General features: G+C 42.7%; 1 protein-coding gene across 9 annotated transcripts; it reads left to right on the plus strand.

The window, feature by feature from the left end:
* The first annotated feature begins 9,356 nt into the window (after positions 1-9,356).
* LOC117263895 (triple functional domain protein) lies at positions 9,357-119,049 on the plus strand. 9 transcript variants are annotated; one of them, XM_033637611.2, is made up of 63 exons: positions 9,357-9,562; positions 38,205-38,255; positions 59,468-59,542; positions 63,715-63,829; positions 65,544-65,736; positions 68,528-68,632; positions 68,803-68,999; positions 70,654-70,906; positions 71,654-71,776; positions 72,304-72,495; positions 74,423-74,554; positions 75,159-75,389; positions 78,190-78,312; positions 81,408-81,599; positions 81,902-82,071; positions 85,518-85,692; positions 85,875-86,070; positions 86,695-86,861; positions 88,917-89,036; positions 89,151-89,342; positions 89,458-89,607; positions 89,691-89,805; positions 90,904-91,019; positions 91,138-91,260; positions 91,348-91,542; positions 92,538-92,653; positions 93,476-93,542; positions 93,683-93,792; positions 95,318-95,387; positions 95,988-96,077; positions 96,168-96,260; positions 96,356-96,467; positions 98,074-98,264; positions 98,560-98,661; positions 99,756-99,785; positions 101,139-101,284; positions 101,377-101,476; positions 101,675-101,918; positions 102,064-102,171; positions 102,284-102,477; positions 104,515-104,685; positions 108,654-108,749; positions 110,071-110,219; positions 110,306-110,372; positions 110,584-110,687; positions 110,802-110,871; positions 110,952-111,041; positions 111,132-111,224; positions 111,620-111,670; positions 111,762-111,839; positions 111,990-112,181; positions 112,742-112,922; positions 113,040-113,306; positions 113,397-113,905; positions 114,724-114,971; positions 115,206-115,347; positions 115,450-115,477; positions 115,784-115,946; positions 116,080-116,201; positions 116,299-116,377; positions 116,480-116,680; positions 116,803-116,941; positions 117,350-119,049. In XM_033637611.2, exons 1-63 carry the CDS (start codon positions 9,493-9,495, stop codon positions 117,905-117,907), a joined length of 9,342 nt encoding a protein of 3,113 aa, XP_033493502.1. In that variant the 5' UTR covers positions 9,357-9,492; the 3' UTR covers positions 117,908-119,049. The 9 variants fall into 9 exon arrangements, with proteins under 9 accessions (XP_033493502.1, XP_078031614.1, XP_033493503.1 ...); XM_078175488.1 differs by having other exon boundaries at positions 116,302-116,377; XM_033637612.2 differs by having other exon boundaries at positions 115,209-115,347.
* Positions 119,050-137,874: the final 18,825 nt, after the last annotated feature.

Genomic DNA, 137,874 nt, shown 5'->3' on the forward strand with positions numbered 1-137,874 from the left:
CGTCCCTATAGTTATGTTATTGATTGTTTTTTAGACAGTCTGGTCGACACATTCTCACTCTGACCTCGTCACATCAACATCTGGACCTTCCACGTGCAGATGCAGCATGAAAGGTACACTTGGTGCGTTGGTGGTTGAGGTTGTGGGGTGCCATGTCGAGTCATGCCTACAGGAGCGGGTGTACTTACGCAGATAGACCTGCCGACCTGATCCAGCAGCTGTAGAATTATATCGTTTGATATTAAAGTCACAGACTGCTGATGTTGAAATGAAATCGTCTGTCAGCTGATGCACCTTTGAGTGATTGCTACAGGATTGTTGAGAGTTAACAGTCGAGCATCAACATGACGTCATGGCACAGCCGTGCACAGTCACACCAGTGTCTTCCTCTATGCTAATAACACTTGCCCATTCAAGGTCCTGCGAAGGTCTCCCGCTGCACCTGCTGCGTAACTCCAACAGCAGAGTCCATTTATAACAGTGCACAGACTTTGCCTCGAGCAGTGTGGAAAATGTGGTTCAGTTATGGGTGACAAGAAAGACCAATTTCTGGGGCTTCAGATAAACTATAAATAACCTGGCTGTCCCTCTGCAGTGTGTAAAGATACAGATGGTGCACCTCAAGTTCATCTGGCCAAATTGAGTCCAATGAGGAAACAGGAGGGGAAGTAGCTATGAAACAACTTCTGTACGGACAATTTACATCAATAATGTCAGATGGTGAATCATTTGATAGTTTGGGAAACTGACCCATTCACTGCCTTGCGAAGGTGATTAGATCGAAACCACTTTTATATCTATTAAATATGAAACTAGAGACATAAGACAGTAAGGATAGCTTAGACAGTGTAGTACTTGAGATGGTCCAGGTATTGACTCGGTCTTGGTCACTCAGAGTCTTGGTTTTGTCCCAGTCTCGATACACTCTGGTCCTGGTCATGACCTGGTCTCGGTTTAGGTGTTCTTGACTGAGCCTGGCTCTGTCTGAAAGTTGGTTTTATGGGGGGTAATGTGCAGAATCTTTTCTTCGCCAGGTGCAAAAACTTCCTGGAGAAAATACACTGAACAGAAATTTAAATGCAACACTTTTTTTGCTCCCATATTTCACAGGTTTTAGTTAAAGATGCAACACTTTTTTATACAACCAACAGAGATATCTCTCTCAGATGTTGGTCACACATTTGTTAAAATCCGTGTTAGTTCCCCTTTTCCAATATAATCCATCCACCTGACAGATGTGGCATATCAAGATGATGATTACACAGCGTCATTACTACACAGGTGTGTCTCGGGATGGTCACAATAAAAGGACACTCTAAAATGTGCAGTTTGATCAAACAACACAATGACACAGATGCTTTGAGGGAGCGTGTCTTTGGCATGCTGACTGCAGGTTGTTTGTTTTCCAGCGCTGTTGCCCATGAACTGATTGTTCATTTTACTACCATAAGACATCAGTGTCTTTTCTATTAATTTGGCAGTACATCCAACCAGCCTCACAGCTGCAGACCATGTGTCCATGACCACACCAGCTCAGGACCTCCACATCCAGTGTCTCCACCTGCGAGATCGTGTCTCAGTGAAGCTCATCTGCACAGTCATCGTCCTCACCAGGGTCTGGACCTGACAACAGCTTGTCATCATTACCGACTTGTGCAGTTGTGAGGCTGGTTGGATGTACTGCCAAATTCACAGAAATGACATTGGAGATGTCTTATGGTATTGAAGTTAAAATTCATTTCACAGGCTAATTCATTTCCACTGTGACCTCGTCACATGTCCACATTTGGTCATGGACTTTCCACGTCCACATATCAATCAATCAATCAATCAATCAATCAATCAATTTTATTTATAAAGCCCAATATCACAAATCATAATTTGCCTCACAGGGCACATATGACGTCCAAGGTACCCTGGGTGTGTTGGTTGTTGACGTTCTGGGACGCCGTGTCAACTTCAGCCTGTTACATGCATTGTCTGTTTTCAAAATACACTTCTGTTTTCACAGGAAATTTACGTCGGTAAACACCATGAATTGACGTTTTTTTTTTCCTTCAACAACAAAAACACCTGGTTAGGTTTAGGCAACAAAAACATGTGGTTAGGTTTAGGCAACAAAAACACCTGGTTAGGTTTAGGCAGCAAAAACAAGAGGTTAGGTTTAGGCAACAAAAACGTGGTTAGGTTTAGGCAACAAAAACAAGAGGTTAGGTTTAGGCAATAAAAACATGTGGTTAGGTTTAGGAAACAAAAACACCTGGTTAGGTTTAGGCAACAAAAACACCTGGTTAGGTTTAGGCAACAAAAACAAGAGGTTAGGTTTAGGCAATAAAAACATGTGGTTAGGTTTAGGAAACAAAAACACCTGGTTAGGTTTAGGCAACAAAAACACCTGGTTAGGTTTAGGCAACAAAAACACCTGGTTAGATTTAGGCAACAAAAACGTGATTAGGTTTAGGCAACAAAAAGACCTGGTTCGATTTAGGCAACAAAAACGTGGTTAGGTTTGGGCAACAAAAACATGTAGTTGGGTTTGGGCAACAAAAACGTGGTTAGGTTTGGGCAACAACAACATGTAGTTGGGTTTAGGCAACAAAAACATTTAACTCTCTTGGGTGAAAGTTGGTGTTTGTTGGACTCATCCATCACTGCTGTGTTTCCCCCTGACACTGCTGGGCGCCATTAAACTATAACAGCAACCGGCTGCGTATGATGCAGACGTTAAAGCATGCCTTTTTTCGTTGGTTTCCAACACCGCAGGTCACTGCCACAGCGCCAGGTTTTGAGGACTTCAGAGTGAGACCGGGCTCAAATAAGCCTTCTTTTTTTTTGACACACCTGCAGATAAACATCAACCAACAACGAATGAGCCAATTACTATTACATTTTGAAAACTGATGACAGAATTGTGTGTTTTGATAAAACAGTGATGTGACGACAAAATAAAAATTCTAATAAATGTGTTGTGATTTTATTTTGCAGGCACACAAAATACACAAAGAAGGAATTTCAGATGTTGTGTATAAGCAGTGTGGTGTCTATCACCCTCTTACAGACACAAACACCCTTTCGTCCATCACTTCACATAATGTGTGTGTGTGTGTGTGTGTGCGTGTGTGTGTGTGTGTGTGTCAGTCAGTCGGTCCCACCTGCTGTTATTGTTCTCTTCTTCCACGTAATTATGACAGAGCAGCAGGGGGGTGGCCAATAAGAGGACACCACTCACTGCGCCAGCACACACACACACACACACACACACACACACACACACAGGACCATGATAGAAAGCACTGAGCCTCACTGAGAGCAGAGGAGCACATATTTCGATATATCTGCCAGCGATCCAGCAGCAGAGTTCAGGAGGTTTCCAACAACAGTGACGTAGAGGACAGACAGGACATGTGGACATCAGAGAGACAGACAGGAAGACAGGGGGAGACGGAGGGAGACGGAGGGAGACAGGGGGGACGAGCACGATCACCACCTACTTTCATTCATTTTAGAGGTTGTCTCAGAGCACAGGAGTAATTACTGCTGACATTTCATAGGGATATATTGCTGTTTGGCAGGAGCCACTGTGGGAATGAGAGCAGCTGCAGGCAGGGGTCAGTCATGAGTTATTAAAGGAGGCACCAGTGTTACTGAGCCGACTCCTCATCTGGATATTTCTACCACTGTTTCACACCATGTGCTTTATTCATATGGCATTAATGTTACCATGTCTTCTTGATATCAGTCAGAGTAGCTCTGAATATTTTACTGACATGACGTCCTCCTCTGTTTGAAGCCAGGCTCACAGCTTCAGCTGATTATGACGATTCTTTGTACAAAGATCAATAAATAATAAAGGTATTAAACAACAGAACAACAAATCCAACTGACCTGGACATCACATGACTCATAAATTCTCATTAATATAATATCAACATGCAGAAGGTACCACAACATCCTCATATACTGTATGACAGCAGAACATATACAAATGTACAAATAACACAACCATCACACACACAAAAAAAAGTTAATTAAATAATTTTAAAAAAAGGAAAAACAATGAATAAAATGAAAAATAAATAAAAATAAAAATCTAAAAAATAATAAAAAGGAAATTAAATCGAAATAAAGAATATCCAAGAGGGCCACACTGGTACATGCAGATGTCTAGAAAAAGCAGGAAAAGTGTACAAATGTACAAAAAAAACGAACAAACAACACAACTATACACACAAAAAATCAATAAAATAAAATGTTTTTTTTTATTTTGTTGATTGAAAAAAATACCAAAAATACAAAATGAAGAAAGGAAATAAAAAATAAATAAAAATGAAAATAATAAATAAATAAATAAAGAGAAAATACAAAATATGACAAAGAATATCCAAGAGGGCCTCACTGGTACATGCAGATGTCTATATAGAGCAGGACAAGTGTACAAATGTACAAAAGAACACAACTATACACACAAATCAATAAAATCAAATATTTTTAATCTTATTTATTATTTAAAAAGAATAAAAAAAAGAAAAAAGCAGGAAAAGTGTACAAATGTACAAAAAAACAACATAACTATACACACAAAAAAATCAATAAAATAAAATGCTTTTTTATTTTGTTGATTAAAAAAAATACAAAAAGAAAAAAGGAAATAAAAATAAATCAAAATTTATAAAAGAAAAAGAAAAAAGAAATAAGGAGAAAATACAAAATATGACAAGACATATTCAAGAGGGCCACACTGATACATGCAGATGTCTATATAGAGCAGGACAAGTTTACACATGTAGAAAAAACCACAACTATACACACAAAAAAATCAATAAAATAAAATGAAATAAAATATTTTTTATTGATATTTTTAAAACAAAAAAGTAATTAAAAGGAAAAAAAGGAAATAAATTAGAAAAATATTAATAATAAAAATAAACAAAACAAATCAATAAAATAAAATAATTTTTATTTTACTGATTTTTCTACAAACAAAAAAAATAATAAGAAAAAAAGGAAATTTAAAAATAAAAATAAAATGTATTGAAATGAAAATTTAAAAAAATAATAAATGAATTGAAAATACAAAGTATGACAAAGCATATCCAAGAGGGCCACACTGATACATGCAGATGTCTGTAAAAAGCTGGACAACTAAAGCGTTTCATCCAGGCCTGAAGGCTGCTCAGTTTTAAGAAGAAAGATTCATCTACTGTCACACTGCAGGAGTTTAGTTTACAGATCTGTGTGTCTGCTGTGAGGATTAACTGTATCAGTGCCACAGAATCTATAAACTTCATCAGAGAAGGACCTGAATTCATTTTGTTCAAAACTAAAACATAAAAAGAGAAACAGATAACAGAGTCATGCTCTGTCATCTGCTCCTGGTTCACGTGATTCCTTTGTTCATATCATATCATATCATATCATATCACATCATATCATATCATATATCATATATCATATATCATATCATATCATATCAGTCATTCTTTTATGTTTTCCTGTCTTCTTTTGTTCATCACCTCTCCTCACATCACTGCACTTCCTGTCTCTGTGTTTTGATTAGTTTCACCTGTCCCTCATTAGCGCTGCAGTCACCGGATCTCCTGCTCACCTGTTCCTACTGCCCCCATCAGTCACTATCATTTATAGCGCTTCACTTCCTTTGTGTCTTTGTCGGCTCGTCTTCATCATGTGTTTTGAGTTTTGCTGCCTGTTTCCTGTTTTCTTTTCCCTTGGCTGCTGTTGCCTGCCTGTTTTGAGGACTCTGAGCACGTAAAGACTTTTTAAACAAATAAATATTGTTTTTCATTCTGCAGCCTCCTCACCTGTCACCTGTGTCCAACAGAGAGGAGATGATCATCTCATTCATCCAGCACCCAGCCAGCTGATCACTAGTGTGAGCCTCCCCCCTGCTGGACAGGACATGTAACACAGCTACAGAGGAAACTACAGTTCCCCAAATAAAACACCAGGAACAGCTCAAGTGATAAAACAGATTACATGTAAACATACAGAAAGAGAAGTCTTGATATCCTAAAGTTAAAGTTTAAACTCCATGACTCTTCTCTAGCTGTGCTGCTGTTATATTCTACGAGTTTAACAATATTCCTCAGGGTCACTTGTCTCCACTGTGGCAGTTATTAGAAAGTTGAAGAGTCGTACCTTATATCAAGACTTTATAATAATAATAATGATAATGATAATAATAATAATAATAATAGTAATAATAATAATAATAATAATGTTTCTACACAGAGGGAGATCCATAGCAAACCACATAAAAACAGACAATCATTTATGTACAAAAATATGATATAATAAATACTATTTTTTTCTTCTTTTTTCTTTTCTTTTCTTTTTTGTGTAAAATGGTCCGTAGCAATCTCTAACAAAATGTAATGTTTATTCTACATAAACTAAAACTCTGAATAAAGTGTATATATTTAAAAAACGATTCAATTAAATTAATAATTTATTATTTTCTTTGATATTTTGTCACATACAGGTCTGCGATGATGATTGTTGGATAACCTGTACGTTAATATCTGTCTTTATTTGATCATGTGACAAGACGATACGAGATCTGGTAGCTTGTTTAGGCACATTTAACTTTATTGTGGCAATATTTATTTAACTTGATTATAAAAGTACTTTATGTCACTTTATTAAAACAGTAATCATATTACTAATTACAGCAATATTTGAATTTAACTTGTGAAGACTGACACGCCCAGCACATCTTCAAGTCCAGCAAATAGTCTGCCTTTCAAACACAAAAGCATTAGTAAGAAAAAACAAGAGAGAAACAAACAGAAAGAAAAAGTAGCAAAGCTTCTTAAATTAGATTTGTTTGGCTTTTTTTAATAAACAGTTGCCAGTGGTGTGTGTGTGTGTGTGTGTGTGTGTGTGCGCGCCTCATAACTAGTCACCAGCGTGCAGTAGGGCCCATCACAATAGCATCACTGGGGCCTGTGGAAACTACCTTACACCAGTGCTGAGTTATAAAGCTGTGAGGGCTTCATGCAGCTGATCTACAGTCCTTCACTGACTGTAATGAACATGTTACAGCTAAAGGTCAGTGTCCATGTTGAGTCTCAGCTATTAAAGGACAATATGATGTCGTCTCATCGATGAAGCCCTCTGGTCCAGTGTCTGCTGCTGTAACAGTTTGTCAATATCAACATTTTTACTCTCTGAAAATCAGTTGGAGCATTTAATGCTGAGTGTTTAATGTGTGTTTGACTTGTCAAAGTTGTGCTGTGATGCTCTCACTCCTCATTTACTTGACACCAGTTGAGGATGGTGTGGATGATCAGTGTGTAATAATCTGTTAGTAAGCAGCAGCATTATCCTGATAATCTCAGATGCTGTTCACAGAGACAGGCGGCAGCATAAATCCTGCTCTGACTCCAGCACAGAGCTTCAATCAGTGTGGTTCAAACACAAATACTGACTTATAGTATTGAACCTATCGATGTCCCACAAACCTCTGCAGCCCTGTCACACACACTGTTAGGGTTTCTTCTTTTGTTAAAAAACAGACTGACACTCAGTTGCTATTAGTTTATTAAGTACAAATCTATCTCCATAACACAGATGACAAATTTATTCATTCATTTCCATAACCACTTATCCTGTTGGGGGTCGCAGGGGGGTGGAGCCTATCAGCTGACACTGGGTGAGAGGCAGGGTTCACCCTGGACAGGTCACCAGACTATCACAGGGCTGACACATAGAGACAGACAACCATTCACACTCACATTCACACCTACGGACAATTTAGAGTCACCAATTAACCTGCATGTCTTTGGACTGTGGGAGGAAGCTGGAGCACCTGGAGGAAACCCACGCTGACACAGGGAGAACATGCAAACTCCGCACAGAGGGGCTCCCACACCCTGGGGTTCAAACCAGGAACACTCTTGCTGTGAGGTGACAATGCTAACCACTGTACGACCATGCCGACCCAGATGACAAGTACAGAAACAATTTCAAAACTTACAAAAAAGACTCAGTGTGTGTAAAATGCAAATACACAAGCATAGAATTGAGATTCACAAATATCTGTTTGAATGTTAGTAATGTTAGACATATTCAATTCACATGTTTTTCCATTTATTTGTAAATTAATTAAATGTATTTTTATTTGTGGAATTTCTTTGTGTATTTGCAGATCCATTTTACACCTGCAATATATATATATATATAAAATTCTACAGATTTGATTTATTCATTTATTTTATGGAAGGTGTAATGTATTCTCACAACCAAATTCCCCAAAAAATAAAGACAAAATAAAAAAAAATATATATATATATGTATGTATAAGACTGACACAAATCTATCTCTATAACACAGAATACAGAAACAAATTAAAAAAAAAAAAGACTGTGTAAAATGCAAATCCTCAAGTGCAGAATTGAGATTCACAAATAAAAACTGGATTCACAGTTTATTTGTTGATCAATTAAATGTATTCGCAGATTTCTTTATTAGTGGAATTTGTTTGTGTGTTTGCAGAAACATTTTATATTTGCAAAATAGTTTATTGATTATACAGCACATGGATTGTTATCTGTTACACGAATCATATTGACACAAATCTACCTCCATTTAAGTTTGAGTGATTGTGTCTTATACTTCACAGGGCTGGACTGTCTCTAAAACAAGGTGAAGGATGGCACCAGAAACCTAAATCATGAGTAATAACACAAACACCTTTCTGATCTTCATATTCACAGAGGACACAGACTGTGAGCAGAGTCATCATCAGTCCCAGCCTCACACCAGCAGATGGCCTCAGTCATTCAGCTCACACACACAGGTTTGGGAAAAGAAAGGCGTCAATCAAAACAGCTGACCTTTTCTGTTTGGACTGTATCCGGGAGGCTTCACCATCACTCCTGCTTTAACATGAGTAACACAACATTCACACAGTTTATATGGAGAGATCACAGACACACTAACAGCAGGTGAATCACAGTTAAATTCCCCCAAACTCCACCAGCCTGTCGCAGAACTGGCTTACATCACATTAATTATCCCACTGACAGCCTGTGTCGCTGATTATTATTATGGTCTGTGTGTAGTTTGATTCCCTACGTCTCACTGTACGCTGGACACGCGCACACTCACGCGCACACGCGGTGACCGCCGTCGTTCCTTGATGACCCACCGTCTGCTCATTTCCGAGAGCTTACGGAGATTCACCGAGCAGCGACCCGGCCCCTCCCGCCCCCTCCTCCGCGCCACAGCCACTCTCCCCTCGGCTTCACTCCGAGGAGGAACCCGGTGCCCCCGGCTGATCGTTTCCAATTACGTTACCCCAAGATGGAGGTCTGCAGATGGCACTGCTAGCGTCTCCGAGCCGCTGTAACCGTCCGTGTGTCTTTAATGGCGCTTCTGTCGGGACCCAAGTGATTCTGTGCCGTCTTTTTGTCCATTTTTTGGGGGATCTACTCGGGAGATACTGAGCTCCAGGTTCGGGTTGTGGCAGCCATGAGCTCCGGGGAAGGAGCGGAGGAGACGACGAAGGACGCTGGCGACATAGCAGCGTTCTTCAAAACCGGTAAGCCCAAAAATAAGCAGGAGATGTCGGGCTGAGCTCCGCCGAGAGCTGCTCCCCTCGGTCCGGCTACGTGAGGGACATTGTTCCCGACTGTTGGGGGGCTCATAACGGGGAAGGAAAGAGGACGCTCCGGCCGAGTTCCACGAGTGTTCTCATAAACCAAGTGCTTTTAAAAGAAACAACAACCAACACAGTCGTGTAAATGTCTGAAAATGTGTCTCGTGAATGTATTTCTGTAACCACAGTCCCAGAAAGCCCAACCTGACTGTGTAGCCAGGCAACGTTAGCTTGGTTGCTAATTGTCCGAGTTCCGTGTTCGGACACGGCTCGTGGATTTGTCACAGCTTGGCTAGCTTTCTGTGGATATGCCTCAAAATACAGTATTATGTGTTTTACACAGTTCCACGGCTCCACTAAAACTCACGTCACTGCCTGGTGTCAAAATGGGATCGACCCAGTTAACGTTGGGAGAAAGAAAAACACAAGGAACCGCAATTATGCTCTCCGTCTAGCTTACAGCCTGACACATTTAAACCAAAAATACTGTTTGTTAATAAGATTGAGTGACCGTTACCATTAATTATAGATTATATATTTATTATCTAAACCCATTTGAGAGCGTGTAGACGTAGTTAAAACCAGTAAAGAAGCAGGTCAGGGCTGTCCGATAACGGACCCGTGTGCTAACAACTAGTTTCAGCATTAGCTTCCAATGCTAGCTGTTAGCCAATGAATCCTGATTCAGATTTGGTGAATCCTGTCTGCTGGGTTAGCTAACAAATGCTAGCTACTTTAGCACCGCTAGCTTGCCAGTGAGTTGACAAAGCTCGCGTGTATCTAAATAACTTATTGGCGAATTAAGCACAAACACAGACAGTGTGCGTGTGTTTTAAATTCACGGCCCGGTTTGCTCGTTATTCGTAGTTTTATGCGCTGTCAAAATTAGCACAACTGTGGAAGCTATGTAAACAATACATGGCGTGGCACATACAGCCTGGGTGTGCACTGTGCAGGGGGAGCTAGCTGTGCAACACAGCTACCAAGGCCAGAAAGCTGCCTGTCATCAATAACACGGTGTGTTGGTTGGGATAACATCGAGGAATATCAGTGACAATGATTTAACACGTCTGGTTGCCTTTAGATGCGAGTATACGCTGCCCACCTACATGTACAGATTGCTAACATTAGCAAAGTAGGCTAATTAATCAGTAAGGACTGTGACTTTAAGTCTTAACACGGGCCTACAGTGATTTTACAAGCTGCAACAATGCATCATACACTGTGAAGTCCAGTGGTCCCAGCAGAGATTTAAGGGGTCTGAGACATATATGTTTATGTTTTATACTACCCAGCAGGCTTTGCATAGTGTAACCATATGTAAGCATGTGTTGTGTTATTCACTTCCACTCCAATATTCAGTATAGACATTAATACAGTTGGTATACAGATTGGAGTTTCCCAGAACACAGTTGAATGAAATGGTGGTCCATGGGTGAATGCTTTTTCATGAGCTTGTAGGCTGCAAACAGGGGCATAGCACCAAATCCGGGGCCCTGTGTATAAGCAGTCTCTGTGGGCCCCCCGCCCTTCTTCTCTTTATCTATGTCTCTACCATGTACATTTTTACAAAATCAGTTTGCTTCCATTCCCGTTCCTTTTTTCGTTTCTTCAATGAAACCCAGATTTCCCTTTCTTGAGGAGAGACGTGTATATCAGCGCTCAACAGTGCGAGCTTTTCACTCGCATTTGCGACTAAAAATAGGTGTGTGCGAACTATAAAAAAATATTTAGGGGCACATGCGCGCATAAAAAACTCAGCTGAAGCAGCCTATATTTTTGTCAATAAAAAAATATGATAATCTAACAGCAAATGTTGGAGGAACTCCAGCTGCCTTCCCTCTTCCCCGTGTGACACGGTTATGGGCGGTTTTCCAAGCCACTGTCGGCACAATGAATATAAGTCCCACTGTCTGCAGCGTGGAAATAAGTCAAAGTGTGGAGGAGACAGACTGGGTTAAGCGGTGGACCTCTGGGGAAGTCTGCTCCGTTCTCCCCGCAGTTAGGGACCGTTCTCCACGGCCAGGCTGTCAGCAGCGTGGAAATAAGTCTAAGTGTGGCGGAGACAAGGGACCGGGAAAAGCAGCGGACCTCCGGGGAAGCCTGCTCCGTTCTCCCCGCAGTTAGGGACCGTTCACCACGGTACCGCTGCTGGGCAGGGTGGAAATAAGTCCTGCAGTCCTGAGTTTCAGAGGACCTGGAGAATGTTTTAGGATAGTAATAACATTATATAAGATAATCATATTGCAAAGATAATATATATAAGATAATAACATTAAAGACAAAATTAAATTGCAATACTTTTTCAAAACTTGATGATTTTACCTTTCTGTACATTTTGTATACAAATTCATTAAATAATTTTGCTTGTAAATGTCTATTTGCATCACGTTTATTATGGAAAACACATTATTTGATCAATTTACATTGTGCCCCTAAAGTTCTTTGTGCGCTCCTTACTTTTTCAACTTAGGAGCACATGTGCTCCTTGGGGAAAAAAGTTAGCGTCAAGCCCTGTGTATGTTGGTGCTCCAGCAGCATTAGCAGTCACTCACCTGGCTCTACCTGTATTAAATGCAGGGGGGGTAATCCATTTTGCACCTTTAGGCCCCTGTCACACAGAAAGTGTTTTGCAGGTTGCAAGTGTAAGAGGTGCCGCACCACCTTGCAACCATGGTCTCACCTCTTTATTCTAACCTTCCCAAGTAATCAATCTACCATTCATTTTATTATTATTATTTCACAGTAATCAGTGTGTAGCTGCTGCCATGTTGAGGCAGAGGGTACTGTCTGTAGCTCTGGTTGAGGGTGAGAGGCTGTCAGCAGATAAACAGAGATCTGTGTGGGTACATGAGACCCTAAAAAAGAGGCTGGATCATGGGGAGTACCACCAGTTGGTCCAGGAGCTTCTCCTCCATCATGGACGTTTACAGGCAGATTTTAGGATGACTCAGGGGCAGTTTGACAACCTGCTGTCTATCGTCGGGCCGTATAGCTCTGGGTATCCAGCAACTGCTACCACCAGTTTCTCCTCCATTGTTTACCAACTGTAAACTTGTTGTCATGACCACCACAGAAGGGCCGCCTCTCAAATCATCTGATTGGACAATGGGGAAAAAGATGATGAAAAATGGGGCTTTTTTCCGCTTTGAGTTGAAGTTTTTTCAACTTGAGGAGATCACAGTGCTACAGCAAAAACCAAGGAAGAAATGCAAAGTGCGTTGCAACACAAAAACCACAAGCAAAAAGCTTCATTCTCATTAAAAACAAATACAAAAAGGCGCCTCCAGCTGCTAAAACACTTTATGTGTTATCAGGGCCTTAAGGGGTGAGAGGGGTCTCAGGGAGCTACCACTATTTTCCCATTCAAAATTCAGGCTTTTAACTGACTTATTCAACCATTTTGTATTAAGTTGTGACACTAAATACTTCAAGATTTAAAAAATCGTGAACTGGACTTGTCATTCCAGGCTTTTTGAAGCCCCCTTTCCATTGGGGCCACAGTAATCAGTCCCACTTTTCCCCCCCCATTACGACGCCACTGGCTGCACGTGCACATGCCAGATAACCCTCTAGCTATGTGTCAGTGACTGGAGGCAGTAAATTAGATCCAATGTCTGATGTCATGTCTGCCAGTGTCATCAGCTCGAACACCACTCGCTTTGCTAGCTTACGAATTATACAAATATATATTTATTTAAAGATGTGTTCGTGAACCGGGTGTAGTACATGTGTAATGGTAGTTGTATGTTAATTTTTCTCTGTCAAATTTGCATAAGTTGTGATACTCAAATATTAAACTGTGGCATGAGAGGGAATAAGAAGTGTGTATACTGGCTGCTCTGGTGCATCCACTGTCATGTGTAGGACCTCTGTGGTAGCAGTGAGATTTGAAGTACAGTTGGAGGGGTGTAAACAACCAGGAGAATGCAGAGTATTGACATCCAGCCTCTGGCTCCTGTGGTTTTGTGTCTAGCGAGATAATAAGCCACAGAGGGAAGTTCGGTCTCCGTATTGAGCTGATCTGATGGTTTCCTTTTAGGGAGAGAGGCGAGAGGCGTCCTGTAACACACTTGCAACCACACTTTGTATGTTTTGTTGATGGTGCACAGCTGCAGCCATTCTGCCTCATTGTTAATCAGATCTGTCGCTAATTTGTTGCATAATTAAAATGTTTAGATATGCCTCCTTCTCTTATTACCAACACAGCCATCTGCTGCAGTTTGAGATTGTAGTTCAGAAATAGCTCTTTATTTACCAACAGAGCTCTTAAATCATATATTCACTTTGTTCGAGAGAAGCAATGACACAGATAATTTGTTCTCGTTGCACTTGCATATTTCCAGCAGTGGTGGGGCTGCTACTGCTGAATTAATAAAAGATACATTGTGGATGAAATGAAAACAAATCTATGTCTTTTTTTTTACTTGAAGGATCATGAATGAGCCTTTTATGCCGCTCTCTGCCGCCGGCATAAAATATAAAATCACAAGAATATTTTAACAATGATTGTTAAATTAGCAGCATTTTAATTTCAGGCCAGTCTGTGGTTGAAGCATTCAGTCATGGTCAAAGATTGAAGTCCTGACATTTAAACCTCAACAAGCCTTTACTCAACCCCAATCGTAGAACCCGTTGGCTGTTTGTCTGACAAAGATAAAACCTTCGAGGGCGAGGGGCCGTATTTGGGCTGATCCGGTGTAACCAGCGGATATCGAGGTCAGGACTTCCTCTTCAGTGCACTGATCATTTCAGCTTATCTTAATAAACAGATATTCATTTAAAAAAAGCCACTATTAAGCTAATAGTCAGCAGACGATAGTTTATGGGTTCTGAGATTGCATTTCAGCCGATGTGTTCACATCTCCACATGGACTGTTTAGCTGCTGCACAAACGTGATTGGTCAACATTACTTGGACTACAAACTGAAACCTGAAAACTTCCAATGTAGAAATCTTGTCCGATCTACTACAGATTCTTCATATATGCTGACATCTGTCTATAGGTATTAACCCAAACCTGTCATGAGCAGGGTTCTCTTGTTAATGAGTAGATGCACAGTTCCTTCTGCGCAGTGATACGGTTCAGGAGAAAGAAAATAGTTCCCACATTAAACTGTTCACAACAAAGCCTGTGGATTATCTTGAGTAACTGGGTCATATTTTCTGGGAAGAGACATTGCTGTTGAGATTTTCAAATGTATTTTTTTGTCGCTTTGAGCACCACAATTCGAGTGACATCTAGTTCTGTTATATTGGAGAGAAGGCAGACATCTCCAACACTCTGCGACTCACACCAAAACTATCTAGATTCATAAATAGCTCTACAGGAAAAAGGAAAAATATGTATTTTTGATTTTTGGGGTGAACTGTCCCTTTCAACTTGACAGTCACCTAACCTAGTGTGTCTTATCTGGATCCAAATTTTGTGTAATTAAAGCTAAAATGACCCACTCACCTACTATTACTGACCACGTTTGGACAAAATGCTGTTGTGCTCTGCTTTCTCAGCCTAATTACCATCTTATATGCAGATCCTGAAGGAGCATGTTTGTTTGTTTTTGTCTTTACAAGCCACACACCTTGTTGAACAAACCTCTGAAACTACACTTAGCACTGATTATGAGGTTTGTGTTACTGATTGTGGTGTAGTCACAAACACATGGTTGATGTGTTAAAGGTTCAGTGTGTATGATTTAGGGAGGTTTAGTGGTGTCTAGCTGTGAGGAATGCAGATTTCAACCAGCTGAAACTTCTCCTGGTTAGAATTGTTTCAGTGTTCATTGTTCACAAGGTTTTTACCGGGAGCTGAATATCTGCAGAGGTCTCCTCTCCAAAACAAACAGACCACATGATTTAATCTGTTAAAAACATGCTACAAATTAGTGTTTTGTCAATGCTGTTAATGATGTTTATACAGACCAGCTATGTGTGCTCATCTTTTTTCTTGTCCAGATGTTCACAAGGTTTTTACCAGGAGCTGAATTACCCGTAGAGGTCTCTTTTTCTCCACAACAAACAGACCAGGTGATTTAAACAGCTAGAAACACTGAATAAAGCAGCTTCACGTTACAAATCAGTGTTTCTCTGATGCTGATTAGCATGGTTAACCAGGTTGTTTGTCTAGTACCTGCTAATGTGTGCTCACCTTTTTTCTTTGATCACTCAAGATCCAGATGTTCAGGAGGTTTTAACCAGGAGTTGAATTATCTGCAGAGGTGATTTAAATTGGAAAAAACACTGAATAAAGCGGTTTCATGTTAAAAAAAAAAATCTGTGTTTTGCCGATGCTGCTTGTCGCAGAGGGGCTTCTAACTACACGAGAGGGCAACTGGCCCCTCTAGGCCAGTGTTTGGTTTGTCCATTCTTGGCTACTGTAGAAACATGGCGGTACAACATTGGGATCTCTGTCAACGAGGACCTGCTCCCTGTATAGATATAAAGGGCTCATTTTGAGCTAACAAAAACACAACAATCCTTATTTTCAGGTGATTATACACTAAAGAAAACACACTTATTATGTCAAATTCCATTTCTGCCAGTATATCCCTCTAAATCCAACACACTGGACCTTTAAATATGACCCAAGTTTTCTCAGGTGGTCGTTAGATGCTGCTTCAGTGTTGTACTTCCTTCAGAGAGCCTGGCACCATCGGTAGTGAGGGCATGTCAGTGAGCGCAACAGGACAGTGATGGATAAGACCACCTACCATACGAGATGATGATAGCAGCAGGCAGATATTTACTGTTAACACGACACTGGATTAGGCTTTTTGTTTCAAAGTATTATCCTCTGTCTGCAAACAATGTGTTGCTACTGTAAATCCCTTCAGTGACACTTTCCTGCACATGTCTGAGCATTATCAGATTGTACACAGTCTCTGGCTCTTTAAAGGCTCCTCAACCTTAACTGGCTCTGAATTAATGTGTATGGTTAAATGTGGAGCATCCTTGCTGATACTCTTGTTCACAATTAGTCATCTCAGTAGTGAAACCAGTAGTGAAACCAGTATATGTCTGAGTATAGATCGTCTACCAATGTCTTTGTACACTAAGCTGGTTGGAAGGCTTGAGTGTCACGTTCAGGCTCCCCTCCTCTTTGTTTTGCTCGTGAACTTCCTCCATATAGATCTGGAATCTTGTTTTGACACGCACCGGTTTGAGTGTCTTGCCACGGGCTATGCTTTTCTACCTCCCCTCCATCCCCAGCTCCATCCTCATCTCTTTTTCCGTCCTTCTGCATTCGCGCTCTTTGTCTTTCCCATGTCCTCCCTCCTTGCTTCCTTCCCTACCCTCCGTCTGACTGCCTGTTGTCTGACTGTTCATTCGCCAGTGTCTGCTTCATGTTTTCCTCCCTCCCTCATTCTTGTTGCGTCGTGTTGGGCCTCACCGTTCTAATGCAAAATGACAACTAATAAAAAAAAATGAGCTCCCCCCCCCTCCGTCTCTCTCCCCTGTCTTCCAGACTGGAATTAATACCTAAGCCTCAGAGCTCCGAAATGGGGAGTTTTGTTGTGGCATGTTGTCAATCATCAACTTCTTCCACTCCAAACATATCTCTGGCGACAGTGCTGACTAACACGCTGATTTAGTGTTGATTTCATACAGTTATTTCTTGTTGGTAATGTACGGTATTATTTACAGCGGGGGGGGGGGGACTGGCAGGCCTTCATGAATGAATGTTCAGAGGCTGCAGCACGCCGTTCACAAGGTCGGTCTGTATGTTTGAATGAGCATTGGTGTGTACGTGTGTTTGTGCAAGAAGGAGAGTGAAACAGACGAGCAGGAGTGGAGACAGAGAGAAATCTGATCCACAGCTCACATTTATGACTCAGGCCCATTCACCCAGGATGAGGTCTGCACGCGCACACACACTTACACACACACACACACACACACGCACTCTGAGACTAATGGATATTGATCCAGGAGATGGAGACTGATTGAGGTCCCTCAGTAAAGGTTTCCTCCAGGCTTAAAGCTGCCAAGTCAGACACAGAGCAGAGGCCTAAAGCCTAATGCCATACAGAGCACGTTTCTTTCATCATCCAGTGTTTATGGGATGGAAGTGAACAGGGAATAGCTGCATCATAGATCAATGCAAATGAATGATTGAAAGCTGGGTTTGTTGTCAGTTTGTCTCACTCCTTTCTTGATTTTCACCTAATTACTTGACAGGTTGTTCAGAAGCTGTGCTCACAGAGGAACAGCCAGATGAATCAGTATCAGACATGGTATTTGTTGAAGTTGGAGGCTTGTGAGAGACGGATTTAAACAAGCAGCAGGGGCTGTCTAGCTCCTGGTGTGAGCCACACCCCCAAAACACTGGATCCTACATTTCCCACAGTGCAACATGATAGCACATGATGGCGTCTTCAGTGTTGTATTTATCTGATTTTAGAACGCTCCCTTCAGATTCACAGAAGACAATTGTTTTCACGGGCTGAATGGCACTCCTCATCAGCGGATTCAGCATTGCTAGAGACACATCTCTGGAACCCTTAAACGGAGACTTTTGAAAATGCTTTTGAACCCAGTTTAGTCTGAAAACTCCAAGGTTGTGTTTTAGGCTGCTTTCACACCTGCTCTGTTTGGTTCAGTTCAGTCAAACTCAAGTTTGTTTGCCCCCTCAGTGCGGTTCGTTTGTGCAGGTGTGAACACACCAAAACAACCGGACCGAGACCTTCTTGAAGAGGTTGTCTCAGTCCGGTTCCAAAGGAACTCTGGTGCGGTTGGTTTGTGGTGAGAAGGTGTTCCGACCTGGATGTGAAGCAACTGCAGTCACATGACACATTGTTTGGGTTAAACATGAGCATGTTACAGTCCTGGAGGATTATTAATGTGCACCTCCTCCTGTACTGCCTTAATATGCACATTCAGCACATCCAATGCATCAAAACATTGTTTTCTAGTTGGAGCCGCGCCTCGTTTTCAAACTGTATGGTTTGACTAAAATGAACAATGACAGCAATATAGTCCACGATGAGCAGCGCTAAAATCAACCTGCGTAGTTGTCCCTCCATTGTGACATTAGAAAGTGTCACATTTATCTTGCAAGTGTACTCTTCTTCAACGTTTGCTTTACTTCCTGGATTTTTCCCACATGGAAATTCTGACCAATCAAGAGCAGCTTTCTCACACAAGGCATTTGATCTGGTCCTCTTGTAAATGCTGCCGTGAGAACACAAACCAACTCTAGGCAATTATACAACTTTGGAACAACATGAGTCCCTGATTCAGACCAAAGGAGACCACTCTAGGGCTGACAGCAGCCTCAGTCTGGACGGGCAGAAACGTACATCTTTGGAAACAATGATGCAGACACACACGTTTGCCTCCCAGTTGGGTCTCGCCAGTGCCAGTTTGTCAAGTCAGAACATAATATAACTAGGCCTTCATACCTTTGTCATTTCATCCTTCGAGTGTGGGTATTCCCTTCCCATCACAATGGCTTCCTCCAGTGATGGATAATGCTCCTGCTCTAATATGTCGCTGTATTTGCTTTGCAACGACTTCCAATCTGTTTTTCCAGCCCCTTGACAGCCTTATACTCATGTGTTACTTTCAGTAACTGTTCCACCTTGTTGACAGCCCAAGCCGAGAAATCTCTCATCTGACTTTTCGCCATTTCCGTTGTATTTTGTGTTACTGAGCAGCCAACAGCAGAGTAGACGGTCTGCTTCCTGTTTCTACTGGTACATGCATGCCCTGTGTGCGCGAATGGTCAAGTGATATGCATTTCCAGGTGTGTTAGTATGGATGAAGCTTAATCCTCAAATCATACTAAAACGCTTGTGTGTGCAGAGATCATTTTCATTTTTAAACGCTGACCCAGATGTTTTGCATGCCCTGTACTCGCAACATTTTGTATTATGATATTAAATACAGACTTGGCTGATTAATATGGATTGGCCAAATGGATTAAAATCACAATATCTATGCAGTATATTGTGATTTAAATAAAAAAAAACAGTTGCCAAATTCTGAGAAATAGACAAATGTATTTTTGGCCAATTACAGCAAATTAAAAACCTGACAAATTGATAACTTAATCACAGTGGTGCAAGCAATTCTCCTTATTGACTTGCAAAATTGTCCAAGGTTTTTTTTTAACATCCAGAGATATGAAAGGATGTTTTGCTGCCTCTTGATATTGATAGATAAGGTGCACCGATACGACACAACAAGTTGTTATTGGTGCAAATGTCGCCCTAACTATATGCCATAGTGTGAGAAATCAACCTTAAATATAGTTTCTTTGCCTATATCATTATAAAAATTCAGTTCTTCCACCGTCTAATTAATTAAGATTTTTTTTAAATAAAAAATGAGCTGAGTTTAGCTGCACTAATGCTTCAGAGCACAGAAATCAGTCAGTTAGAAAGACACATTATAAGAAGTAATCAGGGGTAACTCTTCTGGACACTCAGGCATCATGCGGTTTGCAGTACGAGTGGCTTCATGATAGGCAGCTGCTGTTCTGTCTGAATTGCTTTTCACACTCACACAAGCACTTTCCCTGATTTGCCATTACCACCGACCCCGGCTCTGTCTCCTCCATCTCATCTTCTCACTGTCTTGTATTTTTAAGGTCACGGTGTACTACGTTCACACCCACAGCGAGTGCCCCTTTTTTTTTTTTTTTTTTTTTTTTTTTAACTCATATACACATGCTCAGCTGTAGAATATAAGGTACCCCACACACCTCTGAGTAACTACACCACTGTGCAAGAGAGAGGAGTGAACATAATAAATGGAAGCCAGCTGGAGGGAAAGACGATGGCTATGAGATTTTAGCCTTTAATTTAGCCAGGCAGCTTCAATCAAGCGCAAATGGATGGCTGCGTAAAAGCTTTTTAGAAAGGGCTGGAGATTAGGCTAAAACACGGGGATAAAAAACACTCTGCTCCAACTGTTCCTTTTATTGTGGCATTAAAAAATATGATGTTTCAGTTAGGAAGGCATTCATCCCTTAAAATGAAGCACAAATGAAACACTGAACACACAGCGCAGGCACTTGGAAACCATTAGTGGCTCCGGCCAGCACGTCCTTAATAACTACTGTCTGTCATACACTCGTATGTTTGCAGAGAAAATGGCAGAAACACACTGAAAGACTGGTACAGAGTAAATAATTTAAATTGCTCCCGTTCCCATGAGTCGTTGTGTAAACATGTAATCTTTCTCATCCCTAATAACAGGTGCAGGTACATTAAATTTTAAAGGCAGATTACAGCAAGCACGCCAAACCCTGCCCCCCCACCCACCCCAATCTGCTGCGAGGTCAGTGTGAGTGGGAGGATTGTGATTTTTTTATTTCTTTGTCTGAATCATCATCTGTAGAGGACTGTGGCCGCATCATCAAAGTTTGGGTCAATCACTAGCATTCAGACAGAGAACCCGTGTCGTGGTTCAGTGAGAAGAATGGTATGGCAGATGAGGGTTAGCGCACGGCGCCTGTGACGTGCTAGATTCAAAATGACAAAATCTGCCCACTCGTAAAGCTTAGTGTAATATTTGGAAACTGTCCCACTTACAGACGAGGCCAACAGAGCCAAAGCAGTCACAGCACAGTCATGCTAACAGTGACTAATCTCACACTGAGGACAGTGAAATAAAGCAACTGCTTGAGCAACTTGTACTGTAGGTTTAAACTTTGAATTAGCAGATAAGTGCTCACACCCCTTTTCTACCCAAATTAATGTGTTTATTTTAAGTGAGAAAACCTGCTTAAAATAGGCGATGAACTCCTTTCTCATTGTCAGTAGACCAGATGAGTACCACAATGTTCCATGCAGTGCAAAATGGTTTATCCCGTGCTTTCCTGCAGAACATCAGAGAATTGCCTTGCACGGTCTATAGCAGTCATTTTTGTTGGTAAATGTGAGACATTTGAACATGTCTCCATCTTCACAACCAGAAACAAGAAACTGAATTTGGTGCTGAGGGACTGCTGTGATTGCTGAAACTCACATGAAGCTATTATAATTGGTCAAATTTGCAAAATTAGATTGGTTGAAATAGTGTTAATTGTTGGTGATCGTCTCCACCAAACCCTTTCAGTCCAGCACCTCTGGAACCAGCAGTAAGCCTTCAGACATGGTACCTAGACCCTCGGTCTGTTCAGACAGTCCTCTTAAATGTGGGCGGGGTTGTTGTCACTCACTGCTCCGTCCAGCACTCGCTGTATTTCCTCATCAGCGGTGACACAGATGGAAGTCTGCACCTGGTTTATCGTCCACAGAACGAGGCTGCACACCCACATTTTCACAACAAAATAGAACAGGCTGCAGTGAGAGTCTCTCTCCATGGGATATTTAAAAATAGCAGCTTTGTGCATTTAGTTCCTATATTTTTAAAGTCATTACTAAAAGTGTGTGTCATATAAAAACTAAAGTGATGGTCAAAGTTGTCACAGTGAAATTTAAGGTGTGCTGATGGATTCACTTCATCAACTCATGCATTGAGTAACATTACAAGTTAACGTTCCACCTTAAAAGTCACCGGCAGTCGGCCCAGTGAATGAAGTTATTTTTTCTCAGACTCCAGCTGCTGTGAGAGGCAGCAAAACATCCTTTCATTTTATAGTTACAGTTTACTAATAAAACTCTCCACAGTATGAACAGTGGTTACATGAGCCTCAAAACCAGACACAACTCAGCCCTGAGCAGAGTGAGCGTCCTCTACTGACCAATCAGACTGCAGTGTTCACAGCTCCACCTTTTAGTACCAGATCTGTGTGCTAGGTACCCCAACAGAGGGGGGACCAAACATGGGGACGCTAAGGAACGCTTCTGTTGGTACCATCCACAACTTTTCACAGTGGAGACAGAAAAACCGTACCAGACTGCTCGGTTATGTTTAACAGCCAGTTCCTAACTGTGTCTGTCTGCTGTTTGGTGCAGAGCAGGTAGTGTACAGTGGTTTTTTTAGGTGTGAGCAGGGAGAGTGAACCAAAACTGTGAAGTTGCAGGTTAGACAGGTAAACAATGATCTTAAAGGTGAGGAGAATGGAAGAGTCAGGTGATAATTCTCAGTGAAATTAACATGACCTGTGGCCCCTTTCATATACAGCTAATCATGCAGTTCATATTTAAATGTAAAAGTATTGCACCATCAAATTCAAAACCATGCGTTGCTAACAAAGGTCATTCATCTTCGGAGGACTTTCCCTGGAAAAAATTTGGTTAAACAATTTCTGTGGTAAACCTGATGCTAAGCTGGCACAATACATCATGTTGCTCAAGGCCTATGTTGCTGATGTGAGGATCATATCACAGGCTTGTAAAGACTGATCATCCGGGTCAGGTTTACTTTGGCATTACAACCATGTGTTCCTGTATGCAAAGTCTGGGCTTGTCTGCTTAGTTTGATTTTGTTTTTTTTTTAATCTGCCTCCAAATGAATGTCATGAGGTGAGCCCAGAGGTTCACTGGGTTCAGAAGTGGGAACCAACCAAGACAGAGATCAAATGAGGAACCTTTAAATGCAGACTAGGAAGGAAGCAACGAAGGAAACGACCGGGAATATTCACAGCTATTGCTGCAAATTGGAAAATAACTGATATAACTGTCAGATTTTGGGAACTGCCATGGTAACAGACAAAGAGAGAAAACGCTCTGACCTCACAGATTGGGGTCCACGGCAGAAAATGGTTGGAAAACCCGGCCCGCAGATGTCTGGCTCGACCAAAACGCTGTAATTTTTCAATCAGAACACGTTGAGTGAAGCCATGAAGTAAAATGAATGGCAGCGCTGGAGTTGAGCATCGCCCAGAGCACGTATGATGTCAACATGAACTGTAAGGCGCACCGCAGTAACACAACCCTAAACCAGAACAAAAAGCACCAGATCACATTTCAGAGGGAATAACATTCACTTCCCTGATAGTCAGATGCTTGTAAACAAGTTTTGTCTCTCAGTGGATGTGCCGTACATGGCAATGTGAAGAGCAGCCTGTAACAGCCTACCAATGAGGTCGGACAAGTTTGGGGAGTGATTTGAAAAGGGTGATGAATACCACTGGCCCTGTATGTGCAGCATACTTGTGCAGTGATATCGCCATAGATGTGTTAACATAAAAAAGATGGTTATACAATGTTTTGATGCATGAAGTCAGTATGTTATTAATAATCTGGAGAGCAGATTGCAGATCCTCTTGGAGAGGGCACAGAGTGTGGGAAAGCAGAATGGTTAACAACTGTTTGAGCAACAAATCTGCTCACTTAAACATTATATATTGCATTCATGATGTGTTAGAGAGCAGAGCTGAGTGTCAGCTGTACGTGTCCCTGGCCCTGTTTGAGGGAGTGATGGTGTGATGCTCAGCTCTAACAATATTAGGCGTGTTAGGGGTGAGAGTTCATTGGATTACACACACTGACCTAATCTAATCTGGTATTTATTCCCTGGGATTACTGTGTGTGTGTGTGTGTCAGTGTGTCCATGTGTGTAGGCGTAGCAGTAGAATGAGGGAGGTAGGAGGTAGGAAGGTGGATTTTTTTTTCTCAGTCCTGTCACAATAATTCTGTTATGGATTTATCGTACAATATATGGACATGATCTCCATCATTTTGCTGACCTTGATATTGCCCACGGTGTTTACATGCATGAGTGCAAAGAAAAATAAAACAACATTTCAAAGACGACACAGTGAAGTTTACCGGTAGCCTGCAGCTGCACTTTTGGAGTAGAAGAGACACAGTCCTGATAGTCGTTAGCTTGGCAACCCCTGCCGGTGAGCCAAAAAGTTTTTTGTTTGTCCTTTTACCCTCCACTTCATCCTCAACCCCGTAAATCTACCAGCCAACCACCCAGCTCCCAGGCCATCCATCCCCTGGAGCAGACTGCAGCACACTGGCCAGATTATGGTGTCAGTCGGTGTAAGTTTTCACAGTGTGTTATGTGTATGACCCACCACGGGAGATTTAGTGGTTGTACACATGCAACGTCTTTAACCACCTGAAAAATGCAACTACTCTTGCCTACTCTGTGCCAGCTTTCAAGACTGCGGCGGCAGGCTGGGTCAGAGGTTGCTAAGTTATTGTTTATAAAGCACTGCCCAGTTAGAGGCCGACGCTGTTGTGTTACATGTCTTACATGTCACACCCATTGCACCTCTTTTGCTTCTGCAATGCCAGCATGCTGTCTAAAATCACACACTGGAGGGAAATGATGCTGCTGCTGTTGTTTAGTTCTGTGTAAAAATGCAAAGGGGGTGTAAAAAAGGGACTTTGTAGCGTCTCTGTAGCGCTATCAATGTGTGAAACGGACTCAGGCCGGATCACACAGAAAGAGTTTTGCATGTTGCAAACCACGTGCTGCATTTAAAAAAAATGTAACACCAATAGTGGCAAAAAAAATGCCGAGGTGGATCATGGGGAGTACCACCAGTTGGTCCAGGAGCTTCTCCTCCATCATGGACGTTTACAGGCATATTTTAGGATGACTCAGGGGCAGTTTGACAACCTGCTGCCTGTCATCGGGCCGTATAGCTCTGGGTATCCAGCAACCACTACCACCAGTTTCTCCTCCATTGTTTACCAACTGTAAACTTGTTGTCATGACCACCACAGAAGGCCCGCCTCTCCTCTCATCCGACTGAACAATGGGGAAAAAGCAGAGATGACGTGGGGCATTTTTCCACTCTGTGAGTTGAAGTTCAGAGCGCTCCAGCAAAAACGCCAGGCACCTAGAGCGCAGGATTGAGAGCCAGTTGCAACACAAAAACCACGAGCAAAAAGCTTAATTCTCATTAAAAACAATTACAAAAAGGCACCTTCCTATGTGATCAGAGAAGGTCATAATGGATTTTTAGACTTAAGCATTGGTGTAATTCAAAGAGGAGATGCACTTCGTAAAGACAGCTTTCTGTAGTATAGGATCATGTTATATCTTGTTTTCATGTCCACCAAACAAGGCTGTCTGTCACCATGGTAACAACAGTTACAGCGTTTGTCTGTCCAACCTGTGCCAATTAGTGACGTTTTACCGCTCACACAATCAGACACACGAGTCGCGGCCCAGATACAGACTAGATAAGACCAAAGGTCGGCTGATACGAGCTAACTGGGACAGTCGTTGTTTTTATGGTCTTGATGTGAGCGTTTGAGATAAAGCGTGGATCATATGCTGCATTTGGACGCTTTAAAAGCAAACCTGTGCTGCGACTCCAACCCACCTCCAAAAATAAACCAAAACAAGGAAGTCTGCTGTGTAGTAACACAGCTGTCAATCACAAGACTTGTGAATCAGGGCACGCAGATGAAGACATTTAGGCTAGTGCTAATTTGTGCTTTTGGATAAGAGTTATTTAAAAGTATAATATGATAATGTCAAATATAGTCTTTTAGTCAATTAACCAGGGAACTGAAGTATTAGGGTGTTTGTCAGATGTGTAAATGAAAAGGGTTTGGCTTGTTTAAATCCCCTCACAGGAACAACTGAAACACACTTATAGTACACACACACACACATTTGCGCAGATACACACACATATGCAAACTCTCTGTGTGTTTATAAAAAGGAGCTTGTCCCACTTTTCCCTCTCATCTGCCGTGCTCTCGTTCGGTAATTTCTCCGGCGCGGTAGCTAATTGGTGTGAGCTCGGGGAAAATTTGCCGCCCCGCCGCTGCCGTCTCAAAACAAGCTGGAACGAGAGAGGGGAAAGAGCCGAGGGGGCAAAGAGGAAAATGGAGAGAAGATGGAGAAGAGAGGAGGTAGGTCGCAGGGGAGAGAGGCGGTGTGCGCAGGTTGCAATTGGCCGTGAAATCACGTGCGCAGATAACCATTTTCTTTACGCATTCTTGTGAGTGGAGCATAAACAATAAGGCTCGGAGTGAGTGAATGATTTTATTGTCCTGTTAGAGGAAGACAAGGAAGTGTATTCAGTGCAGGTGGAAGAGAAAGGACAGAAAGCAAAACCTTGGACAGATAATGAAGAGAGGACTGTAGATGTGTGCCAGGCTGTTAACAGAGTTTCTACTGCTTAATAAATCAGTAAAAGAATTGAATCACTTGATGAGGATGAGTGTGAAAGACTTGCCAGAATGATCTGTGCTCCTATTTTGAGGGTAGAAAGCGACAGAGCGAGAGAGAGAGTGAACCAAACTAGGACAAGTCCTGAAAGACCATTGTACTCCTTTTTTTCTTCAGGTCTCCAGCGCATTCAAAACTGCTATCTCACTGTTGCCCTCCCCATCTCACTCACTTTCTCTCTCTGTCTCCTCCTCTGACTACTTTTCACCTCGTTCCTCTCCAGCAAAGGGCCGGTAACTGAGAGAAAACGATCCACTGTAAACATCACAGTCAGTGGCCTTTTGTGTCGTGAAGCAAAGGCTGTGGACCCAGAGAGGGCCCCAGAGGTCCCCATACAGAATGAGGAACACTTTAAAGCAGTGGCCTTTAGTCCTGATCTTTAAGGCACAGCCATGCTTTTTTATCTTAATGGGGACTCCTTTGCACCTGGGATTCAAGGTGAGGGCAGATAACAACATGGCTGGATAGAGAAGTGTCGGTCTGAAGCATCAGGATTGAAGAATACTGGTTTAATGAAATAAACAACTCCACATTTTGTATCTTTATCTCCTCAGATCTATGGCTTCTTTTCCACTGGAAAAAAAAACAAGTATCGATGTTTAGGACAAATGACTCTACAGTAGGGGTGGGAATCTTCAGGCACCTCAAGATTTGATTTGATTATGATTCAGAGAGTAAGGATTTGATGATACAACTTTTATTGATGCATCAAAATGTTTGATTTCAACAGATGATTTGCCGCAGCCGCCATGTTGTTATTTACATTATGCCAGCAGAGGAGCTCTGTTAGGGCCGGTAAAAGCCAAGACACTGGGCAGGCCAGGCCGGGGTTTTTAAGGTCACACAGACTGAGCAGAGACAGAGGTGTTTTCATTTGGTCAATGCTGCAGCGTGTGTTGGTCAGCTGGTTTACATGCTAGTCACTGCTCCTCTCCTTAATGTTCGTCTGGGTGATGGCGTAAGTTAATATTCATACTTCATGTTCGCCTTATTTAGATGTTAAATTAAAACAAGCTTTCAGCCGCTGTCTTCTGTGAAGATGAACTAGTTAACTTTAGCTCGTCCGTGCTGTAGACTGTCTGGGTGCTGCACTGACTTCACAGTTGAGTTCTGCCTTTTTTGTTCATCAACATTGTGTTATGAACAAACATCCACATAATCGATTATTGACATTTGTAAAGTGATGCCGAATCATCCATGTCTGCATTGCAATGCATATAAGAATAAATTTTTCCCCCACCCCTACTCTAACCTGGAAATCCAAATGTCCCGCCCCTAGCAAATTATAATTTGCACTGCACGGAGATCTGGCCCCGACGAGCAGAGCCCGCTAAATCGTCTATCTGACAGAGGCGGGCTCTGGGTGGGCTTAACATGATGGGGACAGCGCCACGCTGTAGGAGTCTAAAAGTAAACAGCCAAGATGGCAGCTGCCGAAGGACCACATCCATTCATTTTAGCTTTGGAAGAAACGCTAAGCCAACTACACTTATCTTTTTCCTTGAGAGAGGAACAGAAGACTGCCCTAGAAGCCTTCGTTTCCAGGAAGGACGTTTTTGCTGTTTTGCCGACGGGATACGGCAAAAGCATAATGTATCAGTTAGCCCCACTAGTCGGCAAACAAATGGGGCTTAGTGCAATGAATACTTCACCTTGTTTTTTGCTCTGATTGGCCATCGTGCTATCCAATTGCATGCAGCAGCATTTGAAATGCCTCAGTTAGTAGCCCCTTGGGTAGGAAGGGTGTATCGGTGAGGGCCAGACTCAAAATCTTTCTAGATTTGAGTCTGGATTTCCAGGCTACCCCTACACTACAGTAGTCAGGATTACCTATCCGCTCCGATCGGCAGTGATGGAAATACGACACCAGAGTGTATGGTGTGCTACCACAAAATACCATTTGTCTTTGTCAAAACAGCTCTCTAATGTCTTTCAAAATTATTCTAAATATGCACCGAGTTTGAAAGAGAGACTAAATAAGTAACAGATAAAAAGGAAGTAACCACTGTAACCTTTTCACTTGGCTCCATGCTACTTTCTGCTGTTTGATAACCTGTTTTTTTGGGTGTTTGTGACACCAAAAGTGACACAACAGAAAAAAAAATCCAGACCAGCCTAGGTGTACACAGCATTGGTGTGTTGCCAATGGGAAAGGAGTCGGTCCCCTTTTTTTAGTGGGGTTTCCCCTGTTTAAAAAAACATCTGCATATTCACGTTTATTTTGGTGGGAAAATGATGGGTCATAGATTTAGTTTTGATGAAATATTTATAATGTATCTATCATAGATATAGTGTTGTTGTGATTTACCAGGATGTGTGATGTGTATTTCCTGGTGAAAGCACCTGGGTGTATGAGTAGTGATTTATTTGTGTTTCAGCTTTGTTTGGAATGAAGAAGAACTGGCTAGCTAGTTCACAATAATTAATCCCTTAAAGGTTAAAGATACACGCACCGTGACTATCGGACCAAACAAGAACCTGGTTTTAAAGGAATTAATAATGACTGGGTGAATTTAACTAGCAGAAACCAGCACTTTATAACAGCTGACAGATCAACTTTGTTCAATACAGATTGGTCACGCTTAGCAGATTGCAGAGCAACAGATCTGGATCCAGCATATTGGATTGGTGCATCGCTACCAAGTATTTGAAGAATACCACTTGCAACATGGCTGCTTGTCTAAACAAATCTTTATTAAAAATGTGGTTAAAGGGGAACTCCAGCTAAAACATCTTGGATTATCCCCAGGTGGCTGCTGCAGTATAGGTCATAAACTCGGCCCCCTCCATGTTAGTTAGGAAATGGGCCAAATTAAGGATCAAATTACACATCAAATAAATTTTACAAAATGGTTTCTGCCATTTTTGTTTTTTGTTCAAGTGGTCATTTTTCTTTTCTTTTTTTTTTTTTTTAATTAGCTTTTTGATGCTTAAAAAAAGCCGGTTGACATCATGATTGACAGCTGTATGCGCCAATCAGTTTGCTCACAATCAAAGGTGCTGCTTGCAGTTGCTGGGAACTCGAGACATCACCAGTGCAAGATGGCAGCCGCCACGTCCGGGATATCTTGGAGGCATTTTGTATGCGATGTACATTCGCATTGACAGCTGTCACTGTGACCTTACGAAAATGTTTTTGTCCATAACTCAAGATTTTTTTTTTTTTTGGTAATTATGACAACATTTCACACAAATGATGTCTAATAGGATAAAAAAAATGATGAAGTGATGATATCTTACATCCAAAATGTCCAAGGTCAGTTTCACTGTGACGTCGTAATGTTGTGTAAAAACACTTTTCTGGCCAATACTCACTGTGATATCTCAGGAACAGAAGGGAAGACGTTTGGTCAGACACTGAATTGGTGACACTAATCTTGGGTGTCCACCTTGACAATGTGCTAATGGTGTAGATCTTCTGTGCTGCCGGGGGGAGGAATTGTGTGAAGCGTCCATGTTTTCACAGACACTGATGTAAACTGTAAATGCAACTTGACAGGTTCACAGAGACAGACAACCGTGAGGCAGTGATTCTAGTTTGTAGATGTATTTTTTTCCTCAACCAGTGGGATAGCGATGCCCATCTTGAAACTGTGCTAAGTGTATAGATCTTCTGTGCTGCCCTGGGGAAGATGGGTGTGAAGCATCCATGTTTTAGAATATGTAGCTACTTTGCAGCAACATTTGAAGCATTAGCTGTGTCTCAGTTCAGGGGCTGAAGAAGACATTTGAAGACTGATTGCATCAATCAGTGCGACTAAGGCTGTCCCATTTCGAAGGAATTGCAGCCTTCTTTCCCAGAATTTGGAGGATGCAACTGATCTCGGTGATGCCCGGGAGGTGAACTGGCACTTCTACCAGTCCACACTCCATATCTGGACCCGAAGGGGACTTGAACCAGCAATCCCCCCATTCCCAAACCAGGTCCTTAGGACTGAGCTAACTAACTTACTAGCTCACGCCTTCTTTCGTCAAGTACAGCTGGTTGCTCGGTAACAGGAACACCATGGGGCAAGATCAACTGATGATGCAACCAGGAAATCCTCCACAAATCAGACCGTCCCATTTCGGAGACTGTTCGGTTTGGCTGATGCGGTCTTCAAAGGCTGTGTCCTTTAAAGGTCGCAGCCCCTGAATTGAGACACAGCTATTGTCCATTGTCATGGCAACATACAAGTCTGGACAGACATGGATGTAAAATGTAACTATACTTGACTCGTGGCTGAGACATACAACCATGAGGCAGTAATTCTAGTTGTACAGTGAGAGGAGGTGGAGACATATCGTCCGTCTTTATACACAGTCATTGGTCTCTACCTGTTTCTTCTGACTCTTCAATAACATGTACTTGGCAGGACACCGCTGACCACAGTGACTGAACTAAAGAAAGCAGCACCAGCTGCAGACATCAGCAGAAAGTGACGTCACAGTACCGACTACCTTGTTTGACTAAGAGGTTATCTCTTGGAAGTGCAGCGCATAAATACCACAGCAATGAGCTTTTGACTCCAAAACCAGAGACCAAGATAACAAACACACAAACTCTTTCATTATCACCTGAAGCTGAGTAATGCCTACCTTCCACTTTTGATCATGAGTTTCACAAGTTGACATCATGCATCCAGTTTCACTCTCTTTGTTGGTATCTGACCACCTACAGCTCTGTGCCAAGCAACAGAATCACTCTCAGATGGGCGATCCCTTAGGTAATATGTTGTTAAATGTGTTGTCCATGGCCCTTGACATTTAAATGTTTGCTAACCCCCCACGGCAGCATCTACAGCTACACTCTCCAAGACAGCTTTGACAGCAGGGTATTGCTCACTGTTTTTGTGCCTCATGCTTTCATTTGTCGTTGTGAGCCAGACAATAGGTATGTTTAAATGAAAGGGGGTCTTTCCTTTGTGTGCATGAGTCAAACGATGAGTGTGCCTGCCGAGAAGGGAAAGGCAGGGGCCCACAGAAAGGGTGGTCTTGTGCTTATGTGGGCTCAGAGACAGAAGCAGTGTGTGTCGGGACAAGAGCGAGCTGTCTGCGGAGGGGAGCGCAGTTTAGGATATACAGTATAGCCAGTGTTCAGCAGAGCCGGGGTCTAGGTGAGTTCACTGTATCTGAGTGTTTGCATGTTTTCGGAGAGATGGGAGTTTGGATGTTTTATGGGATCGGGACCGTTGAATTTTCTGCTTTGTCATGTCCTCAACGACCGTTATTTGTGCGTGTGTGATCTGTTTAACTTTATCCAAACAGCTTGGCTGACTTTTTAGCAGTGGGCTTATCCTACTATGGTCTGCAACAAAGTTTGCTCTGTGTCCGCATGTCTGTATGTGTCGTTGGATTAACCCTCAGAGGAAAAGCTCATAGCTGCGTGTGTATCTGTGTTTTTTTATGCACATATACAATGTGTTTTATCTCCTCTTTGTCCGTGCGTGTTTGACTTCTGGCTCAGCTACAACTTGTATTGTTTAGATTGTGATAAGATGTGGGCAACCACTACTGTAGTCTGGTATTACATTGTTGCACACTGCGGCTTAAGTGGACGTCTTTGGCATTGCAAATATGTGAAGTATGTGGGTGTTTGGTCTTCCTCTTGCCTTCCATTTTTCCCTTCTTTTCTCCTTCATCCCATTCATCCTGTGTTAAGTTGTCCCAGGTACACAGCTTCAGAGACAACACCCCTGAGATCTTTGTGCTTCTCTTGCTGTGCCATGTTTACCTGTGTGAGCTTTTTCTCATGAACACGAGCCCCTCTGGTATTAGCACATGCTCCCAGCATGTTTGCTCATGTGTAGTTTTACGTGCTGCTGTATGTTCATTCATGGAAATTGCCACCAGCAAAATAAAGTTAAATCAGTTAACTATAGCAGTCACAAGAGAAGGGAACAGTTAATGCTAATGAGTTTTGAACCTGGACCTTCAGGTAATGGACAGTCCCCTTTTTTAATGTATACTAGCCATACTGTTGCTTCCATATCAAAGCAAAAGTAATGAAGGTTTTCCTTTTGTTTGACTCTTTCACATCAGCACAGCAGGGTGTTTGCATACTTTATAACGTGAACACGGTATTTGTGCTGTTTACCTAGTGACCGCTGCGATGAAAGATGAAGTAGTTGCCAGCTTTAATATTTCCAGAGTTGTAAAATCCTGTCTTTGAGTATTATAAACGGTTGTACAGTGTCTCTGCATTTCCTAAACTTTTAAATGCTTTGATCTGTTACTCCAAATGGGCGTTCTGGGTCGTATTTTTAATTGTCACACTGGTACCCGAAACAACACGACTTCACCTACACAACGACTGGTTTCGGTCTGAACTTCCACAAAGACCAAGTTCAGGTCACTTAAACCCAAATTAAACAGATATATTTTAACCCACATTGGTCTGAATCAGGGACTCATGTTGTTCCAAAGTTGTATAATTGCCTAGAGTTGGTTGGTGTTCTCATGGCAGCATTTACAAGAGGACCAGATCAAATGCCTTGTGTGAGAAAGCTGCTCTTGATTGGTCAGAATCTCCATGTGGGAAAAATCCAGGAAGTAAAGCAAACGTTGAAGAAGAGTACACTTGCAAGATAAATGTGACACTTTCTAATGTCACAATGGAGGGACAACTACGCAGGTTGATTTTAGCGCTGCTCATCGTGGACTATATTGCTGTCATTGTTCATTTTAGTCAAACCATACAGTTTGAAAACGAGGCGCGGCTCCAACTAGAAAACAATGTTTTGATGCATTGGATGTGCTGAATGTGCATATTAAGGCAGTACAGGAGGAGGTGCACATTAATAATCCTCCAGGACTGTAACATGCTCATGTTTAACCCAAACAATGTGTCATGTGACTGCAGTTGCTTCACATCCAGGTCGGAACACCTTCTCACCACAAACCAACCGCACCAGAGTTCCTTTGGAACCGGACTGAGACCACCTCTTCAAGAAGGTCTCGGTTGTTTTGGTGCACACCTGAGTGTGATTGCTGTGTTCACATCTGCCCAAACAAACCGCACTGAGGGGGCAAACCAACTTGAGTTCAACTGAACTGAACCAAGCAGGGCAGGTGTGACAGCACCCTTACACAAGGTGGTATAAGGAAGTGGCAACCTCCAGGGCTGAAAAATGAAGCTATCGCTGAATTGTCAAACACCGCAGTTCCTCTAATGGACATTTGAGGCTGACTCCAAGAGCGAGTCAATCCCCATAGACCCCCACGTAAATGCCCATCTTTACAGCAGAAATAAAACTCCCTAACAACTGTGCAGGGGGTGAAATCACCTGTTCACATTTTATTAAGGCTTACAGTTATGCATAATTAAATATGGGCGAGGTGTAGTCACATCCCTCTTCTATCCATAGATGTACAATAATAACTAGATACTGGAAGCCAAGATGGCACCTGTTCACTTCATTGGAATCTTTCGCGTCTTGCATACGCCAAATAAGTTTCCAACTTATGTTTTTTTTATCAGTATGCAGCACACTGAATACACGCAGTACTGTTTCTTACTCTGGCTCCACCCACTAATCCCCCCATATAGACATAGAGACAGACAACCATTCACACTCACATTCACACCTACGGACAATTTAGAGTCACCAATTAACCTGCATGTCTTTGGACTGTGGGAGGAAGCTGGAGCACCTGGAGGAAACCTACGCTGACACAGGGAGAACATGCAAACTCCGCGCAGAAGGGCTCCCACACCCTGGGTTCAAACCAGGAACCCTCTTGCTGTGAGGTGACAATGCTAACAACTGCACCACTGTGCCACCGTGACCATATCTGGACCACCCTCTGTTCTAAATACTGTCACTTGTGGCTCCAAATATCCAAGATGGTGACGGCCAAAATGCCTAACTCGAGGCTTCAGAACAGGAGTCCACAAACCATTGAGTAACTTCACAGTCGCTGTGTCCATTATTTTTATACCGTCTATGGTTCGAAGGTGGATCAGTGTCGTGTGCTTGTAAGTGCAAGCAGTGAGAGTCACCTAAAAACTAAAGACGGATTTCAGTGTTGCTTTGATTAAAACCTACTCTTGTAGGTGTGACTCAAGTCATTCCTTGATTGCATCTCGCATCCATTACTGCCAAAATGGCAGGACTGCAACAACAGTCCAGAAATTCACAACACAGATGTTTGATTCAAGGCTTAAATACTGCATGTACTGTAGTATAGGTGCTGTGTTAAATATAAAAATCGTACTTTATTATTAGACACTTGAGAGCACCGATCTTATTTTCAGTCCAGCCACCAGCTTGTCTCTGCCTTAATGCAGCCATCTGTAAGGTTAAACAGGAAGGAGTAAGCCTGAGTCAGAACAGTGGGAGCATGTGTCACTGAGTCAGCCAGCGGAGCGTCCAGCCTGTTTACATGTTGACAGCACATGACACTGACCATATCTTCCCCTCAGTCACAGCAGCAGCCTCTCTCCCACACAGGCCATAGGCTGGATTAATGGGCCAATTGTTGGATCGGCTGAGAAACTAGTTGGCCTTGGTCATGCGGTATATGGTGATGAGAAGATGACTTCTGCATGCAATGGTCCGGTGTGAGCAGGACGTGCTGTTTAAGAACACAGGAAACCATCAGATTGGCGGTACTTTGGTATAATAATTACAAACGAGGAGTTCTGTGGTCGAGATGTGCGGTAGCTTCTTTTTCTCACACCAGTGGCACTGAGGATGCTCATATTTCTGAAAATGAAGACTGTGTTTCTCATAGAACTCAGTGTTTCCTGTGACTAAGATGATGTTGAAACTTTACTGAACAAGCTAATGTCACAGAGTTTTCCATCCGTCTTATATAACGCAGAAGCTAAGAGGGTGCTGTTTGAGCTGGACAAACAGCACCCTCTTCCCTTTTTGCTGTAAAGCAGTGCAGCAGATCTCTGGCAGTCTGTACACACCAGCACTGATGGCAATGTCAACCTGACAGTCTGGGTTTTTTTGTGGTTTGAGATAAGATGCTTCAACAACTATTGGATGGATTGCCAAGGAATTTGGTGCAGACATTTATGTCCCCTTCAGGATGAACTATAATGACTTTGATGATCCTCTGTCCAACACTTTGGGTTATACTTACAAACATTAGCATGTTAGCTCACTAAACTAAACAGAGAACATTCTACACTCAAATGCCTGTGTAACAATAACATGTTGGCATGCTGATGTTAGCATTTAGCTCACAGTACAGCCACTCAGATCTGCTATCATGGCCATAGAGTCTAAAGCCAGGCTCAGCCTACAGAACTTTTGGGCGGACTTATCCCTGACTGACCCCTCCAGACAATCAGAGGAGAAATCTGGTCTGGCACCTCTGTCAGTACTGATGTTTGGCTCAGATTATGAAATGTAAGGGGTTTGAACATCCAGTCTTAAATGTCCTGGACTCCTCACAAGCCCCTTTTACACTGCCAGATTTTCCGCGAATGTTGGGCCGTTTTGCCGGCAAGCTGCGAGCGTTTAGACACACAGAGCCGGATTGGCGAGTTGATCCGAGGTGCCCAATTTTCCGCCTCGTAGGGTAGACATATTGGCAGAACCGTTTTGGTTTAAAAAGGCAGAGGTGGCCTTCTGCAACAGGAGGGGCTGTTGAAGACTTGTGGGAGGAGCTGATGATGACGCCGCACATGCGACCCACTGGTGGTGGATAAACAGGAAACAGCTGATAGCAGGAATTAGCGAGCAGCTAGTAGCAAGAGGGAAACGCAAACCTGACAGACGCTGTAAAGATGAGCAACTGGGGAGACAAGGAATTGTGCGCCCTCCTTGTCCTCGCAAACGAAGTAGCCATTAACCATCAGATGACGGGGACGGTGAAGGACGGGCCAATTTACGGGAGAATCGCTGCCTGACTAGCTGCGGCTTCCCTCCAAAGTCACTGTTTATGTCACACGCTGAGCTACACGTTTTGTTACTTGCTCACGCCCCCCATTGCCCCGAAAAAGGCACATTCTGTATAAACAAAAGTAGGTAGGCGCCATTTTGCTGCACTCCCCAATTTTGTTTTTATACTGCCAATGCTGAAAAAAGACAGATTGGGCTTTCCTGCAAATTTGCACAATTCCTATCTAAAAAGGGCTAAAGACTCATTGGGGCTGCCTCCAATGTTTTCAACCATGTTTGATATTTTGGATTTTAAGTCCATCCTCAGTAGGCTGCATACATTCAGCACACATAAAACACAGGGCATGTGTTTGTGGATGAGGTACCTGAAGGCCACACTTGAGTAAAAGTACAGATATCTTACCAGAAAATGACTTTGGTAGAAGTTACCTAAGTTACTTGTTCGAATATTACTTGAGTAAAAATCGTCACATATCGGATATTTACTGCACTTAAGTATCAAAAGGAATTTTATGATATTAAATGTACTTAAGTATTGAAAGTAAAGGTACAAGTAAATGTTAATAAAAAGAAAGCACTCTGAGTTTTTAGAATTATTAAGTTTATTTCCTCTTAACACGAACATTACCTTTAAAAATGGAGCCTTCATTAGACAAACAAGGTCTTCTTGACAACTTTAAGAATTTAAAGAACAAAATCCAGTTTTACCTTCCCTCCCATTCCTTCATTCGTCAGTCCATCAAGTCAGTATTAAGTAACAAAGATGCTTCGGTGAAATCTATTGGAGTTAAAGTATACACTTGTTTGGGAAATGTCGTGGAGTAAAGGTGGAAGTTGACAGAAATATGAAAAGTGAAGTACAGATACTCTCAGAAAATACTCAAGTACTGTACTTACTCCACCGTGGGCACATAATACAACACTAGGAACAAAGACAACAAAGAACTTTAGCCACTAAAAGTGTACTACAGTGCACTAATAAGGAATAACAGTAACATTAGCCAACGTTAGCTTAATCTCTTGTGCTGTCGTCTTTGTCTTGCCAACAGGAGGTTGTCCTCCTCGTCTGAGCTTTGTAGAAGCAGTTCCCAAACTCTTTTGTATTTTTTGGCAGTATTTCTCTTTGCTGCTCGCATCCTTTCCTCAAACAAAGCTTGTCTCTGTCTTGTGATAAACAGCCATGAAATATTCGATGTTCTCCATTGAGCCTTTTCCTGAATCATGTTGCCTGTGTCACATTATATGATGGCACGCTAGTTACGGTGGAGGTGCGAGGGTCTAGGTACCATGTCTGAAGGGGTACTGTTGGTTCCAAAGGTACCATACCGAAAGTGTTTGGTGGAAACAGGGCTTACCCAATTTAACAACAGTTAAAATTTTTAAACTTCAGTCATGTTTCCTCCTAGTCTGCTGTCATGGCATTTTGTAACGTTGGCTTTGCATGTGATGTGTCAGCAGAGTAGTGGGACTAACGGTGGGTCATTGAGATATAAAATACTTGGCACAACGATCCATAAATTCAGCAGCATTGTAATAAATAATTTCACGCCTGTTGAAGAAGCCAACATGTCATCACCGGCTTGTTTATTCCTCTTCATCCTCCTCTCCATTGTTCCTTTTGCTGTTGGAGACATTTTGACATGAGTGAGATCCGCCCTAGTTTTGTGTTCGATAATAAAAAAATAATACGTGTGTATTTCTTCCTACAGATGGATCCCTCCCTAAAGAGCCAAAAGGAGATGTATCGAGTCAGATAGCAGGTAAGACAAACAGAAACAACCCCAAACACACACACACACACACACACACACACACACTGATTCACAATGTTGCTGCTGTTGTGTCTGCTTTTGTGTGTCTGTGGCGATGGTGGAGGAGGAGTATGTTTTTTATTATAGTGAAAATAACAGTGTCTCACACACACACACACACACTCACACTCTCACACACACACACACACACACACATTAATATTTCAGTGTTCCCAGTGACAAAGACAGGTCATTGTCACTGTAATTTCTTCCTGACTCCCCTACCATCCCCGTCTCCACCCCTCCGCCATCACATACCACGTTCCCCAGCCTGTGATTGGCTACCTGCGTCTAGCACCCGTCTCCGTAGCGACAGCAGACTCTCCGTGATGAATTGAAAGGGACAATGTCTGTAGCTTTAATTCTCTGTCGTTGCTTTTTTACCAGCTCTCAGTCAGTTATTATTTGGTTTCAGATTTGATATGTTCAGTTGCCTGTTCTGTCTCCTCCATTTTGATTTATTCACCCAGTTTCCCTCATCCGAAAATCACCTGTCTTCTCATTTACACTTGGTCTTTCTGTTGTTACATGACAGTGATGGCCTTGGCCAAAGGCTACATGTTCTTGGGTTGTCCATCCTCATCCTCATTCTCATGAACGTGATATCTCAAGAATGCCTGAAAGAACTTTCCCAACTTTGGTACAAACATCCACTTGGACTCAACAATGAACTGATTAGATTTTGTGGTCAAAGGTCACAGTGACCTCACAAAACACATTTTTGGCCATAACTCAAGAATTCATCATCTAATTATGACAAAATGTCTGATAGGATAAAATCATGAAGTTACGTTTTATATCCAAAAGGTCAAAGGTCAACTTCACTGTGACATCATGATGTTTTCTGGCCATTATCCAACACCATAACTCAGGAACAGAAGGGGCGACATTTGGTCAGAGACTGAATTGGTGACACTAATCTAGGGGTTTTCAGTTGGCATTTTTGGCTGCCCCGTGTGTGTTGCAAGACTCATGTCTGTCTGCAGGAAACCAGAGAGGAAGACATTTTTAAAAGTCTCTGTGTCCACCTCTCAATACTTCTTCTACTACTGCTTCTAACTGAATCTCTGTGGTTTGGAGTTAAGTTTCTCACCTGTGTCACTGTTTGTACTTTAGATATCTGCCATGTTTAACTGTTTCTTGTTCGCTTTCAGCTGTGTAGGAGTTGTGTGAAGTTACTGCTGATGAAAACTCAGCATTTCCTTGTTTTGCTGCTTCACAATAAAAGCTTTTACTTAACAACATAATGGAAATTATGGAGGGCTTTTATTGTGAAGAATCTGTAGGAAGTTAAATGTGTTTATCAACAAATCGCGGAATTTGTTTGCGTCCTTTGGGGTTGCAGCGACATACTGGTTTTAAGGTATACCGTGATATAAAAGTTGACAGTTATCATACCATGTACATTTGCTTATCCAGGATATTGGAAAAAAGCAACTGGACGTTAAGCCTCCCGTTTATTTTAGTTATCTTCAAAGGGGAGACTTCTCAGTAGAGTGTCCGCCCTGAGACTGGGAGGTTGTGGGTTCCATCCCCGGCCGGGTCATACCAAATACTATAAAAATGGGACCCATTGCCTCCTTGCTTGGCACCCGGCATCAGGGGTTGGAATTGGGGGGTTAGATCACCACATGATTCCCGAGCGCAGCAACGCTGTTGCTCACCGCTCCCTCAGGGGATGGGTCAAATGCAGAGAACAAATTTCACACACTCAGGTGTGTGACAGTCAGTGGGACTTTAACTTTAAGTTACACATACACACCATTAACAAAAGTTTCAGTCATAGTAATAAAACATATGTTCAACCAAAAATAACCCTTTTATTTTCATTCCTTTGAGGCTCATACTGACTGATAATAATATAAATACTGTGATACCGTGAAGCCACTATATCTTGTGAGACGGTTATTGTACTGTGAAAATCTCACACCATTGCAACCCTAATGTCTTCAATAAAAACAAATCTCCTTATACTGCAGCTGCAGACAACAGGCTCTTACTAAACCTCTCTAACAGGTAAACCTTTATAAGTCGTGCTGTGTGATGGAAAAAAACACTTGCGTCAAAAATAACGGGTGACTTTAGCCGTGGATCTGCCCACTGCTTTTCAACATTGTCACTCAAGACAAGCTGTCATCAGTTATAGACAAACCTTCAAGCCGGTAGCTCTGTTGTAATACATGACTTCAACACAACGTCACTCACTGCCATCACAATGGCCACGCCCCCTTTTAGGGGAAAGTTTTGAACTCGACCCGGCAGAGACGCTAGTCGCGGCTAGGAGTTCATAATGCCGAAAAGTTGCTGCGTTATTCACTGCACAGCAAACAATAAAAAAAAAACAGAATTGCGATTTTCTTTGCTCCCGGAGAGAGTGAAGAATGGGGAAAGAAGAAATCTGTGGCTCACAGCCATCAAACGGCAGGGTAAAGACAGAATACTACACCTAATGTTACGTCTGTGGCAGGCACTTCATCACAGGTTAGATGGCTAATGTTAGCTAGCTCGCTTAAGTCAGTTGATCTCAACAATAACATGAGATATTCTAATGAATGTTAAGTAATGAATCGACAGGACATGAATTGAATGAATGAATTGACAGGGTCATTTGTCCACACAGAGGCTGGCAGCTGAAAAGGGCACACACCTCTTATCATTTTCCCTTTCTCGTCGTACCGAAGGCGATCAGGACCTCTTAAACTCTCTCCGTAGCATGTAGCATGACTGGCCATTTCATCGGAAGGGGAAAGACTCAACTGATTTGTTTTTATTTATACTTTATGTGTGTGAAGAGCTCTGCTGCCAGTCAAAATCCCATGTTTCTATCACCTATGACGTCACCGGCACGCGACCCGTTGTAGTTCTTTATAGTCCCGTTGAAGTCATGTATGGAGACGCAAATCCCTGCCGCGCTGGGCTGATGACCCAAGCCAAACCAAACCAAGCCAAGGCAGCACATGGGCGTGGAAGAACCGTAATCTTGGGTGTCCACTTTGAAACTGTGGTGATTGTGTAGATTTTCTGTGCTGCAGGGGTGAAGATGTGTTAAGCATCTACGTTTTAGTATTTCTAGTTTCTTTGTAGCAGAATCCATATTTGAAATATTGTCTGTTGTCATGGCCACATATGAGTCTGGACAGACATGGATGTAAACTGTAACTGCGACTTCACTGGTTGGCAGAGAAATACAACCCTGGGGTGATAATTCTAGTTTCTGCTAATGTATTATAGACCAAGCTAAAAAGTATGCTCTGACACTTTGTTCCTGCAGTTAAGAGGGTTGGTGTCTGCTAGTCAATGTCGTCAGCCTGTCATTTGACATTTTGAGGAGACATATGACCACTTTGATATTTACGATTATTACTCCCCTGTGCGTCAGGAGGAAGTTTTAATGTTTAATGGACTGGACTTTCTCGTCTGAGGAGGAGACACACAAATGATTGATTCAGTAGTTTTAGTCCAAAACTATCAGCACTATCAGCCTTGAAAACTCCAAACCTAGATATAAAGGAGGACAGTGAGTTGGCAGGTTGCTCCGGTGCCCAGGGGCCCTGATGGACACAGCTCGAGCGCCTGCAGTAAAAAGGCAATGAAAACAACATGGACACAGTTATATGTAGACAATACTTGGCTCCTGTTTGGCCCGTCTGAGAGACACTGTCAGAGCTGTGTTTTTCTTAAGCTTCCTGGTGCTTGCCAGTGATCATTTCCTGGTTTTGGGGGGATTATGTCTGTCCATCTGTTGGCCTGGCCTCCGCAGCCACTGGTCTGACTGGGCAGCTGAAGAGTGAGTTTCAAGGAGTGGGGGGAGGGCAGTGCTGTTATGTAATGATGTTAATGCCTTTGGACCTTGACAGATGTGCTGAAGAGTGCTTTGCAGGGAGAAGTGTTGCAGACTTGTGCACTTCCATCACTGTCTGTCTCTCCAGTTTGAAAAAGTAGAACTGCTCTTGAATTGAATTTGTATAAATCGTCAGTGATCAGTTGCATCCTGCAAGCTGAGGTTTCATTTCATAGCGGCCTCCAGATGGCGTGTCTGTGCAGACTGGAGGAGCTGAAGCAGAAAAAGGCTTGCAGCAGGCAGTTGGCTGTTGACAGTGAACTGCAGCAGGAGTCAACAGCTGAAAACAAGACTCACACAGTTCACTGTGTGTTGCACTGAATCTCAGTTGGTGACAGAAGGGAAGTGTTTAAGTATTTACACCACCGGATAAACTGATCAAATATAATACAGTGGTTGTTTTCCTCCCTCTGTCATCAGATTTTTGTGTATTAATCTCAGTGTTGCCAACAGTCCTCTTCCTCCGCCTCGTCACGGTTCGTCAGGATGACATCAGGTGGCATTAAAAGACCCGCACAAATGAACCCTTGGCACCAATAACAAGCTGTCTTTTCTCTCTCTGTCCTCTCTCCTCCCTCGCCGCTCCTCCCCTGCTGTGTCTGGGTCGCTGGGGTAACCCTGGCCTGTTTCTCGCTCGGTTAGCCTACCCTGCTATTAGAGGTCTGGACGGATGGAGAGAACAGAAAGAGGCGGAGGTGGAGGAAAGATGGTGCTCTCTCTCTCCGAGGCCAGAACTCAGATTTGGGGACAAAAAGAGGAGAGCGAGGGGGGGGGACGTGGAGAGTCTGAGTGTAGCGGACTGGAAACAAACACCCTGTCTGTGCTGTTTAATCGCTCACGCTGTCAGCTCACTGTTTCTAGATAATGATACCCCCGTTTTCATAGACGAGGCCTGATTTTCAATGCAGCATGAAATAAGTGCAGCACTAATATCTCCTTTAAAAATTGCACCTTCGAGTCTGAGCTGTCTCTCTTGGATCGCAGCGGATGGCTGGCTGGAAGACTCATTCCAGTGGTGTTGAGGAGGATTTTACTCACAAGTTTAGGGCTGTCAAGCTGTAAAATATGTAGTGAAACCTGCCTCCCTCTGCCTTAAAGAGCTGCTAGCGGAGAGTTTTAATGTTTCATAATGCAGTGCAGGCTTTCCTACCCCAGTGAGACTAAAAGTTGGGTGCGAATGTTGAATATTTATTCAACTTTTTTTCATAATAGATGGGAAAATGTTGTAGATTAATAGTTACTTGGCACAAACGACAGCTAAAAATAAACAACCATATTGCTCACTCACCAGATAAAACAATAGGCTGTAATTACATGTGCTCTCTTGTTAACTAGTTGCCCACTTGTATGTGTGTATAGAGCGGCAACACCAGTGCCAGCTGTGCCCACAGTAGGTGCATTGTTAGAGTAGCACAGCTGTGTCTGATCACAACAGCCAATCAGCTTGTTTCATCACCGTGCAATAGGACAACACCCTCCTGTGCAGCAGCCAATCAAAGGTGCCTCGATGCAGGTCGACAGCTGCCAGTTAGAAGTGAAATAAGGAGGGTGCATGACGTGAAAGACAGAAGATGGAGGAAGACAAATACAAAAGAGGCAGATGAGAATATTGGCAAGAGAGTGAGATAAAGAAGGAAACAGAGTCAGAGAACTGATGAACAGAGTGTCTTCTCTTAACATCCTCAGAGAGTTAGCCTCGGTTTCAGACACAGGAAACGTGACATCAGTCGTAGACACATCTGTCACCTTCTGCTGAGTTTTAGTCAGTGGGATTGTAGCCTCAGTAGTGTTGCCACAAAAACCACAGAAAGACAGGGGTTCATGTTTTCACATCGCCTCGGGTGTCGGAAAAGTCCATAATAACTGGAAAATGAATGTGCTCAACGTGAGCAGCGCCAACTTCCAGACACATCTGCAGACAGTAGCACCACGTGTCTTTGTGTCTTGTAAAAGTCATCCAAGTTAGTGGTTATTGACCGTTTACTGAACCCTTCCAATGGACAGTGATTGTCCAGTCGTGGTAACAAGGCAACTGTCAGGTTCTTAATACTTTTCTGCATGTTTAAGTGGTGTGCTCTGTGGACTGATGTTTAGAAGCCTCAATTTCGTCATTATTGCCGCCACCATCTTTGTATTTTGGAGCCAGAAGTGACCATATTTAGGGGAGAGGCTGGCGCTGAGGAACGAGTGGTGGATCTGATTAAGAAGCGAAGGACACTATTAGCAGACAGCCTTTTATTCAAAGCGGCCCGCCCTTAATTGTGCATGAATTTAAGCCTTGATAATATGTAAACGGATGAGTTGAATAAAAATCTATCATGAATGTTGAAATCAGCTCAGAGACCAAAACTGGCTGTCCCTTGGAGTCAGCCTCAAGTGGACATTAGAGGAACTGCAGTTTTTGGCACTTCTGCGTTGCCTCCATGTTTCAGCTCCAGAGGTCGCCACTTAGCTTTGAGCTGCAGTATGAGCTAGGGATGTGCAGGATTAGTCGCCTAGTTAATTAAATGCTGCTACCTTCACTAGTCGGCACCAGAAATACTAGTCTGTTAAACTTACTATTACAAGTATTACTTATATGATTGCTGTCAGCCAGCGAAAATGCTGCTTGATGAATTTAATTATGTCTAAATGTAACTTGCATTTGAGTGCTCCTTCCATGCGTCTATATTGAAAACAATGTCTTTGAGGGCACAAAGAACGTGGCACGTGCACGGCTCCTAACACTGTTATGATTTCAGACAGGAAACATGATCAGGAGCTGGTTAGAGATGAGCACTGTGCTTGTGCCTGAAATCAGGGATCCATTGCTTCACTCATGGCATCTGCCACTGTTGTCACTGTAAACTGCACATGTGCAGTGAGAGAACAGAAAGCGTGACAGGTGTAGCAACAGAAACTGAGCTCAGCCAACAGTCCGCTCACTGCTGCTCTTTGAGCCGGTTTCATATTTTCACAAAAGGAATGTATGTGGAGTGAGATTCATTTCAAGTGTTCAGTGTTTCCCACAGAATTAGAATCTATGTGTGGTGGGAGATGACTCTATGTTTTTTTGTTTGGTGTGTGTGTGTGTGTGTGTGTGTCCCTTTGTTCATTCTGTGTCCACTCTCTAAAGTTAGAGAATTTTTTTTCGCTGCAGTTGATTGATCAGTCAGTCCGATCAGAGCCAACCCGTTCAGATCAATGGATGAGAGCAGCAGCTGGTCCTTAAAGCTTTAGACCCTTAAATGGTTAATTTTCCCTTTCAGAGTGCCTGGCATTTTGCTGCTCTGTCTGTGCCTGGAGTACGCTCTGTGCTCCGAGAGTGTGGTGCTCTGAATAACCGAAAGGTGTATACACACTGGAGCAGGGCGTGGGCCGTACTTTCCTGACTGAACCCGACCTGAGTCCAAGACCGTTATAACCGAGCCCATCCCGGCCCCAACAGACTTTCTGATTCTTAAGTCTGAACTCGACCCGAGCCTCACGCAGTTTGTTACCTGACATAGTTATTGTTGTCATGGTTACAGCTTGTCTGTTTACAGTGATCACACATGAACAGTGTGTGAATGACCGTCAAAAGGCTGCTGTTACACAGAGTCAAACAAACCGCACGCACAGCACACACACTCAACTGGAGTGGAGCCTGTGTTGCATTCAGGCGTTGTCACGTAAATAACAAATTCCAGCACTTGAATAGGCCATAGCACAACACAGCAGCATGTTAGGTGGCCCGAACCCGAGCAAAATTTCTGATTTGTTATCCGAACCCAGCCCGGCCCATTGGGCTCAGGTCGGGTATCCACACTCTGATACACATTTCAACAGCGCTCCTAATGACAGTCCAGCTCAAATGAATATGTGGCGGCAGATGTTACTGTGGCAGACCTCCACAAATGAATGAATGTGTAGGAAACCCAGGTGTAAGTGTTCGCCATCGTAGAGTTGTTGTAGGAAGGAAAGTGCCTCTGAAACAGCCTTTAGACCACGGGAAAAATAAAATATGTTCACGCATATTTGAGTGGAATCAATATTAAGTGTTGAAATCAATTATTTCCATTGAAGAGTTTCCCACAGTAAAAACCTCCATGAATAAAATGAAGTCAATTAAAACTACACGAGCAAGTTTTTCTTTTGTCAGAGTGTCTCTGATCAGGATGTAGGTCAGCGGTCCAGGTCACGGACGCCCTATTCCGGTCCACTCCCTCAGCTTCAAGGAATCCCTGCCATTCCCACACTTCCCCCAGCAAGGAATTTCTGGCACGCTGTGAATGTGGGAAGTCCACAATCATGCAGGGATGCGCACACATGTGCACGGTGTTGGTTTCTCTCGACCCGTAACAGCTGGTTTAGGACCAATGCTTCCAAGTCAGCTGCTGGGGAGCCATTATGAGATTACGTCTGCATGTAACTGCTCTTTAATCGGATAGGGAAGATGCATGTGTGTGTGTTTGTACATGTGTGTGTGTGTGTGTGTGTGTGTACGTTCTTTTGGTGGTATGTAGGCAACTTCTCCCCTCCCTTCGCTGACTGACTGTACCACCCGTCCCATCTGTCCTGGTCCAGGCAGCTGTTGCATTCTCTCTGTCTCTTCTTTTTTAAACACACACACTTGGACCCTTCCCTGAGGTATTCGCCACAGTCTCTCCGGGGCGCTCTTGTAATGGTGTTGTCGAGTAAACTGCTTTGTTGTATGAGCCAGCCTAACGCCCACTTGACCTCTCAGAGGCCCCTACAAGTCTCAAGCCTCTGAGGTGTGCGCTGAGTGTTGACATATTCTGACACACACACACACGTCCCACTAACTCTCCTGACCTGAATGATGGACTGACTGTGTTGTAGTAGTTTCCATACAGCAAAGGATGATGGGCATTTCTGGCATTTCCCTCGCATCCCGTGCCCTTTTCTCACTGAGGGGTGGAGCCATATCAGTGGCTGCTCCATTTCACCCCTACACACTTCACACTGGACCAGTGACCCAGGCAATATTGGGACAAACGGTCCATCAGGAAAGGTTGAGCTAGTTCATAGGGAGGGTTTCTTTCGTATGGGATGGATGAACTTCCTGGAAAATACTTGTCACGTCAGCTGTAAAGTGTTCTTGGGAATTTAAGGCAATGGACAATGGACACTGGTTTCTCAGACTTCCTGAATGAAGTCATCATGATGAGGTAATACCCCCCTCAGCTGCAGCTAATGGCTTATTGATGAGTGATCAGATGAGGAACGTCATGAAATTGCATATTCTGGTGTTTCCCTCAGTTTGCTGTTGTTCGGCATCAGTGTCAGGGAGGGTCAACATAATTACATGTTATTTGCTTTTCATTTGCCGTGCCCGGCAACTTCATGCATCACGGCACTTAGAATGAATCCAGACATAATGATCCTGGTGACCTCTGTGACCTCGAGATTATGTGGTGAAAATATCACATATTCATGCACAATTAACTTTATAATGTTTATGATGTATTCTGGGGTAAATTGCTAAACACTTATATCACATAGACATATACAGATGTGTACGATGCCCAGCACAACCACAGTCTGATACTGCTGGTCACTAAGCCCCGTCTCCACCAAACCCTTTCAGTCCAGCACCTTTGGAACCAGCAGTAAGCCTTCAGACATGGTACCTAGACCCTCGGTCTGTTCAGACAGTCCTCTTAAATGTGGGCGGGGTTGTTGTCACTCACTGCTCCGTCCAGCACTCGCTGTATTTCCTCATCAGCGGTGACACAGATGGAAGTCTGCACCTGGTTTATCATCCACAGAACGAGGCTGCACGCCCACATTTTCACAACAAAATAGAACAGGCTGCAGTGAGAGTCTCTCTCCATGGGATATTTAAAAATAGCAGCTTTGTGCATTTAGTCCTTCTCAGGCAAGCTCAGGGGTTTAGTGTTGCTGTAGCCCACAGGAAGTGAGGATTAGAATATATGACCTTCACATAATCCGCTCCAAATTCATCTATATTTTTAAAGTCATTACTAAAAGTGTGTGTCACATAAAAACTAAAGTGATGGTCAAAGTTGTCACAGTGAAATTTAAGGTGTGCTGATGGATTCACGTCATCAACTCATGCATTGAGTAACATTACAAGTTAACGTTCCACCTTAAAAGTTGCCGGCAGTATGAACAGAGGTTACATAAAACCAGAGTGACCGTCCTCTACTGACCAATCAGACTGCAGTGTTCACAGCTCCACCTTTTAGTACCAGATCTGTGTGCTAGGTACCCCAACAGAGGGGGGACCAAACAGTGGAAATGATAACTGAACTGTACCGTACTGCTCGGTGGTTACGGGGCCTAAGTGGCTCCAGTGGAATGATAGCCGTGAGGGAAAGATTGTGTTGTGTATTTAATATTACATGTAAGCGTCTCCTGCGCTGTAAGGGTTCTCCCAATCAATCTCAAGTCTCTCTCTTGATGCTAAGCAGCTTCTCAGGTTGCACAAATGCAGTGCAGGCATATTATAATCATTGCCCCTCCTACACCTCGAGGATTACCTCCAGGAACCTGCCTTTCCAAAAGACAGGCAGATTAGCAGCTCACCTAAAGCCACATCGGGTGAACACTGACTCTGCATCCACACAGTCTGCACACAGAGCTGTGCTCCTGCTTGGAAATGTTTGCACCAGCTTTTCCGTGCGGACGTGTAGACAACACCAGAACGGGTGGTTTGGGTTGTCTGCTGGATTGGAATATCTCCCCTCAGGAATCCCAGGATTAGCCTCAGCTGCTGCCACTGTGCCCACAGCCGAGTGGGATCCCATCAGCACGTCGGCCCGTCAGTCTGTCATTAGCTGATGGTCGCAGCGGACTGCGTTTCCCCATCGGCAAACAAAGCCAAAGCCACAGCAATTTATGGATTATTATTATTTTTTTGTACAATTTGTGGAAGAGTTATCAAGCATGACTTGCTGGGCAACCAATCACAAGTGGCGACACGCCCAGACAGGCTCCGCCCTCATCCAGCTGACAGGTACAATGTTATGGGCAGTGTGTGGGTGAGTGGGTGGCAGTTACAGATCTACCACGAGGTCATCACCTTCCTCTCCCTGTTTCTCCTTCTTCTTAATCCCTCCATCACCCCGACAGGAAGTGAATTCAATTTTTTTCTTTATATTGCTTTAAAATTAAATGAAAATAAAGACGCAGGGAAAAAAAAGGAAAAAAGGGAAAGAAGGATGGAAACGAGTGTGTTTGACGGTGACGGATTGTCTTTTCCTTCCTCCTCTGTTTTTGTGTCCACCTGTCAGTTCCCCCTCTGCCTTCCTCTTCCTCACTCGTGCTCGCTTTCCTTTCCCTTCACACCCTCTTTTCTCTCCCCCACACACACACACACTTTTCTCTCAGCCTAGTTACGACAGGATGACTCGTCTAATTATCTCACACATCTTCATAGTTTCTCTTTTCCTTGTCCACTTCCACTGTTTTTGCTCATCATTCATCCAGAAAACCTTGTGTCTCCTGTGTGTGTGTGTGTGTGTGTGTGTGTGTGTGCGTGTGTGTGTGTGTGTGTGTGCGTGTGTGTGACCTGGCCACTCTATATTTAGCTGCTGTGCCACTTTCTCTGGTCCCAGAGCACTGCAGAGCTCAGAGAAAGTGTTGCATCTCTGTGGTTAAACTTACCTTTGTGTTTGGTGGAAGAGAAAATCCACCCCCAGAAATACTTGTGCACCGTTACAAACCTGCTGGAAGATAGAGAGGATATCATCATGTTGAGATAACTTCCACATCCAGCGCCGTGTGGATCTAGATAATGAACTGTGATCAGCGTGTAATAAGAAATGATTCCAGCAAGTGGTCCTGTGTGCAGACGTGATTGTGTATCAACGAGCAATCACACAGGATGAAATCATGGAATTATTCTCATCATCATCAAAGAGGCAAAAATACCAGTTTCTAAACTAACGTCATGGTTGCATCAACAAGCCAGTGAGCATTTATCTGGACGCAACATCTTCACTGCACTGTTCTGGAGCTTGTTGAAAGACATTTGTAACATGCAGCAGATCACTTTCTGGACAGCGGTTCTCAACTGGTCCAGACACATGGTCCAGATTTCTCCTCAGGCTGCTGTCAGCCCTAGAGTCGTCTCCTCTGGTCTGAATCAGGGACTCATGTTGTTCCAAAGTTGTATAATTGCCTAGAGTTGGTTCGTGTTCTCACGGCAGCATTTACAAGAGGACCAGATCAAATGCCTTGTGTGAGAAAGCTGCTCTTGATTGGTCAGAATTTCCATGTGGGAAAAATCCAGGAAGTAAAGCAAACGTTGAAGAAGAGTACACTTGCAAGATAAATGTGACACTTTCTAATGTCACAATGGAGGGACAACTACGCAGGTTGATTTTAGCGCTGCTCATCGTGGACTATATTGCTGTCATTGTTCATTTTAGTCAAACCATACAGTTTGAAAACGAGGCGCGGCTCCAACTAGAAAACAATGTTTTGATGCATTGGATGTGCTGAATGTGCATATTAAGGCAGTACAGGAGGAGGTGCACATTAATAATCCTCCAGGACTGTAACATGCTCATGTTTAACCCAAACAATGTGTCATGTGACTGCAGTTGCTTCACATCCAGGTCGGAACACCTTCTCACCACAAACCAACCACCAGAGTTCCTTTGGAACCGGACTGAGACGTACTAGTCGGCCATTGGCTGTAGCCTTTGTGGTGTGTTCAAGTGCAACTTTCTGGCCAAGACACGGTGACGTGAGGTGATGCAACAGTCTGCCGGTAGTCGTTTGATGTAGGTTTGGTGAGTGTGGGCCTTAAGGTTTCAATCTGCAGATGAGTAGAATAAAGGAGTGTGTTTGGAAGAAGGGAAAGGTTTTGTGGGTTGAAAGTGTGCGTCTGCGTTTCAGGTTGTTTACAGAGGACAGAGTGTGTCGGGCAGAACTTTAAATCTGACTGTACAGTAGTGAATTCACACACAGCTACAAAGCACTCATTGTATGCTCCCACTCCCTCTTAACACTCTGTCTCACACACACACACACACACACACACACACACACGTAGTGGTTTTCAGCTTGTCATGTTGTCAACGTTAGGTTTTTCATTGACCTTTGATTACCCTGCTGCCTGGTGGCAGACAGCCAATCAGACAACAAGTTTGTGGGAAACATCAAAGATTGTCGTTGCTTTAGAAGATGAATCACTCCTTAGTGAAAAGATGCTGACTTATTCATTTGTGTGCACGTGTTGTCTTTTACTCTCAGGATGCACACTCCCTCAGAATTTAATACGACAATGGTTGAGACATCACTGCTGTTGATAATTAATGCTGATAAATATTATACTGTATGTATAAGGTTACGTTTAGCGATTGAAACACACCTGTAATGTTTTATAGAGCTGCAACAGTAAAAATAAGATACGATAAGAGAGATTTTATCCTCATCCATCTGTATACAGTGCAGGATACAGTACATAGCGGAAACAAACTGTGTTTCTCCTGCTCCCTGGTGCAAAACAAAAAGAACAAGTGATGCAACATTCAGTAGGATAGAAGCAAACATTCAGCCTGCACACATCAGGTGTAAGCTACAAGACAAGACAGAAAACAGGGTACAAATATATAGTGCTATACACAGGACAACTACACCGGGCTATATCATAAAGAATAGAAAAATATACACTCACACCGGCCACTTTATTAGGTACACCTGTTCAACTTCTCGTTAACGCAAATGGTTAATCAGCCAATCACGTGACAGCAACTTAATACATTTAGTCATGTAGACATGGTGAAGACGAGCTGCTGAAGTTCAAACGGAGCATCAGAATGATGAAGAAAGGTGATTGAAGTGACTTTGAACATGGCATGGTTGTTGGTGCCAGACGGGCTGCTCTGAGTATTTACTGGGATTTTCAGCACAACCATCTCTAGGGTTTACAGAGGATGGTCCCAAAAAGAGCAAATATCCAGTGAGCCAAAATGCCTTGTTGATGCCAGAGGTCAGAGGAGAATGGCCAGACTGGTTCAAGATGATAGAAAGGCAACAGGAAGTCAAATAAGCACTGGTTCCAACCAAGGTGTGCAGAAGAGCATCTCTGAAGCAACAACACCTTGTCCAACCTTGAAGCAGATGGGCTACAGCAGCAGAAGACCACACCAGGTGCCACTCCTGTCAGCTAACAACAGGAAACTGAGGCTACAATTCACCAAAACTGGACAATAGAAGATTGGAAAAACCACATTCAGATGGAAGCATGGATCCATCCTGCCTTGTATCAACGCTTCAGGCTGCTGCTGCTGGTGGTGTAATGGTGTGGGGGAGATTTTCTTAGTACCAACTGAGCATGGTTTAAACACCACAGCCTACCTGAGTATTGTTGCTGAGCGTGTCCATCCCTTTATGACCACAGTGTACCCATCTTCTGATGGCTACTTCCAGCAGGATAACGCACCATGTCACAAAGCTCACATCATCTCAAACATGACAATGAGTTCACTGTACTCCAATGGCCTCCACAGTCACCAGATCTCAGTCCAATAGAGCACCTTTGGGATGTGCTGGAACGGGAGATTCTCATCGTGGATGTGCAGCCGACAAATCTGCAGCGACTGTGTGATGTCATCATGTCAATATGGACCAAAATCTCTGAGGAATGTTTCCAGTACCTTGTTGAATCTGTGACACCAAGGATTAAAAAGGGGGTCCAACCTGGTACTAGCAAGGTGTACCTAATAAAGTGGTCAGTGAGTGTTCTTACATGTTAGGATTGGCTGCTCTTCTGTGTTTTATATGACAGTCAGTTCATTAATTTTGGGTTTTGGACTGTTCGGCAAAAACAAGTAATTTGTAAGTGTCACCTTTTGATCGTTTTATTATTTCATTTCTTACTCTTGTTTGATGCATCATTACAGAAAAATATTGTAACGGCTTGTCCTGTTGTAACTTAAGTTTTAAAGATGACAAAAATCCTATCATCCTGTCACAGAGACATTTCCTAAACTCTCGGCTGTGTCTTTTCCTCTCTCAGACCTTCAATCTCATCATCACTTAACAAACCCAAACTAGAACTGTTAATTCAACTCCTCAATCAGCGCTCGCTCTGTCATGTCTGTAACTATGTTTAGAGTGTACACAGATTGCCTGTATCTTTGATTAGAACGTACCGGTAGGCCACTCCAGATGGACGAGCCGTAATATAAACAGCTCACTTGTCATTGGCTGGCTCGCTATCATGGACAAAAAAAGACAGGCGTTCAGTTTTAGCTATAGAGTCAGAGGCACTGATTGTGTTGGTTGAGGAGAGTAAACCTCACCTTTACTGCAAGGTGTGCGCTCAATCATTTGTATTAATTACCAACTCAAGTTAAAGGTTCAGTGTGTAAGATTTAGGGGGATTTAGTGCTAAGCATTGCAAGTGTACATTGTCTTTTCTCTGATGCTGTTTGGAAAGTCAGAAACAGGCAGCTAGCCTTGCCCCTGCTAATGTGTGCTCACCTATTTTGTCTGGTAAGTTAACATCGGGATGTTCAGTAGGTCTTAACCAGGAGCCCAGTCATCTGCAGAGGTCTTTTTCCCTCCAAAACAAACAGACCCAGTGATTTAAACACTGACTAAAGCAGTTTCATGCAACAAATTTGTGATTTTCTGAGGCTGCTCGTTGCTTATGGGCTTCAAACTATGGTGGCCGACGCGGAAATACAAATACACATTTGGTCCTATTGAGAGCCAATTGTCAAATGCAGTGTGCCAAAAATACCACAAGGTTCCACTACATCCGGTCTGACTTTTCAGTATGAAAGCCAGTATGCTTTTTCCGGCTACTCTGACCCACAGTGCTTTGCACAGCGGACGATTCGTCACATCGACTGAGCTACAAATAAATGACAGCTCATTGACAGCTATCAGAAGTCGCAATGGCGGATGACAGCACATTTGAGAAACTGATGACCAGTTGAATAGTAATAATAGGAATATTGATTGTCTAAGTGAACTAAATTATCATTATTATACATTATCATTATAACAATAACTGACAACTGCAGATTTAATTTTACTGTTGCAAACGTTTGAATCTACAATCCTCACAGTTATGACTGAAGTTAAACTACACACATTGCAAAAGAACATTGCTGTTCTCTGTCTCTGGCGAACTTGGTAACTTGGTCCAACACCAACCATCAAAATCACCACCATCACTTGCAAATAAGAGTATAAATTTAGCATAAAATAACGAAGCCGACTGAGAGGCGACTGGAAATGTCACTGCTGTGTTATCAGAAATGTTTGTCCAGTCCAGCAAACAGTCCCAAACCCAAAGATGTTGACTTTTCTATCACATAAATTTGTCAACACAAATATTTAAAAACTCACTTCATCATTAAGAGTGAATTTTCCGTCAATTGACTAATTAATCAATTAATTATTTTAGCTCTAGATTAATGCAAATACAAAACAATCTGTTTGGATCCTAAGAAAGCAAAGAACCGATGTGTTTGTGTTGTAACAAGGTGTTGCTGAAAGTCTTGTTCATACAGATTAACTTGTTTTTTCTGTCTTAGTTGTTGGGTCTTTTTTCTGTTTTTGTGTTCAGTAATTTGTTTAATAAACACACAGCTCCAGCTGTAGATGCTTTGAGATTTATGATGCAGCAAAACTTTAAAATATCGGGTACGTCGTGCCGCAGGAAGCCACAGTCTGCTGATTTTCATTATTTAACAAACACTCCAGCAGGTGATGTGTCTCACTAGTTTATACTATGAAAAAGTATAGTTTTGTTTATATCATTTGTCGAGCAAACTGTTAAAGATTTAATCAAATTTGAGTACTTGCTCAATTTTATATTTCCATAGAATTTATAGGAATATGAAACAGAGACACAAAGCACTTCATTTTTTGTTTAATTTAGGCAATTTGTTAACTTGTTAGGTTGATTTTTGTTCTTAAGTGGACCAGTATCACTCTTTTTTGACATTTTATCAACTAACGATTGAGCAAACAATAATCAATACACTCATCAATAATGAAGTAATCAGTTAGTTGCAGCCTAATTTGACAGCCCTCCTCTTTGGTCCACGTGTTGCTCTCAGAAATGGAGGCAGAGCAGGAGCGCTCTGTCTGCACCAGCCTCCTCTCATGCATCATCTATAAAGGACTACACGCTCGCGCTCTCCACGTGCACAGTGGGATATGTAGTTGATCATGGTAATTTGTTTTTTCATGGCACCCTCAGGGAAGTCGGGAGACAAATGAGAGGAGGAAAGAACAGTAAAAATAGAGACAAGTCCTGATTCTCATCCATCTCCTTCGGTGGCGGAAAAGAATTAGCATCTCATTAGCATACAGTCATAAACATGACGCCATGCTGAGAGCAGAGAGTATGATTCACTACTGTGTGTGTGTGTGTGTGTGTGTGTGCGTGCGTGCGTGCGCGCAGGTTTGCATCAAAACAGTAGTAGAGGGCCAACAGAGAGATCACTGCTTCTCTTTACATTGCACTCATTATGTAATACATGGAAACAGTTTGTGTGTTTGTGTGTGTGTGTTTTACTAGTTCACCGTCACACTGTAAGACACTGTAGACTTAAGCGGGATTTATACTTCTGCGTCAAATCGACACCGTACCCTACAACTGACATGCACCTCCCCAGAAATGTAACTCCACAGTGTCACAGTGACGCAGACCTCCTGTCTGTCTCTGTAAGCTGAAACCATTTCCCTCAGTGGAAACAAAGCTTTGATTTACTTTAATTTCACAGATAAGAAACAATAAATTGTGAAGACAATAAAGCCTCCACTAAAATAGCATTTTAAGTCTTGTGTGTGATTTATCCTGGCTTCATATGAGCAGAGGAAATCTCTGCTAGCTGCTAGGCTAATTTATACAATGTAAAATGCCATAGGCTTGTGCTAATAACGTTAGCATGTTGTTTTTGTGGGGAATATGGGTCCAGATAAAGACAAGTGTTTGTCTGTGAATGCTGCGAGTTATAGTGAAGCTGATTTGTCTCTATTAAGCCGCATTTGACATGTGTTTATAATCAAGTAAACTTTACACCACTTCACAGAAACCCCACCGCCAACTAGTGTTTTCGAGTTGTAACTGCAGAGTGACACAGACACACATTACCGCACAAGTATAAATGCTCACAACGATGTAGGCCAAGCTGTAGCCTCTGCCTAGAGCTGACGCACAAGTATAAATCTGCCTTTATAATGTAGAGAGACAGGATCTAGATTTGTTTCTCTCTTCCTTTATTTCTTCCTGTTGCTGAAGATGTCTGAATACTTTAAAGCAATAACAGTGGATGCAGAATGTCAAAGACAGGCAGGATGAGGGGAAAAAGACACTTATAATGGCTCTTTATAAAGGGTAATGTGCCTTGTCTGGTCATCAGTCACACAGACCAGACCTCTGCTCTGTCTGAAGGACAAAATCTGGGTCCCAGTCTGTCCACCTGTGTGTGCTGAAGTTGAAATGTGTGTTTAATCACTTGCAGGAATTGTGTGTCTATATATAGGAGTTGTTTTAACAGGTTTTCACTTATTGACTGTCTCCTGACAGCCATTCATTCACTTCTGACAGCATATTAGCAGTGCAGCGGAGGGATCTTTGGCTCCATCACGCCCGTGAGATCCAGCTTGACATTTATAGGGTGACAATTTATAGTTCAGATTATTGCCGAGGGTTTTTTCTGCATTAATTCTCATGCTAACCATCCAGTTCTTCTTCCATTTATTCCAGACAAACCAGTATGTGAAAGACATCAGGCCCCATGTGCCACGCCAGAGGATTTTTCCCAAGAATGAGCTGCAGTTATTAGACAGAGAGCCAGTGTTGAGGAAATGTTGAAGCTTTTATGAAGCAACTAAAGGTTCAGCCACTATTGTGTGATTCATCCCTGAATAGGAGCTAGTAGTGGCAGACATTTATTTATTGGAAAATGTCAGAGATTAGTAGTCTGAGAGAAGGCAAACAGAGCTGAAGTGGGTAAAGAAACTATATTTATATTCATTCATCTCAGCTGACAGCTTGTTGGCCTTCTCTAATAGTGCCATTTAGAAAATCTTCTGACTGCGGTTTGTACAGAAAGTGGAGGGAAAGTTTGAAAGCTGAGATGTCTCAATTTCTAAAACATGCAGTCACTTGACGAAGCCCAGGATTTATGCTGTTTGTTAATACAGATTAAATGGAGTAATTGGGAAAGTAATTTACAGCCATGTTAGCGGTACAGCACAACTTGAGTCCAGATATCTCAACAGCTACTGGATCGATTTGCATACAGACATTCATGATCCCCACAAGATAAACCCTGGTGATTTCCTGACTCTCTAATGCCACCATGTGGTTGACACAGTTTTGAGTGAAATGTCTCAACAACTATTGTAAAGATTGCCATAAAACTTGGAGCCGATTCATGGCCACGAAAAATACAATACTCTTGTAGTCTGAGACTTTCATCTAACACTGTCATCAGGTCACAGTTTCAGTCGGTCCAGTTGTGGTTTATGACCGTATTAGTTACCAGGGCTGCCCCTGACTAAGACTGTTCCTAGTGGATCAACAGTCCTCATCAGGGTCCATCAGTGGACCAACAGTCCTCATCAGGGTCCATCAGTGGACCAACAGTCCTCATCAGGGTCCATCAGTGGACTAGTCTCCTGCATGTTTCTGATATGAATGTAATGATTAAATGATATATTTTGGTGGTTTGAGTTGAAGGTGTGAGAAAGAATAGTATCAGTAACATTGTTAACACTGTGCTACATTACAGAGAAATACAAACCGTACTAATGAACCTTCATTAATATTTTATCTCCAAGTGCACGTCACACACTGAGCGAGCCGCCTGTTAATGACGCTGTGGGCTAATGGGCATGTAGCTACTTCCATGTTTCACATGATACGTCATGTTTGTAGTCGACCAATGAAGATGAGTTTACATATCACCTTGGGTTCGTCCTTCACCTTCTCAAAATGATCCCACACTTTGGATTTCCTGCCCGACATGTTATTAACTAGCCTGTGGAATAACCGCAGGTACCAGCCCTGGAGATTAACCTGACTCCTGTCTGACTGCTGAGCGTGGACACTTCCTGTGTCTGTCCTTTCAAAGTAAAGTCACACATGGTCCAGTCATATAGGTTTGGATTTATTTTGACAAGGTGCAGCTCCTGATAGAGTTTCAGGTTGTTTTTTTTTATCTGCGACTAAGCGACCAATGAATTCTTGCCACCTAATGACCTTTCTGGTCGACTAACGTTTGGTCAACTATCAGGGGGCAATCCTAGCATAAACCCTGAATGAAGCCGTGTTTCTCTGGTGCTGTTTGGCTTGTTGGAGACGGACGGCTTGCCCAGTGCCTGGTATGTGTGCTCACATTATTTGTGATCCAGACATTCACGCTGAGCGTGGATACTTCCTGTGTCTGTCCTTTCAAATTGAATTCCCACATGGTCCAGTCATACAGGTTTTGATTTGTTTTGACAAGGTGCAGCTCCTAACAGAGTTTAACGTTAATTACAAGACAATTACAAGCACAGCCGTTCTTGGCTTTCAGTGTCTGATAGCCCACCACGAATATTTTTGTCATGTCTTGTCTTGTCAACAAAAATGAAACGTAGATTTTTTTCTTAGTTTTTATTATCAAGATCTAATTTTAACTCAACTTTGTTTTGTTTTTGTCATGGAATAAAGTTTGTCATATTTTTTTCATCAATGATTTTAAAACTGCCTCACATGTGATGAAAGACATCTGCAGCTTTATTCGAGAAACTCAATAAAAGCATTAAATGTTATGAAAATGTCTCTCCCTACAGCCCTAATGTCAACCCTCACATTGTGGGAATTCTCTTAATATCTGCAGTGTGTAATAGTGTTGTGTTTAAAACTAGTTGATGGGAACTGAAGTGGCATTTGGCGATTAATGTAACTTTACCCCGTTTCACCTCCGTTACAGTAAAAGCTACAACAGCTCTTTGTTTCCTCTGAACTTCCCCTTGGTTTGGCCTCACTTGTCTCACCACGACTGTTTCTCCAACCACAGCCTCGGTGCTTCCTCTTGGTGTGTGTGTGTGTGTGTGTGTGTGTGTGTGTGTGTGTGTGTGTGTGTTTGGGCGTGTGAGTGAAAGTTACTGACTTTTTCCTCATGATGCATGCAATCCGAAATTGGACTCAATCCCCTGTGTTTAAGAGCTGCAGATCTCCAGATTACAAGTGGACAAAATCTGCTCTGTCCCAAATAATCTGCCCTCAAGGAAAAAAAAAAGAGTCATGACCGACAGAGTGGGAAAGGACGGGGAAAGAAGGCTGTTTTATAATTCTTTCCATTCAAACCTCATTGTCTTTTTTTTTTTGGTCTTTTTCTTCATCCAGGTTTCAGGAGAAATGAGGAGATGAGAGCAATGGAGGTACTTCCCATCCTCAAAGAAAAAGTTGCCTTTTTGTCAGGTAAGATGTGTGTGTGTGGTGATCGTGGTCGACACAGTGAATGAATCATGAAGTCCTTAGTTTGTTTCACGCCCAGCTCGACCGTACTGTACACACTTTCCCACTGCTTCTTCCTCCAGCTCTCCCTCATAATAATAGTAATAATAATAAGCCGTGCACTCTGCCTGTAAAAACTCACGAGGTCAGACTGAGGCGCAGACACTTAACCCTTTGACCCTCCCTCACACTCTAACTACACATTATACACACTGTGACACACACAGACAGCCATTGTTTAGTCAGTATCAGCAGGGCTACAGAATAGTAAGCTACAGCTGTGTCTTTGCCCCCTCCAAGGGAAGCTTAGCCATGTCTGACACACACACACACACACACACACACACACAGACACTTGAGTCGTGCCAGGGAAAACTCACAGGAGGCCGAGCAGGAGATATGGACTGCCAAGAACATCCAGCAGGATTATTTGTACAACACACAAAAACATTATTCAGCCTGTGCATATGTGTGTGTGTGAGACAGAGTGTGTGTATCATCATCTCATGTGTCTGTGTGCACGCCAGTGGAAAAACGCTCGCATCTCAGCAGCGCTGTATCAAATTCAACAACAAAGTGAAATATATGTTAATTAGCGTCTTTGTATTTGGTGCGCACGCTTCTCTTTGGTCGGCTCGGGTGTGCGGCGAAGGTCACAGGCAGGAACACAATGACTCAGACAAACACAGAAACTGAGAGAAGGAGAGACAGAGCGGCGTTGCCATGGAGATGACTTACTCTACTGCATCCCATAGTAGTTGCTGGCGGAGTAATTGGCTTTGAAATGAGGGAGGTAGAGGAGGGACCACTGGTGAAAAGGAGGGTAAGTGAGCTAAGCCTATTATCCCAATTCTAGCTCCCTAATAATTCGGCCATGTTTGCCCTCGCTCATGTTTGCCTGTTTGCCACGTGAGCGTTTGATTTCCTCCTCTGAGCAGCCGGGTCGAGCCTACAGGCACACTGCAACCCGACTGAACTCATTCATTTGTGGGCAGAGGGCAGGCAGCTTGTGTTTGCAAGTTCCCACGTGAGTGAGCAGCTCTCTGCTTCTGCAACTGAAGTGAAAATCATTATTAAATATTATTATACAGGGTGTCTGCAGGTCCTGAAGAAGCCTTAAAATGTCTTGAATTCAATAACATTAGGCCTTTTAATTTCTTTTTTCAAAATGAGTCGAGCTCTTTGGCGTGAAAGGCCACATTTCTGGTGTCACAGATCTTTAAACTATCACTGACCCTTGTCCAGTGACGCAGGCCCAGACATTTCCAGTCAGCTCTGCTAAATGAGTGCTAAATTCACACCCTTACATCTATTGTGCAAGTCTGTGGTGCTTTTTGTGGTTGGCTTTGGACGGTGGTAGCGTGTGGCTGCAAGTCACTCATCAGGATGAGGAAATCAAGTCACCAGTGTGTAAATTCTCCTTGTGCTGATCTGTGCTAGTAAGCTAGGTCGAGGTTTTCAAATGTAAACATCAAGGAAAAGACGGAGAAGAATGGGCACCAGCTGAACTAGCGCCCTGCTGACCATATCCTCCGACTGACTCTGGAGACCTCCTAGACCTTTCCTCTAGCGCCACCTTGAGTTTCACGATTACGCTTTGAGTGAAATATCTTAGCTGTTGCGTTGAGTGCTGTGCAGTTTAGTCACACATTTCTGTTCCCCTGAGGATGGGTCATGTTTAGCCATCATTAGGTCAACAGTTGATCTAAAGCTTTGGTTTATGACCAGCAACACTTATGACATCATCATCAGCCTCAGCTCCACCTTGTGTTTAGTGCCAGTCAGCAAATGAATGAATGAAGACATTAAACTGATTAACATACACGAGATTACAACACACAGTGAAGCTCTTGATGTGATTGAACTATATTTTCTTCTCCGTGTGCTTGGATTGAATAATTCCCATCTCCTCGGATGTCATTTTGGGGATCCCCTCTAAAATGCTCTGTGCTCAGCTTCCTCACTGTCTGCCTCGTATTATTAGAACGCTCCATTAGTGTTGAGTCTCAAGCAGAGCTAGTAGTAATTCAAATCAATTGTAAATCTCTTGCCAAGGGCGTTTTAATTTAGCAGCCTCAGCATCTCATATTTGTCGAGACCATCGCTCATTCATTGGATTAGCTTGGTTGTTGCTGTGATGCTTGTTGTGCTCCACTCAGATATTTGCTGATCTAGTGACACAAATCTGAAGCTCAGCTTATTTTGAGTGTATCAGCTCTCTGAATAACGCCGGACGACCACGGCTCCACCCGGCTCGATGAGATTTTTGTACACTTAGATCTCTGCAGTGTTTCACTTTAATCTGAACTTGGGCTCCATCAGTCCGTCATCAGAGTATACATGAATCTACAGTGGACAGGCAGGTAAGAGTAATCTCATTCCTCCTGGGAGCTGTAGTTTTTTCCAGTCCTGAATGGAGTACTGTGACGCGTTCAGTGGAAGCTGTACTTGTTGTAAAATACGAAAAGGGACAGAAACAGAACTCCAGCCTGCTCCTCCAAACTGGGGGCTCACAAGTTTTGCTGTCAAATGTAGTCCCCAGTCAATCAATAAGTCAATATGTTCACATTTTCCATGCAGGCATGTGATACAAAAGCTTTCTTCTTGAATTCACAGTAACACTCAGCAGCTGATACACATTTAGGACTGGGCGATATATCGAAATATTTTCAAGCAAGATATAAATTAAGACAACACCGTTGATATCTCCACAAAGCTCTGTCTCCTCACTCACTCACAAGTTCTCCATCAACACTCAGAGAGACACAGAGCTGCTCCTCTGTTTAATCTGTCTGTTCATTAGTCCACAGTGTGACATCAATCTACATGTTGCATGTGCCACACTAAACCAGTCTGTGAGATGAATGAAATAACTGTGGCACACGTGCAATCCAGTGCTGCGCTGCTAGTTTGTGTGTGAGGTGGATCATAGCGTGTCACCGTTCTTCTTGGTAGTTGTAGTCTGATGTGTGACACAGAGACAGCGTGAGACACCGAGTTTTTTTTTTTACTTCATTTGTAGTTTTGTTTTGACAGCACACGAAAAAACTACAAAAAAAGAAGAAAAAACAGACGAACTCCTGGACAGGTCACCGGAGGCAGCACAACACAGCTCATATGTCATCAGCAGTCAGCTTTCTGTTAGGGGTTACATTCAAAGACGACATCAACAGAGCGTCAGGCAAGAGTCCTCTCAAGTCCACACCAGTCTTATTCCATCTCACCCTCAAAGGGAGTAAGAATAACCATCGCCAATCAACATCCCATATACATGTAAATACAGAGAAGAAATTGGAGATAAGTAATAAATGTGATAGTATCCTTTATCCACATTTATACGTTTAATAAAGGAATGTGAAGCAGATAAATACAGCAAAGAAATCAAGAAATAATTAAAACAATGGTAATAACAATAATAATGATAATAATAATGAAAACAATAAAATCAACAACCACTGAGCAAAAACCAACGAGCTGATAGAAAATAATAAATAAATTGGCGACAGATGTGTTTAAAAAATGCAGTGACAACACTGCCATTCATACAAGACGTATATAAGGAGGACAAAGTGTCTCTGTCTCTGTCCCTCCCTCGGCCTCTCTGTTGATGCTCTGTGCAGAAATAAGATTAAAATATTTAAATTATTTTCCAGCACCAGATTCAATTGAAAGGCCGACAGATGGAGAACAACTTTTTAACTCCGCCCGCAAAGATTTTTAATTGTTTCAAACCTGCTTGATCCTTTTATAGTCACGTTATAGTTTAGTATCCTGTGCAAGTTAACGTGATTTTTTTTATTTACATGTCGTGCAGCTGTATATTTTCAAACAGCAAATAAAATCCCTGTCTTTGCATTTTATTTTGATCACAGTCTGTTTTTATAAAAGTGTTTGTGACATCTCAGATGTGGGTTGACATGCAGCCGAAAACATGGAGCTCATCTCGTAGAAAATACCGAGATATATATCATGTACCGCCAGTCAGCCTGTAAATACTGAGATATGAATTTTTGTCCATATCGCCGAGCTCTAATTCATATGATCATTTTGTTGTGAAGTATTCCTTTAAACCCCAGAGTGTATTTTCTCTCTACTTTGCTGAATCTGTGTGTTTATGTGTGTGTGTGTTGCCTCAGGTGGCAGAGACAGACGCGGTGGTCCGGTGTTAACGTTTCCATCACGCAGCAACCACGACAGAATACGAACGGACGACCTGAGGAGACTGATCGCCTACCTCGCTGGCATCCCCAGGTTACACATTCATTACATTTGTTCTGTGCTGTGCGTGTGAGTACAGCGTGTGTACAGTGTGTGTGTGAAGCAGCGCCTCATTACGAAGCAAACACCCGGAGCAAGTGGACGAGGCTCTGTAAGCGAGCACGTGAGAGAGCTGAGATAAGCATGTGAGGAGCGAGGGAGGGGGGGACAGAGACAGAGAGGAATAATTCAAGAGCAGTTAGCTTGCCGCAGCTCCTTGGCTGCCAAAAATCAGTTGTAGAGATGCGGCGAGATGCTGAGAGGGAAAGCCTGAGCTGAGAGAGGGGTGTATCAGAGGAAACAAATGATAGGAGGAAGGAGGGATCATCAGAGAGGGAGAGCAGCGGAGAGAGAGAGCGAGAGGGGATTAAATCTGACAGAGCGGAGAGCGCATGTGCGAGGAGGTGTGTGTTTGTGTGTGTGTGAGCGAGGGAGTGAGCCAGTGTGTGTGTGTGAAAGCAAAACAAAGTGTCGCAGTAGCTGAGGCAGTGCAGCAGCAGCAGCAGCAGCAGCTCCTCACCTCGCAGGTAAAACATCTCTCCAGCTCTCTGTTTACGTCTCTTTCATGTGGTGCTCGTCTCCTCCCTCCATCCGTCTTAATCCATCCATCCTCGCTCCGTCTGCTCATCTCCATTTAAGTCCCCACATCATCCCCGTGTGCTGGAAAATGAGAGTAAATTCACTGTAAATGATCCCATTTTGACTTTTTCACATCCTCTGGGCATTGCTCACCCACGTCGTCACCAGGTCATGTTCTGCATATTTGTGTAATCTCTCCTAACTGTGTGGTTTTGGTGAGCAGAGGTGTTCTATTTTGGGAAAGGCAACATCTGCACACTGCTGCACACTGGCTATCTACTGACAGGGAGAGGGAGAGGTTTGGGAAAAGGACAGAGGAATGTACAGATGCAAAACAGACGGCTACGAGATTTATATTTGTCGTGGAAGTCTAAAAAAAATAAGGGAAAGGATGCAGAGATGTTTTTTAAATGTGTAAAACTACCAAAAGGAAAAGAAGCAGGTCAGGGTTGCTGAATAAAATAAGTAGTAGTGATAGTAAACTCGATGGCAGACGAGCTGCGGAGTTGTTTTGCTCCTCAAATCGAGCAGAAAAACAGTTATTTTTTCGTACCATCTTATATAATGACACCAGATTTTAGTTCCAGGTGTGCAGATGTAGTTTGTGTGTGTGTGTGTGTGTGTGTGTGTAGTTATGTGATATAATGTTGGCCACAGCAGAGCCCCACAGGGAGATGAGGTTGCTGATGCACAAATGTGCTGATTTGTATTTTTATATTTATGCACACATTTGTGACTCATTTGTCACAGGTTTCTGTGTGTGTGTGTGTGTGTGTGTGTGTGTGTGTGTGTGTGTGTGTGTGGGTGTGTGGGCGTGTGGGATGTGTGTTGGCTGCGTAGGCTTCTCACAGTATAGAAAATGCGTCATCTCACTGTTTGTTTTGATTCTCTTTTCTTCTCTCCCGTTTTCAATCTCTGTCTCCCTCCTCTCGTCTTTCTCTCCTCTCTCCATCCCTCTCTCATCCTTTCCCACGCCTGTCATCTGTCTCCTCTCTCTGTGGATTATACTCTCTCCAATCTCTCACCGCTCCTCCCTCCCCTCACATCCTCCCTCCCTCCCTTCCCCCCCTTCTCTCTTTTTCTCTTCTCTTTAATTCCTCCCACTCACGCCGACCTCCATCCATCCCAGCGAGGAGGTGTGTAAACATGGCTTCACAGTCATCGTTGATATGCGCGGCTCCAAATGGGACAGCATCAAGCCCCTGCTGAAGATCCTGCAGGAGTCGTTCCCGTCCTGCATCCACGTCGCCCTCATCATCAAACCAGACAACTTCTGGCAGAAGCAGAGGACCAACTTCGGCAGCTCTAAGTTCGAGTTCGAGGTAGGACGGGGAAAAGATTCATTAACTGCCTCCATCTGAAACTGCAGACATGTTTTTACACTCTGAAACAGACAGAAGCAACACTTGTAAATAATGTTAATTAAAATGCTGGAGTCCGTTTGGTTTAGGGCTGTCAAAATGTTTCGTCTTCTCACCAAACACAACAGCAGGAGACGCTCATAGATGACGAGTTATGTCATCGCCCAGAGGAGAATTACCTGCTGCCGTTAAGATGTGAGGCTGTATAGTTAAAGCTGCACGACCTGGAACAACACCACTTGTGTTATGTAATTATGCTGCTCAGGTGAAGCACAGTGTTAGCGTGCCGTAATGACGTTTAAAAGCACCCAGATAAAAGAAATCAAGAGCCTCGGTGCCACATGCGCCAGTGTGAAGTAATGAGTTATAAAAAGACGAACATTTTCCCCTTAATTCGCTGTCAGCTGAGTTGTCATAACGACCGCTGTAGCCAGCTGAGCTGCTCATTGTCAGCACATTTCATTATATTCCTCTCCCCCGCTGCTTTCGGATGCGCACATCAGCAACCAGCTGTCCGCCAGAGGAGCAGTTTCATCACGTCCAGCTCTAAAACACATCACGAGGACGAGTGTTTGTGATGCTGCTGAGCGTTAAAACACATTTTCACAGCTAATTTTGTGATGCGTTCACAAGAACAGGCTTATTTTTATGCTCATTGTTGAACGAGCACCAAGATGTACGACACTGAACACACCGCGGCGTGGGCTAATCAGTGCAGGCTTCCTGCTTTTGAAGTCAAGATGCCTTCGCCTGATCCTGAAGCCTGTTTAGTTAACACGCTCTAACGAAGACCAGATAACAATTTCCCGCTCTTCTGTTTGATCTGTCATTAAATGAGCTTTCTTACTATGATAGTGACGAGCTTCATGTTCATAGCAGTGAGGCGGGGGTGGAGCTCCGTTTCTTTGTACAGTATGTGCTTGTATTCTTGTACACTGTGTTTCAAATACGCTCCCTTTAGATTGGACGCACTGGTGTGGACTTACTGTTCACACACACACACACACACACACACACACACACACACACACACACACACAGGTCCAGTGTAGTCTGATAACTTTCTATTGATTATCAGGGAGGAAGAATAGGCAGATGCCAGAGGGCAGGTTAGTTATCCATGAGCTGCCCTGCTACGCCACACAGGCATTGATTGGATACTCTGCATGTGTGTTTGTTTCTGCGTTGGTGGAGCGCAAGGCGACCTCATACTGTACATCTGTTCAGATTTCTAGAGGTTGTATGCTGAGGAAGGTTTTTTTTTTTTTTTCATCTTGTATTTTTAAGTACATTTCCTCCAGGACTGTTGCTAGGACTACAGTCAGAGGGAATGCATGCAAAATTTTTTGGTCTGCTGCGTCCAGCATTCACACCACCAATCAAGTGTTACTGTAGCGAGTGTGTGTTTGTCTCCAAGTGTGGATCGAGGATTCTCTCCTGGCTCGGTGAAATGAAAAGCAGAGACGAGACACGTTTCTCTCCGGGATAAAAAGAAGGGGCGAGCCGGAGCGCGGAGGGCCGACCGCAGCCTCCATTTTTGCTTGCTGATAAAGTGCTCCACAGTTCAGTGGGAGAAAGATGGTTCCCATCAGCTCTGAACGATTCTCACCCTCACCATTCAACAGAGTACAAATCAATTAAGTTGAACAACAATAGAGAACATGGCTATATCAGTATTTTCCCCTGGCAGGAGCCGCTGTGCTTTCTTACCCAAGGACAACAGTGTGTCTCTGCATTGTTTGGCCTACACAAAGCTATCTAGCTATCGCTCTGTCTCAATCCATCTCCGGCCATGTGTGTGGGGGTGTTGTGCGGAGGTGGCTTAGCAGAAACACAGAGGCACTAAAACCAAACAGGGAGACATTTCCTTACTGTATCTCTGAAACTGATATTGTAACGGCAATTGCTGCACGGAGAGGATTTGAATTTCACTTAACTCTGAAGTGAAGGACGACCAGAGGCGATCAAAGAGAAAAAACTGTGCCAAGGTGTTTATGTGTTTCACTCTGAGTTTAGAAGTCACAAAATACAACGTGTCGTGGGTGCTGGAGCGTTGGGTCTGTGATGAAAAGAGGAGATGTTGAGTTTCTTGGTTGGCTCCTTTTTAAATATCCCATGGCAGTAGTGGTTCCCAACTGTTGGGTCGCGGTCCTTTCAAAATGGACCGCAAGTGACTCGAGAACAGGTCGAGTTTGTAAGAAACACATTTTATTTTGAAATACAAAGAATTTTCTGCACAGAGCTTTTATTTTCAAGTGCTGTTTCCTGCTGTAGAGACAGAGACAGCAAACTAGCTTGACGACATGTTCAAATGTAGGTATGACACTGAATATATTGCACAGTGTGGACCTTGAGCTGACGACTACAGAGAAACCTGGACCCCGTTGCTCGGCCAGTTGGGAACCACTGTCCTGTGGTATCATAAAGCTGCTGAACTGGCAGGATACGGAGGATAAAATGTGCTTAAGTCGCGCCATTGATGTATTTAGTTATTAATTACACAGCTTTCCTGCTGCTCTGCTGTCATGAGTAAATCCTGTGTTGCAGGTTTAGGGGTTGGTCAGTCACGTCTTCTCTAAATAACTAAATCTTCAACAGCACAAGATGGCAGTAAATAAATGCAGCGGGAGCAGAGGAGAGATTAGAAGCATTTTGCACTCAATTGACTGAAATTAACCTAAATCCGTTTTAACCCCTCTCAATCCCTCTCTCTCTCTTTCTCGACTGCTACTCCTCCACCTCTGCTCTCTAGACCACCATGGTGTCATTAGAGGGCCTGACGAAGGTCGTTGACCCCTCCCAGCTGACGGCGGACTTTGACGGCAGCCTGGACTACAACCATGAAGAGTGGATAGAGGTGAGATCGACAAACGCGTCCTGTCACTCAAGCCTCTCTGTCTGATCTGAAAATCTAGAGAGGAGCTGCGCTCAGTGAACAGAGAGCAGGGCATGAAACCAGAGTTACATTCTGTCACATTCACAATCGTACACCGCCTGACTCAGGTGTTTCCCTGTGTTTATATCCAGGTGCGCGTGGCGTTTGAGGAGTTCTCTGGTCACGCCACCCAAATGCTGGCTCGACTAGAGGAGATGCAAGAAACCGTGTCGAGGAAAGACTTCCCGCAGGACCTGGAAGGAGCCCGGCGGATGATAGAAGAACATGCCACGCTGAAGAAGAAAGTCATAAAGGCCCCGATAGAGGAGCTGGACACTGAGGGTCAGAGGTCAGTTGTCGCTTTTATGTTTTAACTGAACAGAGAGCAAAGGCCTGAACCTGTCATCACCTTCTTCTGAATGTTTTTCCATCTATTTGGCCTTTATGCCCATATCTATCATGATGATGTGTCTCCCCGCTTCTACGAAGGTTGGCTTTTCACCCGCCTTCAAGTGTAGTCATTCGGAGCAACTATTAACACTTGACGCAGAGAAAAACTTTGCTAGCTGTTCGGCAAATTTATGCAAATGTAAAATGCCGTAGACTTATGCATATAATGGTAGCATATTGATTTGTGAGGAAACCCTGTTTGGTTGAAGACAGTTGTTTTGTTGGTGAACTTTGTGAGTTGTAATGCAGCCATTGTTAAATGTTGCTGTTGTTTCTGGCTTCATATGAGTAGAGGAAAAGTTTGCTAGCTGCTGGTAGGGGTGTGCCATCTCATATCGTTAACAATAATACTGGTATTATTTTCAATATGATATCAACAAGCATGTCTGAAAGTGAAATGATCAGCGACTCCTTGGTGGTTCCAGTAAAAAGAGGAGCAGCTTCAGTAGTGTGGAATAAACTGTGGCGTCCTGAATGTTTTCCTTCTCTTAGCGCTCAGAGGGAACTCATTCAGCGGCTCCTCTGGCAGCAGCACAGCGTCTCTCCCTCTCCTCTCTGATTCTGTCACAAACCTTTGCTGATGGAAACCTACGTGAATAAACTCCATATATGTGACTGTATCATAACAGCCTGTCACAGGTTACAGCTGATGGTTAGAGGAGAAATGGCAGAGCATAAAGGTCCAGGTGGAAAAAACAACTCAATCATTTAGGATTTTACTCAAAGAAGGAAATCAGCTGTTGATTTATATATATATAGATCCCAGGGGACAGTTTATCTATTTGGGAGCTGTTTAAATGTGTAATTAGTGGCAGATTTGATTTAGTTGAACTATTAATATTGTAACAGAATCTGAATCTCACTCTGAGTTACTGTTGTTGTTCACAAACTAAAGAAATGAGACATCAGTTTAGTTTTTACTGAATATTTGAAGCAAACTGTGAAACTACATGATTTTGTTGCAATTCTGTTTTATTTCTGATGTTATTTTTACTCACTTGTCATATTGTCAAGAATATCGTTATCGTGATATTATTCCCCTAGCCACTAGGCTAGTTTATACACTGTAAAATACTATAGGTTTGTGCTAATAATGTTAGCATGTTGTGAATCTTGCAAGTTACAGTGAGGTCAATTTGCGTACTTAGGTGTTAGGTCATGTTTAATGTGTGTTTTGAATCAACTGAACTTTACAGCATTTCACAGAGACCAGGAGTTTTTAAAATGTAACTTCAGAGTGACACAGACACACTGTGCACAGGTGTAAATGCTCACAACAGCCCAGACCACGTGTGTAGGCTACGGCAAAGGATCTGTATGGAGCTGACGCACAACTATAATTCCTGTCATGCTTGAATCTAAATGTAACATCAGCGTGGAAATGGTTGTTAACTGTATCTCCTGTCGATGTGATATCTGTCTGTGTAATACAAATATTCTCAAACAACAGATTTACGCAGATGCAAAGCTTTGATGAGTGATGCATTCACAGCAAACCCCATCACATGAGCGCTGCAGCCTTGACATTAAAACACACATTCATCCATCTCCAGGTTGCTCCAGCGAATCCAGAGCAGCGAGTCCTTCTCCAATCGTAACGGCAGCAGCAGCGGCGGCAGCGGTGGCAGCAGCAGCAGCAGTGGCGGGATGTGCAACGCCGACACCCAGGGCCTGGTGCCGCGGATCACCCAGCTGCTGGACAAACTGCACTCCACCCGACAGCACCTCCACCAGGCCTGGCACGTTCGCAAGCTCCAGCTGGACCAGTGCTTCCAGCTGCGCCTGTTCGAACAGGACGCAGAAAAGGTCGGTATCATTCAGCATGAGCGGTGATGTAGCGGTAATCTATAACATCTGTTGGTGATAACTGTAGGGCAGGCAACTGCCAATACAAACAAAAACTTAATTACACCGACAGAGCGGCATTGATTTATGCTGTTTATGTCGAGCTCATGGAGTCACATGCTTTTTATTCTGGCCCTTAAACAGCAGCTTAAACTTTATCCCTCAAATAAAGTGAATGGCTTTACCCTCCGCCGCATCCCAGGATGAGAGACAGGAAGATGGAGGAGAGCTTATGCAGGTACAAAGCCACCGACTCTGGCTGCCACCAGACAGCTCAGGTGATGACAGCTGCAGCACAAAATAGAAAGAGACGGAGGGAGAAATTCAGGGATCCATGTTTGAGTGAGTAGAATAAAATAGCAGGTTGCAGCAACAGAGAGAGCTGCAGTCTTGGATACACTGCAGTCGTAGGAGCTTGTTGCTAGGACACCATAGGCCACGAGTTTGTTCTCTAGGAGAGCCTGAGAGGATACTCTTAATAGAGGCGGTCCATTTCTCTATATTCTGGCCTGGAAAAATGACAACTATCCTCACACTGCAGCAGAACACAAACACTCTCAGGTCTACCCACACGGCTAAGTGCCAGCTGTTTGTTTTTACCTGCTCCTGCAGTGATCTGTGAAAGTTAATGGTGAACCCGTACCTGGTGTGTATATGTTGTCATTCGGCTAACATCATTTCTCTCCGTGTCTGTTCTGTCATTCTCAGATGTTTGACTGGATCATGCACAACAAGGGTTTGTTCCTGGCAGGCTACACGGAGATTGGCAATAACCACCCCCACGCCATCGAGCTGCAAACCCAGCACAACCACTTCGCTATGAACTGCATGGTAAGACACACACACACACACACTCGCAGCAGGAGGTAATGCTCTTCATCCCACTTGGACTATCAAGTCCATGCCCTGCACTCTGTAATCATATAGTTATTGCACTTAGCATCAGCTTTTAGCACTGTGTTTGAGTGTTGGTTTGGAGCAGTCTGTGTGTGTGTGTGTGTGTGCGCACTCACACATTTTCTGCATGTTCGCAGCAGCAGCACAACCAGGTATTAAGTAATCCTATTCTTTATCCACAGTCAGCCTTACGTAACCATTATGAAACCATTGAGAGGAGGAATCAATCCAGCCGCCAGAGTTTCTGTCCTCCATGAGAAACGATGGCGACAGTTCGATAGCGCTCGCCTCAGTCTCTGCTGTTTCTACCTGCTGTGCTTTATTTATTCTTCTCTCAAGCTTGGCTCCTGAATTTCTTTGATTTCTTTTTCACCCAGTTTCAGGTGCTCAATTTACCCACAACCCCCTGATCAGGCGTCTCTTTCTCGTCTCTTTCTGTCTCTCCCTGTCCCACTGTGTAGAATGTGTACGTGAACATCAACCGCATCATGTCAGTGGGCAACCGGCTGCTGGAGTCGGGTCACTACGCCTCCCAGCAGATCAAGCAGATCTCAGGCCAGCTGGAGCAGGAGTGGAAGGCCTTTGCTGCCGCGCTGGATGAACGCAGCACGCTGTTGGAGATGTCGGCCAGTTTCCACCAGAAATGTGACCAGGTGAGCCAGAAACAAAAGAACGAAGAACGATGGCCCTGATCACACAGGACGTGTTTTAGTAATCGTTTTTAATGAGAATAAAGCCTCTTGCACGGTGTTTTTGCGTTGCTATGCACCTTGTGTTTCTGCGCTCTGGGTGCCCTGAGTGTTAGGCACACATGCTCCAATGCAGGTGAAAGACCATCGCCTGCTGAGGTTGCCTGGGTCCAGACCTTTGGTAAATGGACTTGGACTTGGAAAGCACCTTTCTAGTCTTCCAGCCACTCAAAGCTCTTTTATATCACACATTCACACGCTGGTGGTTGAGGCTGCTGTTCAGGGTGCCACTTGCTGCTCAGTTTTCCAGACATTCAGCAATTCGGGTTTCAGTATCTTGCCCAAGGATACTTTAACGTGTGGACTGGAGGAGTCGGGGATCAAATTGCTGATCCTACAATTACTGGACGACCCAGCAACAGTTGCCTTTGAATCCGCTCACTCCACAAAGTTCCAGATGTAATGAACTGACAACTCTGTCAGATATCAGACAACTGCGGAGGCGATACGCGTGCTGAATGTGGGCAATGCTCAGTGTCACGCAAACGAAACGCTAGCATGCTAGCTAATGTTAGCTAGCTAACTAATAAATACCACAAAATGTGATGTTAATTGTACATTTTCCACTTCTTACAATCCGTGCATTTTTCCTAACTCGCTGCCAGCGAGGCAGCATCTCTCATGTGGGGCACTTGGTGTCTTTCATGGCCGATATATTTTGTAGTGTTGGTTAAACGAAGCAACAATCAGTGTCTCCTCCCCATATATGTCTTTGCTGTTGGTTGAGGCTGCAATGAAGTTCACCAAAGTTGAACTGCACCTGATGCAAAGATGCAAATTTGCTTTGCAACTCTAAGTGAATGTTTTATTTGCCCCCCTGCTCGCATTGAATGGAAGTAAACATGAAGTTAATATTCGCAAATGCTAATTCACGCATAGGACTTTAGGAAGTAGCTGCACCTAGTCAAGAGTAGCGCTAAGCTAAGCTAAGCTAACTGGCTGCTGTAGCTTCATATTTAAAGTACAGATACTAGAGAAGTCTTTCAGGTATGGTGAGAACTGAATCCAGAACAACACACTGATGAGGTGTTGACCTTCACTATCTCAGTGGAGGCACACGGACACGTGTGCACACAGTCTCTGGGTAGTGAAACACCCATTTGGCCTCATTAAATCTATAAAGCCTCACATATGCATTACATTAACATATATTTACATACACATATGCAGCATGTAAATAAGGCATTTGTTATCTGCTGTTATTTCTGTCTGCGCTCATTAGGCGGACACTATGGAATGATTCATGGCCTGAAAAAGCACACAAGCAGAATCCCAACGAGGGAACATGGGTGGTACGACTTTTCCGACCTGGAATGTTGCCGTCATCAGACCAGCCTTTCATGTTTGTGAGCTGAAATAGAAACAGCTTTTTGTTTCCAGAGGTTTCACCCCAACCTTTTCTCCTCCACACATACTTGCTTTAAATCTTGGTTCTACTCATGTACCTTACTCCAGTTATCATGGGAGAGATGTTTGAAAGGCAACAGTGAGCTCACTTTAATTTCTGATGTTGCTCTGAGGCTCGCCTCGCTGATTGTTTTGTTTTTCTCCCCTCCCACAGGGGTGTACTCAAAGTTCTAGGGAGTCACCACAGGCCAATGAGCAGCACACTCAGCCGTGCATAACTCTGCTCAGAAAGCTTAAAGACAGCCTGTGTTCATACTTAAAGACATTTCCTCGTCTTTAAGCTCAGTAACAGTTTAAAAATGCTCCTCAGGTCATTTCTTGTTCGCTCTGGTGTATGTGACGTCCATGTGACTCCTGCTGACTCGTGAGAAATGTTTTACATCTGAGTGGCAGTTTGTTTAAACGTGTGTTTGTTCCCCTGCAGTACATGAGTAACGTGGACTCGTGGTGTAAGGCCTGCGGCGAGGTGGATCTGCCCTCCGAGCTGCAAGACCTTGAAGACGCCATCCACCACCACCAGGGCCTGTATGAACACATCACTGCTGCCTACTCTGAGGTAACAATACACTCTGTCTACATTTATCAAAACAGTTAAGTGGAGAAAACAACCATAATTTGCAGCAACAATCCTCACTATTTAAGTTTCAATACACTTACTAGAGTCACAGTTAGTTTTGTTGTCACCTACTAGTGGAATATAAACTTTAAAATTAATTTTACTTTCACACACGCTGGAAAATAAAGCTCTCATATTGTTGGGGGAAGAATTACACAGTTCTCTTCTGTACTTCATATTGAATTTAAAATAAATAACCTCTGTTACACTGACAGTGTTAAAGGAATAGCAGCTGCACTGTGCAAAAAAATAACTATTTTTGTTTCTGACTAATTCCTCCTTTTGGCTCTTTTAGTTATCACTTCCCTTAAAAGTGTCTAAATGTCACATCTGAAGTGCGTGTGCTCAGGAAATTATCCCCTCACTTTGCTGCCTGTGTGGCATTTAAATAATGTTTTTATTTCTAGGTGAACGTCAATACAGAGCAGGTTTATGTCATCATACTTTTTATTGTTGTGCCTTTTATTTTCATTCATTCTTATATATTTGTGTCGTAGTTGTGAGTTAAAAAAATACACTAACTTATTTCCTAACTGTTCCTCAGGTGAGCCAAGATGGCAAAGCCCTGTTGGACAAGCTGCAGCGACCTTTGACCCCGGGCAGTGCCGACTCGCTGACAGCATCGGCAAACTACTCCAAGGCCGTGCACCACGTCCTGGACATCATCCACGAGGTGCTGCATCACCAGAGACAGCTGGAGAACATCTGGCAACACCGCAAAGTGCGGCTGCACCAACGTCTGCAGCTGTGTGTGTTTCAACAGGACGTCCAGCAGGTACACACACACACACACACACACACACACACACACACACATACACATATACACACTCTATATATAATGGACTCAAGCCCCAAGTCAAGTCCCAAGTCCTAAACTTTGAGTTTCATGTCCTTAACAAGTCATAATGCACTCTTCACCAAACATTATCCCATTTTAACAACAGACTGATAATATATTAATTTACAATTTTAATTTACTTTTACTTTTACTTTTACTTTTTTTTTTTACTTTTTTAATTTTTATTTATTTGTTAAAACACGTTTGTTAAGAAGCTACTTGGCTGTGAAGGTGACGTTAGCATGCTATCCATGTTAACATTAGCCCCACCTCACCGTTCTTTGTGTGACTTCAAATGTCGATTGAAGTTGGAAGTTGTTGCGTCTCAGCCTGTAATTTTCATCCTGCATGCTTTTGCACACTGCAGTTTTTTTTTGTTGACCATGGAATAGTGTTTGTGCACAAATTAAATTTTCTTTGGTATAATTTTTTTCAGACTGGCGCTCAGTAACATAAAGCTAGCTCTTCACGGTTCTCTCCTCCACCTTGATTGGAAGCTGTCGGATCGGATCAAACAAAGTGAATCTGGGTGTCGACTTGCTGGGAACAAAGTGTTGATGTTTACAGATTCAGGAACTGAAAGGAAATTGTTTGTGGCACACTTTGTAAAGAACATACTTAAAATCTTTAGGCTTTGGAAGGTAGCAAGTATTGTCAAGTCCAATGGCTCATGTTCAAGTAAAGTCATGAGTCATTGGTCAGCAGAGACTGAGGCTGAACTGCGTAGTTTCCGTCCATCCCTCTCCTCTGGTTAAGAGTCTGTGTGTCATCCTGGACAGCATACCGTCCTTTGAGTCGAACATAAATAATGTTACTCAGTCTGCAAACTTTCATCTACAAAATATCCTCCTGAGACTTGAACTTTTGTTTGGCATACATTTTTAATTTTTTCCAGCTGTTTGGGATCAGTAGGACCTGATAAGTATAAAAACCTAAACATTGTCAACAACAACTAAGTCCCAACGTCCTCAAACGAGACGATAATAAAGTTTCAGTGTCTTCAGTAGAATACTTTCTCATTAACGGCGTCTCAGCTTGTTCCTGTTGCTAAAATTGGTCAAAGTTGTTGCCATGTCAAACTACAAACTTTATTAATAATAAATAAAGTTTCAGCCATAACATGTGATCAGGTTTTGGGCCTTGTCCAATTTTGTGTCGGGATCAGCTGCAGCTCTCACTGACTTGGCAGAGATGGCTGCCATCTTGTTTTTGTCAGTGTATTTTGCTCTTACTGCCAGTAGATGGCACAAAAAAGTGTCCACGAACAAGGACAGCAGGTCTAAGTTAGGTAGAATGAAGTATAAGGTGCAGCAAACCCACAATGTGATGTTCTCATATGAGGACACAGGGTCTCAGGAGGATATTAATTATTTTGCCCGTCACACCTCAGAGCGCTGATATCCTCGTTCACGCTTTGGTTACGTCTCGTATTGATTATCGCAGTTCTGTCCCCTTTGGTCTCCTTTGTTAAATATCGCATCAATTTCAAGATTCTGCTTCTCACTTTTAAGGCGCTTCATAATCAAGCCCGTCGTACCTGTCTGAACTCCTTCATATCTTCACACCCTCCCATACTCTTAGATCCTCTTCTGCAATCTAACTCACATCACCATCTGCCTGCTTGAACACCATGGGTTCTAGAGCCGTCAGCCGTTCTGCCACCTGCCTTTTGAAGTCTCTTTCCCACGACATTTGCAATATTGACTCCTTTCCACCTTCAAATCCCGTCTGAAAACACACTTTTCAAGCTGCCGTATTTGGTCTGATTTAATGGTGACATACACTGATGATGACTTTATGATGATGATTTTTACCTAATATTTATAATTATTGTCTACTCATTTTTTTTAACTTATAATTGTATATCACTGAATTGCTTTAGTTTTTGGTCTATGGATACATTGCTGCCTGCCTTTTTTAGCTGTGTCTTAAAAGGTGTCCTTGAGTGCTTTGAAAGGCTCCTATAAATAAGATGCATTATTATTAACATTATTAAGTCACATGACTTGAGACCACATCTCTGATATGCTCTTTACATGTTTTTGTTTATATGCACACACACGTTTGTTGGAACACGTGGTATTTCCACAACCAAACTTAATTGGCAGTTTTTTCAGGACAGCATCGAGAGGGTTAGACAGTAATTTGAAAATAGCAGGGTACTCGACTGGTTAGAAGAATTCTTCTCTTAATGGAGGGTTTGATCTCCGCACCAGCCATGTTTCCTTTCAAAATGTCCTTGAGCAAGATGCTGGAAGTGTGTGTTTTCACTCATCGTGCGTACGAGTGGAAAGGAACATTGGATAAAAGTCTGTAATGGAAGTGCTCTGTGCAGAACGAAGGCTCCAGAACGAGCATAATGAGCGTGGCATCGTCAAATGGTCCGCTATGATAATACAGTTGCATACTGTCCAAAAAATCCTGGGCATTCCTGAGCGTGTCGACATGGCAACTGTTGCTATGGCAACTGAAGTGGGTCATATGTCCATGCAGATGCTGTTCAGCCGTTCATGGCATGAAGGACAGAGTGCAGGGAGAGGAGTGTGAGCGAGAGAGGCTCAGTGTGACGCCTCATAAAATACTGATCATTATTTCTGTCATTCCTCTTCTCTTACACACTCATTTGATTATCATCAACACTTGGGGCTCATCTACCACCTTAGAGCGCCCCCTTGTGGCTGTGTTTTCCTAGTGCCTGTCTCACTTTGTGGGCATGTGATGTGTCTCTGCACAGGTGCTGGACTGGATAGAAAACCACGGCGAGGCCTTCCTCAGCAAACACACAGGTGTGGGAAAGTCCCTCCATCGAGCCCGGGCTCTACAGAAACGGCACGAGGACTTTGAGGAAGTTGCACAGGTAGCTCGGTTCTGTTCCTGTAACTCTCACTCTCCACCAGGTTTAAGCTGTTAGAGGTATTTCCTCATGTTAGAATAGCACACAGTCTGCAGCGAGTGTCAACCACCACTAATACTTTTATTACAGTCACATGAACAAACATTCAGTCAGTTACTTCTACTGAATATACTTTTCTTATTCACACCTGCATCACACAATCAGCCAAATACTTAATTTCCGGCTCAAAATCTCATGTTGTTCATTAAATAGATAATTCCGCACTTTTATTCAGCTTTATGTCACAACCATGTGAGTAATATGTATAAATGAACTGTGGCCCTCCATCTAACTCGTGCCTAGATATCCCTGCACGCAGATAACAAATAGCACGTCATCTGACAGAGTTTTCTGACAGAGTTGATCCTGTTGCCGCACAGCCACGTTTTCACCTAAAATGTTTCCAGAAACATATTTTAGTGCCCTGTTTAGCTGTTACAGCGAGAGTTTGTGAATCAGGAAGACGGAGCCGTACTGTTTCTTGTATAGTGAAAATAGAGGCTGAAAAAACTGAGATCAAACGGTAAAATTTAAACCAAGATTCACTGAGTCGCCTGTTTCTCACCTCAAATGTTTCAGCTTACTGTTTTAACTGTTGTACGAGATCATTTGTTACCAGACGTGTCAAACGGAGGAGTGCGTATGACGTGACCCACCAGCGGGAGCATTTATTGGCCTTTTGGAAATCGTAGGTTTCTTCCTCTTGACTCAAAGTGAACGCTGCTGCCCTTTTTCTCAGTTTTCTCTGGTCATTAAGAACCAGTTTCAAAAGTATTTGCGCCTTTCTAACTGTATCAGCAGCCCAATTTTATAAGAAGTTCATCTTTCCAGCAATGAAATACTTCTTTAAATACCAACTCTGCATTTCAAAATGCAAAAATCTCTCCATACACTGACTCTTTTAAAATACTGCAAAGCCAACTCGGTATAAAGTAAATCTTTCAAACACTACACAGTTTTTCTATCACAGAGGAAAACAGAGTCAATCACAGCACAGCCACTTTCAAAATACTTCACTGCATTGCTTTTCATGTACCTGTGTACAATACACCAATGGTTCCCATGGTGCAGCCATGAGGTCCAGATTTCTCCTTAGTCACCAGCTCAAGGTCCACACAGTGTAATACGTTTGGCCATGTGTCAACCTAGTTTTCTGTCTCTGTCAAGCAGCTGTCCTTTAGTCACAAACGGTTCTTAAAGGTCTGTGCTGGAGATTAAATGCACTTCAATAAACTTAACATGTTTGCAAGTCACTTGCGGTCCATTCAGAGTAGACATGTGACCCACTTCTGGACCAAGACCCACCAGTTGGGAACCACAGCAATAGACAATATGAAGTCTGCTGTTTTTTATCATCCAGTTTCCTCTCACTGTAAACACTCAACATTTCATCAAATGTGTGCAATTTCAGCAACACGCTATCAAACTTAGAGTCCTCTTACGTTACAGAATGAAGCCCACGGTAGAAACAGCACTAAGTGACAGAATTACTGCAGTAAAAGCTTATTAGCAGCATGAAGATGTTGCCACAAAAAAATCCAACATACATGACCTCTGGTTCTAAATGTGCACAAATAAAATACAGTAAGTACAGTACAAAAAAAAGTCAAAGAAGGGGAAAAACACAAAGAGTCCCAGTTTCAGAACGCCCTGGTTCAGCTGCTTCCTCATTCCGATGTAATTTTCTCTGCTCCTCTTTGTTGTTGTTTTCACTTTGAACAAAATCAACCCAAAAAGTCCCTTTTTACTGCTGATGTTTGTGTAACTGACAGAATTCAACCCCTGGTTGTATCTGTGGTTATATTAGAATCAGCTGTGACACAACTATAAATCAGCTGGTTCTCAGTGTTTCAATGATCTGTTCATGTTAACCTGCTCATCAGCTGCGTCAGTGACGCTTCTCAGCTGCTGCTGTTGCGTAAGTAGAGGCTTTATACTGTATTTAAGGTTTTGAACTTTGGGTTTTCATTTACTGGCAAGTTGTGTGCAAGTATTTGTAAATAAGACAAGACAGATCCATGATGGTGGTGTTGGGATAGCAGCTATGTAAAGAAAGTGTAAGCATTGCAGAAATGTGTGAACCTCTTACAAGCACATGTCACATTCATCGATGGATATAAGTGTTTCTAATTTCAGATAATTCTTAAGATTGTTCCATACCCAAGGTGCATAAGAGTGAATTCACTAGATATTTTTTTCCAGTGAAATTTAGGGATGCACGATGTTGTTTTTTGCAGATATCAGATATCCAATGTGCCGATATATACCAAGTCATTTGGCCGATAACTTGATATCGATATATCCCTTTTTCCCCCACCTAATTTTAGTGATCATTAATTCTCCTCTGTAGTGGAATTAACATCATATTATGCATGCACACTCTTATCGTGACGGCCCAGCAGCAGATGGAGACATCAAATATTTTTCAATGTATAAAATCTTCAACATAAACCAGCGCACACTGAATTACTGTGATTTTATTAAAAGCGAACAACGCGTTTCGCCCGTGGCTTCTTCAGGTTGGCTCAACAGACTCATATGAACACTCACAGGTGTGCTGAATATACTTGGGTCACATGACATCACACCACAGAACCCTTGAGTGTTACAGAGTACCGGACTGTACCGGCCTCCTTTCACCCCTATTATAATTTAGTACAGCAAAAAAATATTGCCACCTTTACTCATGTAAAGGATCCTGCTGCATCATCGCTAAAAACGCACAAACCTGTGTAGAACACTTGCCCAGAATATCAGCTCTGACCAGCTTTAACCAGAAAATATTAATATCAGCTGTAACGTTTGTTTCTGCAGTGTCTTTCTCTTCCTCTTTACATCACCTTCACCCACTCTCTGTCTCCATTTCCTCTCACCAGTTATCTCTGCACAGCTCTACTATCACTGACTCTATCAGTGCACACGTCTTCTACATATCCTGTTTGTCATTCACTCTGTGCCTCTTCTCTCTTTCCGCTCTTCTTCACAATATGTTTTACTTGCATTATATCGTCTTCCTGGGTTAATTCATCTCTCTTTCTCCATCCCCGGCCGCGGCGTAGAATACGTACACCAATGCAGACAAGCTGCTGGAGGCGGCCGAGCAGCTTGCCCAGACGGGAGAGTGCGACCCAGAGGAGATCTACCAGGCCGCCCACCAGCTCGAAGACAGAATCCAAGACTTTGTTCGCCGCGTGGAGCAGCGCAAAGTCCTGCTGGACATGTCTGTCGCCTTCCACACGCACGTCAAAGAGGTAGGCAGGGAGGGTGACGTAACGCTGAAGTGGATGGTGGGCTGTGTGTTTGTGTGGATGAGAGCTTTCACAGCGCTCTCTGAGCAAGAGGGAAATAATTACCAGATAAAATGGCTTTTATAAAGTTAGTCACATTCAGATCAACATTTCTCCGTCCTCACTTCATACATGAGGATATATGAGAAGTTTGAGAGCTGCACACCAGCAAGCGCTTCAATGCATGAGTGATGTGTTTTAATTTTGAAATTTTACACACATTGTGTAATGAAATATCCATCATACTAATGACTGTGCTCCTGCAGCTGTGGACATGGCTGGAGGACCTCCAGAAGGAGCTGCTGGACGACGTTTACGCCGAATCGGTGGAGGCCGTCCAGGATCTGATCAAACGCTTCGGCCAGCAGCAGCAGACCACGCTGCAGGTCACCGTCAACGTCATCAAGGAGGGAGAGGATCTCATCCAGCAGCTCAGGTACACATTAATGCGTCTGACTACAAATGAAACCAGTGCCAAGCGTTAAGGACAAATGAGACCCCTACAGCACATGGGAGGCATCTGTGTAATGAAGCTCCATCCTGTATGTGTGTATTTTCTTGTTTTAAAAGTGAGTGGACACGTGCACAGTAACTATTGCTGCGTTCTCCTTCTCTTGTCCGTTTTGTAAAACTAGAAGTGGAACCAGATCAAAACCACGATATTGAAAACAAAACTAAATGTGGTACTCCTTGTCTGATTGTGTCTGATCTGAAACCAGCCTCAGTTTCACTTCTGATGTAAATCCGAAGGCAGTTGAACGCAATCTGCAAAACTAGAATTGGTTGAATCAGACAACAAGAGAGTAAAAACCAATAAACTAAAATAAAACCAACCAATCCTTTAAATACGCGGTCTTCAACAAGGGGACCATGACCTGCAGGAGGTCCTCAGAGTTACTGCAGGGGGGCCGCCAAATTATTGTTTGATAATTTAAGTTTAATTTAGCTTTTTTCCCCCAGAAATTGAATAAATCTGAACATGAATCCATCATTTTTTAATTTATTTTCCGCAACCTCATCCTGGTGGGGGTCACGGGGGTGCAGGACATACATGGCCCCCATTACCAGTTTAGACACGCTGTGTCACGCCAAGCTGCGTCAGAAATGGACCTTCCAAAAGCTTACCTGCCCTGCTGTGGAAAAACACAGGGAGCAAAACTAACAGGGGACTTAAGCTGTGGATCAGCCCGCTGCTGTTAAACGCCATCACTCAAGACGAGCCGTCATCAGTTAAAGACACACCTTCAAGAAGGTAGCCCTGTTGTGCCGGGCTGATGGTCCAAACCAAACCAAATCAAACCAAACCAAGCCAAGCCATGAATGTCGAAAAGAGAAATTAGTGACAACATAAGAAAAAGGGTGCATCAACATTTTAAGTTACATAATGGTCTTCTTTTAGTCCTTGGAGCTTCAGCAGGGTCATTTAGTCATGAGCAGATCTGGAACAGAAATGTGTGTGAATATGTAAATATATGCAATGAACAGTTAGTGTCATTTTGAAAAGACAGTAGTGAGACGCATGACGCCCAAAACAAGACAGCAGAGAGGATGGGAGGAGGTGTTGGAGAGGTGGAAGCAGTTGACCCTCAGTCTCCAGCTCTATTTTTACACAGAGGATGTTCCAGTCCCTCTTCATCCTCCCTGTTTTCTCTCCTTCTCTCCGTCCCTCTCTCCCCGGTGTATCAGCTCCGTACTGATTTCTTACATAAGAGATGCTTTTTTAAGAGATGCTGCTTTTATAAGCGCGTGTCTAATTGTGTGGCACTCTCCCCGGGAGGCAACTGTAACTCATGTGTGTGTACGACACTGCGACACTCTGCTGTGTGTGTGTGTGTGTGTGTGTGTGCGCGCGCACATGTGTGTTCATGAATGCACATTTAAGTGTGGGAGTGTATCCGTCACGCTGAATAATCAACCTGAAGTCAATCAGAATCTGTCTGACCTCCGCTGTCTTTGCTTACTCATACGTTACCTCGTTAACTCACTGGTGTCTGCACGTTCATGCGTCATGCGTCATGTGTGCATCTGTCAGATTGATGAATCAGAATCTGTATGACCCGTTTCACTTTCATAGGACAAGAGAAAGAAGCAGCGCTATCTGATATCCAGAACAACACTGAATCGTTAGTTGTAAAATATAATTATATATTATAAGAAATAATTTGGAATTTTGCTGGAAAGGATGTGATCCTTATTTTTTTGTGGGACTGCCCCAAATCCTGTACTTTCTGGCAGATAAATTAAGGTTGAAATACATCTTAAGATTCATTCTATAAATGATGTGACCTGATTTGAAGGAACATTTGTACAGGATGTCAGTGTACGCCTCCTTTGTACTAGAAGACTGGAAGGACTTTTAAAAGACTAAAGTCTGACACCGTCCCACATCTAAAGTCAGTGCGAGTTTTTAAGTCTCACACTTTTAAGATTTTACAAAGACTGGGGACGTTGCAGAGTCACTACTTGCCAGATGACAACTGGATTCTTTTAGAGATTATTTCCCATCCTGCTCCTGGTGAAAATATCACACCAAACTCTTCAGACAATAGAAGGACAATTATTCAATCTACTGTGATGTGTTAGATTATGGTGATATTGTGTACACACATGCAGCTCAGTCTGCATAGAACTCTGCACAGACGGGCTCCCCTACACCACCGTGTCACTTGTCTGTCTGTGTGGATTTTACATGTTCTCCCTGTGTCAGCATGGGTTGATTGATTGATGATGAAACTCCCTTAAAGAAATATAAAATACTATCACTTTCTTACGTGTCTACAAAAACACATAGATCTAAAAACACAACATATGTCGACAGTGCTCTTGTTAATTTGGCATCAGTATAATCCATAAAGATAAACTGTGTATGTGTACAAGCTTTAAATTTCATGGCCTCAGCCTCTGTTGGTTAGCTGTGCTATTTCAGTGAGAGGAGACCGTGGGAACGAGAGATGAAACGCTTCAAAAATAAGATTTCTCCCTAAAATAAGTGCTGGTTGGTGGATCAGATACATGCTGGAATAAAAACAGACTCTTGTTCACGCTACAACTCCACCAGTTTCAGAAAAGAGAGACATGTTCATGTTCTTGCGCCTCCCCAGAGTCCGCTTCATGTTAACTGTCTACCCGGTTTGCTGCTTCCTGTTTGGTGCTGGAGAGAGCGCAGCTATTGGCTGTTGACAGTGTCATCGTCGTCATTGAACTTCAGTATTTGCACAAGCCAAGACTAAAACTTGAGATGATATTAAACATGTTGGAACGTCTCAGACTGAGTTTTATGATCACCTTACATTAATCGATTGAGATCAAGGGAGCAACCACTGAGTAAAAGCTCTCATGGTTTTATTCTGACGATGGAAATGTGTCTGCGACAGTGAAATTGTTTGGTTTTAAGACCAGCATTAGTTTTTAAATAGAATTCATACATTCTGCCTACACTCATTTCACTTCTCCCTTTGTTACTATTTATATATTGTGTCATTTCTCTATTTAATCTGTGTATATACATGTTACTAAAAAATCAGTGTAAGACACACAGAATGTTAAAGACAGTGTGGGACCGAGACAGAGGAGGAAACGAGGTTTGAAAATCTTATCATAAAAAGTCAGTCTGCAAAATTCAGTCTTGAAAATGGTGAAAACTGTGTTGGCTTTATTCAGGCAGAAACTTTCCACAGTTCAAATTAAATAACCGTTTAAAAAAATCCACTGCATTGCTATGTAACAGCTGAATAAGGCCCTGCAGGCTGTGCTCTGCAGCAGTTTTCAGAGCAGCTAAGTTTGCTTGGCGTCGTGCCCGACTGTGTCTTTATGGCTGTTTTTTTTAAAGAGCACAGCGCTGCCTCTCGCCGCTCATTGCTTAATTGTGTGTTTCTCTTTCAGGGACTCGGCCATCTCCAGCAACAAGACGCCCCACAACAGCTCCATCAACCACATCGAGAGCGTCCTGCAGCAGCTGGACGAGGCCCAGGCCCAGATGGAGGAGCTCTTTCAGGAGAGGAAGATCAAACTGGAGCTCTTCCTGCAGCTCCGTATCTTCGAGAGGGACGCCATCGATGTGAGTCTGCTTGAGTGACCAGTGAAACTGTTGTTTGCCCTGAGCTAGCTTAGCGCTACATGCTCACTGTATTACACTCTACTGTAGTCTGTAGCTCCAGTTCCAGTGTCCTTTCAGCATTGGGAACAAATACTCCTGATGTATGTGGCCTCTGAAAGTGGACTCTTGCTGTCCTTCCTCAGATCATCTCTGACCTGGAGTCATGGAACGAGGAGCTGACGGGTCAGATGAATGATTTCGACACGGAGGACCTGACGCTGGCCGAGCAGAGGCTGCAGCACCACGCTGACAAGGCCCTGACCATGAACAACCTCACCTTCGATGTCATCCACCAGGGACAGGAGCTGCTGCAGTACGTCAATGAAGTCCAGGCCTCTGGTGAGTTCGCCACCCAGACTCAGGGTGAAAGAACAGAACACACTGCAGTCGGTCAGTTGATTTCCTTTATGCTGCAGTTTGCTTTGTCATCTGGAAGAATTGTTTCCAGACATTCAGAGGTCTTAAACAGTTCTCTGAATCTCACATGCTGTGAAGTAGAGGAGAAGTTTGTCACCTGTTCACCACCTCAGCCATCAGAGGGTTAAAGAAGGATGCAGCTCATGCTCACTGTTGCTGCTGCGCACATCTCTGTGTTGGCTACATTAGTTTGATATTGATACTGTGTAGGTGTCGCGGGTCGGATTCGGTCAGTGTTTGTGATGAGAGGCACCCACTCACCAACCATAATAACTCACCTGTGATCTCACATGCTAATAGGTGCTCTCTAACACAGCACAAAGAATGGTTACATCATGTCACGTGTACTGAAACATGCTGATGATATTATCACAGAGAAGTTGTTAGCATGGAGGTGAATCTGCTTTGCAAGACTAATACAGATGTTAGCAGTAATTAAAAGTGTCAGGGATAAAAGCATCTGAAGTTAATGATGAGCTTTGGCAGGCTCAACTCAGAGCTGCAGCATCCATCCAAAGCTAATGCCTCTGTGCGTCTCGCCTCCAGGCGTGGAGCTGCTGTGCGACCGGGACGTCGACATGGCAACACGGGTTCAGGATCTGCTGGAGTTTCTCCACGAGAAGCAGCAAGAACTGGACCTGGCGGCTGAGCAGCACCGCAGGCACCTGGAGCAGTGCGTCCAGCTGAGACATCTGCAGGCTGAAGTCAAACAGGTAAGACACACACTCACATACCTGTGACAAGGCGCCATCTGCAGGCCACGATTTTGCAACTACAGTGTACAGGATATCTGCAAGTTCTTAAAAAAGGAGACAACAACAGTCAGCCCCTCCAGGATGGTGCGATGTTGCAGTGGCAACAAATAATGCTAATTCAGCGAATCAGTGTAAATTCTGCAGGACGTTGCAATTTTGTCCAATCACCACAACCCCTCTGCAAATTTGAGCACTCATCACAGTCTCCCATGAGTGTCATCAATCACAGCAGTCCCTTACACACCATCACCAAACTCACTTTCTTGTTTCTGGTTGTAAACTTGCAGACGTGCGAATGTTTTACATCCACTTTACTGCTAAAGATTGTGCAAGGAAATTCCCTGATGTTGTTGAAGATGTTTTGCACCATGTGTAACATGGTGGTGGAGCACAAACTAAAAACTATGTATGGGTACCAAAACCTGGTATTAAAAGGTCCCCGGGGCCGAATTATTAAAGACCGTAGTGTTAATAAGCGCTGACGTTAACGGTTTTGCTATCGGTATTAGAGAAATTCAGAAGATATGTTTCTAATTTGCAATAAGATGCAGACATTTGTCACTGATGCATTTTTGTTGTTCAGTCCAGAGGAAAGCTCTCTGTGTGTCGGAGCCTCACAGCCTGTTGCATGTGTGAGGGGCGGGGCCACACACACACACACACACACACACACACACACACACACACACACAGGCCCTGCTCTCCGTGGCAATGGCAAAGAGAGCAAAACGCTCCAAAGTATGGTTATTCTTCACAAGAGTTGATGAGGATACTGCTTGTTGCCACGAGTTCAACAACTCCTTTGCATGTGAGAGCAGAAACATGATCAACTTTTCAAAACATCTATCAAAAGGTCATCACATACAGGTGGAGAAATGCACTGTTTTTGACCGCCTAGCTTGTAGTTCATCTTCCGTTACTCCGTCCATCTCGGGTATGTTATAGTCTGTAATCGTAATTTATTCAGGTCGCTGAGGTTTCTACCATTTATTTCTAGAGACTTTTTCCTTATCCATGTGAGGGTCTGAGGACAGAGGGATGTTGTATGCTGTAAAGCCTCTGAGGCAAAAATTGAAATCTAAACAGTGCTGTAGCAGAATGTTGATTTATATACTGTGCTAATATACACAGAAAATGAAGCAATGTTAATTCTGTTCTTTTCATTCATTCATTCATTTTCTAACGGCTTCATCCTCTTGAGGGTCGCGGGGGGGCTGGAGCCTATCCCAGCTGACATTGGGCGAGAGGCAGGGTTCACCCTGGACAGGTCGCCAGACTATCACAGGGCTGACACATAGAGACAGACAACCATTCACACTCACATTCACACCTACGGACAATTTAGAGTTATCAGTTAACCTAGTCCCCAATCTGCATGTCTTTGGACTGTGGGAGGAAGCCGGAGTGCCCGGAGAGAACCCACGCTGACACGGGGAGAACATGCAAACTCTTATTTTTTCTATTTAAAAAACCTCCAAAAGAACTGATAAGAGTACAGTTAAGGTACCGGATCGATAAGCCGTGTGCGTAAGAGTAGAAGTATCGTAAAAATCCCACTAAAGACATTAACTGACGACACTTTACTACTGCAAACACACCTGGAGAATGGCTGAAACATGTTGACAACAGACCTGACAGAGCACCATGACAGAAGCTGTTGAATCCATGTTGTACATGCTGAAAGAATCAAGGTGTGTTCGTGGTAATATTAGCACAGTATAAATCACAGACTCTGAACAATGAGGTTTTATTCTCACTGGAACAAGTTGCCATTGTTTTTTAATTAACTACACACAGAAAATCACAGCGTTTGCATTTTTCACTCGCACCTACAATGTCATTGCAAAGAAACACTTAAAAACTTTGCAGCATGAGTTACAAGTTTTAAGAAAAGCTGCCATAAAAACAGCACTTCAGGTTGTAACAATCCCAGAAACAGCCGGTGAAATCCTGGAGGGACTGGATAGCGTTGGAGTGTTGACATTTGTTGACAGCTGTCCTCCGTTTACTCAGGTCCTGGGTTGGATTCGTAACGGCGAGTCGATGCTGAATGCTGGTCTAATAACAGCCAGCTCCCTACAGGAAGCTGAACAGCTGCAGAGGGAACACGAACAGTTCCAACACGCCATCGAGGTGAGACGGAGCTTGTTCATCCCATCAGTTTCCCCCTCCGTTATCTTTTATACAGTTGCTCATTGTTTTGGTCTTCCTAACCCCGTCCTCTCTCCACCTCTTCCCTCCCTGCAGAAAACCCACCAGAGTGCCCTGCAGGTGCAGCAGAAGGCCGAGGCTCTGCTCCAGGCGAACCACTATGACATGGACCTGATCCGAGACTGTGCAGAGAGCGTGGCCTCCCACTGGCAGCAGCTCATGCTGAAAATGGAGGACAGGCTCAAGCTGGTCAATGCCTCAGTGGCCTTCTACAAGACCTCTGAGCAGGTAGGAGACCCCACTGACAGCTCAGCTTTCAGTTTGACTCATCTTGTACCAAAAACTACACAAAATAAACAACTGAGCGTCTTTCCTGGATGATGAAGTGTTTCTGTCCCAACAGGTCTGCAGTGTGCTGGAGAGCCTGGAGCAGGAGTACAAGAGAGAGGAGGACTGGTGCGGAGGAGCCGACAAACTGGGACCAAACTGTGAAACAGACCACGTCAGCCCCATGATCAGTAAACACCTGGAGCAGAAGGAAGCCTTCCTCAAGGTAACCTGCAACAAAGTCATACAGACACCTCGACATAGTATCGTGTTACATCTCTGATCACAGTGTGTTAATGTTTCCATCAGGCGTGCACTCTGGCCAGAAGAAACGCGGACGTCTTCCTCAAGTACATGCACAGGAACAGCGTCAACATGCCGGGGATGCTGAGTCACGTCAAAGCTCCAGAACAGCAGGTTAAAAGTAAGTATCAGGAAACAGGTTGTTAGAAGTGATGTTTTTTTTTAAGTTAGGGATGTGCGATTTTCTGCCAATATATAACAGCTAATTTGGCCGATAACCAATTCAGATATCGATACATCCAAACCTATTTGACGGGACCATGTGGGAATTTAATTTGAAAGGACAGACACAGGAAGTGTCCACACTCAGCAGTCAGACAGGAGTCAGGTTACAAGCCAATCACAGCCGACAGATATCCTTCCCTTCTTCTCTAAATATTCAGTCTGATAAAAACAGAAAAGTTGATCATGTTAGTCTGACTGAAATCATACTAAACTGGATTCCTCAAAGTCGGACTAACACAGGAGTTGAATTCCTCCTGCATGGAAGTCCAATAGCATTAAATGTGTAAGAGAAGAAGAAGCCGGTAACAACATGGAGAAATCTACATCCAGAGCCGTGACTTTTTGGACGGACCAAATGTACAGAGCTGTAAAGTTGTCCACCATGGTACCAGTTAGCTGCTAGCTAACCGTAGCTAACTTGTTTGTCCATTGTTTGGTCTGTGACGTAATAGGTCAACAGGAAAAAGGTCCAATACTAACAAGCTGAAAGGGGGCATATCTCCACCTATCATAGAGGAGTCGCACATACTTGGCTCAATAAATGGATTCCCCTCCTGTGCTTGTATACTGGGACAAGGACAGTAGGCCAGTTAAATGACCTAGTCGCGCCGTAACCGTAGCTCCACTTCACTGTGACTGGAAACGTACTGAGTGTTAACTGTCACTGTTACATATGAGTCTAATAAACAAATGGTCATTTTGCAGGTGAAGTAACCTGTTTAAGTGGATTAGTAGACAATGACTTCTTGTAATATTTTTTAAGAGGCTGCAAAACCATGTTGCTGTAATGGTGATATGTCATAGTATATTTCAAAAACTGCATGTGATCCAGCGACAGTAATGAGAGCACCACGACATGTCCAAAGGCAGAAAAGCACTTGAACTGAAGTTCTTGTTACGTTTCCAGGACTCTGATTAAATCTCTAGAGTTAGGGGGTATTTAGGAGCTGAACACCTGAATCCTGAGTGTCTTCTGTGTTCCTTTTGTGTTCAGACATCCTCAATGAGCTGCTGCAGAGAGAGAATCGTGTTCTCCACTTCTGGACGATGAGGAAACGACGGCTGGACCAGTGTCAGCAGTACGTGGTGTTTGAGCGCAGTGCCAAACAGGTACATGATGCACACACACACAGTTTAGTTCAGGTCAACTTAAGATTCATTTTACTAAACACATATGAATTCATGTGATCTGACAACACCTGTATCCTGTGTGTTTGTGTGTTTTCAGGCTCTGGAGTGGATTCACGACACTGGGGAGTTTTACCTATCCACACACACCTCCACTGGCTCGAGTATCCACCACACGCAGGAGCTGCTGAAGGAGCACGAGGACTTCCACATCACAGCCAAGGTTGGTGTCTCACACACACACACAAACATAAACAAACATGTCACTTTGTGTGAGTGCATCAAACACTCTCTTCTCCCTCTCCTTCAGCAAACGAAGGAGCGCGTGAAGCTGCTGATCCAGCTGGCTGACGGCTTCTGCGAGAAAGGCCACAGTCACGCCGGGGAGATCAAGAAATGGGTGACGGCCGTGGACAAACGCTACCGAGACTTCTCCCTGCGCATGGACAAGTACCGCTGCAGCCTGGAGAAAGCCCTCGGCATCTCCTCGGACTCTAACAAGGCGGTAAGTGGTCGTGTGTCTTGATAGATTTCAGCTGCTGGGGGAAGTTTGCCTTCAGGTTTAGGTTCAGGAAGAAGATTGTTCAGGTTAAAATAAAAAGGTTTCCAACCTCGAGGCAAACTTCTCCCATGCGTGCAGATTACAGGTGTAGAAAACCAGCAAGTTTATATTCTGCCTGTCTCTTAAAGGGTTTGCTTACATCTTTTAAAGTGGGGCTGTTTGGAGTACTTAACTATTGACAGTATGTTACATACAGTAGATGTTAGTCAGCAGTCTTTAGTTTGGAGAAGCAGGCTGGAGTCAGACATGGAAGCTGAGCAATGTGCTGCTGTGGAGGGGTCAGCACAGCACTGCTAATCAAGTGTAGGCTATATTGAGAGTATTTTCACTGCTTCACCCTGCTGTCAGACAGTTCAAATGAAGTCGTCATATTAATCTCTTCAAAGCCAGACTCCATTGAGAAAAACAGTGATTTAACATCACCAAACACAGGAGCTGCTCGTCTACTGCTGCCTCGAACAGTTGTTTTGTTTTTGTTCTTGTGTGACTTTGGCGCATAAAACGGTTACTTCGGATTCACTTAAGTCACACCGAAACACAAACTAACTAACTGATCGAAGCAGCAGTAGACCAGCAGCTCCTGTGTTCAGCGAGCTAAAATTAATGTTTTTCTCAATGGAGTCTGGTGGCGTGGACGAGAGCACAGATGGGGAACTGAAGACGTTAACAGCGCCCCTGTCAGGACGTGCCGTCTGACAGGAAGGTATAGTTATGAAAATACTCTCAGTATAGCATACACATAAACTGGTATGGATTTTTTTTAGTTGGCTAAAACAGCAGCACATTGTTTAGCTCAGTATCGGACACCAGCCTGCTTCTTCAAACTGCTGACCGACATCGACTGTGGGTGATACACTAACTATGAAGATAACCCCACTTAAAAAAAAGTCTGAACTATCCCTTTAAATCACTTAATATTTTCTCCCCGTCTGCGACAGAGTAAGGATCTCCAGCTGGACATCATCCCAGCCACGGCTCCAGGGTCAGAGGTCAAGCTGCGGGATGCTGCTCATGAGCTGAATGAGGAGAAACGCAAGTCGGCTCGCAGAAAGGAGTATGTCATCTATATCCTGTTTATGTCGAAGAGATGTCATCAGAATAACTGTTTAGATATGCTTTGTCAGAACATATAAATGGTTATGAAATTGCTCGTCAGAATAATTTCGCAGATTAAAAAGTGCACAAGGTTGTGTCTAATAAAACTGATCAGCATTCAGCCAGCGCAGCTAAAAGCTCCACTTGTGAACAGAACGTGCTGAGCATACAAACTAAACAAACAGTAGCCAGTCAGCATTTTCTCTGCATTCATCCTCCTGTTGGAAATATGTTTTATTGCATCAGAGGACGTGTAATTAAATGATTGGCGTGGTGCCCGAACTACACAGCAGAGCAGCATCGTGGTTACTAAGACGATCCGTTAAACGAAGGTCACAGGTTCAGTTACTGCGCCCGTCTGTGTCCTTGTCAACACCGAACCACCGCTTGCTCAATAGTTGTAAGAGTTTAATGTGAATGTGCACACATAAAGGATGTGCATGTGATTTATCCTCGTCCACACATCAGCGCCCTCTCTGCTGTGCCAGCACAAGAAGTGCAGATGCAACAGAGAACAAATGAGTCCACATGTAGCTCACAGGAAAAAGAGGACTGCGTCATTTTATGTGAGCAGCACAAATCATGAGCCTGATTTCAGTCATTCACGGCTGCTTTATGACCGAGAAAGTTTTATGAGCCAAGAGCCTTTCATTATTCATTAGTGTAAATGGATGAAGCAGAGAGCTATTGGCACGGTGATTTATCATCCTGTGGACGAGGACAGTATGACAATCACTAACGTTGTGCTTGTGTGTGTGTGTCTTCGTGTGTGTGTGTGTAGGTTCATCATGGCAGAGCTGATTCAGACAGAAAAGGCCTACGTGCGAGACCTGCGGGAGTGCATGGATGTGAGTTCAGCTCCACAGCCCACCACTGTTAACCTGTTTCATGCCGGAGTTGTGCAACAACTTTTCACGTGAAATCTGGAAACGTTCCTGAAGCCTGTTGAATCTTTTTATTTTAATCTCGTCTTCTTGTCTCCGTGCAGACCTACCTGTGGGAGATGACCAGTGGAGTCGAGGAGATTCCTCCAGGAATCATCAACAAGGAGCACATCATCTTTGGAAACATGCAGGACCTCTATGAGTTCCACCATAAGTAAGAAACACCGTGTAGGACTTGTGTTCAATCATATTTTAAATTAAACCCGCAAATAAGTATGACAGGGTCGAAGCTAGGCTTGGGCGGTATCAAGGTATACTGGGGTATTTATAGAACCATCAAAAATACAGATGCTATTCTTTCTATTAAACTGATACGGAGATGCTGTATTGAGGCGATATATATTGTAGTGCACAGCATGCACCACTAGAGGTCAGTCTCTACTGATGTAACCACAGACAGTAAAAATAATGGACATATTTGAAACCTCGATTTTGGCATTTTGGCCGTTGTCGTCTTGGTTTCTTGGAGCCAGAATTTACCAGATTTGGAGCTGTGGACGAATGAGCCAGCCTCAAGTGGCCATTAGAGGAACTGCAGTTTTTAGCACTTCCGTATCGACTTCATTTTAAGATGAGATAAGAGATAAGATGCACCTTTATTGATCCCACAATTGAGAAATCCCAGTGTTACAGCAGTCAAGGGAAAGATTCAAGATTTCAAAATTTAAACTTAAAAAACTTAAAACTTAAAAACTAGGCGTGCAAAATAAAGTACAAAAATACAAGAAACAGCCCTGTAGGCTGCCACTTGGTCCGAGCACATCTCCTTCCTGAACATTCAAACAGTGCTAGCAGCTTAGAGCCAGGCAGATCATGACAAGTAGCAAAGATAAAGATAATCTGAATATATACTGATTCCGTCTCATATCAATCACACACCCCTGAATCGAATGGAATCAAAATCATATTGTGGCGGACTTTGTGATATCTGCACATATCGTATTGTTGTTCAGATCGTTTTTGGTACTTCCACGTTGGCTTCATTTTTCAGCCCTAAAGGTTACTGCTTCAGTGGAACAGGCATCTGAGTTGAGAACGATGGCAACTGCGAGTGTTGGGGATAATGTTAACAGAGCAAAAAAGAAAAATGTCTCTGCCCTGTTTGGGAGTATTGACACATATACCTGGATCTTAAGACGACTTCTCTCAACCACAAAAGCAGTTTATCAGCCATGATTTTATTCAACACATCATCTCTGTTCAGCCCACTGATCTGTCATATCTGCCGCGGCAACAAGTGTCAGCTGGTCCTCCAGGAAGACGGGCACTTATTTTCCATCCATTCATTATTCACTAGGCCAGTAATTGTTCATTAGAAACACAGTATTGAAGGCTGACATCACACGTCACTATGACTTCTGTCAGCAGTAGCTCTGCTTTTTTATTTTGTGTGTTTTGTTGTTGACATGCCGTACATCCAGCGAAATGTCAGGAAGGCATAAAAAACAGATACCTCCCAAGCATAGTCGAAGCACCCTGGTTTCATTCAGATTAAAGTTAAATCAAGTTTTAAATTAACTTTAAAGGTACAACATTAAAACGTAGTTGAGTGTCTTTAGCAGCTTCTCATACTACAGTTCCCCTGTGGTTATACAGATTAGATGTTTTATTTTTAATTTACTAAAAGTATCGTGTTTTTGGTGTTTCTCCCATTTTGATCTTTCACCTTTTTTTGTCAGCATCTTTCTCAAAGAGTTGGAGAAATATGAGCAGCTTCCAGAGGATGTTGGGCATTGCTTCGTCACATGGGTACGTTTCTTTTGTTCACCAGCATCTGCCATTCAGTGAAAATATTTCTTGTACTGCACCAGTGGACATTTAGATACTTACATCCTTAATGTTTCTGGAATTAAAGGGACACTCTTCCAATTTTCAACCAGCTTTGTGTTGTAAAAATGAAGATAGTGTGTGTAAATGAACTGTGTTATTGCCCAGATCTGTCTGCTCGTTTGCCAACAAAAATCTGTTTCATGTCATCCTGCAGATTTTCACTGGCTTTAAGGCTGTTGCTCAAACTACAGATTGTACACTTCTTTATTTTTGTATGCACGCCACCATGGCTGCAGAGTATAGAAGTGGATTGAGAGAGAGTCGTGCTCCTCTCTCAAACTCAGACCAAACTGAGATCAAGCCGTAAAACTAAGCAGAGCTGATCAAATATGAATCAAGACTAAAATGTTTTCAGACACATTTTAGATGAGAAATCATCTTCCCAGCAGTGAAATACTCCTTTTAGCAAAATAAAAAACTTGCATGTTAAGATCAGAGGAAGAAGCTTTTGAGTATGAATAATTGCTGCACATTATAATCACTGTAAATCACTGTAACGTCATGTCTCTCTTCGTCCAGGCTGATAAGTTCCAGATGTATGTGAACTACTGTAAGAACAAACCCGACTCCACCCAGCTCATCCTGGAGCATGCTGGGAACTACTTTGATGTGAGTATCACCGTATATGGCCGTTAAGATGAAACTAAATGGTCCCTGTCAGCTGCGTGTGATCACATTATTCTGTGTTCTTCTCTCCAGGAAATTCAACAGAGGCACCGACTGGCCAACTCCATCTCCTCCTATCTGATCAAGCCTGTGCAGAGAATCACCAAGTATCAGCTCCTGCTGAAGGTTAGTATCTCCTCACCAGATCTCACTGCTGCCGTGGACGTACCTATAGTTCATAGTTGTCATGGTTTCATCTATGTGTGTGTGTGTCTGTTTAGGAGCTGCTGACTTGCTGCGAAGAAGGCAAAGGAGAGATCAAGGACGGCCTTGAGGTGATGCTCAGTGTTCCTAAGAAGGCCAACGATGCCATGCACCTCTCGATGCTGGAAGGTGACGAACACAGACCGCTTGTTATCTATGCTACTGTGATTTTTTACTGTCAGTATATCACGCTAACCTCATGTCAAATATTTTCTCTTTATAAATCAGGTAAAAGGTTGTTGGGTTTTTTAAAAATAATTTTTATGTTTTTATGCCTGCGGTGGTAATAGCCGTTTTCGGGTTGTCCGTACATCTCGTGAATGTGATATCTCATGAACAGGTGGGGGGATTTCTTTAACTTTGGCACACATGTCCACCTGGACTCAACAATGAACTAATTAGATTTTGGTGGTTAAAGGTAGAGATGTACCAATACCACTTTTTCCTTCCTGATACTGATTCCGATCCCTGAACCGTAGGTATCTGCCAATAATGAGTACCGATCCGATACCAGCGCATAAAATAAAAATGGATGGGATATGAATTGTTGTTAGGGATGTCCTGATCACATTTTTTTTTTGCATTCGATTCGATGCCGAGTCCTTTATTTTGAAACCGAGTCCGATACCGAGTCCGCTCCGATACTTTGCAAAGCATTAAGAAAGAAAAAAAAAAGAATGCATCCAAGTTGTCCCATAAGGTTTGTTTTTTTTATTTAAATAGTATCCAAAAAGCTTACTGATGGTTCAGCAGCACAAAATGTAAATAAATTCAATATCTTCTTGTCTTCAACAAACAAAATAGGCCTATATCTTTATACATAAGAAAGCGGAGGCAACAATGAACAACATAGATGAAAAACCTGGCCATTTTTGTTGTTTTGATTCCTCTGATCTTTTATTACCGATTCCGATTTTGTAAAAATAACGTGATTGGAGCCGATACCCGATGCGAGGATTGGATCGGGACATCCCTAATTGTTGTATGTCTCAACTCCTAAAACTCTATGTGAAATATTAAGAAATAAATACATAATAGTAGAATGAATGCCATAAAACTTTTTTTTATTATTATCCAGTGTTGACACAGATCAAGACACAGGTTAAAGTGCAGCCACACACTTTGATAAAAGAAGACATTTTAAAGGCTACAGTAGAATGCTTTTTAAACTAAACTTTTAAACGCTAATTACGTGGTATCGGATTGGTCATAGGCTGTACTCGCCGATACCGCATTTTAGGAAGTATTGGAGGCATTTCCGATACTGGTATCGGTATCGGTACAACTCTAGTCAAAGGTCAAGGTCACTGTGACCATGCGTCCAGTCTCATTTCAAGAGGTCCTTGAGGGATTTTCCTCAAATTTGGCGCAAATATCCTCTTCCACTCAAGAGCCAACTGATTAGAATTTGATGGTGAAATATTAAGGTCACTGTGACCTCACAATAATGACTAACTGGTGGGGGGGCGATATGGCCCTAAAATAATATCACAATGTTTCAGGGTATTTTTGCGATAACGATATCCTTGATGATATGACAGATTAGTAAAAAATCTTGGGTGTCCACCTTGGAACTGTGTGCTGAAGGGGGATGAGGTGTGTGAAGCGTCCATGTTTTCACATACACAGATGAAACTGTTGCTGCAATTCGACAGGTTAGCGACGGCCTACAACAGCACGGTGGTAACTCTAGCTTTTATAGTGTTTTCATGCTGATATTTCATCCTACTCCCAGGTTTTGATGAAAACATCGAATCCCAGGGCGAGCTCATTCTCCAGGAGTCGTTCCAGGTCTGGGATCCAAAGACTCTGATACGGAAGGGTCGGGAGCGCCACCTCTTCCTGTTCGAGATGTCGCTTGTCTTCAGCAAGGAGGTCAAGGACTCAAACGGCAGAAGCAAATACATCTACAAGAGCAAACTCTTTGTAAGTGATGAAGTGTTGATGGTTAAATGTACGTGATGATGTTTGTTCTCTGTGCTTAATGACTTTAAATGAAGTGAGAACAATGGATTCAAAGAGCCAATCAGGCTTTGAAGTGTTTGTAAAAGTTTGATTGGTAGATGACATAATTAGTGTTGTAGTGTTTCTCAGTGAATCTAATTGACCCTGCTTAAACCAGCACTTGAGACGGTCTCAAGTCTCAACTGTCTCAAGAAGAGTATCTCAGAAAGCCATTGTGTCACTGACATCTTCGTGTATTCTCCTCCTCTCCTCCCAGACGTCAGAGTTGGGTGTGACAGAGCATGTTGAAGGAGACCCCTGCAAGTTTGCTCTGTGGGTGGGACGCACCCCGACGTCTGACAACAAGATTGTGCTCAAGGTAAAACACACTTCCTGTCTTCTGCTCCTTCTAGAAGCTCCTTTAGGGTTTGACCGAGATGGATTTTCAAAGGCTCGACTCGCTGGAGGCTAAAAGTCTTGAAACCCAAGATGGTAACATTGAAAATTGAAACACACGTCCATGTTAGTATGTCGGATGTTACTGACGGATTAATATCTGATCGGGAGAAAATGCTTTGGAAAATCCATATCGGTCTGACCCAGTTTTCTCTCCTCTCTTTATATTCAACCCCTCCTACCTCTCTCCTCACACTCATCTCGCCTGTCCTCTCTGACGTCTTGTTTGAGTGCATGAGCAGCTTCAAGGTGGCCCAGAAGCTTTCTGTAGTCACCAACTCCTCCTCTGTCTCCTTGATTCCTGTCTTCTTCCTCTCGTCTCCTGTCCGTCTCTCTCTGGGTAGATCCTGCTTTGTTCCATCTGTTAACGAACACAGGCACATCTGTATATCTGGGGCTGTGTTTTCTGTGGATGTTTGTATCTCTAATTCTCTCTGTGGGCTGACATGCTTCCACCAACGCTGCTGACACCGATTCGACCCCTGAACGCCCACAATCTCCCGTCCTGGCTGTGTGCCACTTTATCAAAGTGACGAGGAGCCATCTTTCTCCACCACGATAAATACGCTTTTTAATGATTTGAACGCCACTGTGGAAGAAATATACGCCATCAAGTTATGTTGATCTCTGGGTGAATTTCTCCAGCGTGTTTTCATGTTGAATATTGTCACAGATGGATTGTGTGTCAGCCATTGGAGCAGCATGAAGCCAAACTCCTAACACATTCAGTTATGAGCGATACAACTTTATATTACATGTTGATTAACAAAGCAACCGCTGAGAAGCAGCCATGTGGTATGCGCATTGTAAATGAAGTGTGTCTCATTACTAACTACACATGTTCATAAACACACAAACACACACACACCATCACAATCTGCTACACATTTAATTGGCCTACTGATCAGTGTTGTGCGTTTCTATCATGTCAAACCATTTTGTCAGCATAAAATATGTCATGTTTATCTTCTCAAACCAAACCAGTGAAATTCTCTATTTTATATTTCAAATTCAAAGCTAAGTCAGGGATCCAAACACGGAGCCATGGTGAGTACAAACTATCCCACAACACAGCCCTCAGCCACTTCTCACAAGTCTGAAACACAAACTCTTAGCACCTCTTATCCTCGCCTTTGTTCTCGAACAGTAAGAATAACCTGCTAGAATGGCAAAAGCAGCACATGTGATCCATAACAGGGACCAGTGCCAAAGCGAGGGGGGGGGGGCTGGAAGATAGTAGCATGAAATATTCCAGGGCAGTGGTTCCCAACAAGCTGTACTTGTACCAGAGAAAGTACTTCTGCACCGTGCTGTAGCCCAGCTGATTTAAAAAACAGGACTATTCGCATATTGTGTTTGCTGTGACACCTGAGAGTCTAGTCGTATTGTTTAATCAGCCAATCCCATCAAAACAACAAAACCAACAGTGACGTGATCGTGCTAATAAGTCCTGTCTGTGTCCGGCCCCTAATCTCCAGGGCTGGTACCTGCGGTTATTCCACAGGCTAGTTAATAACATGTCGGGCAGGAAATCCAAAGTGTGGGATCATTTTGAGAAGGTGAAGGACGAACCCAAGGTGATATGTAAACTCATCTTCATTGGTCGACTACAAACATGACGTATCATCTGAAACATGGAAGTAGCTACATGCCCATTAGCCCACAGCGTCATTAACAGGCGGCTCGCTCAGTGTGTGACGTGCACTTGGAGATAAAATATAGGCCTATATTAATGAAGGTTCATTAGTACGGTTTTGTATTTCTCTGTAATGTAGCACAGTGTTAACAATGTTACTGATACTATTCTTTCTCACACCTTCAACTCAAACCACCAAAATATATCATTTAATCATTACATTCATATCAGAAACATGCAGGAGACTAGTCCACTGATGGACCCTGATGAGGACTGTTGGTCCACTGATGGACCCTGATGAGGACTGTTGGTCCACTGATGGACCCTGATGAGGACTGTTGGTCCACTAGGAACAGTCTTAGTCGAGGGGGGCCAGCTCTAATTTACAGTATATCCACCTATCAGCCAAAAAGCGTTTAGAATATACACATATATTTTATATACAGTGGATATAAAAGTCTGCACACCTCTGTTTAAATGCCAGGTTTTTGTGATGTAAAAAATGAGACAGAGGTAAATAATTTCTTAACTTTTTTGGAGGAAGTGCAGCTGACAGGTTGGGAACCACTGTCCGAGGGTCCACAGATGGAGGGCTGGTGTAAGATAAGATCTATCAGATAAATGATGATGATAAGAGATGACGAGGGCTAAATTCAGACTTGTGTGAAACACACAGAGTGAAACAAGAATTCCAAAGGAAGATCATTTTCTGACATATCTAACTTCTGACTTGTTAAACTTGTCCCACTGTTGATCCATAACAGGCGTCGAGCATCGAGAACAAGCAGGACTGGATCAAACACATCAGGGAGGTGATCCAGGAGCGCACCATTCACCTGAGAGGAGCGCTCAAGGAGCCCATTCATATTCCCAAAGCAACCACAGCCAAGCACCACAAGGGGAGGGGAAGGTAAATATGTGACACCCTCACATGAGTACTGCACGTTATCATATCAGTCACATGCTCTCACATCTGTAATTGATCATGTGTGTGTCTGTCAGGGATGGAGAGGACCTGGACAGTCAGGGTGAAGGCAGCAGCCAACCAGACACCATCTCTCTGGCATCCCGCACTTCACAGAACACACTGGACAGCGACAAGGTGAGTCCACACACACACACACACTCTCACACACACACACACACACTCTCACACACACACACACTCTCACACACACACACTCTCACACACACACACACACACACTCTCACACACACACACACACACTCTCACACCTTAATGATGAGAAATGATGTGTCAGTTAGAAGAAGGTCACTGTGATGATCCTCTCTCCCTCAGCTCTCTGGTGGCTGTGAGCTGACCGTGGTGATACACGACTTCATGGCCAGCAACAGCAACGAGCTGACAGTGCGGCGCGGTCAGACAGTGGAGGTCCTGGAGCGCTGCCACGACAAGCCAGACTGGTGCCTGGTCAGGACCACGGACCGCTCCCCTGCCCTGGAGGGCCTGGTGCCCTGCTCCATGCTCTGCATCGCCCACTCCAGGTCCTCCATGGAGATGGAGGGCATCTTCAACCACAAAGGTGCAGAATGTGGCGTGAATGGTCGGTTGTGTCTCAGAGAGGAAACGATACATGTTCTGGGCTCAAGGAATTTTACACACTTTAGATACTTAATGTAAGTCTGCACCATAAAGCAAATCTGAACCCATCACTCTGTCTGTTACAGACACTCTGTCAGTGTGCAGCAATGACTCCATCATGCCAGGGTCGTCTGCTACGCTCCAGCCTGGTCACGGCATCGGCTCCCACACCTCACCAGGGCCTAAACGACCAGGTAGGGTCACCTATAAAAAGGATCAGTGTGATCAAACTGTTGAATGCTCTGCAGATGAAATCTTTCCCACCTCTGTCATTCTACTGAGTTTGGTGTCTGTTTTATTTCACAGGTAACACACTGCGGAAGTGGCTCACCAGCCCGGTGCGTCGGTTAAGCAGCGGCAAGGCAGACGGCCACGTGAAGAAGCTGGCCCACAAGCACAAGAAGAGCCGCGACGTGCGGAAGAGCGGGGAGATGACGATGGGGTCCCAGAAAGACTCGGACGACAGCGCAGCCACACCTCAGGATGAGACTGTGGAGGAGGTGGGTGGACACGCAGTGTGATCACGAGGGGTGGGCGATAAAGCAAAAATATCATATCACGATTATTTTCATGCAGGATCACGATCCATGATCTTATGATTCTTTTTCATGTTGGTTTAAAGACTATTTTGCAAAGTACTTAACAACACAACCAAACTTACAGTCAGGTCCATAATTATTTGGACAATGATACAGTTGTCGTCATTTTGGCTCTGTACACCACCACAATGGGTTTTAAATGAAACAATGAATACCTGCTTAAAGTGCAGACTCTCAGCTTTCATTTAAGGCTTTTTTCAAAAATGTAGTATGAACCGTGTAGGAATGACAACCATTTCTTCACACAGTCCCCCGACTTTAAGGGCTCATGAGTATTTGGACAAACTAACATAATCATCAATTAAACAGTCAGTTTTAATACTTGGTTGCAAATCCTTTACAGTCAATGACTGCCTGAAGTGTTGGACACATAGGCATCATCAGATGCTGGGTTTCTTCCCTGGTGATGCTCTGCCAGCCCTTTACTGTAGCCGTCTGCACTTCCTGCTTGTGTTTTGGGTGTTTTGCCCTCAGTTTTGGCTTCAGCAAGAGAAACGCATGCTCAGTTGGATTCAGGTCAGATGATATGACTTGGCCATTGCAGAACATTCCACTTCTTTGCCTTAAAAATGTCTTTGGTTGCTTTTGCAGTATGCTTCAGGTCAATGTCCAACTGCACTGTGAAGCATCGTCCAATGAGTTTTGAAGCATTTGGTTGAATCTGAGCAGATAATGGTGCCCCAAACACTTCAGCTTTCATCCTGCTGCTCTTGTAAGCAAGACAAGACTTCACTAGAATAAATACAGAGGGTTTATCACAAGATGCAAACCATTGGTTAGCCTTAAAAATGGAAGGCCAGATTAGAGTTTGTCAAAAACCATCTAAAAAGCCTGTACAGTTGTGGAACAGCATACTATGGACAGATAAAACAAAGATCAACTACCAGAATGATGGGAAGACAAGAGAAGGAAGAAGGGAAGGAACTGCTCATGATCCAAAGCACACCACCTCATCAGTGAAGCATGGTGGAGGTACTGTTATGTCATGGCCATGTATGGCTGCCAGTGGAACTGGTTCTCTTGTATTTATTGATGATGTGACTGCTGACAAGAGCAGCAGGATGAAAGCTGAAGTGTTTGGGGCACCATTATCTGCTCAGATTCAACCAAATGCTTCAAAACTCATTGGACGATGCTTCACAGTGCAGATGGACATTGACCTGAAGCATATTGCAAAAGCAACCAAAGACATTTTTAAGGCAAAGAAGTGGAATGTTCTGCAATGGCCAAGTCATATCATCTGACCTGAATCCAACTGAGCATGCGTTTCTCTTGCTGAAGCCAAAACTGAGGGCAAAACACCCAAAACACAAGCAGGAAGTGCAGACGGCTGCAGTAAAGGGCTGGCAGAGCATCACCAGGGAAGAAACCCAGCATCTGATGATGCCTATGTGTCCAGCACTTCAGGCAGTCATTGACTGTAAAGGATTTGCAACCAAGCATTAAAACTGACTGTTTAATTGATGATTATGTTAGTTTGTCCAAATACTTATGAGCCCTTAAAGTCGGGGGACTGTGTGAAGAAATGGTTGTCATTCCTACACGGTTCATACTACATTTTTGAAAAAAGCCTTAAATGAAAGCTGAGAGTCTGCACTTTAAGCAGGTATTCATTGTTTCATTTAAAACCCATTGTGGTGGTGTACAGAGCCAAAATGATGACAACTGTATCATTGTCCAAATAATTATGGACCTGACTGTATTTCCCTGTTTAAAAATGAAGCCATACAAGGTAAGAAAACCTAAAGCATAACTCCCAAAATGAACATCGGTTTCAGAAACACTTCTCAAGTAAAGTGCACCCTTGCGAGATAACATTAAAAATATCTGACATTAGGTATGAGCTGTAACAGTCAGGCAGCTTATTAGACCCAGATCCTCAGAAAAACTCGTCTATAAATGATGTAATCTCTACTTTTCCATCTTTGTGTGTTGCAGAGGGTTCGTAACGAGGGCTTGTCGAGCGGCACGTTGTCCAAGTCCAGTTCCTCGGGTATGCAGAGCTGCGGAGAGGAGGAGGGCGAGGAGGGCGCTGACTCAGTGCCTCTGCCTCCACCTATGGCCATCCAGCAGCACAGCCTGCTGCAGCCAGACTCACAGGATGACAAGGTGAGGAGAGGAAGGACGTTACAGTGGGGACAGAAGAGAGGGCTCAGGGGACAGGGACACACAAGAGGAGGGGATGAGGAGTCAGAGGGGACAGTGGGAGCAGAAGGAAGTTTGAGTTGAGACCAGCTGTGGGACACAGACTGTATTCACCTTTATGTTTTAACATTTTCTGGTTCAGCGAAGTCAGTTCTTTGAATTTTAGGTCAGAAGGGCGTCAGAAGAAGAACGAGGCCAGGAGTGATTTGAGCCTAGATGCTAACAGGGATTTTTGTTCTTCTGAAAATTGTAACAACGCTTACCGTTTGTATTTCTGTGGGTCATAAAGGCTGTTCTGAACTCATTAATCAAGTCAGTGATTAAAGTAGAAAATGTCTTAACAGCTTTTGTATCTAATGAGTTTAATTCTTATCAAATCAGTGACTAAAACTAAATCATGATTGGACCAATATTGAATTACTGCAGGGGTCAGTTTCCATTTTATTTTCTGAGATGTAGAAACAGTACAGAAGCACTGAGAGGCAAGTCAAGAAAAGAATCTGGTGATCCATTTTCTGAGTTTGATCTTAAGTGTTTTCTCTCCTGTGTTTATGAAACATCTTTGGTAAAACATAGCACTCCCAAGGGGTGGCGTGTGCCCCGTTACCATGACTAACATAACTGACGTTAGCTATGAAGTCTAATTAACCTGGGATGTAGGTCCTGGTTTGCAGTGGACATTATGTTTTTCAGTTGCTAGCAAGCAGGCTAACGGCTAATGTCAGTATAGCTAACACATTATTACAGATACTATGTCTTCTCTTGGCAAGTCCCGCCTTACTGTGCTGTGATTGGTTAGTACTCATCACGTCAATGAATGATCGAATCAGTGATTAAGGTTATCGCAAAGAGGTCATGGTTAGGGCTAATACCAACCAATCACAGCACAGCAGGAAGGTCTTCCCAGAAAACGTCATGGGATCCATAATAACGCAAAATTAACACATTTCTAGCCAAAAGAAAGCCGTGACAGCAAAGTTACGTAACTTGCTAACAGACGATAAATGTTACTCGTGTTTAGAGTGCGTGGAGAAATTAAAACTCACCTTGGAGAACACATGAATGCTTTTAGTCCTAATTATAAGATGGAGTCGTGGTGCACTTTAGCCTCTGGTGGCTGAAATGAGTATTACAACAACAAGAAATTGTAAAAAATATCCTGGACAAAAAAATATCCTGGCAAAACTTTTTTATGCTTCCACACCAGTGATAGCCGTGGCCAGAGTCATTGTGTTTCAGGTAGACCGTCCTTCATATTCTTGTAAACGTGATATCTCATGGCAATTTGGCACAAACGTCCACTTGGACTCAACAATAAACAGATTAGATTTTGGTGGCCAAAGGTCACTGTAACCACACAAATCATGTTTCTTTGACAAGAATTCATTCAGAAATTAAGAAATAAATTTTCACACAAATGTCTAACGGGATAAAATGATGAAAAGGTCAAAGGTCAACTTCGCTTTGACACCATAATGTTCTGCAAAAACTCTTCTCTGGCCTTAAGTCAATGTCAGGAACAGAAGGGGAGACATTTGGTCAGATACTGAATTGGTGTGTGGAAAGCATCAATCTTTTCAGACATGGATATAAACTGTAAATGCAACTTGACTGGTTTGTGGAGGCAAACAACCACGAGGCAGTAGTTCTAGTTTTCACCTGGCAGGAACTTTTTTTTCCACCTGATTTGAAGTCATAAACTCAGGAGAGAAAACAACTTCAATCAGACTTGGAAAATGGACCACCAGCATTTGCCTTCAGGGCTTCATAGAACAGGGTTACAGTTAATTTAAGCACCATCTGTAATCATCTTAAAGACAGTTGAAACACCTCGTATACAGGTTTTATTTTCCTCTCATTGCTGTTATGATTTTTAGTTCCTGTAGTTTACATTTTCGCTCATTCCAGTCTCCCACTTTCCCCCAAAAAAGGGCATTTCCTGACACAGTTTTAAGTGACTCCTTAGTTTCTCTTATGCATAACATTTTGTTGCATCATATTCTCCCGTCTCTTCCTAAAGCAGAAAGCAATGAAAAGTTTCAGGCACTCCAAGTCTCGTCTTGGACTAAAGTGGAGGCTCCTCTGACACTAATTTCTGTTTCTCTTTTGTTTTGTTTCCTGGTTGTATCGTTTGCTGTTTGCCACGCTGTAGCATTACCTTGATTTATGTCCTGTCTTTGCTTTGTCTCAGTTTCCATACCTCTCCATTTGAAATGCCCCGCTCTTCCCCCTCCGTCTCTTCCCTCAGACAGTTCTTTAATTCTCTCTTTTTTCCCCCGCTCTTCAGCTTTAACTGCTACGTGCTAAAAGCCTTTTTCTTTGGTTTCTACGACAGTTTCTAGATTGAGAGGAAATAAAGCTCGCTGCTTCCTTTTTAGATCTTCTTCTTTTTAAAATACACCTTTCTCTGTTCCCTGAAATTTACTCTTCCTGAGTTTTGTATTTTTCTGAACTCTTAAACATTCCTGAATTTCTTTAGTGTAGAATTTTTCCTTTCTTTTTGACTTTCTGCCCTGTTTCTACAACACACCACTGTAGAATCGCCGGCAGATGAGCAAAGGCTTTATGGGAAAATGGAGATAAAGAGAAGATGCGTGTAGCTCTTCAGAGAGGTTTCTGTTTGTGTTAGTGCACATCAGAAGGCTGTCATGCTGAATATGCGCCAACTTCTTTAAATTTCAAGGACATTTTGAGTTTTGTAACGCCTTGAGCGTGTTGCAGTAACCCAGGACTGCAGCTTTTTTCTGCATGTTTATCACTCGTTGGTAGGGACAAGGTTGGAAAAGGCTTGAAAGAAAGAAAGATGTTATAAATACAAAGAGGAAAGTCGGATTCCCCTTCAACTGAGCAGGCAGCCTCCCTGGACAGTAATCTAAATATGACCCCACACTGAGGTGAAAATTCAAAAGCCCCCTGTTCCCATCATCCTCCAACCCCCTCACTACCCCCTCCCCCACCCACCCGCCCTGCCCGCTCGTCCTCATCTCCCTTTTACCCTCTGTGCGTTAACCTCATTACCCATGCGAGTAATTGGCATCTCTAAACGCTGGCGAGGCCAGAAGGGCACACAGCCTCACCCAGAAATCCTAATTGGGGAAAGTCTTGAAGCACAGCACAGCAAGGGTGAGAGTCTCCTGAACTATATATACATACATACACCTACCTCTTTCATTCTCGCTCTGTTAGCATCCTTTCTTTATTTCCAAGGCTGGTCATCATCACCCGAGAACGTGACAGAAACATCCTCCATCCAGATACCACTTATTTTCCCCCCCAAACCTTCTCCCATCACCATTTTCTGACATCTCACTATTTTATCCATATCTTGATTTTGTTCACCCCAATTACAGCCTCATGTTTTTACCTTCTTTAAGTTCATAGACTTTTTCTTTTCACTCTCTTCGAACCTTTAGATGTAAAGCCCCAGTATTTGGGGTTTCACTTGGGGAAACATCTTTTTGGATCTTCTGTCTTCAGACTACAGCATTAAACATTTAACAGACATTTTCACTGAGTCATTGTTCACTCAAATAACTTAAATAAAGCATTCACTTACAGTTACACTGATAAAGAAACTTAAGCTCATATTGAAATTAATCTGAACTAGAATTTAAGCATGAACTTTATCCAGAAAATAGCTCTTTAATTTCCATTCATAGACACAACTGACATGAAGGTTCACATCCACAATGAGTCTGTCTGTTTTACAGATTTAGAAGTTTCTGTTTTTAATTAATAAATCACTTTAAATGAGGAATAAAGCTTGTATCAATTATCAGTTATAGTCTGGTTGATTTAAACACCACTGTAGGAAGAGTTGTATTGACACAAGCCAAACAGCTGATTTAGCGATAGCAGTAATTAGTTGTTAGATTATATTCTTTCAGCCTCTAATGCTCTTTTTTTCTCCTCATCTCTCTATATTTACCCAGACCTCCTCTCGTCTGTCGGTCCGTCCGTCCAGTTCAGAGACGCCCAGTGCCGCTGAGTTGGTGAGCGCCATTGAGGAGCTGGTCAAAAGCAAGATGGTAGGACAATAGAGGAACAAGGACACAATAAGCTGGTTATTTCCCTCAGGTTGTCAGTCTACGATAATTATCGAATTTTACGATAATTTGGCCCTCTGTACGATGTACGATCAATAATCTTTAATAATTAATAATTTTTTTGTGAGCCCTGAAGGCATCTGTTCCCATGTGACATGTTTCCAGCCAATTGCATTTTGCTTAGCGTGAGATACGGGTGACGTTTGTCTCTGAACAATGAGCACGATTGGCTGAATGGTCAGCTGTACCCGCCTCACAAGGCGCTAGGACCCGTCAGGAAGTCGAGTGAGAATGAGATTCAAAACAGAAGAAGAAGAAGAGGAAAAACAGAAGCAAGGAAAATGGAAAGAAAGTAAACCAAAAAAGTAAACACTAGAGTGACTATATTTGCCTATAGCGCATCATTAGGATTGTTATTTTTGTTATGACGGATGTATGATAATTTCCCTCAAAATACGATAATTTTGAGTCTCTGGTACGATAATCCTACATTTCCCACCTGGCAACGCTGGTCTGTCCCATACTTGTGAATGCGATATCTCAAGAACTCAAAAAATTTCTTAAAATTTGGCACAAACGTCTACTTGGACTCAACAGTGAACTGACTAGGTTTTGATGGTCAAAGGTTGAGGTCAATGTGACCTTGCATCCGTTTAATTCTGGTGAACGCAGTATCTCAAGAACACCCTGAAGGAATTTCCTCATATTTGGCACAAACGTCAACTTTGAGTCGAATGGTAGCTGATTCAAATTTGGTCGTCAAAGGTCACAACACGTTTCTGGCCTTAACTCAAGAATTCATGCGCTAATTATATGAAAATTTCACACAAATGTCTGATACAATAAAATAATGAAGTGATGACATTTTATATCCAAAAGGTCAACTTCGCTATGACATCATAATGTTCTGCAAAAACATTATGGACTGCCCTCTCTGGGTTGGGAAGAGAGTTACTGCCCCAAGTGAGGGAGTTCAAGTATCTCGGGGTCTTGTTCATGAGTGAGGGTAGAATGGAGCGTTTTTTTAAAGATTTTTTAGGCTATTTTGCCTTTAATCAGAGTTTTGAAGCGTGAAAGGGAGAGAGAGAAGAAACGTCATGTATCAAAGGCCGCTGGCTAGAATTGAACCCACAGCCGCTGTGGCAAGGACATTGCCGTTTTACATTGGACGCCCGCCCTACCTACTGAGCTACTGGGCTTCCCAAAGTTTTTGCATGTTTTTTTCCAGCTGAACCTGAAGATGCTGAGTCTAACTCATACGTACTTCCCTTTAGTTTAACTTGTGTGTTTTCGTCTGGTGCAGGCGTTGGAGGACAGACCCAGCTCACTGTCAGTCGAACAGGGAGACAGCAGCTCTCCTTCCTTCAACCCCTCTGACAACTCCCTCCTCTCCTCCTCCTCCCCCATCGAAGAGATGGACGAACGCCGGACCAGCATCCTCAAGAAAAGACAGTACGCCTGCTTCCTTCATCTTCATCAAACGTTCACTGAGGTGTTCGGCTTATTTCTTGAATCACGAGTGTGTTTTTTCTGTTTAGTTACATCCTGCTGGAGCTGGTGGAGACGGAGAGAGATTACGTCAGAGACCTGGGGCTGGTGGTGGAGGTGAGTTGGTGCTTTAGCAGCTGGTTATTTAGTTCACTTCCTGTTTGTTGGTTCTTTTGTTCAAGTAGAGCGATTTCCTCAAAGTATCACAGCTTATTATTCTGACGAGCATTTTTAAAATGTCACTGGAAGATTTGGGAATAATTTGTTGAACTTTACAGACTGGCTGTTGTGAATTTGTGTCTCTGTGTTTGTGCTCCTCCATCACAAGGGTTACATGAGCCGGATGAAGGAGGAGGGTGTCCCTGATGATATGAAGGGAAAAGACAAAATCGTGTTTGGCAACATCCACCAGATCTACGACTGGCACAAAGAGTACGTCACACACACACACACACACACACACATATAGAGAACGCAAAGCTTTCCCTGCACAGATCCATCAGCACAGTATCTCACTGCCCTCTCTGCCGTCTCTGTCCGCTTTAGTTTCTATCTCGGGGAGCTGGAGAAATGTTTGGAGGACCCTGACAGACTGGGACCACTCTTTCTCAAACAGGTTTGTCCACAGTGAATTCCTACCTTTCGTTTCTCGTGTGCTTTGATCATGTTGTCATTGTGTGTGTCTCCTGTGTCCAGGAACGGAGACTGAACATGTACGTAGTGTACTGTCAAAACAAGCCCAAGTCGGAGCACATCGTCTCAGAGTACATCGACACGTACTTCGAGGTATGAGCGCATTATTTTACCACATCACAAACTGCTAACCTGCAGCTAGCTATCAGCCTCTCAGGTAACCTCTGACCTTTGTCTCTGTAGGACATGAAGCAGCGGCTGGGACACAGGCTGCAGATCACAGACCTGCTCATCAAGCCAGTCCAGAGGATCATGAAGTACCAGCTGCTGCTGAAGGTGGGTCTGTTACAAGACAGCAGAGGGCGCTACAGCAGAAGCTGCAGCTCGTTCTCCCCTTTATAACAGTGTGTCTCTGTCTTCTGCTGTCTATAAATGTACATCTCCGCTACTCACAATCATCACTGATATTTAAACCTAAGAGTTTGAATAGGTGCCTAAACAAAACAGTGTTAATCACAGATTTATGACGAGAAGAACTGGACACACGGTGCTGAGCAGCATCTCAGATTAATCCTCAGCTTTCAGATGATGTTCCTTTTGACCTGCTGTCTTCCTTTATATATCCCCTGGCCCTCCCTAAAAACAAAGACGTCTCGTTGCAAATCTTTGGTCTGAACTGGACTGTCGGGTTAAAAGTGTAAATTCTTTATATTTTATTTTTTCTGCTTTAGGATTTCCTGAAGCACTCTAAAAAAGCTGGGCTGGAGTCAACGGAGTTGGAGGTAAGATGATGAGATAACGCTTCTTATTCAGTTAAAATAAAGCCAAACATGTTCTGCGATCTCATCAACTGGTCCTGTGTGACTCTTACAGAAAGCAGTGGAGGTCATGTGCATCGTGCCGAAAAGGTGCAACGATATGATGAATGTCGGCCGGCTTCAGGGATTTGACGTAAGTAACACTACACATTCTTCACAGCATGTTGCCTTATTATCAGAAAACTTTTCAAAATTTCACATCACTCGATCACTGACGATGTCGTCTCTGGATTTCTGCCTCCACCTCATCTTTTTATTTCCATCTCTCTCTCCATCTCTCCAGGGGAAGATCGTGGCTCAGGGCCGCCTTCTGCTGCAGGACACGTTTATGGTGTCCGACCCAGAGGGCGGCGTGCTCGGCCGGATGAAGGAGAGGAGAGTCTTCCTCTTTGAGCAGTTGGTCATCTTCAGTGAGCCGCTCGACAAGAAGAAGGGTTTCTCCCTGCCAGGCTTCCTCTACAAGAACAGCATCAAGGTAAGAGACGCATATGAGGGGCAGTGATGTGCATGACTGCATTATCAGTGAAGGCCAGAGGAATACAGGATGTACAAAGGGCCTGCAGCTCCCTCTGCTGGAGAAACTGTAGACTGTGGAAAATGTACAACTGCAAAATACACTGCGTGCATGTTATCAGGTAAACTGTGGAAAATTCATTTTATTGTTAAAGAAATAAAATGCTCGGTCAGTCCAAATGTTGTTGAACCTCAAACCTGAATGTTTCACAAAGGAAAAGTAAGTTTAGCTTTAGTAAAGCTCAGGACCAGGACTGACCCGTTACCCGTCATTATGTCCAAGTCAAAGCTACACCCGTTAATGAAAGTCCTGAAACCCGATCTTTATTTAAGATATGGCGATCTGCTTTAACGTTTTATGGTAGTTTGTGAACTGTTAGGTCTTAAATGTGTCCTATGGAAGAATAACTCAATTGAAGAAGGAGAATAAACTTGCAAAGAAAAATGCAAGTTAAAGAAATGATTGATAAACAAACTCTCTGAAGTGACTGATGTGTAACGATGCGTCCTCCTCTCCTCCAGGTGAGCTGTTTGGGTATAGAGGACAGTATGGAAGGTGATCCCTGTAAGTTCATCCTCACGTCTCGGTCGACCAATGGTGCCGTGGAGTCCTTTGTGCTTCACTCCTCCCACCCGGGAGTGCGTGAAGTCTGGACCCTTCAGATCAGCCAGATACTCGAGAGCCAACGCAACTTCCTCAATGGTAGGCTGACACACACACACACACACACACACACACACACACATAAAAGAGGACAAGTGTTAGAGCAGGAACAGTTTGCTTCATGGCCACCCTTGTTTTTTTCTGACCTTATCACAGCTCTGACGTCACCAATTGAGTATCAGAGGAACCACGTGGGGGCGAGTGGAGGGCCGTGTGTGCCCAGCCTAGGAGCTCCGGGTGGAGGCAGCGTTGGGTCCAGTGCGACCCCCGGAGTCGGAGGTGGAAGCTCCCAGAGTAGCGCCATCCCTTTAGGGCCTCAGGGTGGCTCTCGTCGGCCCTCCAGGATCCCCCAGCCATCCCGCCTGCCCCAGCCCCTCCGTCACCACCCCGGGGCCGACCTCGACGGCCCAAACAAGATGTCAGGTATGAAACGTCCGCGTCTGTGAAATTTGTTTTGTGTGTCAAAATGAAAGATTTGACTGAGGTGTGAGTTTCTGCTCACTTATGATCCAGGTTCGTCCCCTTGTCCTGTCCCCCCTCCCCTACTCCCTCCAGGGGGTAGCCCGCAGGGCAAGCGCCCCATCCAGACCCCAGAGGACCAAGCACAGACCCCCACTCCTGCCAGCGCTGTAGCCCCTATCCCCCGCGCCACGGTCGGGCCCCTGCCCTCTACGCCCACTTCCAAACCACGGCCAGGAGCCGTGTCCCCCATGGCGCCCCCCCTGGCCACTCCTGCCTTCGGCAAGGACGGCCTCCCTCCTCCCCCTCCCAGCCCGGGCCAGAAGTCCGGATCTGGATTCTGGAGCTCCATGCCAGGCTCTCCAGCCAGCCGGCCTGGCTCGTTCACCTTTCCAGGGGAGGCAGGAGAGACTCCGGTCCGTCAGAACTCAAACCAGATCCAGACCGGCTCTGGATCTGGGAGCCAAACCCACAGACACTCCACGCACAGCAAGGAAGCCGACCGCATGAGTACATGCTCATCGGCCAGCGAGCAGTCCATCCAGTCCACCCAGAGTAACGGGGTAAGACTACTTCCTGCTGCCCAGTGCTGCACTGACTAACACCTGGGCAGAGGGAGGCCTGGTCTGTCCTGTCTGTCTCCTGTCCTGCTGCAGCCAGCGCTACTAATCTGTCCCCTGTTACACATCTCTGACAACCTTCACTGCTCTTCAACATCATCTTCTCTCGCTCTCTCTGAAGACAGTCTGTAGCCAAAGTTTCCACTGTCAACATGTTTTCAGGTTCAGAACCTCTCTGGTGGACTCAGCTCTTCAGTGATTCCCTTTTCTCGGCTCTCTCTAGATTTCTAAACTCTAACAAAGCTTATACTAACACCTGACTTCCTCCTGGCCGTCCTTCACCTCCTGCTGTCTTCATGGTGTGTCACTGAAATGTCCTCTTACTGCAACTAACCTCCGACGTTTGTGGTTCACCTGCAAACGTACTCGACAGAGATCCTCTCATCCAACCTAACGTTCCTCCTCTCGTCTTTGCCTCGAGCTGCAGAGCAAAGACGAGTCAAATGGAAATCTTCATCTTATTCCTGCTTTTCTTCACCCAGCTCTTTTTGGAAAATAACCAGTCACTGTTTTATTAGTCTCTTTTCTGAAGACTGTATCAGGTGGACAATAATCAAACCTCTGTGTCCAGTGTTCGTCCTCTGCTTTGACTGTTTCTGACGCTTTTCTTTCGTATTATGTTTAGATTTATTTAGTGGTGACTCAACAATCAGTCAGAATGATTCAACTCTGTAATTTAACGTTTTACATTTTACTTGAACTGAACCATGTGTGTGAGTTTTCACTTACAGTTGTCCATGTGTTTCCTCCCTGTGCTGCAGAGTGAAAGTAGCAGCAGCAGTAGCGTATCCACCATGTTGGTGACCCAGGACTACATGGCCTTGAAGGAGGATGAGATCAGCGTCAGTCAGGGCGAAGTGGTCCAGATCTTGGCCAGCAACCAGCAGAACATGTTTCTGGTGTTCAGGGCGGCTACGGAGCAGGGCCCCGCCGCTGAGGGCTGGATCCCCGGATTTGTACTGGGGCACACCTCGGCCATCGTCCCCGATTGTCCCGAAGGATCCATAAAGTAAGAGTCATGAAAAAAATAAGGATGCGTTATTTTTAAAGGGTCCAGTGTGAAGGGTTTAGGGGGACATGTTTGAAATGGAATATAAAATAAGTTCTCATTAGTGTATAATCACCTGAATCATACACACTGAGCCTTTAAAGTAAAAAGAGCGTCAGCATCAAACCAAGCATGCTCTCACCTCCTCATTCAGTCCAACAGTTTGGTTTGACTCGATGCATTTTGTCGTCCCAGTAGGAAGTCCTCATCGTGGCACACGTCCCTGCGCATCCGTAAAAAGTCTGAGAAGAAGGAGAAGGAGGCGAAAAAAGACACCAAGCTGGAAAACGGTTACAGGAAGTCCAGAGAAGGTCTGGCCAATAAGGTTTCTGTAAAGGTGAGCTCACTTCATCTGAGGAGGCGCTGGTGCTGCTGTGATGTCACTCGTCTGCTCCTCACTGCGTTTCTCACTCTGACGTGATTTGTTCTTCTCTTTCAGCTTCTAAATCCAAACTACATCTACGATGGTACGTCTGCAACTGTGTTTATTATGTAACGGAATTTATGACAAAAGCCACCTAGAATTCTGCCGTTATTTCCACGGCCTAGGAAAGTGTTTGTGAACATAAGCTACACAAATTTGAGTTTCAGCCCTCTAATTTTTGGATTTAAGAGAGTTCAGTAATATGTTTGGGCCATCTCAGACCACGGGAATAACATATATGAATTCTGAAAATAGGCGCAGTTCACCTTTAAACAGTTGGTGCTGAATTTTACTCCCCGTCTCTGCATTTGACAGGATTTAACGTCTGACTGTTTTTGTCCTCCGTCAGTTCCCCCAGAGTTCCTTGTGCCTCTGAGTGATGTGACGTGTGACAACGGAGAGAGCGTCACCCTCAGGTGTAAGGTCTGTGGTCGCCCCCGGGCCGCTGTCACCTGGAAGGGACCCAACCAGAGCAACCTCACCAACAATGGACACTTCAGCATCGCCTACAGGTACGAAACCGTCAGTCGCTGCGAGTGTGTGTGAGAGAGAGTGTGTGAGGTGGCACAGCTGAGTTTAAAAAGACAACTGTCAGTCAGTGTTGAAGAAGTTGAAGCTAAATGTGAGTGTTGGTGTTGATTTCAGTGATACAGGTGAGGCGACGCTGCGGATCATCGGCGTAGCCTCTGAGGATGATGGCGTTTACACGTGTGTTGCCACAAACGAGCTGGGCAGCGTGACGTCATCAGCGAGCCTCAGAGTGTTAGGTGAGAACAAACTCAACACACAGTCATTTCACAGTGCTGCTGCTGAGTGTGGAAGTGAACTGATCGTGTGTGTGATGTGTGTGTGTGTGTGTCTCAGCAGTGTCCACTGACGGGATCAGAGTGAGCTGGAAGGACAACTTTGAGTCTCACTACACTGAGGTGGTTGAACTGGGCAGGTAACAGACTCACCTTCATGTAACTGAACATGTGACAGTGTGTTCTCTCTGATGTGTGAATGATTTGAACCTCTGAGTGTCCGTCCTCTCTCTCCTCACCAGGGGTCGTTTCTCTGTGGTCAAGCGTTGTGACCAGCGCGGCACCAAACGTACGGTGGCGGTCAAACAGGTGAACAAGAAGCTGATGAGGAGGGACCGGGTGACTCAGGAACTCAACCTGCTCCAGAGGCTCCAACACCCCCACATAGTCAGCCTGATCGACACGTATGAGACCCCCAGCAGCTACGCCCTCGTCCTGGAGATGTGAGCACAGACCAGAAACATCACGTGGAGTTTTCAAATCAAACTCTACACACATGCAGCTAGTTAGCTTTGATCAATGCTGCATTTCATGTGATGGACGTCTGTGTTTGTTTGTGTTTCAGGGCCGACCAAGGCCGTCTGCTGGACTACATCGTCAGCTGGGGGAATCTGACGGAGGAGAAGGTGGCGTTCTACCTGAGGGACATTTTAGAAGCTTTACACTACCTGCACAACTGCAGGATCGTGCACTTGGACGTAAAAGTGAGTAGTTTGGTCTCATGTCCACACAGGAGCAAACAGCAACACGACTTGAGATAGTCTGCTGTCTCTGTCATGTAGCTGTCCGTTAGTCACTCACTCTACAGCAGGAAACAGCACTTCAGAGTTAAAGCTCTGTGACAGAAATTCACTGTCCTTCAAAATAAAGTGTGTTTAGAGTCACATGAGGTCCGTTCAGAGTGAACCCAGGACCCACACGTTGGGAATCACTGATGTGGTGTATCTGCAGCCTTCAGTACAAAGTTTGATCCTTTTTACTTTGAATCTTGAAGGTCAGACAGACTTTGAAAGATGTTTCACTGCAACACCTCATGAATTGGAAAAGTTTAATGTGAATAGTAAGAACAGAGTGGGCGGGACTAACGGTGACACTGTCCTGTCTCTTCGCAGCCTGAGAACCTGCTGGTGGCGCAAACCTCCAGCGGCCAGCCAACGGTCAAACTCACAGACTTCGGTGATGCCGTCCAGCTCAACAGCGCCCACTACGTGCACCCTCTGCTGGGCAGCCCTGAGTTCGCCTCTCCAGAGTTGGTCCTCGGAGAGCCGGTGTCGCTGACCTCTGACCTGTGGAGCCTGGGCGTGGTGACCTACGTGCTGCTGAGCGGCGCCTCCCCCTTCCTCGACGAGAGCGCCGAGGAGACCTGCCTGAACATCTGCCGGCTGGACTTCAGCTTCCCCAAGGATTACTTCCACGGCGTCAGCCAGGCGGCCCGGGACTTCATCTGCCTGCTCCTGAGGACCGACCCGGGTAGGAGGCCTCCAGCCGGGCTCTGCCTCCAGGAGCCGTGGCTACAGGCCGGTCCAGCTGACGGCCGCGCCCGAGCAGAGGGCTGCCTGGACACCTCCCGCCTCATCTCCTTCATAGACAGGAGGAAACATCAGACTGACGCCCGGGCCATCGGAGGAGTCAGGAGCTTCATCCAAAGTCGCCTTCAGCCCCGAGTGTAAAGGAATGAGTCCTCGCCAACCTCCCGATCCCCCGCCGTACTGTAGGGCCTGCAGGTTCCTCTGGACCTGAGCATCCTGATGTAACAGGAAGGAGAAATAACGCTGATCTTGTCCTCTTTCACAGAATGTTGATTTAAGTCCTGTAGTCCTTTCACCAATCAGAGGTCTGAGCCAATCAGAGCCCGAGAGAACCGAGTTCTCACCAATCACGTAAATTAACGGATGCCCTCGTCTACTGCTGCTTGCTGGTTTCAACTCAAAACAGATTTTGTAGTTAAGTGAACAAAAATCTAAAAAAAGAAAAAAAAAAAGTAAAAACATTATGAAGTAATTTATTTTCCTTGGAGAGTTAAAACTGATCAGAAGAGCCGATTGATCGAGCCTCGACACCACTGCACAGACGCAGAGCTTTCAGGAGAAAGTGCTGCCAACGAATCGAGCGACGGCGCCGAGAGCAAACTGCCCAGACGTTTGTGTGTTTTTGCTCTTTTACACTAAAACTGTGACTCAAAGACTTTTGAGCAGCGGCCCTTTCTTATAGAAACAATGTACACAGAGGAAAAAGTACTGTCTCTATGTTTCCAAGAAAAAAATAAGAATTGTAGAAAAACGCTCATCAGTTAAAAGCTGCTGTGCTTCTCTGGACTCTGTCGACACCCGGAGACTTTCTGAGACATTTATACGTCCGATCAGAGCTTTTTGATGGCTGCGCTTATATAATGTACCTAATCTAAGATACCATGATGACCATGTCGCGAATAACAATGCTGCACTGTCCGATCTGAGAAGAAACAATAGACATCCATCATTTGCTTTTCCTAGAACAAAACTTGTGTTGCGCAGATATGAGATGTTTAAGCCTTACCTTGTATATAGACTTCTGCCTTCTTTCCCCTCACATTCACAGCGGACTCCTGCTTCTGGACGGCAGGACGCTGCCGGACTGTCGGAGCCTCGGCGGCAGCGCTGATGGGAGTGAATGTGGAGGCAGAGGAAGACAAATTACTGTAAATGCACTCATTGTATGTTATGTTTGATTATCATGTGCAATGTTGCGGCTTTAACATTTTATGCAACTATTTATGAAGACATCTGTTGTATCTGTAATAAATCTAGAGAAAAGCATGTACTTGGTACTGCAAGCACTGCTGGTAGTTTGTGTTTATTTGATCTCTGAGTGGTAGGACGTCGGCGCCACGGTGAGAGGTCACACTCTACAATCATTACCGTTTGATCAAAAATTATTTAACACTTTTTGTACTGTATGCCTCTGTAGTATTGGTACACCAAAGTTGCTCTAGCTTTATAGTACTTAATAAAAAAAATGTTTTATTGTGACTATGTTTCACTTGAGTTAGGTAACCTACGACCTTGTGGAATGATTGTTTACACGAGTTAAACACTACGATTAGTTCGTTACGTCTCTCGTGCCCTTTCTTAAAGAGATGGGATTAAAGACAAATGTGTTCTTCACAGAGGACAGAGCGCTGACGGGAGATTTTGTACATCGTTTACTAAATGGTGATCTAACTTTGTGTACAGATACTTGTTGCCAAAATATTTCTTCCATAAACTCCCGTTCAATTTTAAAAAACAACCCTAAGCAGCGACTAAACGATGGTTTTTAATTTGATGTCTGTCCTGACGTTATAACCACTTAACCGTACATGAATCCAACACGGGGTCAGGATGTGTCACGTTCAAAGTGATGTCACCAGGAGCAGAAATCACAGTCCTCTATTACCTTTTTATTTATTTGAAAGGTGTGCACAGGCCGTTCAGCGAGGAAACGTGGACTGGATACCTCAGTTTAGGGTTTTTATTTGTTTGTTTTTTTCATTGTTGTGTGTCTTTTTTTGTTGTTGTTGTCATGTTTGTTTCCAGTCTCATTTGTTTCATAAATTACATGTTGGCTAATTTGTTTTTATGTTTTTTATCTTTGCATGTATATTTCTTTGTACAGATCATACATATTGTCTCTTGTAAATATTCCCATTTTGCCATCAGTTATTTGGAAATTAAACATAATGAACACAGGTACCTGTTTGACATTTTGTTCCTTTTTTTTTTTTTATTCATGTTGTGTTTTATTATTTGAGCAGCAAACACAGATTTCAAATGGAAAATTAGCTTAAACTTCATCAGAGTTTTGATCAGAACAGATAAAAGCTAGTAGAGGTCGACAGGTCGGTTTGGATTAGGATAAGACTTGGGGCTCTGATAGTGACTGATGACTGTAACCTCCACTGGTTTCATGGGTACAGCCGTAAGCCTTTTGCACAGAGCCCACAAAAAGTTACAAGTTACACACAGTTACACACAAACACTTGCAAAGGTAACGTAAAAGTCCAGTCAATCTAACTCAGTGTTTCAGTGTTCCCCCCCTGCATCATATTGAAAGTATACTTTTATGGAGTAAGTGGAACTTTATTTTTTCAAAAGCAAAATCATGAAAAAACGTCATAGTATAGCATGTCGTCCAAAATCATGAAAAAAAACGTCATAGTATAGCATGTCGTCCAAAATCATGAAAAAAAGGTCATAGTATAGCATGTCGTCCAAAATCATGAAAAAAAGGTCATAGTATAGCATGTCGTCCAAAATTATGAAAAAAACCATCATAGTATAGCATGTCGTCCAAAATCATGAAAAACAGGTCATAGTATAGCATGTCGTCCAAAATTATGAAAAAAACCATCATAGTATAGCATGTCGTCCAAAATCATGAAGAAAAGTCACATAGCATGTCGTCCAAAATCATGAAAAAAAGTCATAGTATAGCATGTCGTCCAAAATCATGAAAAGAAGTCATAGTATAGCATGTCGTCCAAAATCATGAAGAAAAGCCATAGTATAGCATGTCGTCCAAAATTATGAAGAAAAGCCATAGTATAGCATGTCGTCCAAAATTATGAAAAAAACCATCATAGTATAGCATGTCGTCCAAAATTATGAAGAAAAGTCACATAGCATGTCGTCCAAAATCATGAAAAAAAGTCATAGTATAGCATGTCGTCCAAAATCATGAAAAAACAGTCATAGTATAGTATGTCGTCCAAATTCATGAAGAAAAGTCACATAGCATGTCGTCCAAAATCATGAAAAAAAGTCATAGTATAGCATGTCGTCCAAAATCATGAAAAAACAGTCATAGTATAGCATGTCGTCCAAAATCATGAAAAAAAGTCATAGTATAGTATGTCGTCCAAAATCAGAAAAAAAGTCATAGTATAGCATGTCGTCCAAAATCATGAAAAAAAGTCATAGTATAGAATGTCGTCCAAAATCAGAAAAAAGGCATAGTATAGCATGTCGTCCAAAATCATAAAAAAACAGTCATAGTATAGCATGTCGTCCAAATTCATGAAGAAAAGTCATAGTATAGCATGTCGTCCAAAATCATGAAAAGAAGTCATAGTATAGCATGTCGTCCAAAATCATGAAAAAAAGGTCATAGTATAGCATGTCGTCCAAAATCATGAAAAAAAGTCATAGTATAGCATGTCGTCCAAAATCATGAAAAAACAGTCATAGTATAGCATGTCGTCCAAAATCATGAAAAAAAGTCATAGTATAGTATGTCGTCCAAAATCAGAAAAAAAGTCATAGTATAGCATGTCGTCCAAAATCATGAAAAAAAGTCATAGTATAGAATGTCGTCCAAAATCAGAAAAAAGGCATAGTATAGCATGTCGTCCAAAATCATAAAAAAACAGTCATAGTATAGCATGTCGTCCAAATTCATGAAGAAAAGTCATAGTATAGCATGTCGTCCAAAATCATGAAAAGAAGTCATAGTATAGCATGTCGTCCAAAATCATGAAAAAAAGGTCATAGTATAGCATGTCGTCCAAAATCATGAAAAAAAGTCATAGTATAGCATGTCGTCCAAAATCATGAAGAAAAGTCATAGTATAGCATGTCGTCCAAAATCATGAAGAAAAGTCATAGTATAGCATGTCGTCCAAAATCATGAAGAAAAGTCATAGTATAGCATGTCGTCCAAAATCATGAAAAAAAGGTCAAAGTATAGCATGTCGTCCAAAATCATGAAGAAAAGTCATAGTATAGCATGTCGTCCAAAATCATGAAAAAAAGGTCATAGTATAGCATGTCGTCCAAAATCATGAAGAAAAGTCATAGTATAGCATGTTGTCCAAAATCAGAAAAAAAAGTCATAGTATAGCATGTCGTCCAAAATCATGAAGAAAAGTCATAGTATAGCATGTCGTCCAAAATCATGAAGAAAAGTCATAGTATAGCATGTCGTCCAAAATCATGAAAAAAAGGTCATAGTATAGCATGTCGTCCAAAATCATGAAGAAAAGTCATAGTATAGCATGTCGTCCAAAATCATGAAAAAAAGGTCATAGTATAGCATGTCGTCCAAAATCATGAAGAAAAGTCATAGTATAGCATGTTGTCCAAAATCAGAAAAAAAAGTCATAGTATAGCATGTCGTCCAAAATCATGAAGAAAAGTCATAGTATAGTATGTCGTCCAAAATTATGAAAAAAAAAACATCATAGTATAGCATGTCGTCCAAAATCATGAAAAAAAACGTCATAGTATAGCATGTCGTCCAAAATTATGAAAAAAAGTCATCGTATAGTATGTCGTCCAAAATTATGAAAAAAAAAACATCATAGTATAGCATGTTGTCCAAAATCATGAAAAAAAACGTCATAGTATAGCATGTTGTCCAAAATCATGAAAAAAAAGTCATAGTATAGCATGTTGTCCAAAATCATGAAAAAAAACATCATAGTATAGCATGTCGTCCAAAATCATGAAAAAAAACGTCATAGTATAGCATGTTGTCCAAAATCATGAAAAAAAAGTCATAGTATAGCATGTCGTCCAAAATCATGAGAAAAAACGTCATAGTATAGCATGTCGTCCAAAATCATGAAAAGAAGTCATAGTATAGCATGTCGTCCAAAATCATGAAAAAAACTCATAGTATAGTATGTCGTCCAAAATCATGAAAAGAAGTCATAGTATAGCATGTCGTCCAAAATCATGAAAAAAACTCATAGTATAGCATGTCGTCCAAAATCATGAAAAGAAGTCATAGTATAGCATGTCGTCCAAAATCATGAAAAAAAACGTCATAGTATAGCATGTCGTCCAAAATCATGAAAAGAAGTCATAGTATAGCATGTCGTCCAAAATCATGAAAAGAAGTCATAGTATAGCATGTCGTCCAAAATCATGAAGAAAAGTCATAGTATAGCATGTCGTCCAAAATTATGAACAAAAACATCATAGTATAGCATGTTGTCCAAAATCATGAAAAAAAAACGTCATAGTATAGCATGTCGTCCAAATTCATGAAAAAAAACGTCATAGTATAGCATGTTGTCCAAAATCATGAAAAAAAAGTCATAGTATAGCATGTCGTCCAAAATCATGAAAAAAAACGTCATAGTATAGCATGTCGTCCAAAATCATGAAAAGAAGTCATAGTATAGCATGTCGTCCAAAATCATGAAAAAAACTCATAGTATAGTATGTCGTCCAAAATTATGAAAAGAAGTCATAGTATAGCATGTCGTCCAAAATTAAGAAAAAAAGTCATAGTACAGTATGTCGTCCAAAATCATGAAGAAAAGTCATAGTATAGCATGTCGTCCAAAATCATGAAAAAAAGTCATAGTATAGCATGTCGTCCAAAATTAAGAAAAAAAGTCATAGTATAGTATGTCGTCCAAAATCATGAAGAAAAGTCATAGTATAGCATGTCGTCCAAAATTCTGAAAAAAAACATCATAGTATAGCATGTCGTCCAAAATCATGAAAAAAACTCATAGTATAGTATGTCGTCCAAAATTCTGAAAAGAAGTCATAGTATAGCATGTCGTCCAAAATTAAGAAAAAAAGTCATAGTACAGTATGTCGTCCAAAATCATGAAAAAAAGTCATAGTATAGCATGTCGTCCAAAATCATGAAAAAAAACGTCATAGTATAGCATGTTGTCCAAAATCATGAAAAAAAGTCATAGTATAGTATGTCGTCCAAAATCATGAAAAAAAAACATCATAGTATAACATGTCGTCCAAAATCATGAAAAAAGGTCATAGTATAGCATGTCGTCCAAAATCATGAAAAAAAGTCATCGTATAGTATGTCGTCCAAAATTCTGAAAAAAAACATCATAGTATAGCATGTTGTCCAAAATCATGAAAAAAAACGTCATAGTATAGCATGTTGTCCAAAATCATGAAAAAAAGTCATAGTATAGCATGTCGTCCAAAATCATGAAAAAAAAGTCATAGTATAGCATGTCGTCCAAAATCATGAAAAAAAACGTCATAGTATAGCATGTTGTCCAAAATCATGAAAAAAAACGTCATAGTATAGCATGTCGTCCAAAATCATGAAAAAAAGTCATCGTATAGTATGTCGTCCAAAATTATGAAAAAAAAAACATCATAGTATAGCATGTCGTCCAAAATCATGAAAAAAAACGTCATAGTATAGCATGTCGTCCAAAATCATGAAAAAAAGTCATCGTATAGTATGTCGTCCAAAATTATGAAAAAAAAACATCATAGTATAGCATGTCGTCCAAAATCATGAAAAAAAACGTCATAGTATAGCATGTTGTCCAAAATCATGAAAAAAAAGTCATAGTATAGCATGTTGTCCAAAATCATGAAAAAAAACGTCATAGTATAGCATGTCGTCCAAAATCATGAAAAGAAGTCATAGTATAGCATGTCGTCCAAAATCATGAAGAAAAGTCATAGTATAGCATGTCGTCCAAAATTATGAAAAAAAACATCATAGTATAGCATGTTGTCCAAAATCATGAAAAAAAAACGTCATAGTATAACATGTCGTCCAAAATCATGAAAAAAAACGTCATAGTATAGCATGTTGTCCAAAATCATGAAAAAAAAGTCATAGTATAGCATGTCGTCCAAAATCATGAAAAAAAACGTCATAGTATAGCATGTCGTCCAAAATCATGAAAAGAAGTCATAGTATAGCATGTCGTCCAAAATCATGAAAAAAACTCATAGTATAGTATGTCGTCCAAAATTATGAAAAGAAGTCATAGTATAGCATGTCGTCCAAAATTAAGAAAAAAAGTCATAGTACAGTATGTCGTCCAAAATCATGAAGAAAAGTCATAGTATAGCATGTCGTCCAAAATCATGAAAAAAAGTCATAGTATAGCATGTCGTCCAAAATTAAGGAAAAAAGTCATAGTATAGTATGTCGTCCAAAATCATGAAGAAAAGTCATAGTATAGCATGTCGTCCAAAATTCTGAAAAAAAACATCATAGTATAGCATGTTGTCCAAAATCATGAAAAAAAACGTCATAGTATAGCATGTTGTCCAAAATCATGAAAAAAAGTCATAGTATAGTATGTCGTCCAAAATCATGAAAAAAAAACATCATAGTATAACATGTCGTCCAAAATCATGAAAAAAGGTCATCGTATAGTATGTCGTTCAAAATTCTGAAAAAAAACATCATAGTATAGCATGTTGTCCAAAATCATGAAAAAAAACGTCTTAGTATAGCATGTTGTCCAAAATCATGAAAAAAAGTCATAGTATAGCATGTCGTCCAAAATCATGAAAAAAAGTCATCGTATAGTATGTCGTCCAAAATCATGAAAAAAAAGTCATAGTATAGCATGTCGTCCAAAATCATGAAAAAAAACGTCATAGTATAGCATGTTGTCCAAAATCATGAAAAAAAACGTCATAGTATAGCATGTCGTCCAAAATCATGAAAAAAAGTCATCGTATAGTATGTCGTCCAAAATTATGAAAAAAAAACATCATAGTATAGCATGTCGTCCAAAATCATGAAAAAAAACGTCATAGTATAGCATGTCGTCCAAAATCATGAAAAAAAGTCATCGTATAGTATGTCGTCCAAAATTATGAAAAAAAAAACATCATAGTATAGCATGTCGTCCAAAATCATGAAAAAAAACGTCATAGTATAGCATGTTGTCCAAAATCATGAAAAAAAAGTCATAGTATAGCATGTTGTCCAAAATCATGAAAAAAAACGTCATAGTATAGCATGTCGTCCAAAATCATGAAAAGAAGTCATAGTATAGCATGTCGTCCAAAATCATGAAAAAAACTCATAGTATAGTATGTCGTCCAAAATTCTGAAAAGAAGTCATAGTATAGCATGTCGTCCAAAATTAAGAAAAAAAGTCATAGTACAGTATGTCGTCCAAAATCATGAAAAAAAGTCATAGTATAGCATGTCGTCCAAAATCATGAAAAAAAACGTCATAGTATAGCATGTTGTCCAAAATCATGAAAAAAAGTCATAGTATAGTATGTCGTCCAAAATCATGAAAAAAAAACATCATAGTATAACATGTCGTCCAAAATCATGAAAAAAGGTCATAGTATAGCATGTCGTCCAAAATCATGAAAAAAAGTCATCGTATAGTATGTCGTCCAAAATTCTGAAAAAAAACATCATAGTATAGCATGTTGTCCAAAATCATGAAAAAAAACGTCATAGTATAGCATGTTGTCCAAAATCATGAAAAAAAGTCATAGTATAGCATGTCGTCCAAAATCATGAAAAAAAAGTCATAGTATAGCATGTCGTCCAAAATCATGAAAAAAAACGTCATAGTATAGCATGTTGTCCAAAATCATGAAAAAAAACGTCATAGTATAGCATGTCGTCCAAAATCATGAAAAAAAGTCATCGTATAGTATGTCGTCCAAAATTATGAAAAAAAAAACATCATAGTATAGCATGTCGTCCAAAATCATGAAAAAAAACGTCATAGTATAGCATGTCGTCCAAAATCATGAAAAAAAGTCATCGTATAGTATGTCGTCCAAAATTATGAAAAAAAAACATCATAGTATAGCATGTCGTCCAAAATCATGAAAAAAAACGTCATAGTATAGCATGTTGTCCAAAATCATGAAAAAAAAGTCATAGTATAGCATGTTGTCCAAAATCATGAAAAAAAACGTCATAGTATAGCATGTCGTCCAAAATCATGAAAAGAAGTCATAGTATAGCATGTCGTCCAAAATCATGAAGAAAAGTCATAGTATAGCATGTCGTCCAAAATTATGAAAAAAAACATCATAGTATAGCATGTTGTCCAAAATCATGAAAAAAAAACGTCATAGTATAACATGTCGTCCAAAATCATGAAAAAAAACGTCATAGTATAGCATGTTGTCCAAAATCATGAAAAAAAAGTCATAGTATAGCATGTCGTCCAAAATCATGAAAAAAAACGTCATAGTATAGCATGTCGTCCAAAATCATGAAAAGAAGTCATAGTATAGCATGTCGTCCAAAATCATGAAAAAAACTCATAGTATAGTATGTCGTCCAAAATTATGAAAAGAAGTCATAGTATAGCATGTCGTCCAAAATTAAGAAAAAAAGTCATAGTACAGTATGTCGTCCAAAATCATGAAGAAAAGTCATAGTATAGCATGTCGTCCAAAATCATGAAAAAAAGTCATAGTATAGCATGTCGTCCAAAATTAAGGAAAAAAGTCATAGTATAGTATGTCGTCCAAAATCATGAAGAAAAGTCATAGTATAGCATGTCGTCCAAAATTCTGAAAAAAAACATCATAGTATAGCATGTTGTCCAAAATCATGAAAAAAAACGTCATAGTATAGCATGTTGTCCAAAATCATGAAAAAAAGTCATAGTATAGTATGTCGTCCAAAATCATGAAAAAAAAACATCATAGTATAACATGTCGTCCAAAATCATGAAAAAAGGTCATAGTATAGCATGTCGTCCAAAATCATGAAAAAAAGTCATCGTATAGTATGTCGTTCAAAATTCTGAAAAAAAACATCATAGTATAGCATGTTGTCCAAAATCATGAAAAAAAACGTCTTAGTATAGCATGTTGTCCAAAATCATGAAAAAAAGTCATAGTATAGCATGTCGTCCAAAATCATGAAAAAAAAGTCATAGTATAGCATGTCGTCCAAAATCATGAAAAAAAACGTCATAGTATAGCATGTTGTCCAAAATCATGAAAAAAAGTCATCGTATAGTATGTCGTCCAAAATTATGAAAAAAAACATCATAGTATAGCATGTCGTCCAAAATCATGAAAAAAAACGTCATAGTATAGCATGTCGTCCAAAATCATGAAAAAAAGTCATCGTATAGTATGTCGTCCAAAATTATGAAAAAAAAAACATCATAGTATAGCATGTCGTCCAAAATCATGAAAAAAAACGTCATAGTATAGCATGTTGTCCAAAATCATGAAAAAAAAGTCATAGTATAGCATGTTGTCCAAAATCATGAAAAAAAACGTCATAGTATAGCATGTCGTCCAAAATCATGAAAAGAAGTCATAGTATAGCATGTCGTCCAAAATCATGAAAAAAACTCATAGTATAGTATGTCGTCCAAAATTATGAAAAGAAGTCATAGTATAGCATGTCGTCCAAAATTAAGAAAAAAAGTCATAGTATAGCATGTCATCCAAAATTAAAAAAAAAACTCATGATATAGTATGTCGTCCAAAATCATGAAGAAAAGTCATAGTATAGCATGTCGTCCAAAATCATGAAAAAAAGTCATAGTATAGCATGTCGTCCAAAATTAAGAAAAAAAGTCATAGTATAGTATGTCGTCCAAAATCATGAAGAAAAGTCATAGTATAGCATGTCGTCCAAAATTCTGAAAAAAAACGTCATAGTATAGCATGTTGTCCAAAATCATGAAAAAAAGTCACAGTATAGCATGTCGTCCAAAATCATGAAGAAAAGTCACAGTATAGCATGTCGTCCAAAATCATGAAAAAAAAGTCATAGTATAGCATGTCGTCCAAAATCATGAAAAAAAGTCATAGTATAGCATGTCGTCCAAAATCATGAAAAAAAGTCATAGTATAGCATGTCGTCCGAAATCATGAAAAAAAGTCATAGTCATGTCGTCCGAAATTCTGAAAAAACGTCATAGTATAGTATGTCGTCCAAAATCATGAAAAAAAAAACGTCATAGCACGTCGTCCAAAATCATGAAAAAAAGTTACAGTACAGCATGTCGTCCAAAATCGTGAAAAAAAGGTCATAGTATAGTATGTCGTCCAAAATTATGAAAAAAAACATCATAGTATAGCATGTCGTCCAAAATCATGAAGAAAAGTCACAGTATAGTATGTCGTCCAAAATCATGAAGAAAAGTCATAGTATAGCATGTCGTCCAAAATCATGAAAAAAAAAAGTCATAGTATAGCATGTTGTCCAAAATCATGAAAAAAAGGTCATAGTATTGTATGTTGTCCAAAATCGTGAAAGAAAGTCATAGTATAGTATGTCGTCCAAAATTATGAAAAAAACCATCATAGTATAGCATGTCGTCCAAAATCATGAAGAAAAGTCATAGTATAGCATGTCGTCCAAAATCATGAAAAAAAAAGTCATAGTATAGCATGTCGTCCAAAATCATGAAAAAACGTCATAGTATAGCATGTCGTCCAAAATCATAAAAAAAAGTCATAGTATAGCATGTCATCCGAAATTATGAAAAAACGTCATAGTATAGTATGTTGTCCAAAATCATGAAAAAAAAACGTCATAGCATGTCGTCCAAAATCATGAAAAAAAGGTCATAGTATAGTATGTCGTCCAAAATCGTGAAAAAAAGGTCATAGTATAGTATGTCGTCCAAAATTATGAAAAAAACCATCATAGTATAGCATGTCGTCCAAAATTATGAAAAGAACCATCATAGTATAGCATGTCGTCCAAAATCATGAAGAAAAGTCATAGTATAGCATGTCGTCCAAAATCATGAAAAAAAACGTCATAGTATAGCATGTCGTCCGAAATCATGAAAAAAAGTCATAGTATAGTATGTCGTCCAAAATCATGAAAAAAAGTCATAGTATAGCATGTCGTCCGAAATTATGAAAAAACGTTATAGTATAGCATGTCGTCCAAAATCATGAAAAAAAGTCATAGTATAGCATGTTGTCCGAAATTATGAAAAAACGTCATAGTATAGTATGTCGTCCAAAATCATGAAAAAAAACGTCATAGCATGTCGTCCAAAATCATGAAAAAAAGTCACAGTACAGCATGTCGTCCGAAATTATGAAAAAACGTCATAGTATAGTATGTCGTCCAAAATTATGAAAAAAACCATCATAGTATAGCATGTCGTCCAAAATCATGAAGAAAAGTCATAGTATAGCATGTCGTCCAAAATCATGAAACAAAAAGTCATAGTATAGCATGTCGTCCAAAATCATGAAAAAAGATGTCATTGTTGCCATGGGTAACAGTATGACGTCAATATGTCAACAAGTTGAAATATAGCAAGTGTCATGTTTTGAATTTTTCATATGACAATATAAAGTGTAACTGTATTCAAGTGAGAGAGGACTGCGAGGGGAGCAGGGAGATCTGGGCACTGTATACATTGAGGGAAGATTGTAACAGTTCAATTAAACAATATACCCACACTGTTTTGATACAAAGCTGGTTGAGGATCAGCAGAGTGCCCCTTTAAAGTCTCAAACAGCAGCAGCATCCTGTTCTGGTTCTGATATCTGACCAGTCTGTGGAGGTGGTGATGAGGTAGCATAATTTTGCTTCGCAGATTGGTATTAAAGGAAGAAAAAGAATAAATTAAAAAGTGTATTTCATAAAATAAATTTGTCTGGAGTGTTTGTTCTGATTCAAAATGTGGTTGCACTGCCCTCTAGTGGCCGCATGCTCACAGTCACAGAGGAGGCTTGTCTACAGGCCTCAGAGGTGACTGATGTAGTGGTGTATTATGTACATCATAGGGATTATTTCATCTCTTCTTTTCATCGACTTCTGGCCAGGATAACATCAACATTTGTTTGTCCTTGGTGCCTTTCCTAATCCACCTCCTATACCCTCTACCTCCCACCACACTGAGTGCCGTCCCAAACCAACTAGTGTGGGCCGAGTGTCATAATTACAGAACTCAAAATCAGCTGATATTATCAAGTAAAACCATTTGTAATTGTTAAAAACCCTACATCGGGCAAAAGACCATATTTGGTAACTTCAGTAGACATCCACAATGGCCTCCTCATGCCTCTCCATGAGGTTGTAGAACCATGTGATTTCCTCTCAGCCAATCAACAAAGCTCAGGCTACATCAAAGACAGTGACATTATGGCATCTGACCAATCAGCAGAGGCCCAGAGCATTTCAGAATTCTTTGCTGCTTTGGATGATCTGAGCTAAAAATTGATCTTGATAATAAAATTATATCTCCTCGAAAATAAGATGATCCATCTCAAGGGGCTATCCTGAATAAATAAATTTCAAATTTCAACAACTAAGACGAAAACTATGTCTCATTTTTGCTGACAAGACGAGATGTGATGAAAATGTCAGTGGTGGACTATCTGACATTGAAAGCTGAGAATGGTTGTGCTTGTAATTATCTTCTCAACATGACGACAAGCTCGTAAATTCCAGTAAATAGTCTGCACCATTTTGTTTCGCTAGCCAACAGAAACACTCACATGGGAGCAGCATCAGCTGTTGGTGCGAGTTGTGAGCTGTAATTCAGCAGTAAATAATCAGCCGTGTGTGTCTGACTGTGGATGGTGGAGCTGCTCAATGGATTTGTGGAGTTTGTTAGTTGCAGTTAGCAGCTAGCTCCGCTCGCAGCCTTCACAGCTTCACCCCGCAGGACTCCACTCAGTCCGGACTGGAGAAGGTTTGTGGGTTGATGGTGTTTGACAGGCAGGTAGGAGGCTCAGTTATCTGTGAGTGTAGCTGTGCTGTAAGTAAACAGGCTGAACTCAGATCAGTTTTCTCTGACAGAGATGAAAGTTTAGCTTGAATCACCAACTCTGTGAGAGGACACCAGTTTAAACCTCCAGACTAACATGTTGCACATGAAGAAACAAGTTATGTTTCTGCTTCTTAACAGTCACATGGATAAGTCAGAGTTTACAATGAACCTGGGGACAAATCCTAGTTGGCTCACGTTGGTTATTTGTTGAGAGCATAAATAGAGAGATGTTGAGCTTTTCAGATGATGATCAGTAAGTGTGTGCTCGTAAATCAGCCCTTAAACCTGTCACACACTGCTGGAGACATGACACACACATTATTTTAGATTTCAAGTCTCTAGACTGAGACTAAATCTAAAGCAGCTGTCAAAATGAACACTGACAGAAGAGTTTGTGGGAGAAAAACAGCACCAGCCATGTTTGGTTTATAGCAATGTTGTCTTTTATTCTAATTTCCAATAAACATTGAATATATCAGTCCCTTATTTGTACAAAAATACCTGAACAGGATACAATGTAGATCCAGGAGGAGCCGTACAGACAGAGCGAAGCAAAGCACAGTGGGGTTATCTGAAAAAGTGATTACGGTTCATTTGCGCTTTTTTTTTTCTTTCCCTGAAATGTCTATTTGACTTCAGCTTATGATGACTTCAACCCAAAATTAAAACACAGAGTCACCTGCACCTACACTGAGTCACCGCTGTGGATGGGACTGGTGAGCCATGTTGACCTGATGTTAGCATTTTGTTCCAGTGGGTTTCACAGTCGCAGCTAACTGTACATGAGCGCAGTGAGTGGACGGATGGCAACTAAGGACTTGTTCGCAAACAAGAGGCACCTGCTGCAAGAATAGGCTTATTAAGAAACAGAATTAAGAAAACTTTGTTATGCACCGTAAAATCAGAGTAAATGGACAACGTGAAATGAGCAACCCTCGTTAGCTACAGCGGATAATTGCACTACTTGTGATGATTTACAAAAGGCTGCTAAGAATATCCCCACACACCACCGCTTCCCCAAGGGTGAAGCGGTGGTGTGTGTGTGTGTGTGTGTAAGGTTGATAGACCCTTCTACTGTTAGTAAACAGTGACATTTTTGGTGGGTGGGGCTTAGCTGGAGGCAAAACAATTCTCCACCGACATTAGCTAGTGCTAGCAACTTCTGTTTTAGACGATGGAGGAAGATGATGTGAGTGGTGCGTTCAGAAACACTCATTGTGAGTGTGGGAGCGCACTCTGACACAAACTGGAGCGTTGATAAATTGGGAGCGCTGTCTGAATGTAGCGTTGGGTTATCCAGAGCAGCGCACTCTCAGAGTGGCAGAGCGCACTCTGGACACTCTGTCTGTGGAGACGGAGCAGCAGAGCGCCGAGCGCAGTGAATGTGTGATTAACTTAACCGTTGGTTCATTCATGTAGAAATATAACGCTGCGTTTCTTCCACCAACAGGGCTCTCATTTTAGTGTAGAGCGTCAGACTGAATTTACCAACGCACCATGTCAGGTCACTCACTCTCCGGGACCGCCAGTGTTACTTGAATAAGTAAACACTGACCAACGGGACATCCAATCTTCCTCTTAATCCCTCCCCAGTTTCTGATGAGGTGGACATGATAACCCTTAATACACATAACCTTATTCATCCCTACAACAGGAAATACTTTTTCCCTAACCTGATATGAAGTGTGCGCTGCACATGTGAGCATTTTTGATGATGGCCTCCGTCCAGTCCTTTGGTCTTATCACATTTAACTAGGGCTGCCATGATTAATCGACTAATCGATGACTAATCGACTGTTAAAATAATCGGTGACTATTTTAGTAGTCGACTAATCGGTTTGAGTCATTTTTCATAGAAAAGTACTATAAAAGTACCCGCAAATACTCTTACTGCAGCTTCTTACGTTCAGATATTGGCAGCTTTACACACTCTCCCGTGACAGTGAACTAAAACCCTTTGGTGTGAGTATGAAACAAGACATTAGATGACGTAATTTTGGGGTTTGGGCGAGACAGACCGACATTTTTCAACATTTTAACACATTTTTCGATGAAATGATTAGTCGACTAATTGAAGAAATTATGGACAGATTAGTCGACAATGAAAATAATCGTTAGTGGCAGCCCTACATTTAACCATAGTTGTCTTTGTTTTTGTTGACGGGCAGTGGCGGCTGGTTTTGAGCCATGACTCCTTCTATTCTGGCTCCCAATAACACAACAAGACAAACACATTTTAACACTCCTATGTAGCCTACAGCCCTGTGGTGACAAGTCGTGTTTTGCCTCCAGCTAATAGAATAACGTCATTGTGACGTCGGCCCTGAAAGGGTCAATGTCCAAGCATTTACTGGAGTGTTTTCTTGAAAGTAAATGTGTGGAATCAGACGTGACAGAGAGGAAATATGCAAAAGATGCGGTTTGAGAAACAAAATGCCGTCAGAATCGAATGCTGGCAGAGTTGAAGACTCTGTCAGTCTGTCAGCTTATACACACAAGTGATGTTCAGAAATTTGACACACGCCAAAAATCCAGTTTGATCTCTTAAAGAAAAAACAGCTTAATTTAATACTGTATATACTGTGGTATATTCTTTTTATATATATTTATATTTATATATATATATATATATAAAAGGTCCTTTTGTGGCAAACCAAAGAAAATACACATGATGTCAATATACACACAATCAAATAATGGAAAAAAAGGACTAAATAAATCATTCTTCATTTAACACGGAGTTATGAGCAAAAGCATAACGCCCCATACATAGTGATCTGTGACCTAGGTACAGTGTTAGATCTACGTCTTCCATAGCTTCACATACTTAGAAAACAAATGATACTGTATACTGGTATATTCATATACTTGGGCTTGTGTATACGATTGAATTGTAGCACAGTGATTAAAAAAATGGAGGGAGAGGGAGAGGACCCATGTGGCCTCGCGTCCCTCTCTGACAGACAGGGAAGAACCTCAGCTGAAGACTGGGGCATGCTGGGATACCTCCAGCCAAACTCCTGTCTCCTCTAAATCCACCGCTCAGCTCCACTTTACCCGGCCGACAAGCAACTTCCTGTCTCTAAAAGGCAAGTTACGATAACCAGCAGACTTAGCAATCCTGAAGAGTGAATATAACAGTCTGGCCTCCACACACACACACATACATGCACACATATTCACCACAGGGTCATAGCTTACAGGCTGGACACAGGTGGGAGAGGGGGGCGGGGGGTTCAAGCATTATCCAATCCCTGGAGAGAGTCTGCCCTGGCTGACTAGAAAGGCCTGACGGGTGGAGCGCAGAGCTGCTGAGTCAACAGTCATGCGACTGGTTGACCTGCGGCAATGGCAGTGGCTTGTGATGTCAACGACAATACTCGTGCTAACTCTGTTCACCGTGAGTCTGGCACAGGATGGAGCGGAGGTGCAGGTGAGGCTAAGTGGAGGTGCAGGTGAGGCTAAGCAGGTGTTATGTCACGTGCCTGCAGGATTTTCATTCGCTGGTCACACAACAGCAGGAGAGGGCAGGAAAAGACAAAAGAACTTGTCTTCTCTGGTCTCCTGTCATGTTTTTTATTCTTATAAATGTGGTCCTCTCTTGTATTCTGGATGACCACAGGGCAGTCCTCAGATGCCGTGTTAAAACCACCATGAAATATAGCATGTGGAAACAGCCGTTCTTTATGTTACCACTTGAGGGTGCCGCAGTCGGACACTTCACATCTGATGGCTTTCAGTTAGATTTGTTTAGTATTTAAGTGTCACACTCTATTTTTCCGATGGACCACCTTTGCATAGTTTACCTGCTTTGTCTACTTTTCACTTCATCTCCCAGAATGCTTTTCTACAACAACCAGAAATAGGCATGACCATGCTGCTCTCAATGACATACAGGCCTGAGGCCGCAGAAATTGAGTGAGCTAGCCAAATTGATGATTAATCCATCCATTTTCAACCGCTTATCTGAGGGCAGCAGACTGAGCAAAGCATCCCCAGACGTCGCTCTCCCCAGTGAGGCTTTCCAGCTCCTGCTGGGGGACCCCGAGGTGTTCCCAGGCCAGATGAGATATGTAATCTCTCCAGTGTGTTCTGGGTCTGCCCCGGGGCCTCCTACCAGTGGGACGTGCCCTGAACACCTCCAACAGGAGGCACCCAGGAGGATCCTGATCAGATGTTGAACCACCTCAACTGACCCCTTTCGATGCAAAGAAGCAGCGGCTCTACTCCGAGCTCCCTCCGGATGTCCAAGCTCCTCACCCTATCTCTAAGGCTGAGCCCAGACACCAGAGAAAACTCATTTCGGCCGCTTGTATCCACGATCTCATTCTTTCAGTCACTACCCAGAGCTCATGACCATAAGTGAGGGATGGGACGTAGATCGACCAGTAAATCAAAAGCTTTGCCTTGCAGCTCAGCTCCATCTTCACCAGGATGGTCCAGCGCAATGCCCGCATCTCTGCAGAAGCCGCACCAAACCGCCGATCCATCTCACACTCCATTCAACCCTCACTCGTGAACAAGACCCCTTTCAATGCCAAGGAGTAACAGCTCTACTCCGAGCTCCCTCCGAATGTCTGATCTCCTCGAACTATCTCTAAGGCTGAGCCCAGCCACCCCACGGAGAAAACTCATTTCAGCGGCTTGTATCCACAATCTCATTCTTTCGGTCACTACCGAAAGCTCTTAACTACAGGTGAGGGTTGGGACATAGATGGACCATTAAATCAAAAGATTTGCTTTTTAATTTTCTTAATTAATCGAGGAATCATTTGGTGAATAAAATGTCACAAAACTCTTAAAAATGTTTATCACAATTTCCAAGATACTCGGTAAAGTCTTCGAATTGTTTTTTTTTGTCTGTTCGTCGGTCCAAAGATATTCAGTTCACTTAAATCTTACTTAAAAGATGCAGAGAAGCAGCACATGCTCGCTGAGAACCTGGAAGCTTTATATTTTTGGCATTTTTTCTTAAAAACAGATTACTGAAAATCCAAATAGTTGCCAAATAGTTTTGTGGTGACTAATCAATGAATCTAAAATAATAAACTAACACTAACTGACGACACGCCTGATGACTTCAAGGCATTCTGGTCTACTGAGGCTACTGCTGGTGTGAAAATGACTTCCTCTACTTCTATCGACATGAGTTTCTTCCTGTTTGATTGTTGTGGCTGTTCAAGAAAGACGCCCTCACTGTTTGGAAGTCTAGGACTGTTCAACACTGATGTTACTGAACTGCAACATGCAGCTGCTGGAAAAATCTGGATGTGATGTTGTAGTTTAGCCAGTTATCAGCAGAAATAGGATTCATACAGCAGCACGTAACAAGACAACAGACCCAGAAATGCAAGGCTGCATTACCAACACCTGTTTTCTAAATCGTGTTCAAGTTGATTTTTACTTTTGGAAAACAGTTTGACATTTTAGGGAATTGCAAAGACTTTGATGAGCAGACTGATACCACTGTCATGTCTTGAGTTATTTGGTACAATAAGAGAGAGGACCCCAGATCACACATATTAAAAAATGGTAGAAGAATACTTCACCCACAAAACTGTAAATTTGTGAAGAAAACTCTGTTTTTCTAGAATGCCTCCACAGTGTACGGAGAATCCAAAAAAGGCAAACATTCATCATGAATTGAAGTAATCAGGGTCAAAGGTTTTTTTTACCGTGGAAGCACACCAGAAAAACAAATTCATGAATTAAAGGTAATGAATGGTCACTTTGCAGCTGAAGAATTCCTTTAAGGATAAAACAACAAGGTTTAAGACTCATGTCCATCGTGTTCTGCACTGTAAACATGAAGCTACTGTACAGCTAGCAGCTGGTTAGCTTAGCTTAGGAAATCATGTCAATAGTCGAGCACAGAACCCTGGTTAAACTACAAATTGTTTCTACAAGATATAATGTGTTAACTCATGAGCTGTACAGATGTGCACAGGAGGATTTTTGTAACCTCCAGACAGCCAGGCTAACTGTTTTCCCATGTTTCCAGTCTTTATGCTAAGCTAAGCTAACCAGCTGATGGCAGTAGCTTCATATTCAGCTCACAGTCATGAGTGGTATCACTCTGAGCATCTAACTCTTGGCAAGGAAGTGAGAAAGTCCAAAAATGTTAAACTGTCCATTTAAGATCACCACTAACGCTCTCGATGTTACTCCACCCACTTGAAATCT

Source organism: Epinephelus lanceolatus, chromosome 16 (genome assembly GCF_041903045.1).
Source record: "Epinephelus lanceolatus isolate andai-2023 chromosome 16, ASM4190304v1, whole genome shotgun sequence".
NCBI lineage: Eukaryota > Metazoa > Chordata > Actinopteri > Perciformes > Serranidae > Epinephelus > Epinephelus lanceolatus.

Excerpts from the sequence above, each read along its gene's own strand:
- LOC117263895 (XM_033637611.2), top strand. The coding sequence starts at position 9,493 with ATGAGCTCCGGGGAAGGAGCGGAGGAGACGACGAAGGACGCTGGCGAC. Across the intron at positions 86,862-88,916 it reads TGCAGGCTGAAGTCAAACAG|GTCCTGGGTTGGATTCGTAA; the intron begins GTAAGACACACA and ends CCGTTTACTCAG. Across the intron at positions 95,388-95,987 it reads GGCATTGCTTCGTCACATGG|GCTGATAAGTTCCAGATGTA; the intron begins GTACGTTTCTTT and ends CTCTTCGTCCAG.